This window comes from Zalophus californianus, chromosome 10 (genome assembly GCF_009762305.2).
Source record: "Zalophus californianus isolate mZalCal1 chromosome 10, mZalCal1.pri.v2, whole genome shotgun sequence".
NCBI lineage: Eukaryota > Metazoa > Chordata > Mammalia > Carnivora > Otariidae > Zalophus > Zalophus californianus.
The window spans coordinates 56,763,856-56,877,104 of NC_045604.1; the positions used below are offsets into that span (position 1 = coordinate 56,763,856).

The 113,249-nt window shown below is 40.2% G+C and overlaps 3 protein-coding genes across 10 annotated transcripts; 2 read left to right on the forward strand and 1 right to left on the reverse strand.

Annotated features, from left to right (window-relative positions):
- The first annotated feature begins 635 nt into the window (after nt 1-635).
- Nucleotides 636-49,537, forward strand: SCYL3 (SCY1 like pseudokinase 3). Of its 6 annotated transcripts, XM_027610120.2 has the most exons (16): nt 636-1,430; nt 1,591-1,719; nt 2,463-2,558; nt 6,273-6,487; nt 22,394-22,579; nt 24,523-24,636; nt 26,751-26,807; nt 27,986-28,088; nt 29,317-29,428; nt 31,258-31,335; nt 33,689-33,828; nt 35,233-35,417; nt 44,264-44,435; nt 46,901-47,059; nt 47,944-48,641; nt 49,165-49,537. In XM_027610120.2, the coding sequence occupies exons 4-16, from the start codon at nt 6,323-6,325 to the stop codon at nt 49,222-49,224; spliced, it is 2,229 nt and encodes a 742-aa protein (XP_027465921.1). In that variant the 5' UTR covers nt 636-1,430; nt 1,591-1,719; nt 2,463-2,558; nt 6,273-6,322; the 3' UTR covers nt 49,225-49,537. The 6 variants fall into 6 exon arrangements, with proteins under 6 accessions (XP_027465921.1, XP_027465920.1, XP_027465922.1 ...); XM_027610119.2 differs by lacking the exons at nt 1,591-1,719; nt 2,463-2,558 and having other exon boundaries at nt 638-1,430; XM_027610121.2 differs by lacking the exons at nt 1,591-1,719; nt 2,463-2,558 and having other exon boundaries at nt 641-1,430; nt 44,320-44,435; nt 47,001-47,059.
- Nucleotides 49,538-49,848: 311 nt separating this feature from the next.
- Nucleotides 49,849-93,728, reverse strand: C10H1orf112 (chromosome 10 C1orf112 homolog). Of its 2 annotated transcripts, XM_027610117.1 has the most exons (24): nt 93,488-93,728; nt 91,342-91,381; nt 89,485-89,573; nt 87,764-87,868; nt 87,143-87,283; nt 85,561-85,726; nt 83,954-84,038; nt 81,503-81,641; nt 75,238-75,318; nt 73,706-73,770; nt 70,138-70,286; nt 69,749-69,878; nt 68,445-68,631; nt 67,474-67,556; nt 67,071-67,122; nt 65,699-65,788; nt 60,420-60,605; nt 57,976-58,098; nt 56,813-56,908; nt 55,039-55,152; nt 53,197-53,301; nt 52,445-52,525; nt 51,320-51,439; nt 49,849-50,148 (listed from the first exon to the last, which is right to left on the reverse strand). In XM_027610117.1, the coding sequence occupies exons 1-24, from the start codon at nt 93,596-93,598 to the stop codon at nt 49,960-49,962; spliced, it is 2,727 nt and encodes a 908-aa protein (XP_027465918.1). In that variant the 5' UTR covers nt 93,599-93,728; the 3' UTR covers nt 49,849-49,959. The 2 variants fall into 2 exon arrangements, with proteins under 2 accessions (XP_027465918.1, XP_027465919.1); XM_027610118.1 differs by lacking the exon at nt 60,420-60,605.
- METTL18 (methyltransferase like 18) lies at nt 93,663-96,332 on the forward strand. Of its 2 annotated transcripts, none has more exons than XM_027610126.1 (2): nt 93,663-93,798; nt 94,975-96,332. In XM_027610126.1, the coding sequence occupies exon 2, from the start codon at nt 95,165-95,167 to the stop codon at nt 96,275-96,277; it is 1,113 nt and encodes a 370-aa protein (XP_027465927.1). In that variant the 5' UTR covers nt 93,663-93,798; nt 94,975-95,164; the 3' UTR covers nt 96,278-96,332. The 2 variants fall into 2 exon arrangements, with proteins under 2 accessions (XP_027465927.1, XP_027465928.1); XM_027610127.1 differs by lacking the exon at nt 93,663-93,798 and adding an exon at nt 93,835-93,930.
- The last annotated feature ends 16,917 nt before the right edge of the window (nt 96,333-113,249 follow it).

Sequence of the window (113,249 nt, forward strand, 5' to 3'; positions counted from 1 at the left end):
TCTCAACTTTCTAGTGCAAGGTGGTGGTCACTCTGCCCAGAACTGTATTCTCCAAAGTGGTAGTCACTACCCACAAGTGACTACGGAGCATTAAAATATGGTTAGTCCAAATTGTAAAAAATACACATCAGATTTGAAGACAGTACCAAAGTGTAAAATATCAACAATTTTTCATATTGAATGCATGTTTAAATGACAATTTTCTGGATATATTGTTTAAACGTGTTAAAATTAACTTTACCTCATTTTTTTTCTTTTACTGTTTTTAATGTGGCTACTAAAAATTTAAAGTTACATAATGTGCCTTGAATTCAATTTCTATAGGACAGTCCTGACCCAGAACAGAGCGCTCAGCCTTTGTCACACTTATCCAGCAGATTAAATACTGTATGTCGGCTTCCTCATAAACATTTGTTCAATACACTTCTGAATAAGGAGCAAAATTTGGCCTATTTTCACTTAACCGCATGAAGAAATTGTGGGATGCTTATCCATCTTAAGCCTTTTCAGCTGCCAGAAACCTTTCAGCCACCACCTAAAAGTTTGGGATGATCAAATTATTTAGGTCAGCCGTCAACAGTGAGGATTAAGTAGAGCATTAAGTAGTTGCGATGAGAACAGGGAAAACTCAGTTTACTTTGAGTCAAGTCGTTTCAAAACTATTAGGTATATTCGCTTTATTCTCACAACATCCTATTAAGTAGAAACCATTAACATTACTAATAAGTACAATTAATATGACTAGTCCCAATTTACTCTTCGCTGAATTATGCGTAACTTCAAACTTCCCGTCTCAATGGCTTAAGCCGGAACAACTTCCACCTCCGCCAGCTTCGGCCGGTTTTCCGCACGACTTCGGCCCACGCAGCGCAACCAATCGCGCCCGCTGGGGTGAGCGACGTCACTCTCCTAAAGGTCCAGGCCAATTTCCATACTTCTCTTCTGCGCCCCGCCCCTTTACTATTTGTTAGAGGCGACAGCGGCCATTTTAGGTTCGGGCGGATATCAAATTAAAACTGCGCGTCTAAAGACCTAAAAATTGAAATCAAGACAAACTTGCAAGTTCAACTTAAACGCCAAGGAAGGAAACAGCTTCCCAGACAGACCAGGCCGCTGGGAGCAGGGAGTCAAGCCGCGACCGGCCCCCGCGCCCAGACGCAAGATGGCTTCGGCCTGAGAGTCACCTATGCGGCCGCTCTATCTCGGTTCCGGGTTCGTTCACCTCAGTGGTGGCGTCGGAGGGCTGGAGGCTGGCGTTCTGTCCGGTTTCCGGACCCATCTCTATGGTGTCGGAGGGAGCATACCCCCCGAAGATTGTGGGTGTAGTGGTCACAGCCTCACGGGGTAGGCGAGGGTGGTTGGTGTCAACAGGGGGCGAAGAGGGGACCGGAGCCAAGACCCTCGGCCGCCTCCCCGCCGCCCTCCCGCAGGTAATAGGGAGCCCTGCGCCGCTTCCTTCGTCAGTGCGGGACCGGGCCGCGGGGGAGGGGCCGGGCCGGGAGCAGAGGCGGTGGGCGCGCGCCCCACTCGCGGGTCCGCGCTCGGCGCGGCGTCGCTGCCGGTTGAGCTGTGCTCTCCGCCTCCGCTCAGTCTTTCCCTGCTTGTTACGGGGCGCCCTTCGGATCTGGGCTTCGTGGGTGACCCCCGCCCGGCGCGTTGCTGGCTGCCGGACCTAGCGAAGAAAGCCGCGGAGCCGGGCCTCCCGGGCAGGTGTGGAAGGTGAGGGGCCAGCGGGCGGGAGCTCCGCCCCCACCCACTCCCGGCGGTCGCGATGGGACCCCGTTGGCCCCCGGGCCGCCCTCCCCGCCGCGGGTCGGGCGAGTGTGCGCGGCCAGACGTAGCGGGGCGCCGCTGCCGGAGCGGTGGGAACCGGGGGGCGCACCCGCCCCGGGAAGCCGCCGGCGTTCTTGCACCAGGACGAGTGCCGGGCCCCCCGAGGCCCAGCTGGCTCTGTGCTTGCATAGTGCTTTTTATTTAGAATAAAGATGAAACATTTCTTGGAAGAGCGTGTTTAGGAAACCATGTGAATACTGAGTCGGGTCCTGAATTCCGGAATCACCGTTCATTGTAGTTAAGGACCTGTGTGCATATCCACGTAACATCTCAAATCCTAGCTGAAATCATACTTAGTTCTTTTGGTCCATAAAGGCTTCATTATGTATTGCTGGTCAGCTAGCAGTGCTGGACTGAGTTCAATACAGGGAATATGTACTTGAAACAGATCAAAGTAAAGGGCCAGGGTAACGTTATCACCAGGTAACAAAATATCAGTCAGTATAGGGTGTCCTTAGAACTCACAGTGCAAGCCATTGTCTTTGGAACCTCCAAGCAGAGACTGCTAGAACCAAGATCATCTCGATTAAATTTTGAGGAAGAAGAGAGAGTTCCCCAGATGACATGGATTTCTTAGTTGAGTGTATGAGTTGCCCGGTGACCTAGACAAGCGTTTGCATAATCCACAGGTGGCCCAGAAATGTGATGTGCTGCCCAAGTAAGCAAAAGGATGGAGGAAGATTGGTGAACCAGTTTTTAAAGAGAAGACCTTGATGCCTATTCAAGTCAGAAACTGCGTACCCAACATTTTATTATAGAGAGTGGGGATGGTAAATCTACAAAATAACCATGCTGAGATCACAATATTAGACTATCCTTTTGTGTCTTTTTGTGAATTTTTTTTCTTGTGACTTTATTTCAAAGCAGTCAACAGCACATCTTTTTATTGTCACCTAATAAAGTTTGCAATGGACGTAGGCTGTAATCCCTACTACTCAGAGCATTGCACTCCTGGTATGGGTAGACCTGTCAAGGTTAATCGTGCTTTCAAAACAGTAAAATGGCATCCTTTCTCTCAAGAAAAGGAGTCATTTCTTTTTTTTTCAAGTTGTATTTCTTAGTGTCTTAAGCCCAAAATATACACTGCTAAGAAAAATTACGGGTTTGAACCTCGTAAAGCTTTCATAACTCTAGATGTTGAAAAGCCCAGTGTTCCCACAAGGATGTATTTTGCTATTTAGAAATGACTACGTTGGGCGCCTGGGTGGCTCAGTCGGTTAAGCGTCTGCCTTCAGCTGAGGTCATGATCCCAGGACCCTGGGATGAGCCCTGCATGGAGCCCATTTTGGGCTCCCTGCTCAGGGGGGTAGGGGGGCTGCTTCTCCCTCTCCCTCTGCCACGCCCCCTGCTTGTGTGCTTGCGTGTGCTCTGTGTCAAAATAAAATCTTAAAAAAAAAAAAAAGACTAAATGTCCATTCCTATACCTCTGCTGACTTCCATTCATTCCACCAGAGCATCACTCCTCAGTCTTATCTCCTCTGGGGACTAATAATAAAATTAAACAAACACCATGATATTCTGTCAAGAGGATTTTCATTTTCTTGCAGTTCCTTATGTGTTGATTTTGGAGAGCTGTATTTTGTGGCAAAGAGAGAAGGAAGTTAGACTAGCCTCAGATACACACTTTTCAAAGTAACCCTTCTCTGACTAACTCCTCTAGTCTGACTGGTTTTACAGATGTGGGAGTTATAGATTTTTCTGCTGCTGAGATGGCAGTTGGTTTTAAAGAACATTGACCCTTTCAAGCTACCTCGGGTGGACCTCTGGCTCCCCCTGATTGTAGGGGTGTCAAGGAAGCAGGGAGGAAATGGATTTGCAGCTTTGCCTCCCGACGCCTCAAGATGGAGGGTAGTAATGTGCCCCTATAAATCTGACTAAGCTGCTCCCAGCCTAGGCTTTTCCTTCTGCTGTCAGCTGCCTTCCTCTGCTTGCCAAGCTTCTGCTGCTTCGTGGCTTTGGCTCGCCATAGCCCTGACTCTACCTCATAGCATCCTTTTACCTTCAGCTAATGGAAGTATCACTTGTTCATTCAGATTCCTGAGGCAGGCAAGGATCTGCCCATTTGAGCTCTTCTTCCAGGCCATGGGTCCTAGGGATGGCTCATGTGTGCATTGACTGCCCTTTGGCCCAAGGAAGGCGCCTGACCCATTAACTATGCCCTAGAGGAGAGGAGCAAGGCCCAAGTACCAAACATGACCCTCACAGTTCAGTGGGGGGATTGTCACAGTAGGGCAGGCACCACACCATCTCCAGAACAAGGGATTTAACAATAGTTGCTTTTCCCTGTGAGCCTACATTAACACTAATTTTATTTATTTGTAGTCCTAATAGAGACTGGGACATATAGTTGAGATACGTGGCATTTTTAATACTGTTTTTTTTTATTTTTTTTAATTTTTTTAAAGATTTTATTTATTTATTTGAGAGAGAGAATGAGAGATAGAGAGCACGAGAGCGAAGAGGGTCAGAGGGAGAAGCAGACTCCCCGCTGAGCAAGGAGCCCGATGTGGGACTCGATCCGGGTTCTCCAGGATCATGACCTGAGCCGAAGGCAGTCGCTTAACCAACTGAGCCACCCAGGCGCCCTTTAATACTGTTTTTTTACCCCTACTGTTCTTAAAGTGCAGAGTATGTAGCAACTCAGCGGGTTTGTTACAAAGACGACTTAGTTCTTATCCTCAGAAGTATTCTTGGATTTTGAATAATTTCAATTTTAGATAGCTTTAGCCCTTGTACGTGTTGTGTTACTTATACAGCGATGTATGTGGGTCTGTAGGCACTTGGAATTCTCTGTTAAGTATGTGTCTTGAGCAGCATTTCATACTTTGGTCACCCAGAGTGTTGTGTGGAACTTCACTAAAGTGGAAAAAAAAATCTCAGTAGTGGGTCTGTGTATGATTGTTGGGTGTATATTTATTTAAAGGATGGGATTTGTTTAACTGAAATTTTTAAAGATCTTTGTAGAATGTTTGGCCGTGTTATTTAGAACTGGCAACTTATTGCTACATTGCCAGTTAAGAACCCCCTTTAGGTTTTAGTTTTTTACACTATGGTAAAGCCAGGACTGCACACTGACCCACATTTTGCAAACATACGTAGTTTGGCCTCTACGGGTTTAAAAACATTTGAACCAACATTGAAAAATAGAGAAATTTCCATGTAAATCTTCAGGCTCTTGGATCCTTAGGGTAAATGGTGTGGTCTGGCAGCGCTGGTTGGACCCTGGGAGGCTGCGCGTCCTCCTCAGGTGCCTGCCACCCTCGGTAGGCAGCCCTGTGCTATTCTACGGACGCCACGTCCACAGTCCTCCCATAACCATGGGAATTTGTACCTCCTTTGCAGAGAAAGATATGTTTTTATTGTAATAGACTGGGGAGGTGCAGGCATGTGTCCGTCTGCCTGCCTGGGAATTACCCGTGATCTGACACCTACCGCAAACCTCTATTAATACTCGAGCATGTTTTTTCAAGGCTTTGTGTGTATGTGTCTTATGTGTCTGTATAGATACATGCATAGATGGAGACATAGATTTATAACGTATATTTCTTTTTGAAACAGCGTTATTCAAGTATAATTGACACATAATAAACTGAACATATTTTAAAGCGTATGATTTTATAAGTTTTGGTATTTGTAATCACCCTTTACCATAATCAAGATAATGACTCTGTTCCCCCCAAAGTTTCCTTATAGCCCTCCGCAGCCCTCTCCTCTTCCTGGGGCCCCACCCCAGGCAACCACTGATCTATTTTCTGTCGTTATAGGGTAGTTTGCATTTTCTAGCATTTCCTGCATGTGTGGGTTTTTTAGCATTTGGGATGATACAGTTTTGCACTGCCCCCTTTGTACTTAGCACGAGCGTGAGGAGCAGTGAGGATGTACTCTGTTGTGGTCATTGCCCTTTGTGTTCAGTGAGTTGTCCCTTTCCTTTCCCCTTGTTCTGCTGGTGTTCGCGCTGCTTTGCTTGGCCTATATGAGCGCTGCACTTGTTAACATGTTTTTCTCATTGTTAGAAATGCTTTCTAGGTTGTAATGTTCTTTCTATAATTTTAAGCTGTTGTTTTATATACTATTATACAGAAGTTTTCTCACTGATGAATTATCAGATTTTGTAACCCTTTCCTGTGAGGTAGGGTATGTGCATGGGTTAGGGAGCATAGATGATCTTACCCTGGTTTTGATCACCCTTGCACTCTGGAAGGGTCTCCGTGGGAGGGGAGGGGGGCGTTTAAGTGCATTTTCTCTAGAGCTGTTGGTGGTTCCTTGACAAGCATGGCTGGCAACTGGCTGAGCATTTCCCATTTTTATCGCCAAATGGCCTAGTTGATGAGGGTCGGAGAAATGAGTGGGTTTGAGTGGCTGGGTCTGGGTCCCTGGGATCTCCAGCACGTGTTGCAGACAGAGACCCATGTTGGACGGTGTTTTCTGTTTTCTTTCAGCTCTGCTTGGCTTTGTGGAGGAGCTACAGCACCGCCTCACTGCGTAAGGGATGGGATCAGAGAGCAGTGCTTTGAAGAGCTACGCGCTGAAGGAGCCACCTTTCACCTTACCCTCCGGACTTGCCGTGTACCCCGCTGTTCTGCAGGATGGCAGATGTGCTTCTGTCTTCGTGTATAAGAGAGAAAATGAAGACAAAGTTAACAAAGCTGCCAAGGTACTGTGATGGGTGACGGCTTCATAGTTAGAGCTTCCTACCCTCTCGTTTTCTGTTAAAAAATATGAAATTGAAATTACTTAAGGTCAAAGGAGGAAGATCATAAGGAATAGTGTTTTTATTCATATCCTTTAAGAACATAGTTGTCCTTACTTCATAGGATAATCTCCCAATTTGCATGACACAGTCAGATACCACAGATATAGCCAAAAGGCTTCATAAAACTCGGTGTGATAACTTTTATCATCATATTTTTTTTAGTGAGAAAGTTTGGAACGTAATTTTCCATGGCTAATATGAGGTAAAGGAAGTTACTCTAGCTTAGCAAAAACCTCTGAGTATTGACATTTGGGGAAGTATATTTTAGTATATTTTTTAATTTGTAAAATCTATTATTTATTTTTATTTATTTTAATTTTTAACTTTTTAATTTTGTATTTTAGTTTTTAAATTGGAGTGTAGTTGACACACAGTGTTACATTAGTTTAAGTTGTACGACATAGCGATTTGACTTCTCTCTGCAGTATGCTGTGCTCACCGTTAGTATATTGATGATGGACCTAGAAATAAAATATTTTAGAAGCTGTGACTACTGTTTTTTTCTTTTCCCGAGGTATTGTGAGGTCCCCAGAAAGATTGTTGAGCTGGAGTTTTGGGCTGGACACCCCAGAAAGAACGTTGGACCTGGGCTCTAGTTCTTGCTGAGGAGCCTTAGATCATTCACTTCCAGAGGCTTCAGTTTCCTCTTCAGGGAAGAGGTCCTCCCATTTTGTACCTTCTGGCTGCTGCTCCTGGAAGGGCACCGTCAGGGGACCCCAGCCTCGTATCAGAAAACATGATTGTACCTCGGAATATAATTCAGTAGGACAATCCTAAGTGTCATTTTGAATTAGAGAAAACAAAGGCGTTAGTTGGTATTTCCTTGGATATTGAACCATTCAGATTATCTTCAGGAAGGTTCTTCAGGGGACGCAGAGTTGTGGCTGTTCAGTGTTAATGGCAGGCATGCTATTTTCAGATGGACCTAGAGCTTTGTTTTGTTAAAATTATGATCTGTATTACCATGAGTCCCTTTGTGCTAGCAATAAGTAGGAGACAGGGATATCTATTTTAAATGGCTTTTGCCTTTTTTAATGATTATAAAGGGTTCTAGTATGTATCTCTATTAGTAATACAATTTCAGCATTTTATTGGTCACATCAGTTCATTATTTGATGTTATGTCTTTGATCAGGCATGAAGTTAACAGTTATGGTGCCTAAGGAAAATATTCCCCTTGGGATGCATTTTCTGTTAATAGTGGTAAAAAAGATAGCTGGCTATTTTGTTGCTAAGTAATTTTGCTTTTTGGTAAGACCATGTTTTTGTCTTTTCCATCCCATCCACGTACTATTAATACTTTTTATTGTGATTTTGCAAAAGATAAAATGCTTTGCTTCACTGTCATATTCTTATATGCAATTCATATCTGACATACTTCAGGCTATTTTCATTTAATGAGATTGCACATTTTTTTAAGTAAAAGAATTAGAGTGATTAGGATAATTATTACTAGTGAAATACTAGAGATTTGTCATCTTTCTTAGTTTTTTTTATAAGACCATAAGATTTTTTAACATTATATTACTCTTTATGGTGTATGTACCAAGAAAGTTTGAACAACCCAGATCATAAAGTTTTTTTGTTTTGTCTTTTAAGTAGGCTCTGCGCCCAGCATCAGGCTTGATCTCACAACCCTGAGATCAAGACCTGAGCTGTGATGAAGAGTCAGATGTTTAACCAACTGAGCCACCCAGGCACCCCCAGATCATAAAGTTCTTAAAGGAAAAAAGATCTGTCAATGTTTGAGGACTTCTGGGCGGGAGGAATTCAGAGCTTGAGAAGGAACATTTTTCCCCCCTTAGTACTTACTCTTCTCAACCATGGCTGAGTTTTTTCCAGTAGTTCTTACTTGTCTCTTATGTTCTGCAGGCCATCTTGTGGCTTTGAATACTTGACACATGAATCTGAGGAATTTGAAATGGCAACTAAACGATAAGGAGTTTTGAGTTAGATCACAGTACTTGAAAAAATATATCACGTTTCATCAGGTTTTAGGACCTTGATTTTCATAGATACCTGAAATATTAAAACACTATAGTTAACTCACCTCACTTTCTCTGAGTTCAGGCTCCCAGTCCTCCCTCTGATCGTTTTAATGACCACTTCAAGAGGATATACACTGTTTTCCTTGCAAATACTGTTAGGTTGTAAGTGTGCTCTTCCTCTAGTGTTATAAATAAAAAACAAGAGTCACAGTGCCCTGTGACCTCTGGAATAAGAAGAAACGCAGGCATAACCTTTGGCCACAAAACAGTATTAGAAATTCTTCGAGTCCATCAGATCTTCTCATTTTATCTTGAACTCATTAGCTATAATAGTAGGTTTTCTCCCTGGTGGTTATGACTCATTTCTAATGAATAGTCAATAAGGAATGATAACTCCTAAATCAGAATTTGGTTACTGTGGCTTGCTGTCATCTGAGTGCTTTGTTAGGGCCTCACGGGAAGGACAGACTCACAGAATGATTCCTGACTGTCTTCATGCTACCAAGGCAGCCACACTGACTGCAGGAATACGAACGTGGATGCTGTGCACCTGCCTGGGAGAAGGATGCTCTTCTTCATGAATGCTCTTGAATCTTAAGAGAAGAAGGAAGAATGGTTCTCCCTGAAAATTCTTGCTCTTAGTTTAGGCATCTTGATTATTTTGTCATATTTCTTCAACAGAGTGAAATTATGGCTTGCTTCCTGTCTAAAGACTTGCAAGTGAATTTGAGCTAAATAATGACTATGTTGTGTAGTTCTCAAAGTGAAAGAGCAAACCGAGATAGAATGGTAATGAAAAGCTAAGCCCCTAAGGCTTGAATTACTCTGCTATAGCTGATTCATAACCCATTCCTAAAAACTAGAGTTTATATTCAAGACTTGACTTTCACACCTAACATCTCTGTGTGGGCATGGATAAGTACAAATATGGACAGATTATCCAGTGCCACTCATTTTTTTCCCTGAAGATTTTATTTATTTATTTGACAGAGAGAGGGACCACAAGCAGGGGGAGTGAGAGAGGGAGAAGCAGACTCCACTGAGCAGGGAGCCCAATGTGGGACTTGATCTCAGGACCCTGGGATCATGACCTGAGCGGAAGGCAGAAGCTTAACTGACAGCCACTCAGGCGTCCCTAGGACAGATGATACTTCCAAGGCACTCCTTCCACAAAGTCCCCTTTCTCCACCAGAACAAGAGTCATTTATCTCTTTGGTTGATGTTAGTGAGAAAATCTCATTAAACTTAGCAGCTGCATCTTGTCACGCTAATTTTCCTGTGAATCTGTATGCATAATTTATGCAAAATATTGTGCGTGCTGAAGAGGAGTAACAAATGAGGTTATTGCTGCTAAGTTACGTGCCTTGTTCAGAATCATGCAATGAGTTATTCCTTCCTTTCTTCTTCATTAAACAAACAAGTCACTGTGGACCAAGAATTCTGCTGGGAATGTAGGGTTAAAAAAATAAGCTAAATGAAATTTATTATTTCATTTTTTAATGGGGTGAAATTTACAACTCTTTATTTTTATGCCAGTACTCAACCAGGTAGTATTTCTCCTGATTTACTAGTCTGCCCTGAGTATTAGAGGAATAAAAGAAGGCACATAAAACCCAAGGAAAATAATTAGAGCCCTAAGAAATAAAAGCTGAATGAATATTTTTTTTTCCTGAGCAGGCAAAAGTGAAAAGTTAGAAAGTATTTGATTTTTGTTTTGCAAATTATTTGAAATGATTCTTAAAATGCAAAAATATGAAAGAGGCTGCATAATTTTACTCAGAAACCATAGCTCAAAAGATACTGGCAATCCAAAAACTAATGATGTAATATATGGTGATTAACATAACAATAAAAAAATTAAAAAAAAAAAAGATACTGGCAAGAAGTTCTCTCCACTTAACTGTAGTCATTCAACCAGCTCACTAGCACAACTCATGGCTCCTCTGGGTCTTTGTTGTATTTATATGCATAAGTATGGATTATTTTAAAGGTATATGCACAAATTAATAGTTCATAATTGCTAAAGAATTTTCTTAATTATTTTTTATTAGAGTAACACAAGGGAGGGTAACAGCTTTCTTAAGAACAAACAAAAAATCCTATTGAAGCTATTCCTAGAGTTGTCAAAGTTTGAGATTATTTTAAGAAAAGAAACTAAACAAATCCATCTCCTCAGAAGATTCTCCTATAGTTTTACCTTAATAGACAAGTTTGAAGCAACTAATAGAAAATTTGTATCAGTGTTGTGTTACGGGCTCTTGTACGATCTCATATTCTAACAAAAAGGTATTTTGGAATGTTCCATACTGAGTGCTTATTTGTGAAAATGAAACCTGATGTTATATTGAGGATTTTTCTTCAAGTGAAATCTTCATTGGTCTCCCAGTTTGATGATTGATTTACCAGGCTTCCCCAGTGTCCAGTGGATTGTGCAGGGCAGACCCCAGAGATTTAAGGCCATGTAATTTTTTAGAAAGACTGGGTGATTTTTAAGGAAAACCATCATTCTTGCATTTTACAATTTTGTTGTAAATAAATGATACAGTTATTTCTTCCTGGGTTGGGAATTGTTTACTATCAAGTCTAACTGGAAAGTCTGCATCTGATAGGGCTGTTACAAAACCAAGCAGGGTAGGAAAGAAACACCGCAGATTTAACCTCTCTTAGTCAGACACAGCATTGCCATGTGTTTGTCATCCATCTTTGTATACTCTGTCTGGTTAGAGAACAGGACAATGAGAAGAGGTATGTATGGGGAAAATACTGTATGTTAGGGATTTCTAGAGTGGAACATCCATAACCTCGGGATTGTGCAAAATGATTCATTTCAGTTTGGGGGAGAAAATCAAAAATGTCTGTTTAAATTCACTTTTACTCTTTTCTTTCAGCACGTTCTATTTTATGGGGGTTTTATGGTATTTGTGTCTTATTTATATATGTAAATGAAAATGTGTATTATAGATACATATATGAGCTACTTATCTAATGTTTCTACTGGTGTGAAGCGTGTGAACAAAAATATTTATTCTTTTTGAAGGTAAAATTAAATTTATTTATTTATTTATTTTTTGTGATTCATTGTTTGTGCATAACACCCAGTGCTCTGCGCAGAACATGCCTTCTTTAATACCCACCACCAGGCTAACTCATCCCCCCACCCCCCTCCCCTCTAGAACCCTCAGTTTGTTTTTCAGAGTCCATCGTCTCTCATGGTTTGTTTCCCCCTCCGATTTCCCCCCCTTCATTGTTCCCCTCCTGCTATCTTCTTTTTTTTTTCTTAACATATATTGCATTATTTGTTTCAGAGTTACAGATCTGTGATTCAACAGTCTTGCACAATTCACAGCGCTCCCCATAGCACATACCCTACCCAATGTCTATCACCCAGCCACCCCATCCCTCCCACCCCCCACCACTCCAGCAACCCTCAGTTTCTTTCCTGAGATTAAGAATTCCTCGTATCAGTGAGGTCATATGATACATGTCTTTCTCTGATTGACTTATTTCACTCAGCATAACACCTTCCAGTTCCATCCACGTCGTTGCAAATGGCAAGATCTCATTCCTCTTGATGGCTGCATAATATTCCTTTGTGTATATATACCACATCTTCTTTATCCATTCATCTGTCGATGGACATCTTGGCTCTTTCCACAGTTTGGCTATTGTGGACATTGCTGCTATAAACATTGGGGTGCATGTACCCCTTCGGATCCCTACATTTGTATCTTTCTGGTAAATTTACACCCAGTAGTGCAATTGCTGGATCGTATGGTAGCTCCATTTTCAACTGTTTGAGGAACCTCCATACAGTTTTCCAGAGTGGTTGCACCAGCTTGCGTTCCCACCAACAGTGTAGGAGGGTTCCCCTTTCTCCACATCCCCGCCAACATCTGTCGTTTCCTGACTTGTTAATTTTAGCCGTTCTGATGGGTGTGAGGTGGTATCTCATTGAGGTTTTGATTTGGATTTCTCTGATGCCGAAGGATGTTGAGTACTTTTTCATGTCTGTTGGCCATTTGGATGTCTTCTTTGGAAAAATGTCTGTTCATGTCTTCTGCCCATTTCTTGATCGGATTATTTGTTCTTTGGATGTTGAGTTTGATAAGTTCTTTATAGATATTGGATACTAGCCCTTTATCTGATACATCATTTGCAAATATTTTCTCCCATTCTGTCGGTTGTCTTTTGGTTTTGTGGACTGTTTCTTTTGCTGTGCAAGAGCTTTTTATCTTGATGAGGTCCCAGTAGATCATTTTTGCCCTTGCTTCCCTTGCCTTTGGCGATGTTTCTAGGAAGAAGTTGCTGCGGCTGAGGTCGAAGAGGTTGCTGCCTGTGTTCTCCTTTAGGATTTTGATGGACTTCTGTCTCACATTTAGGTCTTTCAACCATTTGGAGTCTGTTTTTGTGTGTGGTGTAAGGAAATGGTCCAGTTTCATTCTTCTGCATGTGACTGTCCAATTTTCCCAGTACCATTTGTTGAAGAGACTGTCTTTTTGCCACTGGACATTCTTTCCTGCTTTGTCAAAGATTAGTTGACCATAGAGTTGAGGGTCCATTTCTGGGCTCTCTATTCTGTTCTAATGATCTCTGTGTCTGTTTTTGTGCCACTACCATACTGTCTTGATGATGACAGCTTTGTAATAGAGCTGGAAGTCCAGAATTGTGATGCCACCAGCTTTGCTTTTCTTTTTCAATATTCCTCTGGCTATTCGGGGTCTTGTCTGGTTCCCTACAAATTTTAGGATTATTTGTTCCATTTCTTTGAAAAAAGTGGATGGTATTTTGGTGCGGATTGCCTTGAATGTGTAGATTGCTCTAGGTAGCATTGACATCTTCACAATGTTTGTTCTTCCAATCCATGAGCATGGAATGTTTTTCCATTTCTTTGTGTCTTCCTCAGTTTCTTTCATGAGTATTTTATAGTTTTCTGAGTACAGATCCTTGGCCTCTTTGGTTAGATTTATTCCTAGGTATCTTATGGTTTTGGGTGCAATTGTAAATGGGATCGACTCCTTGATTTGTCTCTCTTCTGTCTTGTTGTTGGTATATAGAGATGCCACTGATTTCTGTGCATTGATTTTATATCCTGCCACTTGACTGAATTCTTGTATGAGTTCTAGCAGTTTTGGGGTGGAGTCTTTTGGGTTTTCCACATAAAGTATCATATCATCTGCAAAGAGTGAGAGTTTGACTTCCTCTTTGCCAATTTGGATACCTTTGATTTCTTTTTGTTGTCTGATTGCTGTGGCTAGGACTTCTAATACTGTGTCGAATAGCAGTGGTGAGAGTGGACATCCCTGCCGCGTTCCTGACCTTAGGGGGAAAGCTCTCAGTTTTTCCCCATTGAGAATGATATTTGCTGTAGGTTTTTCATAGATGGCTTTTATGATATTGAGATATGTACCCTCTGTCCCTAACTCAGAAGAGTTTTGATCAAGAAAGGATACTGTACTTTGTCAAATGCTTTTTCTGCATCTATTGAGAGGATCATATGATTCTTGTTCTTTCTTTTGTTAATGTATTGTATCACATTGATTTGCGGATGTTTTTATTTATTTATTTTTAAAGATTTTATTTATTTGACAGAGAGAGAGAGCGAGAGCAGGAACACAAGCAGGGGGAATGGGAGAGGGAGAAGAAGGCTTCCTGCCGAGCAGGGAAGCCCAGTGTGGGACTCGATCCCAGGACCCTGGGATCATGAGCTGAGCCAAAGGCAGACGCTTAACGACTGAGCCACCCAGGCGCCCCTGATTTGCGGATGTTGAACCAACCTTGCAGCCCAGGGATAAATCCCACTTGGTCGTGGTGAATAATCCTTTGAATGTACTGTTGGATGCTATTGGCTAGTATTTTGGTGAGAATTTTTAGATCCATGTTCATCAAGGATATTGGTCTGTAATTCTCCTTTTTGATGGGGTCTTTGTCTGGTTTTGGGATCAAGGTAATGGTGGCCTCATAAAGTGAGTTTGAAAGTTTTCCTCCCATTTCTATTTTTTGGAACAGTTTCAGGAGAATAGGTATTAATTCTTCTTGGAATGTTTGGTAGAATTCCCCTGGGAAGCCATCTGGCCCTGGGCTTTTGTTTGTTGGGAGATTTTTGATGACTGCTTCAAATTCCTTAGCGGTTATAGGTCTGTTCAGGTTTTCTATTTCTTCCTGGTTCAATTTTGGTAGTTGATACATCTCTAGGAATGCATCTATTTCTTCCAGGTTCTCCTATTTGCTGGCATAGAGTTGCTCATAATATGTTCTTATAATTCTTTGTATTTCTTTGGTGTTGGTTGTGATCTCTCCTCTTTCATTCATGATTTTGTTGATTTGGGTCCTTTCTCTTTTTTTTTTTTATAATAAGTCTGGCCAGGGGTTTATCAATCTTGTGAATTCTTTCAAAGAACCAGCTCCTAGTTTTGTTGATCTGTTCTACTGTTCTTTTGGTTTCTATTTCATGGATTTCTGCTCTGATCTTTATTATTTCTCTTCTCCTGCTGGGTTTAGGCTTTATTTGCTGTTCTCTCTCCAGCTCCCTTAGGTGTAGGGTTAGGTTGTGTATTTGAGACCTTTCTTGTTTCTTGAGAAAGGCTTGGATTGCTATATACTTTCCTCTTAGGACTGCCTTTGCTGCATCCCAAAGATTTTGAACACTTGTGTTTTCATTTTCATTGGTTTCCATGAATTTTTTTAATTCTTCTATAATTTCCTGGTTGACCCACTCATTCTTTAGTAGGATGCTCTTTAGCCTCCATGTATTTGAGTTCTTTCTGACTTTCCTCTTGTGATTGAGTTCTAGTTTCAAAGCATTGTGGTCTGAAAATATGAAGGGACTGATCCCAGTCTTTTGGTACTGGTTGAGACCTGATTTGTGACCTAGGATGTGAACAATTCTGGAGAATGTTCGATGGGCACTAGAGAAGAATGTGTATTCCGTTGCTTTGGGATAGAATGTTCTGAATATGTCTGTGAAGTCCATTTGGTCCATTGTGTCATTTAAAGTCTTTATTTCCTTGTTGATCTTTTGCTTAGATGATCTGTCCATTTCAGTGAGGGGGGTGTTAAAGTCCCCCACTATTATGTATTGTTGTCAATGTGTTTCTTTGCTTTTGTTATTAATTGCCTTATATAATTGGCTGCTCCCATGCTAGTGGCATCGATATTTACAATTGTTAGATCTTCTTGTTGGATAGACCCTTTAAGTAGGATACAGTGTCCTTCCTCATCTCTTATTACAGTCTTTGTTTTAAAATCTAATTTGTCTGATATAAGGATTGCCACCCCAGCTTTCTTTTGGTGTCCATTAGCATGGTAAATGGTTTTCCACCCCCTCACTTTCAATCTGGGGGTGTCTTTGGGTCTAAAATGAGTCTCTTGCAGACAGCATATCAATGGGTCTTGTTTTTTAATCAGTCTGATAGCCCGTGTCTTTTGATTGGGGCATTTAGCCCATTTACATTCAGGGTAACTTTTGAAAGATATGAATTTAGTGCCATTGTATTGCCTGTAAGGTGACTGTTACTGTATATTGTCTGTGTTCCTTTCTGATCTATGCTGCTTTTAGGCTCTCTCTTTGCTTAGAGGACCCCTTTCAATATTTCTTTTAGGGCTGGTTTTGTGTTTGCAAATTCCTTTAGTTTTTGTTTGTGCTGGAAGCTTTTTATCTCTCCTTCTATTTTCAATGACAGCCTAGCTGGATATAGTATTCTTGGCTGCATATTTTTCTCATTTAGTGCTCTGAATATATCATGCCAGTCCTTTCTGGCCTGCCAGGTCTCTGTGGATAGGTCTTTTGCCAATCTAATGTTTCTACCATTATAGGTTACATATCTCTTCTCCTGAGCTGCTTTCAAGATTTTCTCTTTGTCTCTGAGACTCGTAAGTTTTACTATTAGATGTTGGGGTGTTGACCTTTTTTTATTGATTTTGAGAGGGGTTCTCTGTGCCTCCTGGATTTTGATGCCTGTTTCCTTCCCCACATTAGGGAAGTTCTCTGCTCTAATTTGCTCCAATATACCTTCTGCCCCTCTCTTTCTTTCTTCTTCTTCTGGGATCCCAATTATTCTAATGTTTTTTCGTTTATGGTATCGCTTATCTCTCGAATTCTGCCCTCGTGATCCAGTAGTTGTTTTTCTCTTTTTCTCAGCTTCTTTATTTTCCATCATTTGGTCTTCTATATTGCTGATTCTCTCTTCTGCCTCACTTATCCTAGTAGTTAGTGCCCCCATTTTGATTGCACCTCATTAATAGCCTTTTTAATTTCGACTTGGGTAGATTTTAGTTCTTTTATTTCTCCAGAAAGGGTTTCTCTAATAACTTCCACGCTTTTTTCAAGCCCAGTTAGTATCTTTAAAATCATGATTCTGACTTCGTACTAATGTCCATATTGAGTAGGGCCCTGGCAGACGGTATTACCTCTTGTTCTTTTTGTTGAGATGATTTTTTTCGTCTTGTCATTTTGTCCAGAGGAGAATAGATGAATGAGAGAACAAAATGCTAACAGGTTAACAACATCCCCAGAAATATACTCTAAACAAATCAGAAAAGAGCTGAAACCAGGGGAAAAGAAAGGGAAAGAAAAAAGAGGAAAAGAAAAAGATAAAAACAAACAAAAACAGAACAAAAAAAAAAACAGAATATGATCAAATATGATCAGGCTGGTACATAGATCACTGCCACACACTAGATTTTGGGTGTATTTTGGTCTGTTAGAAGAAAGTTCCTCCTAAAATTTTAAAGAAAAAAAGACTTAAATGTGTACAAAACAAGGGTTGATACGATGAAGGGATGGAATATGACTGTAAAGATGAAAATTATAAAAAATTTTAAAAAAGGAATTGATAAGGTGTTTGAAAAAAGAAAGAAGAGGATTAAAGAAAAAAAAAGGGGGAGAGAATGTGATGAGGCAGGAGACTAGAACAAAGCCATACACTAGAGATTTAGGGTATATTCTGATCTGTTAGAAGAAATTGTATCTCAAAATTTTAAAGAGAGAACAACTTATATATATATATATATATATATGTATATATATATGCCATATATATATATATATATATATATATGCCAAAGATAAGGGTAACTACTATAAAGGGATAGAATATGACTCTAAAAATGAAAAATAAAATTTGTTTTTAAAAGGATTGATAAGATGTTGGTTGAAAAAGGGAAAAAGAAAAATTCAAAAAAAAAGTAAAAAAAAATTAACTTTGAAAGACTAATGAATCATGTTAAAAAAACCATGAATTCTATGTGCAGTATTCCCCTAGCGCTGGAGTTCTCCTGTTTTCCTTGATCGGTAAACTTGGTCTTGGCTGGCTGTTCGTGCTGATCTTCTGGGGGAGGGGCCTGTTGCCGTGGTTCCCAAATATCTTTGCCGGAGGCGGAATTGCCCCACCCTTGTCGGTCTGGGCTAAGTAATCTGCTGGGGTTTGCTCTGAGGAGCTTTTGTTCCCTGCAAGCTCTCGGTACAGCTTTGGGGGACCAGGGTGAAAATGGCGGCCTCCCAATCTCCGCCTGGGAGGAGCCGAGAACTGGGGCCCCACTCCTCAGTGCGCCCCCAGAGAAAAGCAGTCAGTCACTCCCGTCTCCCCGGTCTCCGGCCGCACTACGTGTTCACCCGGCCTGTGATCGAGCGTTTCTGTGTCTGGCACCCGACCCCGTGTGGAGTCTCCAAACCCAGCAGATCCCTGCGGTGCGCTCCCGAGCCCCTCCTCCCGGGGGAGGGAAGGGAGTCTCCCCGGATCTGCCGCTTGTTGGGTCCCTGCTGGAGGAGCAGTGGCCCGACTGTCACCGATCACAGTTTATGGCAACCCCGAGCTGAGAGCCCGTGCCTCGGCTCCGTCTCTGCAGCCGGCTTCCCTGCTCCGATACCTGGGAGCTCTGCTGCACTCAGGCACCCCCGGTCTTTCTGTGACCCCGAGGGTCCTGAGACCACACGGTCCCAGCAAGGGTTCCACCCCCCACTTAGCCACTGGGGGGGAGCCACTTAGCTCCCTCAGCGGAGCCGACTTCTAAAAGTTCCGATTTTGTGCCCTGCGGCTCTATCCCTTGCCAGAAGCGGCCGACGGAGGCCCCCTCCCCCGCCGTCTATCCTCCCGAGTATCGCCTCGGATTCACTTCTCCGCACGTCCTACCTTCCAGAAAGTGGTCACTTTTCTGTTCAGAGAGTTGTTGCTATTCTCCTCTTCGATCTCCTGGTGAGTTCGTAGGTGTTCAGAATGGTTTGATCCCTATTCAGCTGAATTCCTGAGACCAGATGAAATCCAGGTCTCCTATTCCTCCGCCATCTTGCTCTGAACAAAAATATTTAATGGTAACTTTTCTAGATTAATAAAATGATAAGTTGTAAAGATGGTGAAACATTTTTAAGGAGATTAAGTGCTTGATAAATAAAGAGGTAACTATTAAGAAAACAAGATCAACAAAAGACATCTAAGGTACTCATCCATTTAAAATGATGTTATGGCCCAGCGTGGAGTCTGTTTCTGGGATTCTTTCTCCTGTGAAGAGTGTGTGTTCTGCAGTCACTGGGTCTAGTGTTTTCCAAATGTCAGTTTGATTAGGTTGCCTGTGCTTTCATTTATTTTTTGTTTGTTTGCTGTTGCTAGTTCTGTTGATTGCTGAAAGAGGAGTTTTAAAATCTCCGACTGTGATCCTGGAATCGTGGAATTGTTTCTCCATTTCATTTTTGCTCCATGCATATTTTAAGGCTCTGCTCTTAGGAGCTTCCACCTTCATAGTTGTGATGTCTTTTTAATGAATTGTCCTTTTATTCTTTAAGAAATGTCCCATTTAATCTCTTGCAGTACTCTCTGTCTTGAAGTATATTTTCTCTGATAAGAATATATCCACTTTAGCCTTCTTATGCTTACTGTCTTAATGGTATATCCTATTCTGTCAATTCAGTTTCTATCCATTCACCTATCTCTGTCTTTATTTTTAAAGTCAGTCTCATAGGCAGCATATTGTGGGTCTTCCTCTTTTCCTAATTGGAATGTTTAAATTTTTTTTTTTTAAGATTTTATTTATTTATCTGACAGACAGACAGCGAGAGAGGGAACACAAGCAGGGGGAGTGGGAGAGGGAGAAGCAGGCTTCCCGCCAAGCAGGGAGCCTGATGCGGGGCTCGATCCCAGGACCCCAGGATCATGACCTGAGCCAAGGCAGATGCTTAACGACTGAGCCACCCAGGCGCCCCTTAACTGGAATGTTTAGATCATTAACATTTCATGTAATTATTAGTGTTGTTGACTTTTATTATTTGTTATTTGTTTTCTATTTGCTCCCTTTTGGATTTTGTTCTTCTGTTCCCCTTCTCTTTTTTTGGTTCATTTAAATAGCTCTTAGTATTTCATTTTACCTTGATTTTTCAGCTACATTTCTTTATACTTTTTAATGGTTGCACGAAGGATTTCGGTTTAATAACTAACTCTTAATCATCTATCTGTGGTTAGTATTGTACCAATCACATAAAACGTAGAAGCCCTGGAATCAGATAGATGTCTCCAGCCCCAGCCCTACTGTCCTTTTGTTACATACATATCAACTGTCTACACACACAGGTACACGGTTAACCCTTGATCAACACTGGGGTTAGGGGTACTGATTCCCTGCACAATCGGAAATTTGCGTATAAGTTTTGACTCCCCCAAAAACTTAACTACTAATAACCTACTGTTGACTGGAAGACTTGTTGATAATATAAACAGTCAATTAACACATCTAATGTGATATGGATTATATACTGTATTTTTACAATAAAGTAGGGTAAAGAAAATGTTATTAAGAAAGTCATAAGGAAAATCCATTTACAGCACTGTGCAGTGTTTATTAAAAAAATCTGCATAGAAGTAGACACACAATTTAAACCTGTGTTGTCCAAGGGTCACCTGTACATCACACACATTATAAACCTCACCCAGCAGTGTTGTGGTGTCTGCTCTAAATAGTCATACATATTTTAAATAAGAAGTAAAAACGTAGCCTTTGAATCAATCCTGATATTTACCATTTCTGATGCTCTTCCTTCATTTCTGGAGATCCACATTTCCCTTTGGTATCATTTCCTCTTCAGCTTGAAGAGCTTCCTTTAGCATTTTTTATAGAGCAGGTCTTCTGGCAATAAAACTTTTCTGTTTTCCATGATCAAAAATGCCTTTTTTTACTGTTTTTTTCCTGTAGGATATTTTTGCTACATAATTCAGGGTTGATACTGTTTTTTCTGCCAGTGCTTTAAAGGTGCTCCCCTTTGTCTTTTGGCCTCTGTGTTTTCTGCTGAGAAATTTGCATCATTCAAATTGTCATTCCCCTCCACATAACATGTTTTTTTTTTTCCAGCTGCTTCTGAGATTTTTTATTTATCTGATTTTCTCCAGTTTGATGATAGTGTGTATAGATGTAGTTTTCTTTGATTTATCCTGTTTGGTGTTCCTTGAACTTCTTAAATCTGTAAACTTAAGTATTTGGCTGAATTTGGAAAGTTCTCAGCCATTACATTTTTTATGTCCCGATTCTTTTCTTCTCTTTCTTGGGACTCCAGTTATATATGTTAGATAGATAGATAGATAGATATAGCTTTTGTTATTGTCACACAGTTTCTTGATGCTATGATCACTTAAAAAAAAATAAAGAACTTTTTCTCTTTGTTTTTCAGATTGGTTAACATAGCCAGATTCACTGACACTTGCCTCTACCATCTGCATTTGTTGTTGGTCCATTCATTGAATTAGTTTCTAATATTTTATTTTTCCGTCCTAAGACTTCCACTTATTTTAAATAACATTTCTTTCTCTGCTGAGAGCTTCTTTCTATTTATTTCCTAACTGTTTTCCTTTACCTCTAGGGAAGAATGGTTAAGCTGCTTTAAATTTTTTCTAATAATTCTAATATCTTGTCCATCTTGGGACTGATATTTGTTGGTTGTCTTTTCACTTTTTTATGGTTCTTTGTTGAGTAAAACTATTTTGGATTGCATCCTGGACATTTTGAATGTCACGTTGCATAGACTCTTGGTTCCGTTAAAATCTTCTGGAGATTATTGATGTTTTTGATTTAGCAGGCAGTTGATCCCCTTTGGTTCAGGCTTCAAGTCTTCTAACTACTCTCCTCCCACCCTTCCTTCCTGTGTGTGGTAGTTCAACCTCAGTTCATTTCTCAAAAGTTTGCTCCGCTGGTTTGGGTCTGTTTTGTCCATGCTTACTTGGTTCAGGAGTTAGTCTGAGACCTGTGTGGGTATACAGATAACCAGGGCATGTCCTTCTCCAATTCTCTCCCCTCTGGGATATCATCATACTCAGGCTTGTCTTGGCTCCTTTCTGTCCTTCTTCTAGCCAGAAGGATGGCAAGGTCTCTGTCAGTTTTAGCCATCTCTGCTACCCTGCTCTGCGAGCGGGGCCTGCCTTCAGTTCACAGCTGTGAGAAGGGCCAACCCGACACCAGAACACGTACTCCCACAGCTGTCTGTTCTCCTCACTTTGACTCCCCTGCGTAATCTGCGTGCTTTTTTTACTTTGCCAAGTTCTCGGGTCATTGTTTTTGGTACTTTGTTCAGAGTGTATGGCAGTAATCATTGGGAGGCCTGGGCTCCTAGGGGGCTTACACTGTCGTAAGGGAACCAGAAGTCTTTGTAGATTTATTTAAATGTTGGTAAGGTGAATGAAGTCAGAACAGGTCATAAATTTTCCTGTGCCTTATTTGAAGTTTAGGGGGGTAGGTGAGGAGCTGGGAGGGGCCTGAATGCAAGTATACATGTTCATACTCTGACTGCGATATGTCAGTCTGGTTCTGAGTCATTAACTCTACCAACCCTTCCATTTGTATTTTTAAAGCATTTGAAGACACTTCGTCACCCTTGCTTGCTAAGATTTTTATCTTGCACTGTGGAGGCAGCTGGGATTCATCTGGTCACTGAGCGCGTGCAGCCTTTGGAGGTGGCTTTAGAAACGCTGTCTTCTGCAGAGGTCTGTGCCGGGATCTATGACATACTGCTGGCTCTCATCTTCCTTCATGACCGAGTAAGTAACCTGGGCACCGTCTGCCTCACAGGCCTTGCTACAGGCCGGAGGGTTGATGTGTGTGCTAGTGCTTTTAAGTTATGGGAGGTACAGAAATCATAAGTTGCTATTCTTACTTGAGTCTTCCGGAGGAAAATGAGCACGTTGGAAGGCACCAGAAGGGCTCCAGACAGGTGGTTTGTGGAATGGGCAAGGGCTTCTCCAACCCTGGGCAGTTTTTTATAGACTTTATTTCGGTTTACTATTGTCTCCCTCTAGTTTGGGGGAAGTCTTTACCTAAAAATACCTGCAGCTGGTATTACTGTTTTTAAGACAAAGATAAAGCCTTAACACTGATGTTGCTGTGGACCAGAGTTCCTATTTGATCCCAATTTTGTTACATTTTAGATTTTGAAGGAAGAAATGACCATTTCTTAGGAAAAGGCAGAGCTTTACACACCCCTTCTCATTTGAGTGGGTGGTGCTACTGAGGGACAACCTCTTTTTTTTTTTTTTAAGGTTATTTATTTATTTGGGGGAGAGAGAGCGAGCACTAGTCGGGGGAGGAGCGGTGAGAGAGAGCAGCAGGAAGCTCCATGCAGGGCTGGATCCTGGAACCCCAGGATCACGACCTGAGCCGAAGGCAGACGCTTCACCGACTGAGCCACCCAGGCGTCCCAAGAGACAGCCTCATAACACTGTGGTCAGATTTGCTCTTAAGGGGTAGGGGTAGAGTGCCTATGTTTACTTCTGGCCTATTTCTTGACAGTATTATTGAGCTATTTCTTAATGGAGTACTAAGGCCTTTGGCAGCCCTCCAAGATTAAAAATTACTGGTCACAAGTTAGAAACACTTGCATTTGACTCATCTCAGTGTATGGTTTTGTTTGTTTGTTTGTTTTAACTTTTTCTATTAATGGGAGACTGATTCCAAATATCAGTTTGGATTTATTGTCTCTTAAAAGTATGTCTAAGGTTCATACAAAGAAGAATTAGTGCTTCACGTGGAGGAATATTTTCCTCGTTGGAGAAAGTACATGCACATGGTAGAAAGTTTGACTAGTGTGAGAGTGCATATAGGGAAGAGTAAGCCCCCCGCCCTGAATCCAGCACCCCACCTCTCTCCAGAGGCAACCATGGTGATCAGCGTATTAGTCCAGAGATGGTCGGTGTGCATATAAGCCAAATGTCCCTGTGCTTATTCTCCTTTGTTTTTTCTCAGATGTAAAAATACCATACATACTATTCTGAACCTTCCTTTAGAATATATGTATATACACAATATATATCAAAATTTGTACATACTTGATCTAGTGAGTAGAGTATTTAAAATGCACTTGTCTACTGAAATGATTTCTGGTTCAGGAAAAAAACACACTTCAATCCTGTTCTCATTTTCTTCTTTCTTCTCATTTATCTGACTGTATTATTTTTTATAGTTTTAAATTTTTGCACTTCTGTGGTCTGTGGGGTATTTCTGGTGGTCCTTATTCCATTTTCCTCTTCTCTGGGCAGGATTTTTAAATGCCTACTGACAAGATTTCAGGTGAAGTGGATCTGGGTTCGTGATAGAATGTAGGTGAGGAAGAATTTAGAGGAGAAAAGTAATACAATAACCTATGGGAGCAAAGGTAAACTTTATCTTTTAAAGGATGAAAGCAAATGATGTAGGCTCTAAAGAGTTGTAACCTCACACTTAAGGAATCCTTGGTTCTCCTGACACCCGTGGAAGCAGGGATGTGCAGCCAAGGAAAAGCCCTTTCATTGCACTTCCCTGTTCTCCAACCTCATAATGCTTAATTAAGCAGGCTTATTCAGTCTGTCATTCCTTAAAGTTGTACTTCCATTTATCATGCCACGAGTGGGATGACTTGCCATATCTCTTTTTGGTGTTCAGTATTTAGTTTTTTAAAACTCCTGCTTCAAAATTTCTAGTGGCAGCTTCCTCCTGTTCTTTTTTCCAGGGACACCTAACACACAACAATGTCTGCTTATCATCTGTGTTTGTGAGTGAAGATGGGCACTGGAAGCTGGGAGGAATGGAAACCGTCTGTAAAGTTCCTCAGGCCACGCCCGAGGTAAGCCAGGGGATGGGCCCCCTTTGTCATGCAGAATTTGATAGCATTTTGGTATGTGGTTCTTACCTGGGGATTTTCCTTCAATGTTAGAGTGATCTTAGATTTGGAGACTTGACTTTTCTGTCACTGCTCCTATTCGCAGAACGGTAGGGGTTTATTCTTCAGAGGGGCCCCAGCCTTCATTTCTTCTTGTCTCCTCATTGGGTAGCTGAGGAACTTGAGACTGAGAGGTAAACTGGCTCGGTCAGGTCAAATTTTTAATTAAATGTTCCTGCCTTCTGCTCCTCTAGTACCCTGTACTTAATCACACCACTTAATGTTTAATATTGAAATTACCTTTGCGGGGCACCTGGGTGGCTCAGTCGTTAAGCGTCTGTCTTTAGCTCAGGTCATGGTGGATCGAGCCCCGCGTCGGGCTCCCTGCTCAGCGGGAAGCCTGCTTCTCCCTTTCCCACTCCCCCTGCTTGTGTTCCCTCTCTCGCTGTGTCTCTGTCAAGTAAATAAATAAAATCTTAAAAAAAAAAAAAGAAATTACCTTTGTGTGTCTGTTTTCTTACCAGTGTTTGAGCTTCATGAGGGTGTGAGAGTCTCTTATATGTATCTTTACATCTCTACCTAGAGTAGTGCCTGGCATGCATCAGGTACTGAAGAAATGTTCGTTAACAACCGTCACGTTGTCCAAAGTCACGCGCTGTGTCCTAACAGCTGGAGTTAGGACCCGTGCATCTTAACTCCTCCCAGTGGGCTGTGTTGTTGCTGCCTCTGTACCCCTTACTGGTTTTGTCTGACCAGGATCTACAAATTTGCCTCCTAGGTTGATGAACCTTCCTCTTCTGTTTTGTTTCTTGTGTTCACCATTTTGCATGTTGCCACTAGACTTGCTCTTTCTGAAAAACAGAAAAAAACCAAACCAATCCCATCCCGGCAGCCCTACTGAAGTGGCGGCTCGCGACCTACTGGCTCTGTCTGGTTTCCCCTGTTCTCTTGTGGGGCTTCCACACGTGAGCCATGTTAAGTGTGCACCTTTCTGGGCTCTTGCCCAGTTCACCTTCTACTTCCACCACAGAGATGCTCCTCTGGTAATATTTCTGCCCTAGTCGATCCCTTTCTTCTCAGAATTCACCTTACATCTAATTAGTATAACAGCACGTAGTTCATCCTACGACCAATGTTCCAAATTTTTTACCATGGCGTGGAAGGCCCTCCGCAAGCTCTTCCCCAGCCTCCCTTCAGCGTCACATACCACTTCCAGCTACTGAGTTGCACTCTGGTCACCCCGAGTTCTCGCAGGGGTGGTACCCCTGCACCCTCTACTTCCCTTGTGTGCCGTTCCGTTGCTGGGATGCCTCGCTTCCCCCAGGATCTCTGGAGAATGGAAGATGAGCTGAAGTCTCAGATCTAGCTAAGTCTCTTTGTGGAGCCCTCCCCTGGGTGTTCCCTACCCAAAGAAATTTGTCCCTCTTTCTGTGCTTCCATGGCGCTCAGCACATCACTGAAATTTTTAGTTTACATTCTAGATTGTGAGCACCCGGCTGGGGGCAGGGAATTTACCATATTCCTTTTGTATTTCTCGTGCCGTAAGTGGTGTTTGGGACATAGAAGCTCTTGAAAAATAATCTTTGAATCAGTGAATGAATGTCTTTGTTCTGTGGATGTCATCTCTGTAGCTAATAAGGTCCCCAACTTTGGTATCTCACGTGGCAGCGAGCCTTAAGATTGACTTGATTCAGTCAGAAGATTAATGATAGACTTGTTCTATGCTAGAAAAGCCTTTTATTTATTAATAACTAGGCAAGATGAGAAAGACGTATTCCTAATGATTAGTGGAAGGAAGTGAGATGCAGAGATGCCTCTGAACAGCAGAGGGCGCCCTACCCGGCTGAAGGGGAGAGGCAGGGAACTAACCTGTCTTTTCCACTGAGCCTCGTGCTCTGCCAGGTACTGTATTCACATTTTTTAATTAGCAAGATTTCACATGTACGTATTTAACATGTGGCATTGGTGTGAAGGCTTCATTGCTGCTATTTCCATTGCTGGTTGCTTCTGTAACTTGCTGTGATTGGTTCACCAGACCTGTGTATGAATTTTTTTCCTTAATTTATTTCTCTGTCTAGTTTCTGAGGAGTATTCAGTCAGTCAGAGACCCAGCATCCATCCCTCCTGAAGAGATGGTAAGATGACATGCTTCAGCTGTAACAAAGGCTTCTTCGTGTGACTGAGTGTGAAACTTAAAAGAACCTTTTGTCTGTCCCCTCTTTCTTGGCCAAGCTGCAGATGCCTCAGAATGCCTTTGGCCGGACAGCTTCTCAGATTAATCTCATCACCACAGCAGGGAGCCTTTTCCCTGACAGTCCGCTTACATTTTTGGTGGTACAGACACCTAGGATACCGTGTAAAGACAGGGTTGGTGCTTCAGACCCATTTCAGGGTCTTTGTATTTTGCTGGAAGCCCGAAGAGCTGGGGGTGCAACACTCCAGCCCTTCCTTTGCTTCCCCGAAGCCATTCATCGGCCTGTCGGTTATTGGTTAGGACGCCACGAGACCTAGAAGAGTGATGATTGACATTAATAATCTTGAGTGACAAAGGTTCCATCCACAAATTTCCCTGATAGGTCGATGAACCTTTCTATTCTGTTTTGTTTCTTGCCTTCACCACCAGCTGCTGGTGAAGATTGTATTTACCAGTAAATATGAAGGAAGTTGCTCCCTCTAAATTTGTTTTTATAACTGCTGGAAACAGACCGCGATCCCCAAAGACATATTTAATGTGCTTTACAGGAAATACAAACCCAACTACAAACTTGAGTGTAGACCTAAGACTTGAAATAAATCCTGTTGATCCAAATCAGCACTGTGTGTATGTACTAGTGTTTTTCAGACTGATTTGTGGTTTTAAATCAAGTTGTTAGAGGTTCTGACAAGCATTTTGAGAAAAAGGAGTAAAGTAGAAAATACCATTAAGTGCTGTAGGTAGTAAGGCTAAGTATTGTTTTATGAAACTTTTGTTTCCGTTACGTGAGTCTTTATGCATATGTGTATATATTCCTTCCACTAACGGTAATCATAATAATAAACATTTTAAAAATCTGGTTGCAGCCAAAAATATTTTTGAAAGCCACAGACATATATCCTATTTAGGCCTTTTGTTTTCTTTTTGCCCTTGTTTGATATTTTTAAATCTTTGATAAATTCCATTCACTCCGAGTGTAGAAGCCTGTAAGCGAGTGGATGGTGCTGTGAGGTTAGCTTGGAATCTCATAAATGCAAACACGGGAGAGTGCTTCAGAGAAAACTTAGGTGTGGTTTATAAGGCAGATTCTCTAGGTTTAATGATCTTTCCTGCTTTCAGTCTCCAGAATTCACAACCCTGCCTGAGTCACACGGACATGCCCGGGACGCCTATGCGTTTGGGACATTGGTGGAAAGTTTGCTCACAATCTTAAGTGAACAGGGTGAGTCGGAGTTGTACTACTGCATCCACAGAATAAGTAGGAAGGTCATTCGCGGCCTGTTCTGTGTGGATTCAAAGGACCGCAGTCTTTGATCACAATAAGGAATCTGTTGCTTACCAAATAACTTGCCTAGGGCAGATCTTAACAGCAGTGAGGAAAGAAGCTCTGATTTCTTTACTTTGCAGAGTTAAAAGCATTTTAAGTAGGAACCACCTTCAGCTCTGACTCTTAAGTAGCCCAGGTTACTCTGGTGATACTTCCTGGGATTGGTTCTTGTGGTCTGAAGCCTCTGTTCCTTAGTCGGCCACGTAAATGAACACTGTTAACCGATGGATGTGGAACCATCTGAAGGAAAGAGGAGGATTCAACATTTTTTATTAATCTAAATCAAGCTTAGCATTTCTTTGTCTTTATTCTTTCCAAGTCCTTTTGATATTTTTCTTCTTAATATAATGTGCTTATTACCTTTTCTTTTGTTGCCCCGGAGAGCCCAGGCTACTGAGCACATTGTTTTCTTCTCTTTTGAGCTCTCCAGAGGCACGCCTGGAGCCTGCTTCACTCTGCTCCAGCCACTGCCGGCCTTCAGGTGCCCACCTGCTGCCTGGCCGGGGGTGCCTGCCCCGTAAGGCCCCTTGCTGCCTGGGATTGCACTTGGCCCAGGCTTCGTGCAGCTCTAATGCAGTTTCTTTCACCAGGTGTCTGCAGCGTTCTGAAGTTACAAGCATCATTCAGCTGCTGGCTCTAAATTGTCTCAGCCTAAAAATACTTGAGAATTACACCCTTAAGGCCCTAAGGCCGCCCTTGTAGGGATGAACTTACTACCCTACTGTGTCTGGAATGGTGGCAATTATGTACCATCCTTGGGAGATTAGAAAATACGGTCATTCCGATAACTTTTCGTGTTCTCTGGATGGGGAACCCTGGTGGGAGAGGCCCGCGGACCTGCCACCTATTCAGCCATCTTTAGGCCTGAGCTGAGCTAACCCGGACAGCCAGCCTGGAAGTGAGGCGGCTCCACAGAGCAGCCCCGGGGAGTGGGTGGGGGTTGGCTGTGTGGGCAGGTGAGTTTTGTACACCTGCCTTGGAGTCTGGCTTCTGCTTAGCAACAGCCAGGGCTTTGTTTGTTTGGGCTTTTACAGGTTGGTTTTTGCTCTCGTCAGTCTCCAGCTATAGAGGTCCTGGAAAGAGGGAGAAGGCATTGGAAACTAACTGTAGCTCTGGATTTCAGTTTCAGCGGATGTTCTCTCCAGCTTTCAACAGACCTTGCACTCAACCTTGCTGAATCCCATTCCAAAATGTCGGCCAGCGCTCTGCACCTTACTGTCCCATGACTTCTTCAGGTGAGGGCATCTGACGGCCTTGGCTAGCTGTTTCCCCCGCAGCCGGCCTGCTCTTGGACCTGGCGTTCCAGCCATGGGGTTTGGGGGCCCCAGTCACGCGGTCCCTCCTGTGGTTGCCGTTCACTGTCAGGAGAGGTTTAAATCACGTCCACATGGGAAAACAGAGGGCAAAATTGGGCTGCCTCTCGGGTTCTTATCACAGGAAGTTTGAGATATCTTTAACTGTGGTGAAGGCTTGAGTCTAGAAGTTACAGCCAGGTCCCCTTAGGACTTGGGTTGGTGAAGAGGCTAGTGGTTTGCAGTTGTCAAGGAATTGAGAAACTCTCTACTGCCATCGTGTTCTTGATAAGAATTTGTTATTGTTGAAAATTTTTCTTGTTTGGGGGAAAGGAGCTCATTTTTCTTCAGGCAGAAGATTGTCTTCTTGGTTTAGTAATACATGATGGAAGAGAAGCACAGAAGTCTAAAGGGAGGGCACGATAGAATGGTAATACTGTCGCTGGATTCAGAGATGTTTTTGAACCTCTCTTCAAGGTCAGTTTTAATTACGTGTCCTCCACCTTTTCATTTCCATGACCCAAAGGTTAATTTCACAGTCACAACTTTGATTAGCAGAATTGATCTTATGTCCATTTTGAAACTAAAGACCCTTACTTGTTCACGGTTGGAGAGCCCAAGAAAAACCAGAGTGGAGGGAAAGCTAACGTTCTCCTTGGAGGGGGTGAATTACCTCTAGGGTAGGACTAGGGGCCATATTATTAAACAGGGCAGAGAGGTAGTTTCACTATAGCTATTAGGATTTTATTTGACATTTACATTTCAAAGAAACTGTTCAAAACCTTGCCCATTACAAGATTCTTCTAACCAAGGCATTTCTGTGTCCTTTTGGATAATTCATACCAGTATTTTATTTACCTTGATATAAGAGCTCTACAAAGAACAACCCTTTACAGCAAGTAGATGATCTCATCACTGTGTGGTAAGAGTTCTTTAGTAAGAATTGTACTTTAAGCAGAGATGGGAGAGAAAACCAAAACCCACACCAGCTACCTCTTCCTGAACTCTGATGGTTACGTGTGAGCCAACTTGATTAGACGTCAGTTAAGACATTTGTGTTTTTTCTCTGCTGCTAAGCCGGAGGGAAAGAAAGGGGTGTCGATGTAAGATGTGGAGACTCGGGGTGCTGCGTGCGGATGGCCCAGCAGCCTCGTCCCGGTAGAACGGGAGCACGGGAGCAGCGCTCCCCTGGAGCTGGGCAGTGTGCAGCCTCACAGGCCCTGCGGGGACAGCCCCCCCCCCCCCCCCCCCCCCCCCCCCCCCGGCCTGGCTGAGAAAATGGCCTCAGGGCTTCGGACAGTAGCAATGGGAAGATTCCAGTGACTGGCACGAGAGATGCCTCTTTCTCCAACCCTCTCAGAGTTCTTAGTTCACTAGAGCAGACTGGAGATTTCAACGACTGTTTGCAGTGTTTGATCACCCCAGTACCACTGTTCCCGGGACAGTTCATTTCACCACATCCTATTGCAACAAAAGCTCAGAAGACTCTTGATTGCTCAAACCACCGGGTTTGTGGGTGTTTGTTTACACACCGTGTGCCTTGAAGCATGTATCCTCTTCACAGATCTCTTTGCTGTTCTTAAAATGCTGGTGGGCCTGGCTCATAGCATTTGTCTCATGAGCTACTTAGTTATAATAGAGTCTTCTAAGTGGCACGGGAGAATGTTTCCTTGAATATTAGCATAGTGTGGTCTGTGGTTATGGCTTCAGTATTTAACATGCCTTCTCTAATCTATTGTCCTGCATATTTTTTTTTTCTCTTTGCCATTTAGGAATGATTTTCTAGAAGTTGTGAATTTCTTGAAAAGTTTAACATTGAAGAGTGAAGAGGAAAAAACTGAATTTTTCAAGTAAGTTCACAAAGTGAAGGGCTTAAAATTCAGTAACTTGGATTAAGTCTGTGTAATCACTTCGGGTGGAGAGATGAGTCAGACGTTTACTTTCTCGGGCCAAGCTTTTTGGATATTTCCTGTGTGTTGGCTTTCTGCTAGGCCCTGGGATGGACAGATGGTTCTGGTGGGGGAAACATGCAGACTGGTAGTCCTTAAACAGTGATAGAGCTTGCCGGGGGCGTCCTGAGACCCCAGAGGAGAGAGAGGAGGTATTCTAGGCAGTGGGAACGAGTGCACAGAGGCAGGGCGCGTGCTGAGCCTGGCACACCTAGCAGCTGGGTCCAGTTGGAGCGCAGACTCCGAGGCTGGGGTGGGTGAGAGGTGGGCACCCTCAGGTGGGGCAGTGAGAACCAGTGACACTGGTGGTAAGCAGTGGGCTTCAGGCATTGAAGCTGTGGAAGCGGTCTGTGAAATGGTTAAATCTCCCAAGGCGGATCGCTCTGTCGTCTGTGGAGGGCACGGGTTGATTTTTTATGGGACTTGGAATGGTTGGTAGACCTTGGCAGGCATCGGTGGTACAGTGAAGACACAGACAGGAAGAACTTTCAACGTCAGATTGGCAAGCCCTTAGGGATGATCCCAAGAGCATTAGAGAATCCTGGAGGAGAGGCCCCAGCGCGCCGGGAACGTGAGGAGTTTGGGGTCAGGGTGTCCCTGCGCAGTGTCGGGGGGGGAGCTGTAGACGGAGATGTGCACGGGCATTTGGCCGGATGGGTCTGAGGCCCGGGAGAGACGTCGGCAGCCGAGGAGCCAGCAGTGAGGACCAGGGTGCCACAGCCTGCAGTCGGCGACAGTTTCCCAGAGAAAGCGGAGGCATGGGGAAGACCGAGTGCCCAGACGTAACCCTGGGGCAGCCGCCCAACCTCGTACAGGGGTGGCTGACCAGTGAGACAAAGCAGCGATGGTGACAGGAGGTTCGGAGAATGCCCAGAAGCCTTGTGGTCCCGGCAGAGGAACGTTCGGAAAGGTCGGGGGAATCCCTGTTCACTGAGGAGTCGGGGGGAGCAGTGGCGGCCTCGTCTGAGGAGGAGCCGTTGGAGCGGAGGGAGCCAGGCCGCAGTGAGCTCAGAAGTGAACGGAAGGTGAGAAAGTGGACTGCGTAGAACCTCCTGAGAAGTTCGGAGAAGAGAGAACAGAGAATAGCCGAAGAAGGGAGTGGAGACAAGAAGGGCTTGTGTTTAGGACGAAAGAGATGTGGGCAGGGGTGTAGGCTGAGGGAGCAGGGCTCGGGGAAGAGAGCTGTGGCCCCGGAAGAGGTCAGGCTGTGGGGTGACAGTGGCTGGGCGCAGTGGGAAGTACGAGGAGGCCCCGCATCCCGGGGACCCGTGGGGGAGGCGGGGACGTAGACCCGTTAGGGCACGGTGGCCTGTTTGCTCAGGCAGTAGGAGGCAAGACGGCCTGCTAACGGTGACCGGGTAGGGGGACCCCGGTTACCGCTGCTACTTCCTAACACCTGGGTCTTTTTTTTTTTTTTTTTTTTTTTTTTTGGAGAGAGAGAGAGACAGCAGGGGTTGGGGCAGAGGGAAAGGGAGAGAATCCCAAGTAGATCCCCCCCGCCCCGCCCAAATGCAGAGCCTGACACGGGGATCTGTCTCATGACCTGAAATCATGACCTGAGCCAAAATCAAGAGTCAGCTGCTTATCCGACTGAGCCATCCAGGGGTCCCAAATACCTGTATTCTTTTTTTTTTTTAAGATTTTATTTATTTGACAGAGACACAGTGAGAGAGGGAGCACAAACAGGAGGAGTGGGAGAGGGAGAAGCAGGCTTCCCCCCGAGCAGGGAGCCCGATGCGGGGCTCGATCCCAGGACTCTGGGATCACGACCTGAGCCGAAGGCAGACGCTTAACAGCTAAGCCACCCAGGCGCCTGCATCTGTGTATTCTTAACAGAATGCTCTTACGTGTGTTATTTTAGGAAGTTTAGTAACAAAAGCTTGTATTTTTGTTTACTGTGGGAACTCTAGATAAAATTATATCCTACATTTTTTAAATTTGAAGAAAGTCCTTTTAACTGACGAGGAAGCTTCTGGCTTATTGGGGAAAAGGAGGACACTGGTCTGTAAATAAGGGGCAATTTGTTGAAACCTTTCCTAACTCAGATCGGAGCTTGTCTGTGTGCTGGCAGCCTTCTCTCACACCCGCTGCATTTTTCCTAAAAACCTTGGAACCACCCGTTCACCTTCCCTGGCCACGTTTCACAGTGCCTCACTGTGACAGAAGTCGGAGAGGGCTGTGTGTGTCTGAAGTGTACAAGGAAGCAGATACAGTGTCACAACCAGGTTCCCAGGCTCTTCTTCTGTGCCCTCAGATTCCTGCTGGACAGAGTCAGCTGCTTGTCAGAGGAGTTAATAGCCTCACGGTTGGTGCCTCTTCTGCTTAATCAGTTGGTGTTTGCAGAGCCGGTAGCGGTTAAGAGTTTTCTTCCTCATCTGCTTGGCCCCAAAAAAGGTGAACTTTTTTCAAAGGATTATTGGTCATTAAGGAGTTTGGGCATTATTAGTCCTTATTTTAGCCGAGTGAGATTACTGCCTGGTATAGTTAGATGTCTCTAAAAACAATTATTGGCCCCTTAGGTGATCATTTTCACTCAGACCTGGGTACCAGAGCCCACTGGGTAAATAAGGAGCATCTCCTGGAGAGTCAGATTTACTATAGAAGGGTAACATATTGAAAAACACACACACACACACACACACACACACACACACACACACACACACACAGGTAGGACTAGAATAGGAGATGCACATGGAGTTTTAGGATAAGGCATCCATCTTCATAGGACTTTTGCATTTGCAGTGAGGCCTGTGCTTTCTGACTTCCCAAGAGCAACCCATTTATTTTGTATTTTCAGTGGAAAGATTGAAAAACATGGAGATCACTTTCCTACTTAGAACTTCTGTTTTTTTCTGAATGTGAAATGAGGTTATTATTCTGATACTCTCACTTTATAAGCACTGCAGATGGTAACACATCAGGTTAGACAATATAGCATTAACAGTCTGTAGAATTTCGTGTTAGGGAGAATTCTGCCTTCAGAATTTATTTTCTTAAAAGATCTGGATCCAGCAAAGCAGCATTATAGGAAACTATTTTACAACATAGAATTTCCTTATATTCTTTGTCATTCCCTGACTTGTTTTTTTCATCGCAGTATAGTTGACACAGTGTTACATTAGTTTCAGGTGTGCAGCACACTGATTGTCCAGTCCCTGAGTTTTTCTTTATAGCTCAGTCATTCTCTTACTCAGTAGATCTTAGAGGGGGGTGCTTCTGAATCACCTGGGGAGCTTTTTACAAATTTTGCCTGCATGCCTAATCCACTGGTAGCAAGACAGAGCCAGGGCAGGACTATATCGATATATATTTGTAAGGGTCCCCAAATGATTATGGTGGGTGTCTCTGATAACCACCGCCATGACTAGCAGGAAGATAGGACCACCCAGCTTCAAGTCCCGTTGTGACATTTACCACCTCCTGGTTTTGCAGATAAAACTGAAGCAGCAGTATTGATCTAATCTAGTGTATGAAATTCCTCATTGACTAAACAGAAACGTATACAAAGTTACTGATTCAGGAGTCTATTAAAATATAAGCTTTCTTTGTTGCTGATTAAATCTGGTAGAGTATTTCAAAAATATTTCTACAAAGTCCAGTGTATTTAAGGTAATTGAGCCTTGAGTGATTGGGGTCAACCAAAAAGGTTTCCTTTGGTTTGGGGCATAAGAATTTAGAAGAGTACTTAGACTATGTGTCACGTTGTGGGCTCAGTTTATGAATTATCCTTTGTGTTCCTTTCATGGAAATGACAGTTTGCCTTTTCATCTGTAACTACCTCTGATCTGGGGGTAGACAGCGCGCGGGGAGACACCCCTTGCCTGCTGTCGCCGGCCCTGTTCCAGTCGCGGGTGATCCCTGTGCTGCTTCAGCTGTTTGAGGTGCACGAGGAGCACGTGCGGATGGTGCTGCTGTCTCACCTGGAGGCCTACGTGGAGCACTTCACTCAGGAGCAGCTGAAGAAAATCATCTTGCCACAGGTCAGAGATGGCCGGCGAGGAGAGGTGGGGAGAGCAGGCACGGCTCACGTGGGGGCTAAAAGGAAGCCGAGGGTTTGGAGCCGGAAGATCCTCGCTTCGGAGGCTCTGAGCAGCAGTTGGGTTTCAGAGCTACTGACATACAAAAGACTGGAATTCAGATTGCATTTCCATTCCCCTCACACAGGCAAATCAGCTAAACTAACATATTTGGTCTTAACCTGGGAAAACTAATTCTGTCTGCTAATTCTTTGGGGAAAAGGAACAGGAATCCTTTGTGGATGCTTTGTGACAAAAACTGTAAGTGTCCACAGCTAAATACTATAAAACAAGTTATATATAACTGAGGGGAGAATGAGATGATTTGGACTTGTGGCTTCCAGCCTATTTCTTAGCCGCTGGGGAACTGTGTAATGATTCACCCGCTCGGGGGCTCCAGCTTTATACTGGTTTGCTGGGACTCACAGAACAAGTTACCACAAACTGCCTGGCTGAAAACAATAGAAATCTGTTCTCTCCGGGTTCTGGGGGTCGGAAGTCTGAAATAACCGTGCTTCCTCTGAAAGCTCTAGGGGAGAAGCCGTCCTTGCTTTCTTCCCCCTTCCTGGGAGCTCCCGGCAGTCCTTGACTTGGCTTGTAACTGTGGGTCATGCCAATCTGCCTCTGTTGTCAATGTGGCCTTTTCCCCTCTGTGTCTTCACTTGGCCTTTTTAAAAAGACACCAGTCATTGGATTTAGGACCCACTCTAACCCAATGCAACTTCATTTTAAGGTCACATTTTGGTTGGGTGTGAATATTTAGGAGACAGTATTCAACTCAGTAGAAGGTAGTAAAAGATTTTGTCAGCCATGTAGTAACTTTCAAATAATTTGTTTTCCTATGAGATTAATTGATTTGCAAATTATTTGTGAGACGTGGTTTTATGCCACGTCTTATGCTTGGGTCCTGGGGCCATAGAGGTATATAACACCTTGCTTTCAAGGATCTAGGAGGTGGGAAAGATAGGTGTTTGTTATCTGTTACTGTGTCACAGACCACCCCAAAACTTAGTGCCTGTCCACAGTCATTTTTGTCTCACAGTTCTTTGGATTGACGGGCTCAGTTTGGGGATTCTGTCGTTGCACATGATGTCAGTTGATGAGCAGTCCCCTGGCACCTTGGAGGGGATGGCTGAAAGGCTGGGCTTAGCTGGGCCTCTCTTTCCACGTAGTCTCGGGACGTGTCAGGGTCTCTGTTCCCCTTTGTCACATCTCTAACAGTGTAGGTGGACTTCTTACCCGGCTGCCCAGGGCTATGGGAAGCGCCAGAGCGGCCTTTCTGAGGCACAGGTTAGGAATGAACAGTGTCACTTCTGTTCCAGTCTCTCGGTTCGAGTGAGTCGTGCAAGTCAGCAGGTTCGTTAGATGCTGGTTTACACAAGCACATGGGTACTGGGGGGACAACAGAGGGGATCGGCTGGCTTTAGGGCCAAGCAACCACAAGATAGCATGTTGTGTTACTGTTACCCTGATGTGGTTGTGTCTGAAAATGTTGAAGAGGGACGGAGCACTCGCCCTCTGAAATAGAGTTCTCGTAGGTCTCTGAATTGACACTGAGCTGAGCCCAAAGATTGAGTCAGCAGTGTGTGAAAGACAACGAAGGCTCTCCTCTGTAGGGGAATAACTTGGCCAGTTTTTTTAAAGAATATTCTATTTTAGAGGGGGGACGGGCAGGAAGAAAGAATCTGAAGCAAACCACACTGAGCGTGGAACCTGACTTGGGGCTCGATCCCACAAATGCAAGATCACAACCTGAGCCAAAACCAAGAGTCAGATGCTCGACTGACTGAGCCACCAGGCGCCCCACTTGGCCAATATTTATGTGCTACAGAGTTCACTTTGGTAGCAGTGTGGAAGATGGACTGTAGAAAGGGAGATCAAGTAGGAAGCTATTGGAACAGTCCAGCTAAGAGAAGGCAAAGTCTGGGGAAGATGTGGGGACAGTGGTTATGGGAGAGGGACATAAAAAGGGCAGAAGGGGAGGACTTAGCTTCTCATGAGAGAGGCAGAGTTTGAGGATGACTCGGATTTGTGGCTTGGTGGTTTGTTATTTTATAAGTACCTCAGTGGTTGGAATTCTAATCATTTTCGAAAGAAACACACTTTATTTGTACAGCTTTGTTTTGAGAAGGTGCCTGATTTGTTAGCATTGGACCTGATAATTACCTTATTGAGTCTTGTTGGAAATCTTGATCTTGGATAAATGAGGGAACTAGACCAGAAAAAGTAAATGATGAGTCAAGTCATAATGAGAATTCCTAGAGAAGCTGGCACCAGAACCCAGGATCCCTGGTACCCATGATGCCATGCTCCCGCCACTGGGGAGGCCCATTACCCTGGCCCTCTCTCTGGCCGGTGCAGGTGCTTTGCACGCCATCTTCCTCACACAGGTCTTTGCCGGTTCAGAGCAAAGCTTCTCCTGAGACCTGCATGTGACTGTCGTAGTTGAGTTTCTTTTGGTTGCAAGTAACTGAAGCCCACTTAAACGAGCTAAAGCAAAAAAAGAGACTTTAATAAAAGGATGTCAGAACTGCCTTACATGGAAATCAAGTGCAGCTGGGACTCAGCCACATGCTCTTCATTCCTTTCTTTTCTCTTTTGAGCCGTCCCACTTTTGACTTTCCGAAGACTAGCTTTTCATTGTTTGACGTACACATGGCCAAACATGGTTGTCCGCATAGCTTCCAAGTTTATTGTCCTCAGTATAGCAAGCCACAGAGGTAACCAGTTTCTCCACATCCCAGTTAATGCTGGAAAGGGATCATAGTTGACTCAGTTTGGGGCAGGTGTTATGTACATCAGATACAAAGACAGTTTTCCAAGTCCTATCCTTTTGCATGTGTAAAGCTGAGAAGAGGGGCAGGGGCTAGGGACGTAAGCGTGAGGGACGTAGACAGGTGTGCTCAGTAGACACTGCCTGTCTCTGAACTGTGTTTATGGTCCTGCAGTGACGTGCGTACAGATAAGGAGAATGAACATGTAAAGCGGTCTTTTAATTGAGATATAATTTACATATAACCTATTAGTTTCAGGTGTACCACATGATTCAGTATTTGTATATATTGTGAAATGATCACAGTAAGACTTGTTAGCATCTGTCACCATACATAGTTTACTAAATTCCTTTTTCTTTGTTGAGAACTTTTAAGATTTATGTTCTTAGCAACTTTATGCAATATGGTAATATTAGTGATAGTCACTATGCTGTATGTTACATCCCCATGACTTTTTTTTTTTTTAAGATTTATTTATTTACTTAGAGAGTGAACGCGGGGAGGGGCAGAGGGAGAGATTGGCTTTAGCGGACTCTGTGCTGAGCGTGGAGCCTGACGTGGAGCTAGATCTCACAACCCTGAGATCATGACCTGAGCGGAAACCAAGAGTCAGACGCTTAACCGACTGTGCCACCCAGGGACCCCTGACTTATTTGACCCCTTCACCCATTTTTGGCCCCTCCTCACCATCCTCTTTCCCATCTCTGGCACCACCAGTGTGTTCTCTCTATGAGCTTGTTTTGTTCTGTTATTTTATTTTTATTTTTAAAGATTTTTTTAATTTTGGGGGCGCCTGGGTGGCTCAGATGGTTAAGCATCTACCTTCAGCTCAGATCCTGATATTGAGCCCTGTATTGGGGCTCCCTGCTTAGCTGGGAGTCTGCTTCTCCCTCTGCCCACTGCCCCCCCTCCCCCAGCTCATGCTCGCTCGCTCTCAAATGAATAAATAAAATCTTTTTTTATAAAAGATTTTAAAATTTTAATTAAGTGATCTCCACACCCAACATAGGGCTTGAACCCACAACCCTGAGATCAAAAGTCGCATGCTGCACTGATTGAGCCAGCCAGGTGCCCCGTTTTGTTTTTTTTAGATTCCACATATAAGTGAGATCATGTGGTATTTGTCTTTCTCTCACTTATTTCACTCAGCATAATGCTCTCAAAGTCTATCCGTGTTGTCGCAAATGGCAAGATTTTGTTTTTTATATGGCTCAATGATATTCCTGTGTGTGTGTGTGTGTGTGTGTATAAAATCACATTTTCGTTATTCCTTCGTCCATTGATGAATACTTAGGTGTCCATATCTCAGCTGTTGTAAAGCTGCAGGGAACATGGTGGGGGTGTTAAGTGTAAATTAAGTATAAGTTAGTGTTTATGTTTTCTTTGGGTAAACTCCCAGAAGTGGAATTGCTGGATCTTATGGTAGTTCTTTTCTTTTTTCTTTTCTTTTCTTTCTTTCTCTTTCTTTCTTTTTCTTTTCTTTTTCTTTCTCTTTTCTTTCTTTCTTTCTTTTCTTTTTCTTTTTCTTTTCTTTTTCTTTCTTTCTCTCTCTCTTTTTTTTAACTTCTTGAGGAACCCCCATGTTGTTTCCACAGTGGCTGCACCAGGGCTCCCTCGTCCCACATCCTCACCAGCACTTGTTACCTCTTGTCTTTTTGATAAAAGCCATTCTCATAGGTATGAGGTGATAGCTCATTTGTCCCGATACATCACTTTGACAGTATCGTTGACCGTACTCCGCATGCAGTGCCTGTTATTTCCATGACTTACTCAGGCCGTAACTGGAAGCCTGAGCCTCCCGCTGCCCTTCACCCCTTGTGCCCAACCTTGTTCGCCCTCCCCCCTGACAACCATCAGTTTGTTCTCTGTATTTACTGGTTTGATTCTGCTGTTTGTTTATTCGTGTTTGTTTTGTTTTTTATTTTTTTATTTATTTTTAAAGATTTTATTTATTAGAGAGAGTTCAAGCAGGGGGAGCAGCAGAGAGAGGGAGAAGCAGGCTCCCACTGAGCAGGGAGCCCAATGTGGGGCTCAGTCCCAGTACCCTGAGATCACGACCTGAGCCGAAGGCAGATGCTTAACCAACTGAGCCACCCGGGCGCCCCTGTTTTGTTTTTTAGATTCCACTCATGAGTGAAATCACATGGTGTTTGGCTTTCTTAGTCTGACTTATTTCACTTAGCATAATCCCCTTTAGGTCCATCCATGTTGTCACAAATGGCATGATCTCATCTTTTGTTATGACTGAGTGGTATTTATATATGCTGCATCTTTCTTACCATTTGTCTCTTGATGGACACTTAGGTTGTTTCCCTGTCTTGGCTATTGTAAATAACATTGCAGTAAGCATGGGTCAAATTAGTGTTTGGTATTATTTCTTCTTTGAATGTTTAGGTATAATTCACTAGTGAAACCATCTGATCCTGGACTTTTGTTTGTTGGGAGTCTTTGGATTATTCGGTCTCCTTACTAATAATCAGCCTGTTCAGATTTTCTGTTCCTTGATTGAATTGAATAGGATTGAATCCTATGATTCAGTCTTAGTAGGTTGTATGTTTCTAGGAATTTATCCATTTCTTCTATTTTTCTAATTTGTGGGCATGTAATTATTCGCAGTAGTCTCTTATCCTTTGTATTTCAGTGTTATCAATTGTAACATTCATTTCTGATTTTATTTGCGTCCTCCTTTTTTCTTGATGTGTTTAGGTAAGGTTTGTCAATTTCGTTTTTCAAAGAACCAGCTCTTGGTTTTGAATTTTTTCTGTTTTTTGGTTTCTATTTCATATGTTTTTTCATTTATTCTTTTTCTAGTTCTTTGAGGTATAAAGTTAATGTTTGAGATTTTTTTGTTTGTTTCTTGAGGTAGGCATTTATCACAGTGAATTCCCCTCTTAGAACTGCTTTTGCTGCATCCCATAAATTTTGGTATGTTGTTTTTCCATTTTCATTTATCCCATAAGGTTTTTTTTTCTCCTTTGATTTCTTTTTTGACCCATAGGTTGTTCAGTAGCATGTTTAATCTCTATGAACTTCCCAGTTTTCTGCTTGTAATTGATTTCTAGTTTTATACCATTGTTGTTGGAAAAGATGCTTTGATATGGTTTCAGTCTTCTAAAATATATTGAGACTTGTTTTGTGGCCTAACATGTGATCTGTCCTGGAAAATGTCCCGTGTGCACCTGAAAAGAATGTGTTTTCTGTTTTGGGATGGAGTGTTCTCTATATATCTGTTAGGTCCATCTGGTCTAATGTGTCATTCAAAGCCATTGTTACCTGTTGATTTTATCCATTGATGGAGGTGGGGTGTTGACGTCCCCTACAATTACTGTCAGTGTCTCTAGGTCTGTTAGTGTCTCTAGGTCTGTTAGTGCCCCTCTTTGTATGTGGGCACTCCTGTGGTGGGTGCATAGATACGTATTATTGTATCCTCTTGTTGGATTGATCCCTTTATCATTTGTAGTGTCCTCCTTTGTCTCCTGCTGCAGTCTTTGTTTTAAAGTTATTTTGTCTGATACAAAGTATTGCTACCTCCGCTTTTCTTCACTTCCATGTGCATTGAATAACTTTTTCAGTCCCTTCCCTTTCAGTTAGTATGTGTGTCTAGGTCTGAGTGAGTCTCTTGTAGGCAGCATATTGTGGGGTCTTGTTTTTTATCTATTCAGTTACCCTGCTCCTTTTGCCATTTTTAAAATTGTTTTCTGGTTGTTTTTATGGTTCTTCTCTGTTCCTTTTTTCTCTTGCTCTCTTCTGTTGTGGTTTGATGGTTTTCTAGTGTTGTGCTTGGATTCCTTTCTCTTTTACTTTTTCTGTATCTGTTATAGGTGTTTGATTTGTGGTTACCATTAGGTTCACATATAAAATCTTATGTGTATAGCAGTCTATGCTAAGTTATGGTCACTTCAGTGCTTTCTTTAGAACGTTAAGTTTGAACTTAATTTTTACTCCCTTTTTATGTATACGAAGTCATATTTTACATCTTTTTTTCTGTGTTCCTTGACTGATTTTTATAGATCATATTTGATTTTACTTCTTTTGTGTCTTAACCTCCACATTGGCTTAAAAGTGATCAATCTACTGCCTTTACTATATATTTGCTTTTACCTGTGGAATTTTTTTCCTTTCATAATTTTTTTTTTTTTTAAAGATTTTATTTGACAGAGAGATAGAGACCACGAGTAGGCAGAGTGACAGGCAGAGGGAGAGGGAGAAGCAGGCTCTCTGCGGAGCAGGGAGCCAGATGTGGGGCTCGATCCCAGGACCCGGGGATCACGACCTCAGCCGAAGGCAGACGCTTAACCGACTGAGCCACCCAGGCGCCTCCCTTTCATAATTTTCTTACTATGGATTATGTCCTTTTCTTTCCACTCAAATAACTCCTTTTAACATTTCCTTTAAGGCCAGTTTAGTAGTGATGAACTTTAACTTTTGTCTGGGAAACTCTGTCTTTCCTCCTCTTCTGAAAGATAACCTTGCTGGGTAGAGTATTGTTGGTGGCAGGTTTTTTCCTTTCAGTATTGGGATTATCATGCCACTCCCCCTGGCCTGCAGAGTTTCTGCTGAAAAATAAGCTCATAGCCTTATGGGATTTTACTTGTCTGTAACTGTTTGCTTTTTTCTTGTCGCTTTTAAAATTCCTTGATCATTACTTTTTGTCATTTTAATTATTGTGTCTAGGCATGGACCTTCTTAGGTTAATCTTGTTAGGGGGCCTCTTTGCTTCTTGGACCTGGATGTCTGTTTCCTTCCCCAGATTAAGGATGTCTCCAGCTCTTATTTCTTCAAATAGGTTTTCTGCTTCCTTTTCTCCCCTCCCTTGTGAGATTCCTGTAATGCCAGTGTTACTGCGCTTGATGATGTCACTGAATTCCTTTAACCTGTTCTCATTTTTTATTATTTTTTTTCTTTTTGCTGTTCAGTTTGGGTGCTTCCCATTACCCTGTCATCCAGGTCACTGATCCGTTCTTCTGCCTTCACTAATCGGCTATTTCCATTAGTATATTTTTTATTTACTGAATTCTTCACCTCTGATTCTTTTTTATATTTTCTACCTCTTTGTTGAAATTCTGCATTCATCCATTCTTTTCTCGAGTCCAGTGCGTATCTTTATGACCATTACTTCAAATAAGGCATTTTTGTTTATCTCCATTTCATTTAGCTCTTTTGTTGTGACTTTGTTCTTTCATTTGGGACATAATCCTTTGTTTCTTCATCTTCTCTATGTATTAGCGTAGTCAGCTACGTCTTGAAGGTGGTGCCCTGAAGTGCATTCCCTGCCAGGTCATCGGTCGCAGGCGCTCCAGGGGTGTCTCCTGTGTGGGCTGTGTGTACCCTACTCTCGTGGCTGAGCCACGTCTGCCTTTAGCCCAGTCAGCTCTGGTGACCCACTTTGCCTGCTGTGGGCACACTGGGCAGTGTTTGTTCCCTGCACTGTTGAGAGGCCGGAAGCTGCTGTGGGCTCATTGGTAGGTAGGGCCAGCGGTCAGACTGCATGTCTGCAGTTAGCCCCTCTGCCACAGGTATAGGCTCTTGTCACTCTGTCTTTTGATTGGAGTATTTAGCCTCTCCAAGAATTTGGGGAGTCCTGCAGCCATAGCACCCTGAACCACCCTGTCTCAGCTGATCCGACACTAAGCTGGGTCAGGTCCGATTAGTAGTTGCTGGGAGGCCTCCTTGGAATACTGAATGCTGTCAGCTTAAAAGAGCTGAGATCTCCAGAGTGCTCAGCTGCCTTTGGTCCTGGGGCAGGAGCAGACCAGCATCATGGACAAACCTAGAACCTTTTATAGCAGTTTAACAGTAATTTTGTTATTTCCAATGTATTTATTTTTGTTAATTGTATTTTTAACAATGTATCAGATCGTGATTGATTGGGAGGGGAAAATACTGGTTCTTGACCACAGTTTGAGAGCTACTGACCTTGGACACCTATGTAAGAAACAGTCATCTGAGCAGTCTGATCGCAGCCCAGCCGCTTATTTATGGGGAAGGAAGACAGGCAATGTGGCTGTGTACACTTACTACCTGATTTGCTCCTAGGTGTTACTGGGCTTGCGTGATACCAGCGATTCCATTGTGGCAATTACTCTTCACAGCCTAGCAGTGCTGGTGTCTTTGCTTGGACCAGAGGTGGTTGTGGGAGGAGAAAGAACCAAGATCTTCAAACGCACTGCCCCAAGTTTTACGAAAACGGTCAACCTTTCCCCAGAAGGTAAGAATGATTAAAAAGTATAGCTTTTTATTTTAAATGTTTAATTAGGTTAACATTATACAAATAGTGCAGGTGGGTTGTCTTCAAATGATACAGAGAATGGTAAAGAAAGAGTAATTTCCCTCTCCCAATACCCTCTGGGTGTGTAAGGTAACCAGTTTTAATAGTTTAGTGGGAATCTTTTCTTCCCTTTTTCTTCCCCACAAAGACACGCAGATGTATCTTCATACACACATGCCCAAATATAGGATTTTTTAACAAAACAATGAGAAAATACTATGTGCAATTCTGCAACTTAATTTTTTTGTGTAGTGGCTTATCAGGGACTGGTCTCCAGGTCAGTACCTAGAAACAGCACCTTTTTTGACAGCTGCCTAATATTTCATTGAATATAATTCATTCAGTGGTTTCCCTATTGATGAATATTGCTTTCATTTCTGGATATTACATTGCTGCAGTAGAGGTCTTCTATGTACCTGTATCTTTATGTAGTTTGGCTTTTATTGCTAGAGGATAAAATCCCAGAAGTAGACCTACTGGGTCAAAGGGTATATATTTAAAATTTTAATAGATACCGTCTGTCACCTTCTAAAAAGTTTGTAGCAACTTGAGTTTTTCTGATGTTGATGGCCTTTTAGGTTAAAAGCTGTTGATTTTTAAGTACTTGAAGAAATCCTTATTTCTGGTCTGTTATCATTGGAGTTACATGGGACAGAGCAGTGATTTCTGGTCTTTGTAGGCTATAAAAGTCAAGAATAAGAATTTTATATCCGAGTCATTGCTTCCTTGGTCCTTGGTTTAACCCTAACTAGGATGGTGACCTTGTTAGGAAACACAGATCTTGGATTCAGTTCTCATGGCTGAATTTGATAGCACAGAAACAGTCACAGTAGAAAAGAACTATCAGACTTTTCCCTAATTTTGATGCCAGGAGAATCTTTAAAGCAACACTGGCTTCCTGAAGTTTTGATGGGTCCAACTCTTCTTGGTGCTAACAAAGTCAGTATCAGTCAGGAGCTTGAAGAGGGTGATGCAGAAGCTGCGCCCCCCTCTCCAACCAGGCTGTGTTCATACTACATTTGAGTGAACGAAGTCTGTGTGTGACTGGTTTTTCTCATAGCAGAGTACACCAAACAGCAAATGAGAGATGAATTTATATTTCATACCAGAGGAATGGGGGGGGGATGGTAGTAGTGGTATGTGCAGTTTGGAGATAAGACTGGGGAGTCCATCTCTGAGGGCGGCTTTGCATGTTGAGTTAGCAAGAACCCCGCTCCTCATACCTGTTGTATTTATTGGATGCAGTTTCCTACTTCTGGACATTTTATATACTGTTGACCTATAATCTTAGTAAGAAACCAAAAGGCACCAAAGCAGGAGTACCAAATAAATTTTTATTAAAACAGATGTTCCTAAAGACTTTGTAAGACAGAATAAGGTCTGATCCCACTGACTTCCCAAATTAGTTAAGCTCTTCATCCAAGATGGCTGTTGAGCCCTGGTGGCAGCCTGCATTTCCCAGTTCCCAGTTAAGAGTGGCTCTTCTTCTGAGGGACGTGGGAGAATGCTGGGGAGGGGGCATGTATACAGGAGGGTACCCTTGGACTTTTTTTTTCTCCTTCTGTTCTTCTGCAGTTTACCTTTATGGTCAGACTTAATATGGGATAACACTAAGGCTTATGAAAAGGGTACCTCAGGGAAATAAGTCTGCGTGGAAGAGCATTGGAGAAGGGGACACTGGGTAAGAGACATCGGTAGGCCCTCAGCAGGGAGGATGGCGGCAGGAGCAAGCAGGAGGGTGCAGGGCTTGCAGAGGTCAGGCCTTGCAGGGCAGGCAAGGCCTCCCTGTGATGATGTACCCTGGGCAGAGGAAGTATTAAGCCAAAAATTTTGCTGGAATCCTTTTGACCAATGCCACCTGTTGAGTATAAGCTTTCTGGTAAACCATTAAAGACATTTTTTTTTTTTTTAAACAATTCCCGCCCCCCCCAGCTGGGAGTTAAACATCTGCTATAACATAAAATTTATCATTTTAACCATTTTTAACTGTACAGTTTGTGGCATTAAGTACATTCACATTGGTGTGCTTGCACTCTTAGACTTTTTATTCTTAAAAGTAGAATCAATTATGATTTTAAATTGCCAAAATGTTCAAAGCCATTAACTTTTGTAATTAGATATCCTAAAGGTTATATATCTAATCAACTCCTCAGCTAACACTTGAATCCTTTTGGGTCCCTTAACATCATGTAGACACTCAGTCTGCCCTGAAACACCTTGAGGACTGGCAGTCCACTGTGTAACAGGTGTGTTTCTTCAGTTACCTGAAGATGCTCTCTCCCTGCAACTTACCTTTTATCTGTGTTAAATAGACCCATTTCCCGTAACTGTTGCTCTCCTACCCTGATAGAGCAAGAAGCAATTTACTATCCCTTTTATTTTGGGGAGTTTTTATTTATCTTCAGATTCTCCCCCGCATGTCGTCTGTAGCCAGCAGAGTCAGATGGCGCCAATCGTGGAGAACCCCTCCTCTGGCACATTCCCTAAATGTTTCTTTTCTGGCAGCATGCCCGTCAGCAAGAAGCACATACAGCAAGATTGCTACAATACTCTTTTACAGACAGGTAGAAATATTCAATTTATGTAGCTTTTCCACTGTTTAGATGAATGTTTTCCTGAGTCCTGCATTTTAAATTCTGAAAATTAAGGGCACTTTGGGAGTATTGAGGCTGACTTCTGTTATCACTTATAACTCTATAGTCAGCTGGGGTCTCCTCTGCTTTTCCTGGACAGGGCATAGACCTTCCATTTCTTCGTAACTGGTGAAGAAAGCTGGTTGACATTACTTTGGTACTTCTGATGCTTTAGTGTAGCATTTTCCAAATTATATCAGAGGATGACAGTTCTGTTAGATGACAGTAGGTATGCCATGAAAAAGAGTTGTGTGGTTAAGTAAGTTTGGGGAAATGTTAGTAGCAGAGTCCTGACACATTGCAGAAAATTCCAAGGCCGTGACTACATTTAAGGAAATCTGTTTAAAATGAGGGTATGTTAGGGGCACCTGGGTGGCTCAGTCAGTTAAACATCTGACTCCTGATTTGGGCTCAGGTGAAGAGATCAAACCCTGCGTCGGGCTCTGTGCTGGTCATGGAGCCTGCTTGAGATCCTCTCTCTAAAAATAAATAAGTAAAATTTAAAAAGTAAAATTAGGGTATATTGGGTTAAGACAAACTTATTTGAGCACACACCACTTCTTGGGGTTAACACTGCCTGGCTTAGAACATTTCTATATTTGTGTATAGATAATTATGCCAATAAACAATATGCTTGAATATTTAGTGAAGGACTGTATGCTCCAGTTAAAGTATTTGAATAACTTATATCACATCTTTGTTCTGTTTTGCTGGGATATCTCTTGTGTAGGTACAGTTTAGTAACCTGTGTTACCCTTTTCCTTTTGCTTGCTCTTAACACTTTATGAGAGTAATTTTTGTATATATCCCCACAGGTCATCAATTTCCTCAGCCTATTAAATTTCCCATGAATGGGCTCTCAGATGTGAAAAATACCCCGGGAGATAGTGAGAACTTCCCACCAAGTTCTAAAAAGTCTGAGGAGTGGCCTGACTGGAGTGAGCCTGAGGAGCCTGAAAACAAAGCTGTCAGCATCCAGATTTGTCCCACAGAAGCCTACCATACCTCCACATCCCCACTCACTAACGTGAACACGGAGGAGGTGGTGTGGGATGACTTTGAACCCAGCAGCTTAGATACTGAAATAAGTGCAAGAGGTGGAGTCTCAGCTGTTAGCCGGGGTACCTCAGGGGAACAGGAGGCTATTCCTACTTTGGTTTCACTCACTGAAGAGTCCAAACCTTTGAAATTGAGTCTACCCCAAAAGACCAATCTTGCACAAAGTGGGGATGACCCAGACCAAACCAAGCCACCAAAAGTGTCATCCCAAGAAAGGCGCCTTAAGGCTCCATCAGAACTTGGTTTAGGAGAGGAGTTTACCATTCAAGTAAAAAAGAAGCCGGTACAAGATCCAGAGTTGGACTGGTTTGCTGATATGATTCCAGAAATTAAGCCTTCAGCTGCTATTCTTATTTTGCCTGAACTGAGGACAGAAATGATGGTTTCTGACAAGGATGACATCTCACCAGTGATGCAGTTTTCCTCAAAATTTGCTGCAGCAGAGATGACTGAGGTGAGGCTTAGTAAATCGTGCTGCTAGTTTAAGGGATGCCCTTGTACATACCGGTTGCGAGGTCTCGATAACAGACTTGCTGTTTTCCTGGTGAGGGAAGAGACTAATGCACACATTTGTTTACAGTGATGGGTGAAGCACAAGATGAATATGATCAGTTTCTATAAATGATATCTTTCCTTCCCCAGAAAGAAGTAGCAATGCTTAGACTTAAGTGTTTAATGGGCCACTAGTTACCATTATAACCTTTTTACTTAAAAGGGGGTTAAACCAAGAATAGGGTATCATCAGATAGATTTTATTGTATTTATATGGTCCTTGGAAAAGTTATTTTCCAGTGTTGTGGTCTTGTAAATCTAGAACCAAAGTAATCCTCCTCCTCTTCAGCTTCCTGTAGCAGTAAGTTATTTTACCTAGCGCGAGGAGATCTCTGCCAGCATCGAAAGGCAAGTGTTAGGCCCCTTTAAATTCAGAAATGATTTGTCTCAGCAGCCTGCCCTTGGTTTGCTTTATCTTGCTGCAGGGAGAGTCTGAAGGCTGGGGAGACGAAGGGGAGCTGAACTGGGAAGATAATAACTGGTGACAACGGGTATAACTCTAGGGAAAAGGATTTCTTTAAAAAAAAAAAAATCAAACTAATACCTCAAAGTGGGCTCTGCAGACAAGAAAACCCAGAAGCATCTGTTTTTCACATCTGTGCCAACTGAAGCTCGAGCCCCCGAGTGCTGGCTGGTGCCCCGGCAGCGAAGAGCCCCAGCGCTGGTTTTGTGGAGGAGGAGCCCTTGTGCGTCTGACAGGCCAGTTTCTGTGAAGAGCAAGTAGCTATGGAAAGGTTGAATTTACTGCTTTTTTCCAGGACAATTCCAGAAGAAAATAAATACAAAAATTCAAGCTGATTAGCTTAATTTTGTGCCATTTCTTTAACAGAAGAGTAAGCTTTATTATGAAATACAAGTTTTAGCTGTAAAGTATATAAATGATTTTAAATTGCTAAGGTTTCCTTAGGCAGCTTATTTATTTGTTTACAGTTGTACTGTCTGTGGCCCTGTGGGTACCTGGGCAGTCTCTGACTGTTCCACATGTATTACATGTACCAAAGTTCTTCACGAGAAATCTCCTCCACCACCTACCTGTTCTCTAAACAGCCAATAAAGACTATTTTCACTAGATTCAACTTTACAAAAGTTGTTTTATATGTGTTAGAAAATGCAGACATAGTTACATCAATGTATTCATTTACAAAGTACAGTGTAGGATGGTAAAAATCATACCCCGTTCTTTCTAGTGGTAACACGGTCTAGTCCATTCAAGGGCCACCCTAGAGTACATGTCGTTTCAGCTCATCAATCCTTTCTTGGAGCATCTCCATTTTCAGTAGAAGCCAGTCTGGAGCAGGAGACTTTTGGAGTAAGGACTCAACTGCCTCCAGGGCCCCTGATGCTGCTTGCAGTGCTGACCTGTACTCTTCTTCCAAGGGGAACTCCTGACGGGGTCTTTTTGCATAAGGCTGGCAAATGAGAAAAACACGGGAGATAAGTAATGCCATGATACCCATTCCCAAGATGATCAAGAACTTTCTTTTGGTATTTCTAAAACTGTAAAGTTTTATGTGCAAATTTTATTTTGTCATTGGCTCACAAGGGCAGGGGGGAATGACCACCCCTGTACCACCTAGAAAAATATGTGAAGGCATTTCTGGTTTGTCACAGTGATTCAGGGTGCTACTATCATTAGGGTCCAAGGAAACTAAGAGGGATGCTGCCTTGTCCAGTAATTTCCAGAGTATTCTTTGGAAATATCCTGACAAAAAAGCCCCAGGTATGCGTTTTCTAAATGGTTCCAGTTTACTTTTTAACGTTAAGTGCTGTGGTCTTTCAGATGCTTTTCAACCCAGTTCAATAAATTGTCAGGCTTTCTAACATCACTGCGCTGGGGTGGGGATCAGGACCAGGACGTCTTTTGTAAGCACGGTCTTCCTAAGGAAGGTCATAAATTCTTGAGGGCTTATTTACAGCAATGCTATGTAACTTTTAGGCCTGAAATCTATAAAGTTAAATATGTCTTGAAAACAAGTTATTAACATAAACTTTCTTTATATAAGACTTGTAAATAAAACAACAGAATATTGTTCCTCTTAGGGATTGCTATTCTAAATACACTATCAGTGCTCAAAACAATATTTTGAATATCCTTGGTGGTATCAGATTTCTGCCTTTTAATAGGTAGATGTGATTTCTAGACATTGCCAGAAATCATTTAGGCTTGTTTGATGAAGGAGGCAAGGGATCAACCGAAACATTTTGGAAGGTGATTTCATTCATTTTCTTCGGTGGTTCAGAAACTATATTTATAGCTTCACTGATACAGATACGTAACTTTCCTAAAAGTTACTATAAACAGTTGAAAGTCATAGTGAAAGAGTACAGTCAGTATCATGTTTAAAACTTGGGTTTTTGTAGCCCCACCTCTGTTCTATGTGTTGATACCCTTTCAGGAAGAAGAAATGCGATTTTTAAAAGAGCAGCTGCTGTAGAACAGGAGGATTTTACATGTCTAGATCTATTTGATTATATTTTGACAGTATGAGGCCAGGAATCATACTAGTTTTTTCACTTTTATCAGTAAGAAGAGGAGAATTTCTCCTAAAAGCCTGACCCATACCAAAATGCAGTCCATACCTGTAGAGATGACCACTTTGCTTCTTCTACAGCAACTTTAGCCAAGTGTTCCCGGAAAATGCCTTTTTCCTGTTTCACACGTTCCACTCTGGCAGCTGCAGTTTCATCTACAAACCCAGTCTGCCACAGATCATGAAAAACCAAGTAAACACCAGGCATTCTCTAATAGATGGCAAATGATGTAATATTCAGAAAATGAGAAGACCAGGGGCTCTTGGGTGGCTCAGTCGGTTAAGCGTCCGACTCTTGATTTCAGCTCAGGTCAGATCTCAGGGTCGTGACATAGAGCACAGTACTGGGCTCTGCACTGGGCGTGGAGTCTGCTTAAGATTCTCTCTCTCCCTCTGCCCCTCCCTAACCCCCACTTAAAAAAAAAGACCATGCACATACATATGTGCGTGTGTGTGTGTGCGCGCGCACGCACATGTGTTTAAGCACCCGGTGTTAAACTATTCTGGCTTAGCCTGTGAGCTAGGCAAATTTTGGAAATTGGACTCATCTGTAAATGCATCCTCTTCGTGTAATTTGGATAAAATTACTGTACAGTGTTCTCCTTCCCTACAGGTAAGTTGAACTGTCGTTTTTCCAAGAGAAAAATGATAGTCTGCAAACCTTCATTGTGTAGGGTAAGAAACTGTCAAAACATGTTACACACACATACTTAATCCAGCTTCTGTGTAACATATACGTGTATATACATAGTCCAGTTTAATAATGGGTATAGTATAAAAAAAAAGTAGTTAAGCATAATTCACTTTCTGTCGGTTTTCTAAATTTGTGGTTTAACTGTTCTACTAGTGCTGCAATTAGCCCTTATATCCTAAAACTACCCCCATATAAGTTGCAAGGTGTGCACAAACATGGGAGCCAAATGATGGAATAGTTTGGTTCTAACTATAGAAACGAGCAGCGCTACCAGAGTCCACACTGTGGGCAGAGGGGCTCCAACCACCCCACCGCGGTGCCTCATCCTATGGGCCCAGCTGTTCAATATGCGTCACCTCGGTGCTGAGCACTACGAAAAATTTAAGCTAAGAAGATACCAGACTTGGTTACAATCCTACAATTTAAAAAAACAATGACAAAATCTGTGATGCCGCTATTTTGATTTATAGAAATAAATACCTTCTCCAGGAAGGATACAACTTTGTTCTTCGTATCTTCAGAACGGAGACATTGTGGAACTATCTCTTCATGGTTTGTTCCCTATTAATAAAAGATAAATGAGACCGATTTTAATGTATCTCAACAACTTGCAAAGACAACTCCATAAGTTTTAAGAGCTACCTTAATCATAAATGCATTTTAAAAGAAAACTGTGTCAGAGGACTCAGAAGACCATCAGCTCCTTAGTTCCTTTGGGGAGCCTCTGGGACCATGCAGTGTTCTGCACGAGCACAGAGCTGGAAGCTTTCATTCCTCTGCCCGGTCATCCTAATGTCTGCGGGCCCCTATGACCGAAGGCGTGACTGCACAGCTCCAGGGGAGAGAAAAGGAGGACCCCCAGGAGGCTTCCTTCTCCGGGCCCCGAGCTCACAGGTCCCTGTGTTCATCAACCTAACTCCTAAATGATAGAGATGGAATGCATTATTCATTTCACACTCAAAAATACTGTCTGGAAGACAGTGTCCAAGTGAATAGACCTGGTCTGAATGCCTGGTTCTGGTTGTTCCTACTCTCCTAGGACCTTAGGAAAGTACCTTCATTTCTCTATGCTCCATTGTTAGATGCTGCAAAAGAGAGCGTTGGTAATATCTCCTCCAGTGGAAAACTTTAATGGCTAAGACTAAAAGCTCAATAAATGTTTTCAGAATGTTTTGGAAAATCTGAAATAATACTTTTTGGCAATCACTGTGATAGGTTGGTCTTATAATTACCTCGGCGAACTGAGTAAACGCCTCCAAGGTATGTTGTTCTACTATCCAATTCCTGTCAGCTAGCAGCGAGGCAAAAATAGAAGACAGGCTGGGCAGAATTTTGTCCTAAAAAGAGAACCAAACCTTATTAAAGAGAGGAAAACCTCAGTATTCTATTCTTAATGTTGTCAAGTTTCCCTAATTCTGTCCCAGTGAGCACATATTAATACGTGTTAGGGCATGTCACTCCTTTGCTTAAATGCTTCCAATAGCTTCTCACTTCATTAGAGTAAAACTCGGAAGTCTTTAAGATGGCCTGCAAAGCCCCACTGTCTTGAGTGTGGCCTCTGCGGGCCCCCTCAGTGGATCAGACGCCCTCTCATCTCACTACTTACCCTGCGTGCGGGATACCTGCCTGGCTGCCTCCCTCAGCTTCAGGATTTTATTCACAGATCACCTTGGTGAGGATGCCACTGCCCATAACCCGTTTCAAACTGTACCCCCACAAGCACACTCTCCCCCTATTTCTCTCCACAGCTCTCACACTAACATGCTATATCGTGTCTTTATTCGTTGCCTTCCAGAGGCTGAGGGTGGGGATTGATTAATTTGGTTCATTAATGAATCCCCAGTGATTAAAACAGCACGTGACAGCAAAAACTCAGCAATTTTTTCTTGAATAAATCAATCCATCTCCTGGCTTTAGAGGCCTCTTATATGCTGATGAATCCACAACTGTTCAGGCCTTAACTTCACTCCTGGGAATATGTAATTTGCTCCACAGGATCTGGGCCCATCAGGGTCCATAGTTATGCATGAATTAAACAGTACTCTGGAATTTATTTTATGCTAAAAAGAAGACAGCTCAAAGCAAGTATCTCTGGATACTTTTGTCCAGAGTTGAAAAGCTGTCAACCTCTCCATTTCTTTCACGAAAACAAACAGGATGATTTCATTTAACTTTAAATAATAGCCCTTTAGAAACTAGCCAGTTGTTTTTTATTTCAAAGTTTTTAATATCTACTGAGATAACATCCATCATGGTTTTGCTCCAGTTACATAAAAGGTTCTCATTGGTGAGTTTTGTTTTTTTTTAAAGATGTCTTTATTTATTTACTTGAGTGGGAGAGGGAAAGTCAAGCAGACTCCTCGCTGAGCACAGACTCTCGATCTCAAGACCCTGAGATCACAACCAGAGCCGAAACCAAGAGTCAGAAACTTAACCAACTGCGCTACTCAGGCGCCCCTCAGTGAGCTTTTTATAGTCTCTCCCATGGAGGTGGAAAAGAAAAATGTCAACTATCTAGAATTGCTGGATTTGACCACAGTAATAAGAAAGGCAAAATTCAATTTAGGAGGATGATCTTTCACTGTAAGGTGTGTCTGAAAATTCAGAAGTGTATTGCCAGGCCTGTACAGTCAGTTTTATAAGTAAATATCCATTTGTCAATTATATATATTTTGCAACACTTTCAAAAATACTGTCTTAAAAATAAACAGCTCCCTTTCATGGATATAAAACCAAGAGAACAACTTTGATAAGTTTCCTCAATATATACTCTTTCCTAGAAGACATAAATGTTTTTCTTCCTCAGGGACTTCGTGTGCTAAAGCCCAACTGGAAGGAGACTCTCAGACTACAGCCAACTCTAAATTATTTGTATGTCAAATATATTTTTCTAAAAAAAAAACACCTTAAAATGAGTTCTATTTTGACAAAGTCACCGTCTGTTCACAAAATACATTTCCCCCCAACTCTCACTGTCAACAATCCACAGAATTCCAGAAATTAAAAGCCTGAAAATTTTAGTCAGTAATTCTTACAGGGATTTTGTTAACAAAGGAACAAAAGAAGAGTATTACCTGGAAAGCTTGAGGTATGAAAAATTTTCCTAGAGAAGATACAAAATCAAGCACTGCCAAACAAACATGGTCAGGAGGCTCTAATTTAAGCAGTGAGGTCTGCAAAGTTACTACCTAAAGTGGCAAAGATCAAAGAATAGTTATAAATGAAAACAAATATTTCATTGAGACATAATAAGTAAGATTCTGATGGGTATGTGGGGAGGGGAAACAACAAAACCCAGAACAGACCAACACTCTACAAAGCCTAATCTTCACATGTGGAATTTGAATAAAATGATCAAATGACGGACTCAGTTATTACAGCGTTCATCCTATCAACTGCTGTAAAGAAAAAAAATGTGTTCCTGAGAAACTATACCAGTGCTCTTCTTTCAAATCCTTAAAAATTGTTTTGTATTTTAAATTCTAGTGAGGGAAGTTCATTATTTAAAGCAAGGATCGGCAAACTTTCTATGAAGGGCCAGTCAAGTTAATATTTTAGGCTTTGAAATATGTTCCCTACTGCATATTGCTTTTTCATTTTTTAATTTTTATTTTACAAACCTTTGAAATGTAAAAATCCTCCTTAGCTTTTGTCCTATAAACAGGATGGCAGAATCTAGCCAGGAAGCCAGAGTTTGCCAACCCCTGATTTAAAGGAACACAGAAAGTCGTCTATAAAAGAAGCAATGCCTAAGTTAAAAATTTACTTACGTTGAAATTTTAGAACTTTAGTTATTTGGGGTTTTTTAAAGGTAGGCACAATTCTATCAAAATTATCCATATTTAATTTCTCAAAAAAGATTACTAGAACTATCAGAATCTACAAAGTTTGAGTCAATTATTTTACTGCATTCTCATTCTCTATAATTTAGTAATTCATGTTACACATACAGTAATTTAAAAATATACCTAATTAGAAAGTATTTGTTAATGCTAAGTTCTTAACTGTACATAACCACTAACCAAGCTACTAAACGCGTTAGTAGTCTCACTTCCCGGCTTATAGCTCCTATGACAGGGTGTTATTTCTTCCATCATCTTCCTAAATAGGAATTAGTTTTAACTCATAACTGTTCATTTCTAACCGTGCCTTTAAGCTTAGGCCAGGCCAGCTCTAGCTTGGTGGGGTCAGTTCTGCCCAGTATGGACTAATCCCAAAGCCTCTCAATCACTTCAGAGAAGTGCCTTTTCCTTTTGCCTTTTACTCTACCGGCTTAGAACCTCCAAAAGCAAGCCATAACTAGGCAACATCAAAAGCATCCCCCCAAACAGTGACCTCTGTTCTGCCTGTCCCAGCCATGCAAGCTGGGGGCCAGCCAGAATACTCAGTAGTCCTCTTACTTCAAAATCATTTTATTTCTTCAAAGAAACAATGAGGATTATCCTTAAATCCACATCAGTTATATTCCATACTCCCAACAGCTGCTGGAATGCCTTTGAAATTGTTTTGAAGGCGGGTTCACACATGAACTACGACTCCTAACCTCAGAGATGTTCTGGAGCAATTGAAAAAAAGGTTTTGACTATTCAGTGTCAGGGAGAGAGGAAGAACAGCTACAGGCTGAATCAGCAGCCCCGTATACTAACCACACTCTACGGGAAGCGCGAAAGAGATGAGACCTCCCTAAGACAAACAAATCTGTGACATTTAAGTTTAATTCAACAGGAAAGGGGTAACAAGCAAATTGAGCAACAAATCATTAAAAAGGACTGTTTGTAGAAAGCTATTTTAAGTCATGTTAGTTCAACAATTTCCTCAGCAAAGTATTAACTTGCTTATTGTTCTTACCTGACTTATCAGATGAGGATCTAGAGTTTGAACGAAAAATCCCAACAGTGGAAGTAAAAGACTAAGTGTCTGCTGAACGTAAGGTTGGCCTGTTACCTTAAATAAGAAACACAAAATAATTTTGGTGAAAATTTTCAATTACATGAAAATAGCAACCTTTTAGTGAGCATTTATTATATACCTTTATATTACCTCACATATACCTTATAACTTTATGAAGTAGATCTTTACTCACTTTACTAGTAATTAAGACAAAGGGGCAGAGAGGTTAAATAATTTGCTCAAGATCACATGATGAGGAAATTTAATACAGATGGAGATCTAATCACTTTTGTTTGCCACTGAAAAACTTTGTGTGCCTTAGTGTTCTTAAAATTCCATTTCTCTTCCCCATAACTGTTGTTTCTATCATGATATTATAAGCTACATCACCAGCAGAGAATCCTCAATGCATACTTACTGAATGATTCGCGAGGATTGGGGGAAAGCACTCACTGAAGTCACAATACTGCAGAAGGGAAATTTAACTCTACATAAACTTTAATGATAAAACATTATCTGCAAAACCATCTCTATGATTTACCAAAAATGTGAATGTTGCCTTCAGCTTCCAGTGGCTGGCACTACTTAGTCAAAGAAAACAAGTGTCATATTTAGATTTTTAAACTAAATGTCATTTGTAAACTACAATAATCTGTAGGACACATATCATCCTAATTCTACCCCGATCATCATCTGGTCTTCTGCCATTGCTGGGGAAGAGGAACATGAACCAGCCAGAGCCACTCATGTGCCCCTGCCACCTTTAAGCTGAGTCATTCTCCACTGCCCAAAGGACTGTATGGAAGACCGCGGAATCCCAGAAACAGGCCATACTAGCCCAAAAGAGGAGAGAAACCATAGGGGAAGAAGTTTGGTTTTTTTAAATAGGGTCCAAATGGTCATGAAAATAGTTAACTGAACTATCATTGTCACTCTACTAGGTTCTGGTTCTATCACACTCAAAAAGAACTGGCTGGAGGAGTACAAATAGGTATTTTAAGTTCTAACCACAAGTTCTACCAAGCACCTAAAGAAATTACATACATTTTACTCTACAGGGGAAATTTCGGTACTAGTCTCTTTTTTCAATGTTTTATTTGTTCTTCAGTTGCTTTCCTTACCAGTTTAGTGTTTAACAAAGCCCAAAGCTGACTCCCAATTTCCATAATTGTGGTTTTCTGTACAATATCCAGAGCTTCACTGGCACAATTACACACAGCAAGCAAGGCAGAGAGCAGTGTGTTCTAAAGGGGGAGAGACGGAAGAGTCTGAGGTTAGATCCCAACTGAAGGAGCTGAGGCCCCAGAGATTAGGAGTTACTTATAACTCTTCATAAAAACTCATGTCGGATTTATATTCTGAGACCCAAAGCCATCTTTTTCAGCTACTTTAATACAAATTATTTTATTAGAACTAATTTTCCTTATACACAGAAACATTTGCTTCATTTTCTAAATAAACATTTTTTCCTTTTAGGTTAAAATTTAGTATTAAAATGGAAACAGCACTGCATTTTAATAAATAGGTTTGATACAGACTGTCAGTATGATCAAGCTAATTTATAATGTTCATCAACTAAAAATTCTATTGTTTTTCACATTATGCACCTAGCAATCTTTTAACATTAGATTTTTATTTTGCTGTTGTTTTATAATCGGTCTTTAAAATTCCTCAGCAACACTGCATTCAATAAGGAAATAAAAACCTGAGAAGTACACTTATCTAGAATTTGAAACTAAAAACCACCTTTTCTAGATTCGCTCTCCTTTACATATCGAATGTCTCTCTGGCCAGGAGTGGGGGTGGTTGGGGGACAATGGGAGTAAAGTGAAGGCCACATGTGGGAATGTAATGATTAGTAACAATGCCTGATTAATCCATTATACTTCAACAACAACACTTAAGTTTCAATGATTACCATACAGCTTTTTATATTAAGATTTACCCATTTCCTCCTCCAAATAAGCATGTAAAATGACCTGTTGGAACTAAAGTTTTGGTCAGGGCAAAGATATTCAATTTTAGAAAACAGGTGCATTATTTTACCTAATACAAAAGATTTTTTATCTTCAACTACAAAAATCAGTGCACAATAAATGTAAAACCTGAACAATTTAACCTACTCCTAACTAGGTGGTATAATAGTTTTCTCAAAATAAATGCACATAAAAACTTGTATTTCCTTTGGGATATGTCTATGTTTTAAATTATCTTGATAATTATCATCAGGTGCCATTATATAACAGAGTATCAGAACATTTACACCCAGTGTGGAGATAATAAGCCTTGAGAAAACCCAACCTCCTAGTTTAAAATTGCAAATAGGCGCCTAACACTTTGAATGCCCTGTCCCCATCCCTGTTTTTCTCCACTTACCACAAACTGATATAACATACTTACATATGTATTTATTACTTATTTTACCGTCCACAGCTGAGCTACAATGCAAACTCATGAGAACAGGAATTTTTGTTTCGTTCCCCGATGGCTGGAACAGCGCTTGGCATATAAGAGCACTCAAAAAACATGTTTGTTGGATGAATGAATGAACCAACAAAGGAGGAAATGAAACTAAACTGGAAAATTCAACCACATGTACTACAGTCAATTTTTTCAATTTTAAAAAACCATGTATTTTTTACTTCTCACAGATGAATTTCTCTTATATTTCATTATTTTAAGAGGGAGTATTCTAAATGGAAAGCTACATAAAGGCGCAGAATAGATGTGTGTAAAATGGGGGGTGTGTTTTGTCGAATAGAAGAATATATGTATCGAACAGAAGAATCATGTCTGGGGCGCCTGGGTGGCTCAGTTGGTTAAGCAAGCAAGCCTTTGGCTTAGGTCATGATCAGGGTGCTGGGATCAAGCCCCACATAGGGTTCCTTGCTCAGTGGGGAGCCTGCTTCTCCCTCTGCCTGCTGTTTCCCCTGCCTGTGCTTGCTCTCCACCCACACCATGTCAAATAAATAAAATCTTAAGAAAAAATCATATCTGCCTAATCTAATGATGTGTCAGCAAAAATACTACAAATAAAATATTTCATAATAGGTTTCATCTTGGTCCAGTATGTCTTTTTTTGTTTTTAAAGATAAGGTTGTTATTTTATTTATTTATTTATTTTATTTATTTTTAAAGATTTTATTTATTTATTTCAGAGAGAGAGAGAATGAGAGATAGAAAGCATGAGAGGGAAGAGGGTCAGAGGGAGAAGCAGACTCCCTGCCAAGCAGGAAGCCCGATGTGGGACTCAATCCCGGGACTCCAGGACCACGACCTGAGCCGAAGGCAGTCGCCTAACCAACTGAGCCACCCAGGCGCCCATGGTCCAGTATGTCTTGAACTACGGTCTCCCTGCCCCCAGTATAATTTAATTTACATCAGTCAAGATAATGGTAAGTTTCTCACAGACCCCTTTACAATGTAGAAATCTGAAAATCCTGCTAGTTTCTAACCTGCGGGCAGAGACCACATGCATCTTATTAACAGCCCATCACTAGTACGTTGAGCAGTGCTCAGTAAATAGCTGCTAAATGGATCAAATCCATTAAAACTCTTATTTTACCAGAGATTCAAGTTCTCCCAAAGTCCGACTACTGCTTAGCCATTCCTGACACCGTGCAATCCCAGCTCTGGTGACCTCATGTGCAGCTTGTTTCCTGAGCTCGGCGGGTAATGCCTGGAGGGAAATATACTGCCAGAGAGGCAGATTTTCTGCTGCTTTTGGGGAAAATTTCTGGATAAATTCCACCTGAAATAATTGAAGAAGAGTAACATAAGACAATCTGATGAATGGATGCACAATAGCTAAGTATTAGCTTCCATGTTTTATATTTTTTAAAAGTTTTTAACTGAGTAATAATATCACAAGTACCAGACCAATGTAACTCAAAGGAACATGCATCATTATTTTTGCTGTTGTTGCATTTGTTTGCAAAATGAAAAACACAGTTTAAGTGGAACGAAATATGAAAACTCTGAGAAATGTTAAAAATAATGCATTTCATTATTAGTCAATCAGCTATTTTATCCTGCTCCTATTATGTTCCTCAGAACTAGTGTGCTTGTGACCTTATTCAGTTAAGTCCAAAGTAATATTCCAAAATACGCCAAAAGACTCATTCGGCTCGCCCTGGCGGCTGTTATCTCAGCTGACTAGAACAGAGGACCTAAAGAAAAAAGCAAAGGTCATCGGTTCGATTTTCCACTGGGCTAGCTGGCTCTGCTCAGACAACACACAGAACCGGTGTCACAAATCTAAGCCACCAGCCCAGAACAGTGTGGCTGGCAAATCCATTCTACCACTGAAATAATTCAAAGCTTTTGCCAAGTTAACAGAAAAACAGCACTGTTTTGTTAAAATGAGGCATCAGCAGACGGACTAAAAACAAAACACAAAAGTTCTAAAAAAAACCAGTGAAAATGTCAGTTTCCAGTGGAAAAACAGAAAAAATAATAGTGTACTTACTGAATTAAGTATAATTTAGGAAGTATAGTAATGTAATTTTTAAGTAGAAGAATTCAGATTACAATATCCCAAATCCGCTTGATGAATAAAAAATTCCTATGTTAAGAAAAATCCTACTGTATTAAATTTGACAAAGAAACCTTCCTACGTTTTATATACTACATTTATATTCGAATTTTGTTAGCAGAAAATATTTAGCTGTCAAAACAAGGGAGAAATTGTGTGGCTATCTACTGGAATAGCTGTTAGAGCCAGAAAAATGGATCCGTTGATGAGCTATGTGTCTGTTATAATAAGCAGCTTTATTCAGGAAACCAAACTGCTTCAGGAAAGCCAAGAGAATTGTTCCAATTGATAAACATCAGTTGAACATGACCTTTCTTTATAATAAAATCCAATGAGTGAATGAACTAGTTCCTTCTCCAAAATAGAAATTATAAATAATTATGCCCTGGACAACATAAAAGGGTAGGCGTTGACAAATTTATGTAGAAAGAGTGATCTACTTACTATTCTGAGTTTGAAAACCCTGGTCTCAACACAATTTTAAATATTTAAAACGGCCAGTGCTGGGGCACCTGGGTGGCTCAATCGTTTAGGCGGCTGCGTTCGGCTCAGGTCATGATCCCGGGGTCCTGGGATCGAGCCCTGCGTCGGGCTCCCTGCTCCGCAGGAAGCCTGCTTCTCCCTCTCCCACCGCCTGCCTCTCTGACTACTTGTGCTCTCTATCTCTCTGTCAAATAAATAAATAAAATCTTTAAAAAAATTTAAAAAAAATAAAAAAATAAAACGGCCAGTGCTAATAACAGTTCATAAGGAGTGAAGAATAAGTGAATAATCTGAAGAGAATTAGGATTTTTCTCCTTTAAATCGAGAAGAGAGGAAAAATACAACAGTGGGCTTAAAAAGCAAATTATTACAGTACTTTTTACTTTACATAAAAATGGTAGCACAACTATCAGTGTACTTAAACCAGGTATATTAAATCCTTTCCTCTTAGGTAACCCTGTACTTTCGTTTCTAAAACAGAAATATTACCAATAGTTACACACTAAAGAAATAATATCAATAACTACTCTCTATATTGAAACAGAAACACATTTTAATCTCCCTATTCCCTGGCATTTCCCCCAAATTATTACCACACTTTGGTAAATTAAAAAATCACTGTACTGGGATTAACTATTTTCATTTATATTAATGCTGCATCACTGATACAAAAATCTGGGTTTTTGTTTCCCTTTTTAAAAAAAGATACCATCTTGTGTGCAAACGAATAATTATTTCCAGCTTTGCCACTTGCCTCTCCTTTGCCCCAGCCCATGCTCTCTCCCCACACTCCTGCCCCAGCCTCCCCTCCACCTCCCCCCAACCTATAGCCTGCATCGCAAATGCCTCTATCTCCAACAGCTTCCCCTATTCCTACCTGTTCCCACCCTGCAGCTCCCCAGAAATGATCTTCTAAGCTATGAACACCCAACACAACCTGATCTGAGCCAGTCTGGGTGCTCATTACGTACCACCTTTCACTATGAGCACGTTTATAATTTTATAATTTCTACTACAATATATGTTCTTTCTGGTATCATGATATAGTACAGTGGTTTCCAAGTTTTTTATTTTAAACAACAAAACGCTATTAAAAATGAATGAGCGAGCTTTATACATCTAAAGAAGAAAAGCAGATTTCATACGGTTCAAAGGGATAAGGAGGCAGAGCCAATACCCCTCAAACAGAGGAGGCCCCCAAAACAGCTGAAGGCGACACTGGGGCAGTGGGAACTGCAGCTTCTGGACTAAGAGAGATCTGGTTTGGATCCCAGCACAGCCATTATCATGGTGAGTTTGGAGATTTTCTTTTACTGACGTAAGCTGCTGTTTCTTCATCTGTAGATGAACATAAGCCACGTACCCCACAAGGCTGACATAGGAACTCCAAGAACTGAAGTGCCTAGAACACAGCCCAGTCCATACTATTGTCTCAACAAAGGTCCGTTCCCTCCTTTCAAGAGGGATCATGTCTTCAGGAAAAAGGAGAAAGAGCAGAGCCTAGCAGAAGAATCAACACTTGTGCAGTGCTCCTTTTGAGCAGCTTACATTCCAGGTCTCCCCAAGTCTCAGCCCTGCCATCTAAGGAAGGTTAGTATCTCAGTTTTAGGATAAACTAACACCCAAGGACTCCCAAACAAGAATTCAAATTTAGGTATGTCCCTTTAAATTTTAGCACAGTAACTTGACCAGGAAATCAGTATTTGATTAACTGAAGAAAAAATTAAAGAACACCCCTCAAAATTCTATAACTTACATATCTGATAGCCTCAATTATTTGGAAAAACTCAGAAAACTGAGGAGTATCTAAGAGATCCCTAAACATAAACTAGAGTTTATTTATAACAAAGTTTCTAGATTTCACTTAGAGGTCATTCATTCTGAGTTGTATTATTCTAAAAGTTAAAATTTTACAACAACACTGGGAAAAGGATAATTTTATTCTCATTTAATAAATAAGAAAACAGGTTAAAAAGACACTTTCCCTCCCGATCCCACTTCTTTAGGAAGGGCCTCTAAGTTAACAGGGCCTCTATGAAGGCCAGTGTACCAGGAACCAGGGGCAAGAACTTTGAGAGGAGAAAGTTGCTAAAATTTGAAGGGACACAGAGCAGACAACTCTTCCGGAGTTTTGGAGGGGAGAACAACCCTTACATATTTTCTAGAGGGCTGGTAGGTTGGTCTGGTGTGCTTTCAGCATCGGAACCAATTTCAAGGAAGAGGGCTGGGAGGCTGGGATGGTTCCTCTCGTGCCTGGCCAACCTCTCTCGAGCAGAAAAGCAGACATGGACTTGAGGCACTCTCTTCAGAAATAATTCCCAGGGCTCCTGGGTGGCTCAGTCGGTTAATCGACCGACTCTTGATTTCAGCTCAGGACATGATCTCAGGGTTGTGAGATTAGCCCCGTGTCAGACTCTGCACTGGGCATGGAGCCTGCTTGAGATTCTCTCTCTCCCTCTGCCCCTCCTCCCCCTCTGCACACTTGGCTCTCAAATAAATAAATAAAAATAAAAGAAAGAAAGAACTCCCAATATTTACTGAGCACCCTTCTAAGCATGGCTCTATGCTACGTATTTTGCATATATTACCTCTAAGTCCTTACAAAAGTTTTCAAAATAGTTAATACACATCTGTCACTCTGTAGACAGGGAACAGGTTCAGAAACTTTTCTGACATCACAGTATGACAGGATTCAAACCAGAGGATTCAAACCCCCTTCACTAACCTAGTGGTTCCCAAGCTTGCATCCATGTCAGAATCACGTAGGAATTTAACAATAAGACCAAAGGAAAATGACTGGGCCCCTCTGCCAGCCACCATGCTATAGCTACTCTACTCACAGGTAAAGGTCCAGGAACCTGTATTTTTTAAAAAGCTCCTAAAGCAGCTGCCAAGTGACCAACCCAAGGGCTACACTGGGCTACAGAGGTTTCTGAGACCAGAATCTCCTTTATCAGGGCAAAGCTTGTTTTCCTCACAATGGCAAACAACTAATGAGGCTCAACATACTTTCAATTTTCCCCAAAAAGTTCAACTTATTTACTGGAAAAAATAAGAGACATCATTAAGGGCACACATAAATAACATCCTAGCTCTTCAAAATAAGTTAAAAGGGGCAGGGCATATAGAACCTTCTCATGTCAAGTATCTTAAAGGTATTGAGAAACAAGGGGAGAGATACAGTTCAGGAAGACAATGACTGTAACTTGCAGCAAAGAGAGTGACAAAGACTCTCCAATGACCAAACTTTAGTCAGGCTCTTCTTCCAAAGCCTCTTCTCAACTAGTGTTCCGCATGGGATTGTGTCCATCCTTGGGCCTGCATCATCCAGTTTTAGCAAGAATTCTGCTTGCTGAGTCAATCTAGAAAGCACCCCTCTGTCTTGGTATTTGGTCACCTTGGTCTGTGTTCAGCAAGAATCTTGTCAGTTTAGCAAAAACCACCTCCTTACCCCTGACATTTTCCTCTTAGTAATTTTCATCCACTGACCTACACCTTGCTCCTTCATTGTGAGTCCCTACTAGGCTATGCTATATTCAGACTTGAGCCCAGTTCTACACTGAGGCCTCCTTTCCCCTACAGCAACAATCCCCAGAATAAAACCCACTTTTATCACCTTAACTACTATATGGCTCTGGTTTTTCTTTAACATCAAAATCTAAACCTATCTAAAAGCAATAAGCAAAGCAATCAGTAAGTCAAAAATTTATGGTCAGATCATATCAACATTTAAATGCAGAATAAATGGGGCAGTGGGAAGTCTTCAAAGAGTCTGAATCCATTTCTCAGCAGCTGCTCAAAGACAGTGACTGAGATGATATTCTTGCCTGTTGGGGCGGGGCCATGAAGAAGAAGAGTCGCCTCAATAGTATTGATAGGTTGGTGAGCTGATAACATTCTCCAGGGCAAGATTTTATCTGGGAAAAGACAGGAGAGGAGAGACTGATTTAAAATCATGGCTTTTACAAGCTTTTATATGCTAAAATAAACAGCAGCTCTTTCTGGGACATAAGATTATAAGTAATTTAGATTTTTTAATTTAGAGCTTTTCTTTAACTTATCTTTCATTAACCTAGATTACTTTTATAATGAGAAAGCAATTCTGACATTGTATTTATAAACAACCCTCTGGAATTTCTATTTTTAATTACCATTTGGATGATAACTTGATATGTTAATCTTCCTACTGAAAGACAATTCATGGAATTTTTTGAAGATCTAAGTACAATATTGCAAAAGTGGATATAACTTTAGATATTAGCTCCATTAAAGATTTAATAAGCTCAATTTTCTGGAGATCAATTCCTACCATAATACACAAGGAGAGCTTTTACTTAATTAAACGAATGCTTTTATTTGAAGAAGATAATCTAACATAAAAATTACTTTGGATCTGTCTTGTGCAAGACATGTTAAGGATTCAGAAGTGGGTACGTGCTCTAGACGATTAGCCATGGAGACTACGTGCCGGCTGTGAGGTTATTACGCACTTCCCTGGCTTTAGTCATTAACGTCTTTAAACAGCAAACTAAGAAATGTATGACATAATAGCTACTCAGAAACGAAAGACACATGGACCCACATGAGATCTTTATCAAAGGCCAGGGACAAAAAAACCGAAAACAACAACATGACCATATCGTATGGAATATACCAAACATCTCAGAATTTAAAAGCAAAGAAAGGTCAACATTGAAAAGATTAAAATAAATCATCACTAAATCATTTTCTCTTTGTAGCCATTCATAAGCATGACTTCTTTCCCCAAAGGCATCAATCACTGTCACATTTAGTCCCTCTCAAATCATTCTGAGACAACAAAATCAAGAGGCAGCTTGTCTAAGTCACTTTAAACAGAGAAAGAAAGAAAAAACAACTCAGTAATCAATATTACAACTCTCTTCTTATTTTCTACTTTGCATTCAATTTTAAATTTACTCTCTATTAACCCAATCTTTCTTATCTAGAACAATTAATAGAACTCTGTAAGATTTCAACAGTATGAAACAATTTCCCCAGTTTGACAGTTTCTGGCACATCTTTTTCAATAGCATCAGCATTAAGACACAGCAAAGAAATTGTCAAAAGAATTTAGCTACCTACTATCTCTCCTTTTGATATTCACATTCTTCAAGATCATCATATCCCTAAAGGAACTGCTTGGAGAGAGAGTGTTTTAGACCTCGTAATTGTACTCACCAGATGAGCCACTACGGTGACATGGTGTGCACAGAGTTCAGCAGTCCCATATCTGTGATATAAAAGAAGATTATCTCTCCGAAATAATTTTTACAAGTGTTCAGAAAAGCAAGGAGATGAGCTTCCAAAAAGCAGTAAATATTCTAAGCTGTAATTTCTCCATGGCCAAGGAATACCACAATATACAAAACTACCTAAGCAACAGTTACCTATTGATTTGAACCATAGAAAGAAAGAGGGAGCCTGGTTCTTGATTTAGTGCTATGATACGAAATCAAACCATTTTGGGGAGCTACTAAAGGATTATCAAGACAGAATTTTTCTATAAACTTACAAGTATAACATCATTTACTATCAGTTATTACTATAAATCAATCCAAAAACCAAAAAAAGTACATTGTACCGGGAAAGGAAGCACCATGCATCCATAGCTAACAAAGAGGTGATCATATTAGCACTAAGCACAGCATTCAACAGAGCAACATCCTAATGAAAAACAGAAAGTTCATGATACATTATTATTAATTTTACATTTCTCAAAATAAAACAACAAAATACCATCACAATCCAAATAATAACAGATCCTCAGTGGGAAGGCTCAACTTTCTGAAAGAGTATCTGAAAGAGCCTGTAACACCATTTCCTCCACATTTACTGAGCACCTACTATATATTAAGCATTGTGCTGGGCTATGGAGATTCAAGTGATTTTAAATGTGGTAGCTCAATCATTAGGATCCACAAAAATTCTAGTGCTAGATCTTAACCACTGTAAAATATCTTAAAGGACACTGATCCTTATGTAAATTCTAAGAATTTTTTCCCTACAATTTTCTCAACATCTTTTCTACTTTAATTCCATTTAAAAAAATCAACATTATGCTTAAGATCTATAGGAGATTTGGTGCTACAATCTGCTGTTTACTTTTCCTTTTTATGAAATTGAATCAGGTAAAATCCTAACACTTTTCCTCTTTTCACTCTATCTTTCCATATCTTGCCACCCAAAATGCTTTCTCAAATGTTTTAGCTAGCCATTACATCTGAGTCCTGAGACTCTAGGATTACCATTTCTTAAGATATAACTGAATTAAAAGGTAAAATGTGCAAACTGAGAGAATGACATTCAAAAAGAATACACATTAACTATTCTTTCTTCTGTATATAAATCAAAATTTGGATCAAGCCCCACATCAGGCTCCCCACTCAGCGGGAAGCCTGCTTCTCTGTCTCCCACTCCCCCTGCTTGTGTTCCCTCTCTCACTCTGTCTCTCTTGTCAAATAAATAAATAAAATCTTTAAAAAAAAATTTTTTTTTTCAATGAAAAAAAGCATAAGGGTAACCTCAGTTTAGCCAAGCAGGTAACAAACTTACCAGTTCAGGGAACAATGAGGGATGAAAGGAAGCGATAAAAGTACACAGATGAACACAAATATGCTGATACAAGGTGACAGCAACTTCCACTTGCCCTTTACTCTTTACTCCTTGTAAATGAATAGGCAGAGAGAGTTCACCAGCACACTGCTCAAAACTGCAGAAAACGGCTTTGAATAGAGATACCCTGCAGGGAAATGGAGAACACTGAACCCAACATTGTTCACACTTAACATTTAGAAGGTATAATAATAATATGGCATATGGAGGGTTATTTTCCCAAAGCAAAATGTCTCAAGAGGTATATATCAACGACAGTTTCCAATATGTGTGAATATGTAACCATAAAAATAAAATATAGTCACTGTTAAGAGAAATTCTTCAAGGAGAATTTTCCTGTACCTTTTTTTTTTATCATTTACCAAGTGTTTATCATAGTACTGAACTACACAAAGACAAAATTCACAAAGGAACCTGAAATTTAAATATATATTAGGTATTATACAGAAAATAGAAAATAGGTGTAAGTCAGATAGAGAGGGGTCACTTTAAGATTAAAATCGTTTAAGAAATCTTCATAGAGAATTTAAATAACGAATTAGAAATCGGCAAAATATAAACAGGCAAAGATGACAAAGCATGAGAAGAAGGCAGGTGTGAACAGCCAGTCTGACCAAAGTGAGGCGTGTGTGCAGAAAACGAGCACACAAGTGACAGGACGAGGAGCAACACTGGACAGCAGTGGCAGAGGGACGGACTTGGAGTGCAGAGCTGGGCCGGCTGGCATTGGGCTTGCATGTCTGAGCAGGGTGGGGCCGGAGCTCACGGCTGGGCTCCAGGAGATGACCTCCTATCGCACACAGAAGGCGCTCAAGTAAAGGGTGAATGCTACAGCCCAGCAATCACGCATGCAGTAAGATGCTGCAGACTGGTAGTGGTGAGGAAAATGAATACGAGTGAAATTTCCCAGGAGAAAACTTACAGAATCCAGCATTCTATTTATCAGAGCTTATCTTGAAATGTTAGTAAATACATCTACCCTATTATACTCAACATTTGTAACACAAAGTCTTAGGCAAAAGCTTCTAAAACACTGAACAAAATTAAAATATTTTTAGCATCTGTTACAGATTTATATAATTTTTATCTATATTTATAAAGTAACAATAAATATGAGGTCTACACAGGAATTAACTAGAATATCTGATATAACCAAAAACTTAAATTTCAAGATCATTCCAAATGACAGGGCATCCTAAACCATCTATAAGACGACTGGATGGAAACACCACCACGTGTGCTACCTGGTTGTAGCTTCCGAGAGCCGGCTCTCTGTGCACCACAGGGCCTGCACATCCTCAGGCTGAGACGGCAGCTTATCCATGATGACAATCAGCAGAAGACACTGTGGGAACTGTAGTTCACATGGCAGCTCTTACAGGTAACAAAAACATATTCATTACGTTACAACAACTTGGTAAAAATATACTCTCCATATTTTCAACAGAAATCTGATTGTGATATGTAAAGAAGTCAGAGGCATAACTGTTTTCTTGGAATGTATTTTTCATTTAAAGAAAAGTAGAAGGAATTTTAAATAAAATCTTTAAAAAGGATAAGTAAGGGAAATAACCCTGTCTTAGCAAGTCATAATTATTAGATGATTTAAAATTAAATCTGTTTTGAAGCTTACCTAATTTACCATCCAAAACCACTTGCATGAAAGGTTGGAATGTGAGAAGCTGACTGATGAGTGGATCCAGTGTAACTAGGAAAGTGCCCGCTATTTCCTCCTGTTGTGCTTTAGAGATCCTGGCAGCATACAGACTTGGAGGAAACTTGCTGGAAAGGGAGGGAAAAAATTCATCCATTAACAGGTATCTTCTAATTTTAGGTAGACTGATGTTCTTCCAAAAGTGAAAATATGTAAAAAATACATAGCATGTATTTTATAAAACAAAATTCAAAGTACTAAATTGAGACCACATTATATGAAGACCTCCAAACTAAATAACATGACTATAATTCCACAAAATTAAAAGTTTATAATCTTAGAGAAATCTTTGATATTGTTTTGATGTATTTTAATACCATTTTGACAGTAGTGTACTTAAAAAAAGACCATGAAGGGGCGCCGCCTGGGTGGCTCAGTCGGTTAAGTGTCCGACTCTTGATTTCGGCTCAGGTCATGATCTCAGGGTCCTGGGATCAAATCCCATGTTGGGCTCCATACTCAGCAGAGAGTCTGCTGGAGATTTTCTCTCTCTCCCTCTGCCCCTCCACCTGCTTTCTCTCTCTCTAAAATAAAAATGAATAAATCTTAAAAAAAGAAAAAGACCATGAAAATATGAATATCTAAAAAACCAGTAAAAACATTATATATAGAAAGATATTTCTGATAAATTCTGGCTCAGTCGCTTCTATCAGAAGTTGTTTTAAAATAAAGCAGAATGCTGAATTTACTATGAATTAATGCTCAGAAACAAGGGCTTTGCAAGAATTAAACTGTATACTAGTCCTGAAGGAAGATGCAAAGACTTTTTCGTGGAAGATGTCTCATAGAGTTGAAACGAAACTTTAGTCAAACCTATGTGAAGTAAGTAAGATGTGTGTATTTGGTACTTTTTGCCATGTTATTTTAATTGAGAATATTTAATTTGTTATTTAACCTGAGGATACCTGAGCAAAGCCTGTCTAGCAAGGAATAATAGCATTTAAAGGGATGCACTTAAGAGAAACACTTGAGGCCTTTGTAGTGTGATGGAAAAAGCAACAGTCTGTCAGTTATTAGTTGCGTGACAGTGGTTCATTCCTTTGACCTCCTTGAGTCTTCATTTGTGATGTTGATTCAGAGTTGCTGTAAGGATTAAGTTATAAGTAAGGTAAAAGATTTATATAAATAAAATACAGGTAATGAGACTCCACAGACTTGAACTACAGCTACTAAGCATCAAAGCAAGTATTAGTTTTTCAATCAAATGGTGTACTTTTAATTTAGGTGACAAGTGTTTATTAAATGCCTGTGTCTACGTGCCATGCGCTGTTCCAGAAGCAGGTAATAAAGTAGTAAACAGAATGTACAAGGTCACTGCCTTTATAAAGTTCACATGCTAATGAAGGGGGGCAGTTAGCAAATAAGTAAGCAAGTAAGACCGTAATATAACAGATGTTAGTAAGTGCCATGGAGAAAAAAATAAAACAAGGTTAAGGTGGACAAGAAATTCTACTGAATTCCGTTTGAATACTGAATCATTTGTGGGTTTGTACAGAGAAGTTCCATGATCTCATTGATGTCTTATCACTCACTTTGACTATCGTATGGCCAATAGACTAGAGAAAGGCAAGGGAGGAGGCAGACAGTGGGTAGGATGCTCTCTGTGGAAACCTAGGCAAGAACACAGTAGTGGACAGCATCAGATGTGAGCAGTTCTGGTGATGAGAACTGGCTGTGTTGGGTATGCCTACACACCAAACACACACTGAATATGTCTATTTATACTGGAGGTGATACTTATGATTTGCTAATGGATGGCATGTGGATACAAGAACAAGGAAAATACATCAGAGATGATGGTAAGGTTTTTAGCCTGATCAATCTGAAGAATGGAGCTGCCATTTATTTATTTGGGGGGAAAGGGGAAGAGGGAGAGGGAGAGAGGTTCTCAAGGAGACTCCTCACTGAACACAGAGCCCAATGTGTGGCTCGATCTCACAATCCTGAGATCATGACCTAAGCCGAAACCAAGAGTCAGATGCTTAACCAACTGAGCCACCCATGTGCCTGGAGTTACCATTTAAACTGAAATGAGGATGCTACTAGGGAAGCAGATTTTGTGGTGGGGGGGTGGCGATGGGATGGGTGGGAATCAAGAGTTCGGTCTGGGTGAATATCAGTGCAGACACCCTGACTGGCAGAATTAGACATTAAAGGGGGAGACGAATTTAACATCGTGAGACAAAATGACCAGAAAGAGAGATCAATGAGGCCTGCGGACTAGCCACTGAGGCACACCCAACTTCAGCTGGGGAGACAAGGAACCTGCTAAGGAGAAGCAGCCAGTGAGGTTAGAAGAGAATAAAAGGGAGAGGTATCCTAGAAGCCAATGGAAGAAAGAGTTCAAGAGGAAGGGTCAAATGCTGGCAGACAGGTTACATAAGATGAGGCTGAAAACCAACCACTGGATACAGCAATGTGGATGTCACTGATGACCTTGACAAGAGCTGTTTTGGTGAAGTGGTGGAATGGAAAGCCTGATTAGAATGGTTTCAAGAAAAAAAAGTACGGCCAGTGGTAAGCCAGACGACTCCTAGGAGTTTTGTTGTAAACAGAGGCAGAGGAATGGGAAGGCATTTGGAGGAGGATATGGAACTGAGAGGTGTTGTTTTACATTCTTACGATGGGAAAGGTAATAGCATGCCGCTATACTAACGAGAAAGACCCCCGTAGGGAGGGAAGATTGGTGATGAAACAGGGAAAGGGAATGACTGCTAGAGCAAGGTCCCTAAGCACCTGAGGGCAGATGAACCAATGCACCCACAGAGGCCGGCCTCAGGCAGGCGCCCAGGGAGCTCATTCACGGGAACAGGGAACACACGGACCAAGACACAGGTAGAACAGTCAACGTGTGGCAGATGTCATGCTTCCATTTTTCTCAGTGACATACACAGTGAGGACATGAACTGACAATGGGGCACGGGGAGCAGGTGTTAGAGATGTGGGAAGTTGAAGGAGGGAGAGGTATGGAAAAAGTTGTCTAGGAGACTAGAGAGGACTGCTGGACAAATGAGAAGACAGAGTATTTTAGTGTCAATTGAGGGCTCCTTGGAGGTTAACTGTCAATTTCACATATCATTAGCCCCTATCTAAATTAGGACACTTTTCTGTAATTCGTTTTTTTCTGAGATGGAGTTAACTACTACTCGACTTAAATCTCATATAAGTAAAATAAAAAGTTACAAAGATAAAAAAAATATATCTATGTATATATAACCTCTTTTTTTTTTTTTGGCCTTTGGTATTTATCACCATACCAATTATTCATCACTCAGGTATAAGGTACTAGTTAAGAATACAAAGATAAGTAAAACTCATACGGAACCTACTCTTTAAAAGCTTCCATCTCCAATTATTTTAAGCAGATAAAAATTTACTAAGACAGTAAAAAAATTACTCTCATGTTTTATTTTAAATGGCATAAACTTAACCTTTGCATGGTTCAAATGGCACTGTTACATTTTAATAATAATGGCATTCTTCTTACCTGTGTATCTGAAGGTAAAGCTGGTGCAATGTAGAGCAAGAATCAGAGAGTAAAGGAAGAAATTCCTAAAATAAAACAACTCTATTCATTCTTTGTATGCACTATGCTTTTCTAACCCATATTCTCTCACAAAAGCATGCAAAAGAAAATAAAATCCTGGATATACCACGAAAAAAAAAAAAGGTTTTTGCATGAGAATAAAAAGGAGGATAAGGCTAAGCACCTAATTTGCCGCTAAAACTATCACCACAACCACAATCAACAGCTATCACGTACTGAGTACCTACTAAGTGCTCAGTAGACATGTAGCAAATAACCTTAGGTATATCACTTTATTTCATTTTAGCCCTCTCAAAAATCTTATGACATATTATTATCCCCATTTCACAGAATAGAAAGCTAAAGAATCAAGTAACTTGATCAAGTCACATAGCAAAAAACCGGTAAGGCTAGGATTCAAGTACAGCTGTGACTCCTCCATTATGGCTAGGCTATCTCTTAGGAAGTAAAATAAACAGTTCTTATTGTATTATAGGATATAGAAAAAAGCTGATGATTAACTTTTAAAAATCCAAGATTCCTCTGATAGAAAAGGACTGATTTAAAATGGCATAATTAGGCGTAATTTTGCCTCCTACACACCAAACAAATGGGTATGGGTATGGTAACTCCCCATCAAGTGCCATTGGTGCCAGGACCCTCCCACCAACGGGCCTCTGCCACTGACTTACAGGTCCTGCAAGCGCAGGAAGCTAGGGTCAGAGCAGCCAACTATGTAAGTGGCGGCTGCCCAGCAGGACCCATTCGGGAGCACCCCGAATAGGCTGGCAATGTGTCAGCAGTCAGTGTGCCTGCCACGTAATTTTGACTATAATAAAGTCATTGGAGATCCTTATCTTTTCCTCCAAAAGGAGGAAGAAAGGTTAAAGATAAATTCAACAGGGACAGAGTTTTTTTTTTTTAGTCACCAATATGTATTACTAATGATATTTCTTTGGCTGTTACAAGCATTCTCTGCTTTTCTCTCCAAATAATCTGCCTTGACAACTTATCTACTCTATTCATATATCTTCAATTATCACTGCTATCCTGATGACTCCCCAATATGCAAGTCTTCTTAAAATTAGTATACAATCTGAAACCTTTGAACATTTCAACTATAATAATTAAAAAATTTAAAGATATGGTAGAAGTAATTTATAAACAGTATTCAAAGTCAAACTGAATTACCATCTGAAAATTGACTTGTGCTTATATAGAAGTAATTTTATTTATATTTATTTATATTTATAAAATAAAATTATTTATACCTAAAGAAATAATTTTTCCAGAGAATTTCATAAAAATAATAACATGATGATAGCAACTTAAATATTTAAATGCTCAACATTTAATATTTAAAAAGAAGCCTATAAAATATATTCTTCACAAAATAACTTCAAAAGATTGTTTTTGGCAGTAATGACAAAAGCAGGACAATTTATAACTTATTGTGGATCTCACATTTACACATTATAAAAAATAAGCCTTACCTTGATATAGTGCAAAAGAGAGTTGGCAAAGAAACGACACAATTTGAGTGTTTTCTGAAATAATCTATAGTCAGCATTATCCTGTTCCAAAAAAGGAAGAAAGCATAATAAATAAGAATATGAAATCTGCTAAACTTGTAAATGAGACAATATTTTCTAAAAAGATCTCTTAATAAAGAGTAAAAACATTTTCCAAGCAAACATAATTCTTCTCTGAATTGTTGTTACAAGCAACACAAACACTAAATGACAGAGATGTTTCAAAAAATTAAACTCTATTGAAAAGAAATTTTAAGTTATAAAGCAAAAGAGGTAGGTGATCATTCCTGGTTGATCTGAAAGTTAGAGAAATTTAAATACCTTATTGCTCTTTGCAATATGGAGACCAACAGACGGTCAAAAGAAAAAATCTCAAATCAATACAAGAATGAGATATGAAAGAAAACAGGGAAAAGGTAGTATGAGAAGGCAGTTCACAGAAAATACAAATTGTCAATAAACTAATATTGAAAAAATTCAAATTACAACCTAATTACTTATCTTTTGAGGGAAAAGGGGGGGACGGCTTTTTGATTAGCAAATATGAAAACTGGTAATATCCCAAAGTAGCTGAAGAAGTGGGGTAACAGGCACTTGGTTTTACCATTCCTGGGAGCTGAAGATAATATACTCCTTGCATTATTTTTTCTTTAAATTTTTTATTGTTATGTTAATCACCATACATCATTAGTTTTTGATGTAGTGTTCCATGATTCATTGTTTGTGCATAACACCCAGTGCTCCACGCAGAACGTGCCCTCTTTAATACCCATCACCAGGCTAACCCATCCCCCCACCCCCCTCCCCTCTAGAAACCTCAGTTTGTTTTTCAGAGTCCATCGTCTCTCATGGTTTGTCTCTGTCTCCGATTTGCACCCCTTCATTCTTCCCCTCCTGCTTTTTTTTTTAACATATATTGCATTATTTGTTTCAGAGGTACAGATCTGTGATTCAACAGTCTTGCACAATTCACAGCGCTCACCATAGCACATACCATCCCCAATGTCTATCACTCAGCCACTCCATCCCTCCCACCCCCCACCACTCCAGCAACCCTCAGTTTGTTTCCTGAGATTAAGAATTCCTCATATATCAGTGAGGTCATATGATACATGTCTTTCTCTGATTGACTTATTTCACTCAGCATAACACCCTCCAGTTCCATCCACGTCATCTTGCATTATTATTAAAAACTAAAGTGTTGAATCCCCTTGATCCAGGAGCAGTTCCACTTCTGGAAATATACACTATAGAAATACTAGCTAGCACAGAAATGCAATGCAACTATTTGGATAAACTATTTTTATATAGTGAAAACTGAAATGAACAAAATATCTGTCAACAAATTCAAGGTATTTTCATAAACTGTAATCACAACAGAACTATTAAAAATTTAAAAAAATAAATAAGTAAAAGTGTGTGTTGTGTTAATATTTGCTTCCTAACCCCACAAAAATAAGTCAAAACTTTACCCGTGGCTCTCTCTAGAAAATAAAAGTAGGATTTCACTTTCCATGTTAAATATTTCTGTAATGTGTGAGGGTTTTGTGAGTATGTATTACATTTGTAAACTGATAAAACAGTGGCTGTGTGTATGCAGAGGAGGTAGAGATTGGAGTCATCCTACCTGGATTGAAATCCCGGCCCTACTACAACTACTACGTACCTTGGGAAAGTTATTAAACCTCTCTGTAAGATTGCAATGTGTGGCTTATACTACAGTTTATTGTGAGGTTTAAAGTATCCGACACTTAGGCACCTAAACTCAATAAATATGGGTTGTTTCGTCACTCCAATATGTTAATACACACTATAATCCAAAAAGCTTAAATTAGTACCATAAAATTAAGTCAAATAAATACCTTACTGTCTTTAATTAGGAGAATAATTTCATATGAAATAACATATCTTAGCTTTAATGTTAACTATGATTTCTTTCCAATATAGCAAAATCTTAAATAAACCAATCAAAACAGAACTGGATGATCCATTAATTAAATATGACCCTTCATTTTGACCTTTATTAACAATATTTGGAAATAGTTAATTTCCTCACCAGAAATAGGTTAGATGAAAATTCACCTTCTCTGATAATAATAAACATGAATTTTCTTATAGAGTGCTATAGAAGCTTAAAAGTACAGAGTTTAAGATGAATCTACACTGACCATATAATATACTCAATAAGAAATCTTAGGCTTAGATGTCATATCACAAGAAATCTTCCCTGACTTCATGAATGGGTTCCTACCTTTACTCCCATTAGCCAATATCCAGTTCTCCAAAGATCACACCATTCCCTAACTACCTGTTTATTTTTCTCCCAGCCTAGACTGTAAATGGTTGAGGTCAGAAAATCTGACTTACACAGAATAAGAACTCTGGAAATGCTTATTAAGTGAATGGCTCATTCATAATGGTTCATTCAAGGGAAAATTGCACAAGGTTTGGTTGAAGGATCTAGTTTTACTTCATTACTAAGCATACTGATTAAATCCTGAGCTTTTATTTTGACATTTTCAAAAATCAAGTGTATAATTTATAATCCCATCTTGATATACTGAATAATTTAAAAGAGAAAGTATGTAGGGGCACCTGGGTGGTTCAGTCAGTTAAGCGTCTGCCTTTGGTTTGGGTCATGATCTGGGGGTACTGGGATTGAGCCCCACATCCGGCTCTCTGCTAAGCAGGGAGCCTGCTTCTCCCTCTCCCTCTCAATGCACGTGCTCTCTCTCAAATAAATCTTTTAAAAAAATTTATATTTATATATTTATATTTATAATAAGCTATATATTTATGTAGAAAAATATGTTTATTTTCTAAATAGCAATTTCTACAAGCATCATATGAACAAAGGTAGCAATTACAGTGGAAATTAAATTTATATTAATTGCCTTACAAATAAATTTCCCTTTTTTTTTAAGATTTTATTTATTTATCGGACAGAGAGAGAGAGACAGCAAAAGAAGGAATACAAGCAGGAGTAGTAGGAGGGAGAAGCAGGCTTCCCGCTGAGCAGGGAGCCCGATGTGGGGTTCGATCCCAGGACTCTGGGATCATGACCTGAGCCGAAGGCAGACATTTAACCGACTGAGCCACCCAGGCACCCCAAATTTCCCTATCTTTATAGAAAAACTAAATCATTGGTGGTTAAAAAACTGTATGTTAAAAAACCTAATACAATATTCTCTTTTTGAAACCAGTTTCAAAACTTAATAGAGAATACATGTCAATCTCATAGGTTGAAATGTATCTCTCAAAAAGATATGTTACAGTCTTAATCCCCAGTACCTCAGAATGTGACTTTATTTGGAAATAGGGTCATCACAGATATAATTATTTAGGTAGCAGCTAGACTGGAGTAGGTATACCCTCATTTCAGTACAACTGGTGTCCTTATAAGATGATGGGAAGATGCAGGGAGAGAACAGCACATGATGATGGAGGCAGAGAATGGAGTTCTCCAGCTGTAAGCCAAGGGATGCCAGGGACACCAGAAACTAACAGAATGGCATGGAGGAGACTCTACCCTACAACTTTAAAAGAACATGGTCCTCCTGAGACATTGCGGATTTCTCTCCTCTAAACTGTGGGAGAATAAATTCTGTTTTAAGGCACTCAGTTTGTGGTAATTTCTTATGGCAGCCCTAGGAACCTAATACAGGGACTGATACATCTGTATGCTTTCATACTTAGCATATTAGCTATTAAATCTGGTGGTTTTATTTTGATGTGGTTTTTTTAAATAATTTTTTATTGTTATGTTAATCACCATACATTACATCATTAGTTTTTGATGTAGTGTTCCATGATTCATTGTTTGTGCATAACACCCAGTGCTCCACACAGAATGTGCCCTCTTTAATACCCATCACCAGGCTAAACCATCCCCCCACCCCCTCCCCTCTAGAACCCTGTTTGTTTTTCAGAGTCCATCGTCTCTCATCGTTCATCTCCCCCTCCGACTTACTCTGTACTTCTGAAACAAATAATGCAATATATGTTAAGAAAAAAAAAAAAGAAGATAGCAGGAGGGGAAGAATGAAGGGGAGTATTTTCATGTTTTTGAAAACTGCTTGGAAGACTTAAAAAAATGGTTTCATTCTATGGATAAAGAAGATGTGGTATATATACACAATGGAATATTATGCAGCCATCAAAAGGAATGAGATCTTGCCATTTGCAACGACGTGGATGGAACTGGAGGGTGTTATGCTGAGTGAAATAAGTCAATCAGAGAAAGACATGTATCACATGACCTCACTGATACGAGGAATTCTTAATCTCAGGAAAGAAACTCAGTGTTACTGGAGTGGTTGGGGGTGGGAGGGATGGGGTGGCTGGGTGATAGACATTGGGGAGGGTATGTGCTACGGTGAGCGCTGTGAATTGTGCAAGACTGTTGAATCACAGTTCTGTACTTCTGAAACAAATAACGCAACATATTTTAAGAAAAAAGAAAAAGAAGAAGATAACAGGAGAGGAAGAAAAGGGGAGTATGTCAGAGGGGGAGACGAACCATGAGAGATGATGGACTCTGAAAAACAAACTGAGGGTTCTAGAGGGGAGGGGGGTAGGGGGATGGGTTAGCCTGGTGATGGGTATTGAGGAGGGCACGTTCTGCATGGAGCACTGGGTGTTATGCACAAACAATGAATCATGGAACACTGCACCAAAAACTAATGATGTAATATATGGTGATTAACATAACAATAAAAAAATTAAAAAAAATGGTTTCATTCCTCAATAAATATCAATAGTGAACAGCAGAGGGCGCTGTGACTCAGAATTTAGAGTTCAGAAAGGAACAGACCATCTCAAAACTCCATTTTAGGCAACGGACTGTGAATAGTGCTACTCACTTTACCAGTCCCAAATTTTCACAGGGAAAAACATGAAACAGGAAAGTTCATAATGGACAGTTAGGAAAGCTTATAATGTAAATTCTTTGATTTCTGCATACAAGCGGTTTATATAAACTGAACTTTGTGTACAAATAGCCACCCTGGTCAGGCACCCTCAGGACTTCTCCTTTCTCTTGCACTATACTGTTGCTTGGGCTTGCCCATGTGTCTCCTGTCCAAACCTCTTCTAATCTTACTCTCCCAGCCACAACACAAGATACTCAACCAAATGCCTCCTCCTTCCAGGAGGGTGAGGGGACTGGCAAGGGGACCAATGGAAGGAAGTGGTGGTGGAAAAGAAAAGGGGAAGAGAAAGGATGTAAGAGGTAAGAGAAAAAGAAGAGAAACAAGAAGGAAAAGGTCAGCCCCTTCCTAAAGCTACTCCTCAGTTCCTTTTTACCCACTTCAGAACTGCTTTTCAAACTTCCATCCTCCCCATGGATCAGTCCTTCCAGATCAGCTCTGCCCCAGGAGTTGCAACCAGTCTTTAGGAAAGGGAGGAACGCTTACACATCCACCCCCCAGCTGCTGGGTGGGGAAGAGCCCAGGTACAAAGGAATTGCCTGTAGCTGCTAGCAAGTCCACAATGGGAAGGGAGGTTACTGTTACTTTACGGGAGAAATATTTCACTCATTTCCCATTGAAATTATTACATACAACTCTTAGGTCCTGAGTACTATTAATGCTATAATTTAGAGCCATTATGAGTTAAATAAAACTTAAAGGGCTAGTCTGAGAACAAAAGGCACTATGTATAAAATTGTTATAGGGAAATGAACTATTAATTCCCAATAAACTTGTTATAAATTTTTATAATACGTTTCATAAATGGGATGCCAATTCAACACTATAACTTTTTGAAATCAAAATAAATGTAAGTAAGTGCGCATCAATTTGAGAACACTGATACATACACACAGTTACATATAACATCACTACAGGTTGCAACAGATTGGTGAAGAACAGGCCAACTGTGGCTATATCAGACAACCTTAGACAAATAAAGGACTAAGGAGTTAGATTTTTGACATAGGGTAGAAAAGAATGAAAGGATTCTGAGGAGAATGCTTCATAAACATGCCCCCTTACATAAAAGGGGGGTGGGCAGAAACAGCTAGTTTCTAGAGGGAATAAGAGCAGGTAGGAGTCTAATGCAATGTTTGGGGTGAAAAGTATGGGCTGTAAATAATCCTAGATTGAAAAAACAACAACAAAAAATTAGAACCCTTTTAGGTAAACTGATCCACAGATTCAAATGAGATTTAGTAACTGCTAAATGCATAAAGAGCTATTGTCCAATGTGCTATTCGACTATACTTTACCTGTGCATCTGACTGTGTCATCTGCTCAGCTAACTGTAAACAAGAATGGAAGGAAAAAAGAATGTCTTCACACAAGCTGGTGATTATATCTCTGTGTTTCAGCTGACTCCTTATAACCGACTGGTGCTTAAGGCTCTGCCTAAATGAATAAAAAGAATACAATCACAAGTAACACATCAAGTAACATAGGACCATAAAAATATGACTTGAAGTAACATGTAAAAATCACAATGCATCATATATATTAGACATGACATAATCAAGATGTGCTGATGGTACCTCTGAAGCTGTCATGTTACCTTATTAAGTGGCTAATTTTTTACTTCTCCTTATAAAATATTAATTGAACTCTTACTAACGTTCCAGGTATTCTGCTAGGCCCTAGGGATGGAGAAGTGAAAGAAGTCACACTCTCTGCTTTGTCTGCATGGAACTTCTGGTCTAGTACAAGAGAGAACATTAAATAATTTTAAGAATAATTAATTACAGTTGTAATAAATGCTAAGCTAGAAAAGTCCAGGATGCTACAGTAGAGAGATCTAAAATAACTTGTTCTCAGGGTAAGAATATCAAAGAACGCTATCATGACGATGTAACCCTTCAGCTGAGAACTGAAAGATAAGCAGGAGTCAGCAAGGTGTAGAGTATGGAGAAGAGCATCCCGGGAAGAGGGAAAGAGTAGTGAGAAGACCCTGGGATAGGAGTTTGAGGAAATAAGAGCAGGGAGAGCAGCAGAAATGCGCTGGTGAAGAAGGCAGAGGCCAAAGAGGATTAGGTTGTAACTCTTAGTAAAATGGGATGGATTTTTTTTTTTTAAAAGATTTTATTTATTTATTTGACAGAGAGAGACACAGCGAGAGAGGGAGCACAAGCAGGGGGAGTGGGAGAGGGAGAAGCAGGCTTCCCGCGGAGCAGGGAGCCCAATGTGGGGCTCGATCTCAGGACCCTGGGATCATGACCTGAGCCGAAGGCAGACGCTTAATGGCTGAGCCACCCAGGCGCTCCTTGGGATGGATTTTAAGCAGTAGAGTGACATGCTCTAACTGACATTTTCAAAAGATCAGACTGAACACTGACTAGCAAATGAATTGGAAGAGGACAAGAATAGAACACATTCAATGGTAATGATGGTGATGTGGTAATTCATTGGGCACTCACTACATGCCATGCAGAGTTCTTAGCATTTCATATCGATAAACTCAATTAATTCTCACTATAAACCCACCAAGAGGCATGTGGGTGGCTCAATTGGTTAAGAGTCTGCCTTTGGCTCAGATCATGATCCCGGGGTCCTGGGACTGAGTCCTGCATTGGGCTCCCTGCTCAGCGGGGAATCTGCTTCTCCCTCTCTCTCTGCCCCTTCCCCCTGCTTGTGCTCTCTCTCTCAAATAAATAAAATCTTTTTAAAAAAATAAATAAAATAAACCCACCTAGAAAGTGCTATTTTAATTACTCCCATTTTTGGATAAGCAAATTAAGGTTGAGGGAAGATAACCAAATTTCCCAAGTGTTCAGGAAGAGTAAATGATTTCAAAATGGATTCAAGCACATGCAGAATGGCTCTGGGTTGACATTTTTAACCACTGCACTATTACTTCTTGACAAGTTAATGATCTCCTGGTGGTGCAAGAAAAGCACCTAAGACCTAAAAATATTACATTGACCTTTGATTTTTATGCATGTGTATAAAGTAGAGGTTCTCAGCCATTTTTACATCTCAAATCTACCCCTTCCCACCCCCAGGAATCTGATGAGCACTATGGGCACTCTCCCTGGCAACCTTTCATAATGCTCTAGCTAAAATTACTTTATAAATAGAATTAAACTTGAACAACTCAATGGCATATAATAAAGGGATTATATTCAGCTCTAAGTATAATGATTAATTTATCTAAGCCCGGAAATAAACACCTGATGGGTTAAATAACAGTAGCAGTAGGCAAGTGGTTAAGGCCAATGGCCCATTATTTCAAAAGTACTAGTGGGAGGCAAACCATAAGAGACTAACTCTAGGGAACAAACTGAGGGTTGCTGGAGGCGAAGTGGGTAAGGGATGGGCTAAATGGGTGATGGGCATTAAGGAGGGCACTTGTTATGAGCACTGGGCATCATGCAAGTGATGAATCACTAAATTCTACCCCTGAAATGAATAATACACTATATGTTAACTGACCTGATTTTAAATAATATCTTGAAAAAGAAAAAAAAAGTATTAGTAACAAAGTAGAGCTTCTTTTTTAAATTTTAGAAGCAGCAGAGTAAAGAGGTCCAATTTGGTTTAGGAGCTACATGTACAATATCTGGATTAATCAGCAGCAGTGTGAGGAAACATTATTTATACACACCCATACAAAATGTTTTAAATGCAATCTAAAAAACTTATGAATAATTTAGATTTTGGATATGGAAAATATATTACAAAAAGTAAAAAAGCAAAGGAAAAAAACTTACTTAATTATAAATTTCCAAGTATTGGCATGAAACGCATGGTCCATACCGGAAATAACAGAGCAGATATCCAACAATGAATGAATAACTACAAAAAAAGATAACAGAACTCTTAGGACATTCAAATGTCATATGGGGTGAGTTTCTCCTATATTTAAAACTATCTACTGATCAATTTTGACATTTATTAAAATAGGTAATGCAGTTAGAAAAAAATCTTTCAAAATAATTTTTAAAAAATAAGTGTCATACTTTTGATTTATGGTTTTTACAAATTAACAGAAAATTAATTTTTGATGTTTACACCTACCTAAATAAAACTAAATGACCTAAATAAACTAAAATGTTCAGTAGAATAAAAGTTGTACCCTATTATAATTGAAATATTCTATAGATATTCTAATCCAAAATGACAAAATAAGCTGCAAAGGAAAGAATACCAAACAAGGAAGAATTATAGCAAATTGGCACAGTATTTATGAAAGGCTTCTACTCTTTCATTTTATTTGTAAAAATGGCCAGTGACTTCCCTTTCTGTGTCCACACTCCTGGGCAGTTCCCTTCCACATTGATATGGGGCTTAGCTATATGACTTGCTTTGGTCAACAGGATAATAATAACTATAAGGCCAGTAAAGACTTAAAAAGTGCTTGCACACTGGGGCTTGTCCTCTCCTGATGATGACCCTGAGGCCGCCATCAGGTGACCGAGCCCAGGATAGCCTCCTGGATGATGTGCCACACATGGCCAGCTCAGTGCTTCTGCCTCTGCCAACAGCCAGATGTGATGAGGTCACTGACTGCAAAAACACGAGTGAACGAGCCAGTTGTACCATGGGGAGCAGAGAAAGCTGTCCCAGCTGAGCCCAGCCTAAACTGCTGACTCAACAGAATCATGAATAAATAAAGCAGTAGGTGTTTTAACCTAATAGATTTTGGGGTAGTTTTTTACAGAGCAACAGGTACCTGATACACTGCACAAAACAAACTTACCTCTTTATACAGAAGCTATAAATGAAATTTTTGTCCTTATACATTACTGTTTTTCAAACTCTGGGTTATAATGCATTGTGAGTGATAAAATTATGAAGTAGCAATCAGCAATTCTTTAAAAATGAAACAGAATATAATGGAGTACATTACATATAAAATAGGTATTATTTTACATATAATAAATAAATGTATATATTACATAGTAAATACACGTTCATGAACATACACATACATATGCAACTATATGTGCTCTAGAAAGAAATGCAAACTTCATTTCTTACTGAATTATGGTTTAAAAACTCTGAAAGCTACTGCCTCAGTATCTGGACTACTTTAGAAGGTATAAAGTTGCATGACTTTTTTTGTTAATCACTGTGGAAAAATCATGTATGGTGAACTTTAACTGAATATACAAATCTATGTTAAGGCATCACATATCAATTTTATAAATTCTAAAATTTAGAAGATTAAAAATTTATCAGGTAGGATTTAAATTTTTTTATACATAATGAGTAAAATACCACAAAGCATTAGAAACAATGTTGGGTTCAATAATTTAATGGATATACAGTTTAGTAAACATATGTCACATACTAAGTAGGAAGTTTTCTCACTTACCTATTACCATATTCAAAATATCATCATTTTCATCTACTAAAGGGTCCATGCAAACCATATCCAGTAGTTCCATTAGCTGCTTTTGAAGAGAATAGGCCTCCTTGAAAAGAGCCTGGAGAAGGTCTGAAACTAGGTGTAAATGTCCAGAATAGACAGATTCACTATCCTGATCACAAATAAAAATGAGAGAAATAGCAAATCATAAAAAAGATCAAGAGACAAATTTACTTTAACTCATTCCATCAAAGCTCGTAACTTCAGTGCTTTCTACTGAATCACATATTTACTCATTAAACAAATGTTTAGTGACCATTCGTTATATATAGTGTACTTCAAGAGACGCAGGCATGTATAAAGCATGATCTCTGATTTCTGAGACCTTGCAAATATAGAACTAAAAGGGAGATACATAAGGTTTGGTGAGGTACATGACTTTTAGCACCCTATCACCAAAGAGAAGCATTAGTTAAACCAGTGATTTTATTCACCCAATGAATACCAGTACCAAAACTGCCTCCGACCCACAAATCCTAGGCCAGCTTTTATGGCGTAAAGCTGCCTCAGGAATGTAGAGATGGACTACAAAAGGGCTGTGTCCTTTTATAGGCACCTAATCATTAAGGAATTCATCTGATCCACCAATATCATGACAGAACAATTTCAGGATTCCTGTGACTCACAAATCCCTATCTCTTCTTTCTTTATAGAAAAGAAAAACAACAAAACAACAAAAACAAAACCGCAAAAGCCCATTTTTAATCAGTTCCTTACAACCACTTATTTTGAAACAAATATTTATATACAGGCACACCTCAGAAATATCACAGGTTCAATTCCAGACTACTGCAATAAAACGAGTTAAAGTTTTTGGTTTCCCAGTGCATATAAAAGTTACGTTTATATTACACTGTAGTCTATTAAGTGTGCAACAGCATTATGTTGGAAAAAAAAAGTATATACCTTAACAAAAAATATTTATTGCTAAAAAATGCTAACCATCATCTGAGCTTTCAGCAAATCACAATCACTGATCCACACATCACTATAACAAATAATGAAAATGTTTGAAATATTGACAAAATTACAAGACTGTGACAAAGAAACACAAACAAGCAAATGTTAGAAAAATGGCACCAGCAGACTTGATGGACACAGGGTTGCCACAAGCCTACAATTTGTAAAAAAAACACAATATCTGCAAAGTGCAATAAAACAAAGTATGCCTGGGGGCGCCTGGGTGGCTCAGTCGTTAACCTAACATTAAGCACCTTAACGACCCTCCCCAGGGTCCTGGGATCGAGCCCCGCATTGGGCTCCCTGCTCAGCAGGAAGCCTGCTTCTCCCTCTCCCACTCCCTCTGCTCCTATTCTCTCTCTTGCTGTGTCTCTCTCTGTCAAATAAATAAAATATTTAAAAACAAACAAAAAAAACCACCAAAGTATGCCTGTACATGGTTCTTTGTTCTACTTTACTCCAGTAATACAGGCTAATATGTAAAATCTTACATGCAAACACTATTTTCCTCAGCCTTTTTGCCTGTGGATTTCAGGCCATTTAAAGTATACTTAGACTGATTACTTACCTTACAATGTACAAATGTACTTTTGATTACATGTAGGACTGAGGAGGGAAGACTATGAATGTTTTCTAGAATGATGGATTCCTGTGTGACACAGACATGCTGAACACATCCTGTAAGAGCTGCTAAGAGCTGAACCATTGTCTGGAAATAAGGAGAGAAGTTTCATTCACAGTATGTTTTTGTTCACAAACATAGAAAGGTATCAGACATGCCAGGTACTAGGGATACAGGAGTGAACAAAATGGACACTCTATTCCTTCTTCATTGAACTTCTGTCTATCAGAACTACAAATATTAGAACAACTGGCTAGCCATTTGGTTTAAAAAAAAAACTCAGAATCCTAACCCACACATCAAAGCATATGGCAGGTGTTCTAAGTATAAGCTTTGAAATTATAGGTAGGGCAAGATACCCTGATCACTTGTCTTATATAAGTTTGGTGTTTACTCAGCATAAAAAAATACAAAATTTATTTTTTTGCATTCATTTATTTAATTCTATAAATTTAATTCCAGCATTGGGCCACTATATAAAGGATATATAGCTAATTAATATCAGTATAAAAATTCTTACACTGTTTAAGCTCTTCCCCTATACCCTTTCTAATAAATTTGACATACTTGCAAAATATTCCTTAGAGTGGTCTGGATTTCTAAATTATGGCTTGATAGTCCTCTGGCTTGACTGGTTAACTCGTACATCATGTCATCAAATAATTTCACTGTCTGTGAAAAGTAAGCATGTTATAAAGAGGAGTAACAGAAAACACTAGAAAGGGAAGACATATCTTTAAAGAAAAAAAAAATCAGACAATTTTCTGCTAGTAATAGCCATGGGATATTATCTAGCTTAAAAACTGCACGTACTAAAGTAAACAATATATATGTTTTTATATATATGAAGTAGTCATATAACACAATCTTTTAAAAGCTTCAGGTTGAAATTGATTTCTTTTCCATTTCTGTGGTTTGACTCTATTTAATAAAATAAAATAAAATAAAATAAAATCACTCGAAGTTAATTTTTTGGTGCTGTAACAAAGGTTAAGTGCTACTCTACACAATAAAAGTTGGTGGACTTAACCAATCAATATTCATATGGATATTTATAAGGGTATTTTCTGGGGGTAATGCTGAATTACCTATTTACTTGCGTTCTAAACAGTTCGCCTTTCTGATCAACTCAAAATACCATTCCTGGGTTAGAGGTACTGTATGTGACCTTAGAACTAAGTTTTTTTTGTCTGTGAAGTTAGCTACCCTAAGATCTAAATACTCAGATTTTTCTAAACAATTTAAATGGCCTAAACACTGCAAAAATAACAACACAATGTAATTAAAGAGGATATTGTTTCCCAAAGGCAAGCTAATCCTCAGCATCCTTATTTTAATCTATATAACAGCTGGATCTTTTTCTGGTGGTCAAGAACAAATTCTAAGAAACTTTTAGATAGAGAACAATCAAATGAATATGAGTAACAGGAATTTTGATGATTATCTGCTTCAAAGCTAAACTTAAAAATCATTAAAAAAAGTTTCATTTTTTGCACAAAATACCTTTAATTCCTTCAATTAAAAAAAAAATGCCTGTGCTTTTCAGAGAAAAAGTATACCATATATATCTAAAAGGTAATAGGAACTAGGTAGAGTAAAAGATAATGTAGTTGGTGAACTTAATGTTTTCTCTTGGTTATTTGATTTTACCAACATTCCAGCCTTTTTTTTATTCTAAGCCTTCTTTAATAAAATTTGGCTCCAGGGGCGCCTAGGTGTCTCCAGCTCTTGGTTTTGGCTCAGGTCATGGTCTCACGGTTGTGAGATCAAGCACTGTGTAGGTCTCTGCACTCAGCAGGGAGTCTGCTTGGGATTCTCTCTCCCCCTCTCCCTGTGCCCCTCCCCCACACTCGCTCCTGCACACACTCTCTCTCTAAAATAAATAAATAAATCTTTTTAAAAAATTGGCTCAATTTTTCTAAACAATGAAATTTAACAATTATTAATAAACTCTACAGAGAAGATCTTAGCTAACTTCATCACTCATCCCAGATATTCATTGAATTGCTTTAAAATACAGTACTTAAAATTAGCTACAAATAATGTAAATTCAATTAGTAAAGGATCTATATTACTTAAAATTATAATAGTTTTTAACCACCTAATGATCACACTAACACCATCATGTTCTCACATGAGATCTATTTCTTACTAAATTATTTGTATTTCAAATATGTCTGATACATTAGGAAAAAAAGAGCCACAGTTAATAAATGATCTAAAACTGAGGCTAGATTTAAACAGCCTTTATAACATGTAGACTGATTAAGATGATAATAGGACAATACCTTTGGCAGCACTTGTGAGAAGAAAGTCTCTTCCAGCGTCAGGTGGTTCATATGAGGTAAAAACATTTCCACAATAATTTTCAGAATTTCTATAAAGCAAAATAGAAACATATTTTATAAGAATATTAAGTCATGTCAGCCAACAAAGATCACTGCCCCTTCCCCAAATGCAAGAATATGTAAGTACTACCAATCTGAAGCTTTGTACAATTTCAAAATGCCATTTTCTATGTAGAAAAACTATGTTTATTATTAAAAGATTTTACTGGGACACCTGGGTGGCACAGTTGGTTAAGCGGCTGCCTTCAGCTCAGGTCATGATCCTAGGGTTCTGAGATCAAGTCCCACATGGGCTCCTTGCTCAGCAGGGAGCCTGCTTCTCCCTCTGCCTGCCACTCCCCCTGCTTGTGCACTCTGACAATTAAATAAATAAAAATATTTTTAAAAATTTATTTATTTGAGGGGCGCCTGGGGGGCTCAGTCGTTAAGCGTCTGCCTTCGGCTCAGGTCATGATCCCAGGGTCCTGGGATCGAGCCCCACATCGGGCTCTCTGCTCTGCGGAAAAGCCTGTTTCTCCCTCTCCCACTCCCCCTGCTTGTGTTCCCTCTCTCACTGTGTCTCTCTGTCAAAAAAATAAATAAAATCTTTAAAATAAATAAATAAATAAATAAATAAAAATTTATTTGAGATGGGCGCGCGCATGCGCGCGCGCGCGCACACACACACACACACACACACACACACACACACACACACACACACACACACACACACACACACAGGAGGGGAGGAGAGGGAGAGGAAAAGGGGGAAGCAGACTCCCTGCTGAGCAGGGAGCCCAACACAGGACTCGATCCCAGGACCCTGAGATCGTGACCTGAGCCAAAGGCAGACACTTAACCTGAGCCACCCAGGCACCCCTACGTAGAGAAGCTATTAAGTATCTGAAATAATAACAAGAAAATAAAAACAAAAAAATCTGTATGTCTAGCCTTTGAGGACCACTTAAAGGATGTGGGTACATCTACTGAATAGGATTTGCTTTCATTAAAATTATTATTCAAGAGCATTTAAAACCATGAAAAAATATTTCCAATACTTTAAGGTTAAATGACCAAGCTTCCAAAATAGTATAATCCCAATCTTAATATATATAAACATGTATATACAAAGAATAATAGCCTGGCAAGAATGTATAGAATCAAGATGAGAATGTTCTATACCAAAATCTTAACCATTTCAGATTAATGGATGTTTCATTATCTTTTCTGATTTTCTGCACGTTTCAAATTTTCTACAGTGAATATGTATAAATATTCACTGTAGAAATATATATACTCAGGATAAAAAAAATTATTACTTAAAAAAATTAGACCCAACAGGCAACATAGATTGAAAATTATAAATATCCACAATCAAGTGAAATGTAAATAGAATAAGGTAACTCAAAATGAGTAAATTGTGTAGTCTAGTCTTTAATCCATCTCTTCTCCTAACTAAATAGGTAAATAAATAAGCCAAATAAGATTAAAGAACAGAGAGAAGATGATAAAGTCAACCTGAAAGCAGACTGCAAATTATGTTTTATATGAGTCTAACCAGTTTAACAACAAACATTTAAAATTTCAATGCGCTTATATGGACATTATCAATAGTTCTCGTATCCATCCAAAATAGAATTTAAAACTTTAAGTACGACTACTTGAAGGAATTTGGTAATTTTAAGTAACTGAAATTTACAGTCTGTAACACTACTAGAATACACTTGAAGGGAATATGAAACTGTATCGATATATGTAGGACTCAGACCTTCATGACATCAAAGTAAATCAAACAATTAAGATAATTTTACTTACGAATATGCTCAATCCAGTTGTCAGAATGCTGATACATAGAGTAAAAAAATTAAGGAAGATACCAATATTACAGTAATAGGATATTCACTGCTAAGAATAAATCTAAAAAGCAGCCTTCTTGAAGTTTAGGCAATGATCAGTAAGAAATTGAAATTAAACTCAAATTACTGGCTTAATTTTACTTTTAAAAATTTAATGTTCTTAGGTAAACAAACTATAATATAATGAAAATACTCCAAGGAAACACTTTCAAAATTGAGCAGGGATAAAATTGTCTTTTCAAACTATGTGTAGTTGACATTCTTTTGACAGAGGAACAGTACTATAATAATCCATGGATTTCTGGTTTCTAAAACAGGAAAGACATTTCTTCCTCCTTCAAACCTCTCCAGTATTCTATTTGCACCTGTATTAAGTCCCTCAACACTTTCTATCTTCTTTTCACATTACTTGTGTGCCTCTTATGAAGCTTAGCAGACTGAAATTCTTCTGCACATAGCAGACACTTATAAATGTGACAATAAATTATCCTACGTCCTTACAAAAGTTAGCAGTAATCACATTATAAATTGTATACTTGTATACCACCAAGAATTGTTAGAAATTTCTTATTGTAAAATAAGTATTAAAGAATGTGTCAGCAAGGAAAGTGAACAAACTATATAACTCCATCACAGTAATACAAGAATTGATTCTTCTTCTGACATCTTACTTTGCATATATTAATTTTACAGCAGCAATCAAAATGAGGTATAGTCATTAACTCATTTTCTTTAGTTCAATAGGGTTGAATTTGTCTTACAGAAAAATTTCAACAAAGGTCAAAAAAATTCTAGCCCCTTCCAAAATTAAACCTAATTTATGATTATGTAGACATGCAGGTAAAGACTGGAAAAGAGTATGTAAAAGGCAAAACATAAAAGTAATGTTTGGGTGATGTGACTATAATTTATTAAAAACTTATCTGTTGAAAAGTGTTGAAAACTGGGAGAACAGCTTTAGTTTCTTTTGAATGTTAAGTCTGAGATGCAAAACCAAGTGGGAATGTTGACTTTCAATTACTGAAGTTCCCCATAAGCTTGAGGGGGGAAAAGAGGAACCATGTTCCTTATCTTTGTTCCCCCAAAGGCTAACACCCTGCCTGGTATGTACTATGTCCCCAGTAAAGGTTTTGGAGTAAGGATGGCTATGTGTTTTCCAAATCAAAATCCTTGAGGAAAACCATTCCGAATCTGCACAATGACTAAGAAAAGCCTTTGGAACCTAAGTGGGCTTTTGCCAATGCCTAAGCACGTAACTTCTACATAACGGTAATATGTATATTTGCCTTTAGATGTAAAAAATTATTTGAGACTCTCTAAAGTGAAGGTCATTTTTTTAAGTGTAGCTTTATGTTGAAGGCGACCTCAAAAATGTTAAAGAAAAAATTACTTTTTAACATGGGAGGACTGGGTTCCAGGCACATTTACAAGAAAAATAGTATGCACTTGGACAACGGAGGCATTAAGTAACTCAAACTCAGCAGGTGAAAGCCAATTACAAAAGGAAGCAACTCCTTGTAACCAACAACAAAGGAAAGAGGTCCGAGAAGAGGAAGAACATTTTTATTTACTGGACATCTTTTACATACTTGGCACCATGGCAGATCTACGTCCTTTAATTCCCGTAATACTGAGAAAGGTATCCATATTCACCATCCGTCCTAGAGGTAAGAGCTCAGAGCGTTATCTCTTTACCTCATCCAGCTATTAGGAGTCAGAGCTCACCTCACAGATCAGGTCTGAGTGCTTGCCTCCCCCGCTGTCCCAAACAAAGGTATTTACACTTAATTGCACGTGACGAGTACAGAAAAACTTAAAAGGCACAAAGGAATGGAAGAAAACGCCACATCCACTGCCAAAATCAGGGCGGAACACCAGCGCGAACCCTTCCAGTGCCAAAGGGAAGCATGCCTTCGGTCTGGGCAGCCATGGTCCCCGCTCGCCCTCGTCTCCCTCGCTTACTCATCTCGCCCATCAGCGAGGCAAGGAGAGGGTTCAGGCCTCAGCAACACTACACGGCCGGGCGGCGAGTGTGACGAGACCGGAGAAAAGTTGGGAGACCTGCCCCACAGCCCTCAGTGGGGGGAGGTGACAATGAAGGATATAAGGAGCCGAGGCAAGACAGACGGCAGTTCCCGGCGGCACAGCTCCTCCGGCCAGCTGCTTAATTCTTCCAGAGGAACAGCGCTCGCCGGGGCCGCGCGTTCCTGAGACATGTTTCGCCAACCAGCACAGCTTCAAACCAGTCCCGCCACCGCCAAGACCGGAAACTCCCGCCCTCCCGGCAGGCCTTGCGAGCTCTCGGCCGGCACCAGTACCATAGAGAGGAAGCGGACTGCGTTCCTCGTGAGCTCGAGCCGCGCGCGTCTGGGAAGGGAGCCGGGCTTGTCTGGCCCGCGGAGGACTCGACTCACAGGTGCGCGCTTTTCATTCCGAGGGTCCGGCGTGGCGTGGGGTTTCTCAGCGCCGGGCGCTGGGACCTTCCCGGGCTGCGAGCATTCTCAGGTCTGGATGGCTGGAAACGGTTGCAGTGAGGCGCTTAGAGGAGGTGAAGGCGGAAGACCCCAGATTTGCTACCGTCTGTTCCATGGGGCTTTGAGATTGAGCATCTGGGGTCACGGTTGACCTGGGACTTGCAGCCAGAAATGATTCCAAGGCCCAGGGCGCGGTTGGGTAGATAGAAACAGGCACCTTTCTACCCACTTCACTGTGCGACCCGACTTTGTACGTCTCGTGTAATGGAAATAAAGACCCTGCCTGCCAGAGTTGTGCAAATTGAAGGAAATAAATATATAAAGTTATCTAACACGATAAATACTGTGAAGAGTTTTGGTAAAGTTTGGTAAAGTTGCTTCTACTTTCTAGGGGACTCCAGGGGATTAGTCAGTGCCCTTATTTTGTTTCTCTAAAACCAAATTAATCTTTACTAATTACTCCAAAATGCTCCTATTCCCATACCCTTGGGGCTGCTGGTCTTTGCTAAATGTTTGTAGCTAAGGTCATTTGGATGAATTACGCACACCATACCCGTGCTTGTTTTTAAAGGGGTTGTCATTTACCAAAATAAAGTCTTGAAGGCCTGTTACTTGAAACAGTAACAGACTGAAGTGAAGAGATTCTGGCAGTTTTAGGAGGTAGGTATGTTTGGGCAAGATCATGATAGGTGAAAGACTTAAGTCAGGCTTGTCTTTTATGCCTGGCAATTTTGGACTTTTATGTTTTTTCGAGTTGTTCTGTTGTCCTTTTGTTTGTTTTTACAGTTTATTCTCTTCTCCATTTCTTGAACCCCGAAGGGTGTGTGTTATGTGTTTCTCTTTCTATCCCTCTCCCTTCACAGCTTTTACAGAAAAAGCAGCTGTATAGCGGTGGGGGGAAGGGGTGCTATTTAATGTTACATTTTAGTGAAATATATCATTTTGCCTTTTTTAAAAAACTTTTATTTCATTTGTTTATTTATTTTTAAGTAAGCTCTATGCTCAATGTGGGGCTTGAACTCGGAACCCCAAGATCAAGAGTCACATGCTGTACCAACTGAACCAGCCAGGTGCCCCTCATTTTACTTTTTAATAACAATTTTCTTTTTTTTCTCCAGAGCTAATTTGAAAGAAGAGCGAAGACCTCTAAAAAGTCATTTGGAAACATCTCTAAATATTGTAAAGAAAAATTAATCCTCAACAAAACTAACTGAATAATTGAAGCAGGTTATGTGTGTGTCATTAGTTCTATACAGAAATTGAAGAACCTTCCTTTGAATTTAAGGATTGTCTGCCTTTAATGAGAGGATGACTTTTCAATTTAATTTTACTATAGAAAACCATCTGGAAAATGAATCAACACCCCTTGGAGATGGAGCTTTGGCCCTAGATTCCTCCAAAGGCTCTTTAGTCTCAGAAAGTAAAAAAGGTAAACACAGGGACAGAAAATATTCTACAGAACAGTTTGACTGGCCTCAGGATCATTTGTTGGAACATAAGCCAGTGGGAAATGCAGCTGCCTCTCAAGACACCAACCGCTCACTCAGTACAGCAAACGGCTCAAGTAACTTGGAGCCACATGAAAAACATCCCTGCACGAGTGTTGCCAAAGAGCATCCTATGCCTAAAGATTTAAAGAAAGTGTTAGAAAACAAAGTCGTAGAGACATTACCAGGTCCCCAACATGTTAATGTATCAATAGTGAAAACCATCTTGTTGAAAGAGAACTTCCCTGGAGAAAATATAGTTTCACAAAGCATTTCTTCTCACTCTGATCTGATTACAGGTGTTTATGAAGGAGGCTTAAAAATCTGGGAATGTACCTTTGATTTGCTGGCTTATTTCACAAAGGCCAATGTGAAATTTGTTGGGAAAAAAGTGTTGGATCTTGGCTGTGGATCAGGGTTGCTGGGTATAGTTGCATTCAAGGGAGGGGCCAAAGAAATTCATTTTCAAGATTATAACAGTATGGTGATTGATGAAGTAACCTTACCTAATGTAGTGGCTAACTCAACTTTGGAAGATGAAGGAAATGACATAAATGAACCCGATGTGAAAAGATGCAGGAAATCAAAAATAACACAAGAATTATGTAAATGCCGGTTCTTTTCAGGGGAGTGGTCTGAGTTTTGTAAACTTGTACTAAGTAGTGAAAAATTCTTTGAAAAATATGATCTCATTCTCACCTCAGAAACCATTTACAATCCAGATTATTACGGTACTTTGCACCAGACATTCCTTAAATTGTTAGATAAGAATGGACTGGTGCTCTTAGCCAGCAAAGCACATTATTTTGGTGTAGGTGGAGGTATTCATCTCTTTCAAAAGTTTGTGGAAGAAAGGAATGTATTTGAGACTAGAACACTCGAAATAATTGATGAAGGACTAAAGAGATTCCTAATTGAAATGGCTTTTAAGTAACTGAGTTATTGTCCACTGAGTGGTTCCTAAGTGAAATAAAAAGAATAACCAAAAACTTTTGAATGTTTGATTTCTGCTTTGCTATTATTTTTTTAATTATGATGTTTGTTTGTTTATATCCAAATAATATCCCAGCTATATTAATAACATGTACTTGCTAGAGGAGACTAGATAAAGAGTGTTCTGAGCACTTGATGAGATCTGGGAGATTATTTTGTGGGAACATTTTCTGCTCTCTACCTTTATTCTATTTGGCCTTTCTACCATCTTTGATATTACATAATTTTTTTCTCAGGGAAACTTGACACTTTCTATTTTTTAGATTTTTTTTTAAGATTTGATTTATTTATATATTTATTTATTTGGGGAGTGGCAGAGGGAGAGGGAGAAGCAGGCTCCCTGCTCAGCAGGAAGCCCAATGGTGGGGCGCATCCGAGGACCCTGGGATCATGACCTGAGCCGAAGGCAGACACTTAACTGACTGAGCCACCCAGGCACCCCGACACTTCTTGATTTCAAGTTTGAATTTCTTCCCAGTCTTCTGTTTTTATGAAGTGCCTGGTCAGATGACCATGCCATTAATTCTAAGGGCATACATATGCATCACTAAATGGTACGAACCTAAATACTAGACTGAAGACCTTAGGTACCTAGGAAGAAGCTTTTTGTTTTATTTTTATATTCATTTATCTCATATAAGAATAAGAATTCTGAGCAATTGAATTCATACTGAGATGGGAGAAATAAAGGGGAATCATGATAGTATAAAAGATACAGAAAATCCAATAAAAAAAATCACCAATTGATAACCTAAATTTTCACCTTAAGACACCAGAAAAAGACGAGCAAACTAAACCCAACAGAGGCAGAAAGAAGGAAATAAAGATTAAAGCAGAGATCATGAAATAAAGAATAGAAGAACAATAGAAAAAACTCAACAAAACCAAAAGTGGGGTCTTTGAAAAGATCAACACACTTGCCAAATCCTCAGCTAGACTGATCAAGAAAAAGAAGTCTCAGATTATTAAAATCAGTAATGAAAGGGGGTATTACTAGTGACCTTACAGAAATGAAACAGCTTTTAAGGAAATTACACAAGCTCTAACTTAAGCGAAAAGACACTGTGTTCAGGGGTTGGGAGACTTAGTATGGTTAATTCCCCACACTGATCTGCAGATTGAATAGGATCCCTAACAAACCCTCACCGACACACAGGTACCAACATTTGTTACCTCTTGTCTTTTTCATGGTAACCACTCTGTGGGCACCCATGCACTTGCAAAGTATCTTTTACAACCTTAAAAGGCACAAACACCAAGTGTTGAAATATATTGAACTTAGAATTAGGCCTTTGGATCTCTGTATCGCCGTGTTGAAGCCAGATTTTGAAAATTAAACTTTTTAATTTTTTAAAAAAGATTTTATTTATTTGAGAGAGAGGGAGAGTGAGAGAGAAGCAGACTCCCCTGCTGAGCAGAAAGCCCGATGTGGGCTCCATCCCAGGACACTGAGATCAGGTCCTGAGCTGAAGGCAGATGCTTAATGGACTGAGCCACCCACATGCCCCTAGATTTTTTAATTTTGATAACTATGAATTCATATGCAAGAAATGTATGTGAAAAATAATACAAAGAGATTTTGTAGAAACTTCACCTGTTTTCTCCCAATGCTGACACCTTGCAAAACTATCGTACAATATCACAACTAGAAAATTGACCTTGATATTGTCAAGATATAAAAGTATCATCACGACAGAGGTTCTTTCTGTTGTCCTTTTTTTTTTTTTTTTGGCTACGCCCACTTTCTTCTCTGGTTGCTTCCTCTCCTTAACCCCCCAGAAACTACTGACCTGTTCATCTCTATAATTTGTCATTTAAAGTATGTCATATACAGGCACCTGGGTGGCACAGTCAGTTAAGCATCCAACTCTTGGTTTCATCTCAGGTCATGATTTCAGGGTTGTGGTCTCAAGGTGGTGAGATCAAGCCCTCTGTCAGGTTCCGCTCCATGCAGAGTCTGCTTAAGACTCTCTCTCCCTCTCCCCCCTACCCCTCCCACCCCACTCTCTCCTCTCTTGCTCTCTCTCTAAAATAAATCTTTAAAACATAAAAAAAAGAAGAAAATAGCAGGAGGGGAAGAATGAAGGGGGGATATCAGAGGGGGAGACAAACCATGAGAGACGATGGACTTTGAAAAACAAACTGAGGGTTCTAGAGGGGAGGAGGGTGGGGGGATGGGTTAGCCTGCTGATGGGTATTAAAGAGGGCACGTTCTGCATGGAGCACTGGGTGTTATGCACAAACAATGCATCATGGAACACTACATCAAAAACTAATGATGTAATGTATGGTGATTAACATAAAAAAATTTTAAAGAAAAATAAAGAATGTCATACAAATAGAACCGCACAGTATGTCACCTTTGGGGATTGGCTTTATTTCAGTCAATATAATCTATGGATTCATCCACGTCATTGCATGCATCAATAGTTTGTTCCTTTTTTCTCTTTTTGTTATTGAATAATGTTAAAAAAAAAAACTTATAGTACTTATGGTTAACCCCTTGTAACCAAGGAAGTAGGAGACCCTAGGGAAAAAGAATAGCAAAGGAAAATCTCAAATTCTGGGGAGGATAGACTCCTTACTAGTTAAATAGGAAAGAGAAGAGGAAAAGGTTTAATTCTAGGGGCACCTGGGTGGCTCAGTTGTTAAGCGTCTGCCTTCGGCTCAGGTCATGATCCCAGGGTCCTGGGATCGAGCCCCGCATCGGGCTCCCTGCTCTACGGGAAGCCTGCTTCTCCCTCTCCCTCTGCCCCTGCTTGTGTTCCTTTCTCGCTGTGTTTCTCTCTCTGTCAAATAAATAAGTAAAATCTTTAAAAAAAAAAAAAAAGGAAAGGTTTAATTCTAGTGTGAAAACGTTCACATTTGACATACCGGAAGTTGGGATCTCCCTTCCTCTCTACAACTATAGCATAATTGGAAGTATTTTTTTTTTCTTTCTTGGAGGTACCTAAAATAATGGTATAACTTGGACTCAATGAAATGTGCTATTTACTGGACATCAGTTAGGTTGGCACTTTTTATATAGCATCTTGCTTAATAGGACCTTGTGAAGTATATATCATCTCCGCTTAATAAGATTATAAAAGCTAACAGTTTTCAGCATTTACTGTATGCTGGGCAGAAGAGCTTTACATAGGCTAACACTTCATTTTCATAATGGCCCTCAATTAGGTTATACTTGCTACCTGCATTTTATAGACAAAGAAGTTGAGACTTGAGGAAGTGGGTGATTTGATCCCAGTCACATCCTCCCCTGGAACCAGAATCTGAATGGAAGTCTTTTTAAAAACTTTTCTCTTTCCACCAGCCCAATGGGCTTAACCTTACCAATGCCCGTTTTTCATCACAAATATTTCTTTTAAAAAAAGATTTTATTTATTCATTTGAGAGAGAGAGCAAGAGAGAGAGAGAGCACGAGCAAGGGAGAGGGGCAGAAGGAAAGGGAGAAGCCGACTCCCCACTAAGCAAAGAGTCTGATGCAGGACTTGATCCCAGGACCCTGGGATCATGACCTGAGCCGAAGGCAGGCAGATGCTTAACCGACTGAGCCACCCAGGAGCCGCATCACAAATATTTCTTAGTACCCTTTGATTATTATGAAATGGATGTCATAGTTAAAGAAACTTCTTATACATATCATCAAAAATTATATTGGGGGCGCCTGGGTGGCTCAGTTGGTTAAGCCTCTGATTTTGGCTCAGGTCATGATTTCAGGGTGCTGGGAGCCTCAAGCCCTGTGTTGGGCTCCCTACTCAGTGGGGACTTTCCATCTCCCTCTGCCCCTTCCCCAACTCGTGTGTGCTTTCTCTCTCTCTTTCTCTCAAATAAATAAAATCTTTTAAAAAATTATATTGTATATAAATTCCTAATGTATATGTAATCATGTATATCATATATATGTATATAAAACTATAATGAAGAAAGTCATAAGTAATTTTTATCTCATCAGGTGCATGCACAGGTGTAGCGACAGAGAAGACATGTAGTAGTCAGATACTTGTACCTAGGGTACCATTACTGCAAAGACCACAACACAAAAGACTTAAGATACAAATGACGGCGACAAATCCAGGAGAAGGATGCATAATAAGCTTTCTTGTGTAAAGAGTTTAACTTTATCATTTAAAGAGGCATATAAGTTAAAACAATGAGATTTGGAGTCCAATACCTTGGGTTAAAATTGTTTCCCCACCTGTAAAACAGGCCTTATAATAGTATCTCCTTAATAGATTTCTTTTAAGGAAAAATAGTTAATACTGAGCACTTATCATGGTTCCTTCCAGATGGTTCCTTTGTATAAATGGAAATTAGTATTTCCAAGAATTCTCATAATATTTAGTTATCCTGTTTGCTCAAATGGGAGGCCTTGCTCTTTGTTGTTAAAAACTGGGTTTGTGCCTTTACAGGTTACAAATCCCGGTTCAAAACTTGGAGAAACAATTGAATTCCAGACCTCGCACCCAGCTCCAACCTCCGTTTTCTCCCTTCACCCCCTTACCCCCTTCACCTCACAGTTTCTAAGTTGCTCTTTTTGGATTCTTTGGCGTTGTAGATCTTTAAGGATGAAGAAGTATGCATCTTGTAAATTTGTTTCTAAGATATCAGTTCCATATATTCTGTGTCTGCCTTTAAATTGCCCATTTCTCAGATGTGCCTGGATGATTAGGTTCAGTTCCACTGCTTCACAGATGTCTTTCAGCCCGATGCTCCAAATCTGGAAAGGATGGGAAATGCCTCCACGCTGACCGGGAGCAGACACACTGCCCTGTGTTAAATGATGCAGGTGCTATAGTGATTTCAGGGGAGGGGATGAGCTGTTCAGCTAGAGAATGCACTTTTTGAGAGGAGAAAATATGTCTTCATTTCTCAGTACCCTCCATGGTGTTTCATTCAGGTGCTTAGTAAATAGCTATTTGAAAAAGAGGGATAGTGAGGAAACTCTGTGACACCATGGACTTCATTCTTTGCCTCCACCTCAGCCAGAATCTCCAGAACTTCAGATACTGTGATGTGCTGGCCTTATGCTTGCTGATGTTAAGGCTTTTCTTTGGGTAAAAGTGCACATTTAAAATCACCATCATAACTTGGATGCAGCGCAGTGGAAAAGGTGCCTTGTCACCAAAGAATCCTTGACTATGGCCCAGGGCTGGAGCTCCTAGCCAACCAGGATGATTGGGGGAAGCCACCATGCATTTATCACTACTAGGTGTCCTCTCACAATTCTGATTTCTGTCTTCTTAAGGAACTCAAAGCGAACTCAGATAACCTTTAAACGTAGGCCCATCATCAGGGCGCATGGGTGGCGCAGTCAGTAGGGCACCAGACTCTTAGTTTACGCTGTGGTCAAGATCTCAGGGTCGTGGAGTCAGCCCTGCATCGGACTGTGTGGGTCCCACCTTGGCCTTGCCCGGGGCGCCACACTTGGTGAGCAATGTGCTTAGGTCTCTCTCTCCCTCTCTTTCTGCCTCTTCCCACCCCCACTCCTGCTCTCTCTCTGTCTGGGTTGGATGAATAAATTAAAAAAAAAAGTAGGTCCATCATTTATAGAGGAGGTTGTCAACAGTTGTGCTTTTTCAAAAGGATTAATACCCCATTTGAAAGAAACTATGTAAAAATTATCATAATAACAAAGAGCTTGGTAACCCAGCTATTACTAAAGACAGTGGGGCATTTCACCCCTCCCAGAGCAGAAGTGGCCAATAAATTTATGATCTCCAAAAAGGTGATGAAGACAATGCTGTCGCTCTCCTTTTCCATGGTGTCCACTGAAGCAATGAAAAAAGACGGGAAGGCTTGCCTTCGGGAATACATACCTCAGGGCTTTGCAGTAGAATCAGAGGTAGTCAGTCTCAAGGAACCCCAAAGCCCTCAGCCATGCTGCTGCTGAACTGTGCAGTGCCTTTGTGCAAAGACAAGAAGCTCTGTCCTTCAGGCAGATTCAGCTCCACGTTAGGGAGCATGATGGGGCAAGCGGAAGAGGGCTGTTTTCAGCTCCGTTTGCCTCCTCAGCTCTTCTTAGTAGCCCAGTGGCTTAGTCCTACAAAGTTCCACAACTTTCCAACTGATGAGATATAGGGAAAGGAACAAAAAACTGAGGAGCATCGAGAGACCGATGTGACACCCACCAAATGCAGAGAGTGGACACTGGAAGAGATGGTGGCTTACAGCCTCTCTGCGGGGGGCCAACGTGCAAGGTGAAGTGGAACAAGGTCTTCATCATCTTATCACACAGCATGTGAACTCGAGGGAAACGTTTGAACTGGGGGTTAGAGCTATAGAGGCAAGTAATCCCATGTGACCACCCCCTGGACACTGGACACTGCAGTGTCGGTGATCAAGGGGACACTGAAGCCTGTTCCTACTGTCTGCCAGGAGTCTCAGAGATTCTTGGGCTGTCCAGCAGCAGCAACACAATTCTGGAAACCTCTTAGCATAGCCAGCTAGCCATATAGGACACATGTAGCTCTAGCAATTTCCTTAGCCCACTCTGTCATCTCCAACAAGCACTCCCCTGCCACCCCCCGACCAGCAAGGTTCGACTCCTGCTCCCGGTGTAACAGACATCCTTCATTCAACCATCTCCCAATCTGAGGCTACAAAGGACAAGTCAGTATGCCTCAGGAACTGACAATAAACTCAGCCACTCTGAGAAATTTACTTCGTCAAAGAGATACATATATATAAAAAAGTATCAGCCTTCCTCTGTTCATGGAAATATGAGAGGCAGGAAATGTCTAGGCTCATTCAAATTCTTTATTGGTGTCTACAATGTCCTAGAACTCAAAATTCTTCTAGGTATCACTCAGCTAGTCTAGGCTAAATAACTTCTGGTGGATTTCTATGAACTTGATTCTGAAACTTGTCTTAAATAACATGAAAAAGACTGTTTGGGGGACATTTTTTAGGGGAGAATTTGTGTGAAAAGACAGAATAAAGCCTACAAATTCAAAACACACCCAGTTGGTCAGTGGCACACCACATTCTCATTAACCCATCTCTATGCCAGCTTTTCTATTATCCGGCCTCTGTGTTCTAAGAATCTTCAGAGGGAGCTGCATTTTCAGTGATTTGCTTTTCTTTTCAGCGCTTTCCACAAATTGAACTCTGTTTCCTGTTTCCATTGCTGTTTTCAAGTTTCTCCAGGATTTTTACAATAAGAACCAGAACAGATTCCCTGTTCTAAGGAAACTACCTCAGAAAAACATTTTCTAGGAAGAATGGCACAGATGTTTCTAATGCTCTCAATTTTAGTTCCTTTAACAGGAAATTGTGTTCAAACCTGTGTTTTAAACATTAAGCCACCATGCTCTTCACTTTGTGACTGTTCTTCATTTTTCCACAGTGGGAAAAAAGCTTATTCTGTGACCTCCCAACAAAATACTTCAGAAACGCTTTTTCCCTGTCTCCTATAGTCCTGTTCGTTTAGCATAAAGAGAGATAAACTTAGAGTGAAAATCATTAGAGATTTTTATGTCTCTATGAATTTTAGTTTACTAGCATCCATTATTACCATATAGACATTTTACTCAATTGCTTAAAAATAAGTGACAAAACCAAATATCAGAGCCTGACTATGAATTATTTTTACCCATGATTGATCTAAAGAGACATCCGGAATGGTGATATGTAAACATGCATGCAAATGTTTCTATCTCTTGGAAATATTTTATCTTTTTTTTCCTTCTTTCGTAGAGATTTTATTTATTTATTTTTGTGAGAGAGAAGGAAACAGAGCATAAGCAGGAGGTGGGGCAGGAGCAGAGGAAGAAGCAGGCTCCCCCCTGAGCAGGGAGCCTGATGTGGGGCTCCATCCCAAGACCTTGGGATCATGACCTGAGCCGAAGGCAGATGCTTAACCAACTGAGCCACCCAGGAGTCCTGGAAATATTTTAGTAATAGGAAGAATTAAGCCCCTCCCAGGTGCAGCCCCTTTAGGTTGAATTTTCTCCAACACTTGCACATAGAATTCTGTCTTACTCCAAAGCCCAAGTAAGTTCTCATTCCAACAAGAATTCACCAAGTACTTACTTCATATTGAGAAAACAATTTGTGTCTTTAGAAATTTCTGTTAAAGAAATATACTACTTGTAAGAAAAGTTTACTGTTGTGTTGTGCAGTAACTAAACACACTTCTAGTTATACCCTATTTCTCCTGGATCTTTATAGAAGTGATGTGATGAATAGACAGATCCTCAAATATATTTGACATTTGTGTACACCTTTTACTGTGACTTATGCATTTCCTTTGCTAGTCAAGGGACTTTGTCAAATTTAATTTATGAGATTAACTAACAGGAAACAGAATAGGTAACTGATAGTTTTGGACCTGAGCCTCAGAAGAAAAGAGATGCATGAGAACAAGCAAGCAAATATACAAACAAAGTCAGAGAAGGTAGGAAAGAGAAGAGAGAAATGAAGAATGATAGTGAGACAAACAAGGAGTTATATCAATTAAAATTTAGAGCAGCAGAAAGAGTTCTGGGAAAGGTAAAATGGCAGAACCCAAGGAAAAAGACCAGACAACCAGGGAGTCAAGAGTTGCCTGGAATTTGCACAATAGTTGAACTTTTAAACAAATGACTAGAGGAGAAATTGCTGGTGGCTCATGGCAGAAAGGAACCAATCAAGGGACAGGGTTGTGTGACTAAGATAAGAAGCCAATGAGAAGCCTTGAAGGCCAGCCCAAAAGACCTTGCAGTGACCGTAGCATTTCATCCTACTCAGTTTTGGTTTATGGCACGACACTGCTGAGCTTTATACCTAGAATGACCATACATACCAGTATGCCTGAGACAGTCCCGGGTTATGCCTATTGTCCCATCTGGTTTAAAATTCCAGCACCCTCAAAAGTTTACATCTCATAAGGGAAATGTTAAGGGGATACTCCCCTTCTCTCTCTAGTTAGAGACTTCCCTCCCAGTGCCAATCCTAAAGCCAGGGGTTTTGTTTTATTAGGGGAAATTACTAGTTCCTTTACATACATATGCAAGCAAACAATTCACATGCAACAGGAGAATGCAAAAATAGCAGTCAATGTTGAGACAGAGCTTGCAGAGGGGAGAAATTCCTTTGGGCCAGCGAGGTAACTTAACCTCAGACTCAAATATAAGTAGATTTTCATCAGATTGATAGAAGAGTGGGGTTGGAAGTGAACTTACTATCTTACTTACTCTCTGCCAAGCACATTTCTAGGTGCTGGGGCAGGAGGAGAATCGCCATTTCTAACAAGCCTCCGGTGATGCTGATGCTGCTGGACTCTGGATGGTACCCTTAGAAGCAGAGCTCCAAATCATGGAGCTACATGACCCATCAGATGTGAAGCTGGCTCAGAGACTGATCGAAGCTTCTAAGGTCAATATTTTTCCTGTTAAAATTTGCCATCAATTAAATTTCTTTGAAACTTCATCTTACCAATCTAATTTATATGTTCCACGGGCATTTTTTTAAAAATGGCATTCTTTTAAAATAATCTTACAGTTTTGTACTTTAATTTTAAATTGTATGACTGAGAATGAATTTTTTAAAGAGTGAGTTCAGAGTTAAAGAGTCTTTTAAAAAGCTACGTCCAAGATTCAAGGAAAATGCTACCCTTCCTATCTGTTAAGCCTATAACAGACCTCTAAGCATAAACCTTGGATTTCACTTACCACACGTAATGATCAATCTGTGGAGTCAGACAATCCAGAGTCCTAGACCTGACTCGTGCCCTCATTAACTGTGAGCATGCCCTTCATCAAATGACTAGGATCGCTCTTATACTTTCCTTTTCAATCAAATCTGGATATTTGTTCTGTTTATCCCCACTGAGTTATGAGTTTTAAATGTCATTTGTATATTAAAGTTTCCTATGAATCTGTGACAGTCGTCTTACTTAAAACTGCTCTTGATTCCTGTTTCCTTTTTCTTCTCATATTTGTTACTAAAACAAATATTTCTAGTGCTGCCGCTGCCATTTTTAGTTAATTGTTTCCTTTGTTTATCTCTCTCTAATCAACAATCCCCAATTCACCCAATGCAAGTTCAACCAATATTAATCCATCCAACCCATACCCACACGTAACAGTTTTCATAGCACACCAATTTCATCTTATCTCTTCCTTTGTTAAAATCTTTCATAGTTTCCCATTCTCAAAGACCATGGTCTCCAAAGTGGGGATATAAGACACCAAACTGTCATGCAGGAAGAAAACATTAGACCATACACTTGTACTCATTTTTTATCTAAAACAGAGGAAGAAATTAATTCTTGATTTATCTCCATGGCATAAGATGCACCAGGAGGTTCGTACCATCTCTGAATACTCCACTCATAACTGTCTCTGTCTTTATTTACATTACCTCCAGACCATAAGGACCATGTCTACATGAAGTCTTCATAAAGAAGGATAAAAGTGGGGTCACTATGGAAGACTTCCCAGGAGAAATATTAAGAATGACTTGTACTGGTACCACTGATTATTCCAAGTGCAGCCTGCTCCAACAGACTCCTAGAGAAAGGTCTAAGTGCCTGAGAAAAGGGCCAGTGTTTTTAACTCTTTTACCTAAAAAATTTTAGTATCTCTATTATCTCAAGGATAAAGTTCTCATCACTTAGTCTGCATTCAAGACTCTTCTAATGTAGCCAAAACTACCATTTCTATCCTGTCTCTACAACGTGGTTATAACTATTCCACCCAAAGCAATCTTTCATTATCAAAAGTTACTCACCCTATTATGAACCACCTGCACTTCCTTTCTCTCCCTCGTTAATTTTTTTATTTCAGTTTTAATAAGACATACTTGACATACAGCACTGCATAAGTTTAAGGTGTGTAGCACAGACTTGACTCACATACTTTGCAAAATGATTGTCACAAGTTTAGTTAACATTCATCTCATATAGATACAAAAAAAATGGAAAAAAAGGTATAGTTTTTCTTGCGATGAGAACTTTGAGGATTTACTCTCTTAGCAACTTTTAAATATACCATATATCAGAATTAACTACAGTTATCATGTTGTACATTATTACATCCCCAGTACTTATTTATCTTATAACTGGAAGTTTGTACTTTTTGACCCTCTTCATCCAATTCTCTCAATCCCTATGCCCTGCTTCTGATAACTACATATCTGATCCCTTTTTCTATGAGTTTTTCTTATTCCACATGTGAGATCATACAGTACTTTCTTTTCCTGTCTAACATTTCACTTAGCATAATGCCCTCAAGGTCCATCATGTTGCAATGGTAGGATTTCCTTTCTTTTTTATGGCTGCATAGTATACGTGTGTGTGTGTGTGTGTGTGTGTGTGTATACAGCACATTTTCTTCCATTTATCTGTTGATGGACACTTAAGTTGTTTCCAATCTTAGCTATTATAAATAATGCTGCAATGAATATGGGAGTGCAGATATCTCTTTGACACAGTGATTTTGTTTCCTTCGTATATATACCCAGAAGTGGAATTGCTAAATTGTATGATAGTTCTATTTTTAATTTTTTGAGGGACCTCCACACTGTTTTCCTTTTTTCTCTTTGATTTTAACATTTCACCCCTCATTTGAGGTCTACCTTAAGCTCTCCCTCTGTGGAGCCTATCCTAACATTTTGATCCACTGGGTTGGCTCTTTTCCCTGAACCTCTCTATAATATGTCTGTGTAACTCCAAATAAAAAGCTTTACAATCAGCATGGTCATAATTTATCACCAAAACTGGGGCACTTGAGAGTGGGATGAAACAGCTTTAATAAATTTTCTACAACATCAGGTGTAAACTAAGACTATTTGGGACACAGCAGGATAGGTGGCCCCTGGTTATAATGCTTATTACTCTCCCAACGAAATTTTAATGTCTTCAAAGTGAGAGCTACATGTCTTAAATTCTTGTATTAGCTGTGTTTTACCCATAATAGGAGTTTGGTAAATATCGATGGATGGTTTCACTGATTTGTGGAAATATTCAGAGTCACCAGATTACATATTATTTCTTTCATCATTAACATTAACATGCAAGAAATCAAATTTGAAAAGCACAAAACTTTGAACCATGGCACATAAAAATCCTCAAACAGCCATCCTAATGTCAAATTTTGCTCTAAAGTTAGCAAAAAGCTAAGATATATGAAAAGCTGATGAGTGGAAGTTTGAATAATTTTTTTTATCTTATGTTTTATGTGGGGTTCTCTTGACTTGTTTGCATTTTCAGGGGAGTATAGGGAAACTATTCTGTGGTCAACAATGAACCTTCACCTCAAGCCAACAGACACAGGCACCTGATGCAGTGATTCGGGGACTTGTTCACCTCTGGGTCTTTGACCCTCGGATTAGTCAGTTGTGCCTGGTGTAAACCGTCCCAGCACTCTTTTCACTGTCAGTTCTCAGGAGATATTCCCAAACTTGAAACAAAGGAAATTTGGCCTATTCTTCATGATGTCCCTTTATTGTTATTTTATGCTGAATCAAATAAAGCAGCGTGGCCCCTTTCAGGAACTGCCATCTCTTACTGGGCACTACTGCTTCCTTTAAGACCCTGCTTTCCTTAGTGGGTACTGTCGGTGCTTCCAGTGGGCACCACTGATTCTGGTATCTCTTATGAAGCACAAACATTTTCCACAGGGCACAGCTCCAAGATGTTCTGATATGAAGTGCACACAAAACCTTCTGTCCCCTTTTTTGGGGGGGAGATTACATTCTATTAGTGCAAAAGCTTTTTCAGATGTACTTAAAGTTTTATTCTTTCCTTTAAGCAAGGCATTCATCTCCACCTCCTCTGAACTCTCTCATGAGTTCATTACAGATCTGGGCAGATACAAAACAGGGAGGAAAACATCATAATTAGAAAACAAAGGATCACCTAAGGATTTGCTACAAAATCAAGGATTTGCTTCATCCCATCACCTAAGGATTTGCTACAAAATCAAGCTCTTTCTTGAAAATAGATTAGTCCTGTCCCAGGTAGAATTATCAGATAAAATACAAATATTTTACTGGACATATGTATACTAAGAAAGAATTTATTGTTTATCTGACATTCAAATTTAACCATATGTCCTGTATCTATATTTGCTAATTCTAATAAACCTACTCCCAGGGGGCTCCTCAGTCCCTCATAGTTGTCTTTTGATGAGGTCAGTTAAGACTCAAGCCAAAAGGATGCCTAGTGGTTCAATCGGTTAAGTGTCTGCCTTCAGCTCAGGTCATGATCCCAGGGTTGATGAGTTAGTCTCCCGGCTCAGTGGGGAGCCTGCTTCTCCCTCTGCCCTGGTGCTCCTTCTCTCTCTCAAATAAATAAATTTAAAAAAAAGACTCAAACCAAAAGTCTAACTATATTTGTTTATACCAATGCAAATGTTTGTCCAGTTTCCTTCATGGTAGATCAACTGATATAAAGGAAAGAGCCAAGAATATGAAGGATGACATAGAAGAATCACATTGGAAATAAACAAATGCCCTGTGATGGGAAGAAAATCACCTTTATCCTAATAAAGGAACTCACCACTTAATGTCTTAAGGGATCATTGCCTGTCATCACTCAAGGCAGCAAAATGTAATACTACCTCCAAACCTGCAAAAAAGCCCAAACCTGGAAACGTATGTTAGAGAGGTAAGAGGGAAGACGCGACAGTGTGATGTCCTGGAAATGGACAGATGAATGGAAGGCGAGATTGACAGTGTCAAATGCTGTCAATTGTCCAAGTAAGATGAATGCCACTGGATTTAGCAACGTGGAGGTCAATGATGATGTTAATAAGAGTAGTTTTGGTGGAGTGATTGAAATGAAAACATAAATGGAGTATGTTCAAAAGAAATCAAGAGAAGAGTGATGAGGGATAGAAATCACATACAACTAGTTTGAGGAGTGGGGATATAAAGTGACAGCCAGAAGGAGAAGTGGGATTTAGAGAATGGTTTCTTAAGCTGGCGGGGGCAGTGGGGGGAGGAATAAAACATAGGATATTTGAATGATGATAGACTGATTCCTCTGAGATGGAGGACTTGGTGGAAGAGAAGGAAAGAAAGAAAACTGTTGGAGTAATGGTTCTGGTGGGCAAGGCCATGTGGAAGGGTTGGCCTGAGAAGCACAGACACTCAGTACATCCATGGAAACAAAAGGAAATGCAAAGTATATGGTACAGGGGAAGATGAAGCAGTGGGACTTTGTAGAAATCTTCATCCGATGGTTTCTATTTTTTTTCAGTGAAATAACAAACAATGTCATCAGTTAAGACTGAGGGTAGGGAAGAAGACCCTGGAAGTCTGAGGAGAGAGGGAATGGTGTGAGCAGTCATCCAGACAATAGGCAAATGAATGGAACTTGGGGAATATGGTATGATTAGTAGGTGACAGGGTAGGGACCACTTGAAGTTCATAATTATGAATTTCAAGGAAGACCAGTGACCAAGGTTTTGTGGCTTTTCAGCAATCACGATCGGCTGCAGGGGTGGAGATGCAGAGTAGGCAGAGTGAGATTTACACGGCTTTGGGATTTGGCCAAGAGAAATCAATGACACAGAGTCCAGTGACTCATCTGTAAGATAACAATGGTAAGTCCTTATGTGAACTGTGAACTGCCAACAGACCCTTGATGGTAACACTTAGTAGAATCCTTGCACTGTGTGTGTTGCCTGAGGTAAAAGATTAGTGTAAATATACATGTATGGTGCTTCCAGTTGTGCTAAGAAGGTGATCTGGTCAAGATACAGCCACTCACAAGAAACCTTTCTACTCATATCCACTCACGAGCCCTTCATATCTTTTTGCATTTTGCCAACTCGATCAAGATGAAAAAAGGAGGTTGGCTTCAGCTGGGGAGATTTTTCTACACCATATTTCAATGCTTTGTGCTTTCCTATATTAGAAAATTGCTGTTTCCTCAATTTTGATTGTTGATGAGGATAGAAATAATATATGGTCGCTGGTGGCTCTGAATATTTCTGTACATTGATGAACCCATAAACGACCTTTGCCAAACTCTATCTAAGCCCTGTCTGATTTGTAAGAGTGTGAGACACATAGTTCCTGACTCTGTAATGGGTAGGTAGTAAGCACTAAAAACCTTTTCATCTAGATGGTGAGTAAGAGAAAACATTTTCTAGGAATTCAGAGAAAAGGCTAGAGTCTGGGGGGTTAGGCAGGGTTCAGAGATGTAGGTCTTGAGGTGTAGAAACAGCCAAATTGAAAAAGAAAGGGAAGCCATCCTGGGGAAGGTATTGGTGTGAGGACGATTTGTTAAGGAAAGCTGAAGGTAGCGTTCTTGAAAATGGTTGAGCCAAATCCTAAAGTCTTAAGAAATTTTCTTTTACCCTTGAGACAATGGAAAACCATTTCAGGTTTTAGCAAAGTGTTGCAAAACACCAGCTCTCTATTGCTACACTCCTCATGGTGCTACGGCGTTCTTACAGAATGTTGTTAGGGCAGGCTATATTTTGAAGAGTGGTTGGAAATTTTAAAAAAAGGTTTTATAATATAAATTGAAAGATGGTGCCACAATTTACAGTCTCAATCCATATTTTTAAAGCATTTTATCGTCAGCATTAAAAACAATTCCGCAACAGATTTTATTGTGTATAAACCTTTGTGCACTCTCCTAATTATGCTGACTGAATTATTAGGTCAAAGTGTATGAATATTTTTTTAAGATTTCTGATCTATATTGACAAATTACCATCCAGAAAATCTGTACCAATTACCTGCCCAACAATTGTGTGTGAAATATTTTATTTTTTTCCAGAAATACAGCTCAGTATTCTTACATATTTTGCCTATTTATGGGGAAAAAAAGAATATTTCTTTATTTCAGTGTTTATTTCTTTGCTTGAGAATGAGGCAGACCTTTTCACATATGTATATGGATAATTTGAATTTTTTGTTGTAAATTGCTTTTTCTGTAGCTTATTTTTCTATTAAGACTATTCATTGTTTTCCAACTATATTTATGTACATACATATTTACAAATATATATATATTTTACAAGTATATATAGGTCATAAATGCTGGAATTTTTTTTCTATTTGTTTCTTGCCTTTTAATTTTGTCTGTGGAAATTCTTGCTATAAATTAATTTTTTAAAAATCAATATTTTAAAAATTTCTCATTTTATAGGGTCCCTGGGTGGCTCAGTTGGTTAAGCGACCAACTTATGATTTCAGGGTTGTGAGATGGAGTCCCCCCCGGGGGGCTCCACACTCAGCATGGAGCCCACTTAAGATTCTCTCTCTCCCTTTCTCCCTCTCTCCCTCTCTTTCTGTCTCTCTCTGTCCCCACCCCAATATTTGAGTGCGCATGTGTGTACACTCTCTCTAAAACACAAAACAAAACAAAAAAATTTCTCATTTATGGCAACTGTCATGATGTTAAAAAATGTCCCATCAAAGATTGTATGACTAATAATATTTTTTCAGGTATATTGTGGTTTCCATTTTTTTTTAAATTAAACCAATCCATCTGGAATTTATCTTAGTGTAGGATGTGAGGTAGGAATCTAATTTTACCCTTCCACTTCCCACCCAATGATTAGTTAGTTATCTTAACAATACCTAGGGCTGTCCTTTTATTGATGATTTGAAATGTCTTCTTTATCATATTTTAATTCCTTATGTATAAATGGATTTTATTCTGGATTTTCTATTCTGCTTTATTATTTTGGCCTATTTTGCCAATAGTATCAAGCTGTTTTAATCAGTGTAACTGATTTATAATGTAATTTTATATCTGGCAGGCGAGACTTTCCTTTCCAAATCTATTCTTTTGTAGGGTGGGGTGAGATGTTATTCACTATTTATATATGTTTATTTTTCCCAGGTAAATTTTACAACCATTCTGACAATTTGTAAACAATTCCTTTGGTATATTGGTTGACAGTATATTAAATGTATAGATTCATTTGGTGAGAATTGGAACATTTAGAATATTAAATATTCTAATCCAG

Excerpts from the sequence above, each read along its gene's own strand:
- SCYL3 (XM_027610120.2), top strand. The coding sequence starts at position 6,323 with ATGGGATCAGAGAGCAGTGCTTTGAAGAGCTACGCGCTGAAGGAGCCA. Across the intron at positions 28,089-29,316 it reads CACAATCTTAAGTGAACAGG|TTTCAGCGGATGTTCTCTCC; the intron begins GTGAGTCGGAGT and ends TCTGGATTTCAG. Across the intron at positions 44,436-46,900 it reads GGTCAACCTTTCCCCAGAAG|ATTCTCCCCCGCATGTCGTC; the intron begins GTAAGAATGATT and ends ATTTATCTTCAG.
- C10H1orf112 (XM_027610117.1), bottom strand. The coding sequence starts at position 93,598 with ATGTCTCAGGAACGCGCGGCCCCGGCGAGCGCTGTTCCTCTGGAAGAA. Across the intron at positions 87,869-89,484 it reads TCTCACAAGTGCTGCCAAAG|ACAGTGAAATTATTTGATGA; the intron begins GTATTGTCCTAT and ends TACTTTTCACAG. Across the intron at positions 50,149-51,319 it reads CAAAGTGGTCATCTCTACAG|CCTTATGCAAAAAGACCCCG; the intron begins GTATGGACTGCA and ends CTCATTTGCCAG.
- METTL18 (XM_027610126.1), top strand. The coding sequence starts at position 95,165 with ATGACTTTTCAATTTAATTTTACTATAGAAAACCATCTGGAAAATGAA.